Below are 144,179 nucleotides of genomic sequence, written 5' to 3'. Positions count from 1 at the left end.
CACTGAAGACAGGAACTTAAGCTAACAACAAGGTTGAACAGCAAAGCAGACCTGCAGTGCAACAGTTAATATAGACATCCTGTGATGGCCTGGGGTGGGGCCATACAGGAAGGAGAGAAGATAAAAAAGCAGCCAGAAGAGGGTCAGGCCTCTAATGGACACATGAGGAGAAGGTAGGCTGCCAGACATTATTGCATGTCCATGACAGTACCCTCCCTCTTATGAGGCCTCCCCCTTCCCCGCCTGGGTCCGGGTTTAGAGGCGAACTTCAGATGAAACTTCTTCAACAGACGAGGTGCAAAGACCTCAAATGCAGGGACCCAAGACCTCTCTTCAGGGCCAAAGCCTTTCCAATGAACAAGGTACTGAAGAGCGCCTCTACAGAGTCGGGAATCCAGAACTTGACTGACCTCGTATTCCTGATTATCCTCAGGGACCGGTGCTATGGTAGGGAGAGGACGAGAGAACTTATTGACTAAAGGCTTCAGAAGGGAAACATGGAAGGAGTTCGCGATTTTGAGGCTTTTGGGAATCTGAAGTTTGAAACAAACCGGATTCAGTTTAGAAGTTATAGTATATGGACCAATGAATCTTGGAGCAAACTTCAGAGAAGGAACTCGGAGCTTGATGTTCCTGGTGGAGAGCCAGACTTTGTCCCCCGGCTGAAGAGAAGGCTGGGATATCCGGAGAACAGATCATGGGAAGCGGAAGTTGAGGATGTCTTCCATAAACTGAGAAAAAGGGTGTTTTCTGCGAACTGGCATTTACGTGATTGTTATGAGAAAATTTTGACAACGGAAGTAGAGAGGACTAGTGATGTCGCAAACCTAAAATTTTCGGTTCGCGAATGGCGAACGCGAACTTCCGCAAATGTTCGCGAACGGGCAAACCGCCATAGACTTCAATGGGCAGGCAAATTTTAAAACCCACAGGGACTCTTTCTGGCCACAATAGTGATGGAAAAGTTGTTTCAAGGGGACTAACACCTGGACTGTGGCATGCCGGAGGGGGATCCATGGCAAAACTCCCATGGAAAATTACGTAGTTGTCGCAGAGTCCGTTTTTAATCCATAAAGGGCATAAATCACCTAACATTCATAAATTGTTTGGAATAACGTGCTTAAAACATCAGGTATGATGTCAGGTAGTGTAAGGGTTAGGGTTAGGGTTAGGGTTACAGACAGGGTTAGGGTTAGGGTAACAGATAGGGTTAGGGTTACAGACAGGTTTAGGGTTACAGATAGGGTTAGGGTTACAGATAGGGTTAGGGTTACAGACAGTGTTAGGGTTACAGATAAGGTTAAGGTTAGGGTTACAGATAGGGTTAGGGTTACAGACAGGGTTAGGGTTAGGGTAACAGATAGGGTTAAGGTTAGGGTTACAGACAGGGTTAGGGTTACAGATAGGGTTAGGGTTACAGATAGGGTTAGGGTTAGGGTTACAGTCTGTAACCCTAACCCTGTCTGTAACCCTAACCCTATCTGTAACCCTAACCCTAACTGTAACCCTAACCCTATCTGTAACCCTAACTCTATCTGTAACCCTAACCCTCTCTGTAATAGGGTTAGGGTTCACAGTGACATACCAAACTCTGACAGACAAAACTCCCCGTTTAACGCACCGCAAACACCTCCAAACAGTCCATTTGCACAACCGCAAACTCCCCATTTACACAAGGTTGGATACCAAGCAAGCCATGTCCTGTTCTTTGTCCTCACTGACGTCAATGAACAATTTGGAGATTGCAGGCGATGGGGGTTTTTCAAAGCCTATGGTCGTGCTGAGGTAGTTCAGTGACAGTTAAGTGACCCAGAAAACAATGATTCTGCAGTGTGGGTCCATTGTTGGCCTAGTAGGCTTTAATGATCACCTTAGATGATCACAAAGAAAATTAATGTTTTTCTATGCAAAATTATCCAGCCGATCGCTTTTGGTCTGTTCACAATGAAGCAACGACCTTATCATCTGGGGTGTGCCAACATTGCCATTGCCAACACACTCATAGAGGTGGTTGCTTCATTGTGATACACAAGCCCCTTCACCACAACAAGGTAATGATCACGAAGGGGAATTGACACATGTATGTGCCTTTTTTTTTTTGTTTTGTTTTTGCAGCCACAGTGCAGCACCAGTGGCCAGAAAAATTAGGCATGTACACATACCTGAAAAAGTAGCTATTGTTGCAGCTGCTGCTGTAGCAGCGGCCAGAAAAATGTATGTTTTCCAGGCAGAAAGTGCACTAAAACATTGCGGCTTGAACCCTATTTGGTGGCGGATAAGTCACGCAAGTCATCCGGCATGCAGAGATAAAATACAGCAGCGTGTGGACCATTTGTAGCCCAAGGAAGCTCATCTCATCAGGCCTTTAGTCAAATGTATCGCCCACTGTCAGTCCCTTCGGGATCCATGCCTCATTCATCTTAATAAAGGTGAGGCAATCTAGACTTTTTTGACCTAGACGACTTCTCTTCTCAGTGACAATACCTCCTGCTGCACTGAAGGTCCTTTCTGAAAGGACACTTGAAGCGGGGCAGGCCAGAAGTTCTATCGCAAATTGTGATAGCTCAGGCCACAGGTCAAGCCTGCACACCCAGTAGTCAAGGGGTTCATCGCTCCTCAGAGTGTCGATATCTGCAGTTAAGGCGAGGTAGTCTGCTACCTGTCGGTCGAGTCATTCTCTGAGGGTGGACCCCGAAGGGCTGTGGCGATGCGTAGGACTGAAAAAGCTCTGCATATCCTCCATCAACAACACGTCTGTAAAGCGTCCTGTCCTTGCCGGCGTAGTCATGGTAGGAGGAGGATTACTTTCACCTCTTCCACTGTTAGATTCCCGTTGTGCTTGCTCTGGGATCTAATGTTTTTGTATCCTACTTCCTAAATTAGATCAACATATGGATCGGGGCACGTGATGAGGACGTGACGTGCGTGAGGGTGGGAGGTGCCGGAGCGCTCCATGGCTCGAGGTAGCGAGCGGCGGAGATCCGATGAAGCCAGCAACGGACCGGTGAATGCCAGCGTGAGAGGCTGACACCCCGATGACCAGAGCCGGAGACTCAGCCCCGCTCAGCACGACCCAACACCCAGACGGGACCCAAGACCCAGGACGCAACCGAGACTCGACTGACCGAAGTACCTGAACTCCGCGATCCCTCAGCTTTGCGGGTCTGGACAGACACACAGCTGCGCTTCAGGAAACATCGGGACATAGAAGGAGGAGATCAGCTGAGAAAGTCGGAGCAGCAGCAGTGGTCCTGAGGAAGGGTCCTGAGGTTGGGTGAGACGCTCAGTCGAGCCGAGCAGGGTCGGGCCCCCCCCCCCCCCCCCCCCCCCCCCCCCCCCCGGGGTTCCCCCGCCCCCCCCCCCCCGACTGGTCTGGTTTACACATGTTGATGTATTCTTTGATTATAAGCTCAGGGAAGTAACTCTGGGCATTGACTCAGGACTGTGACATGTGGAGAAGTGTGTTAAACTGGGACTGAAGTCTCAACTGATCAACTGAACAAGGAGCTGGAATTTCCCCATGTGTATGGTGTTCACAAATATATAAATCCTCAGGATATATGTAGTGCGCAGCCCAGGGAAGAGAGTCTGGGCTGAGACTTCGGGTAGAACTTGTGAAGCAGGCACTGAAGTCTTGGTGGATTGAGGAGTAGAAATTGATATATGTGAATGGTGGTCACAAACATACAATCCTTCAGGACATTATTGGTGCAAGATTCACATGTAACTGTGAAACGTTCGTAAAATCCCAGTGATCATGAAAGGGGGTCAGGGAGAAGGAATACTAAGACCCTCTTAGATACAAACGTCTCTCTTATTACATGAACACTAGTCGGGGTAGGCCCTCGAGTATATGGTGAATTGGTCTGATGAAACACAGGGGATACATTTTTAAATACACCGTAGGCACTCTCCTCATAAGAGGATGATCCAGGATGATATAACAGTTCTGACCAAATGCAGAATAACGAACCTTGAAATAGTTGGGAAGCGGATAGGACTTATCAGGAAAACGGGACTGAATGGTCGCGAGGGGTATCCCCTCTTTGGTTTTCCTTTCCTTTTGTTTTGTTCCTTTTGTTGTCTCTTCTTCCCTTTGGTTCCCTTCCCACAGATAGACCAGCATATCTTGTTGCAGATGTGCTGAACGCCTTAATTGGAGTGGAACATAAGATAATCGATACGGTGCGACTACTGGAAGCGAGTGGGAGGGATAGGAAGGAAGAGGAAGGGAAGAGAGAGAGGGGAAAAGAGGAAAAAAAATATATATATATTTATTTCCTCGGGCCCTAGAGCAGTGGTCCGAGTAAGGCAGAGTATAAGAAATATATTTTTAAATCTTAATAATTTCAAACTGGGGAAGAGAATTAGACCCTCCAATAAAAGCAGGATGAATAGATCAACGAGAGGCGTTACCACAAAACCAACTAACAACAATTCGGGGAATTGCTCTATACAGCAATATATGACTCAAGAAGGGAGCCTTAAAAGCCCAGGACTCGCAAAAAGGAATGAAAAAAAGAAGAATGATACAAAAAAAGGGGTAAGCAGCACAGAGAGCTCTAAAGGAGAAACGACAATAGAAAGCGAGCAAGAGCAAAGTAAATCTGAGGAGCAAGCCCATGACACACAACCCCCCACAAAGGCAGAGATGAATGCGATGCTGCTGAGGATGGAAAATGTCATAAGAACAGAAATTAATAGGGTAAGAATAGACCTAGGAGGGCTCCGCGAAAGAGTGGAAGAGACAGAAAGGAGAATAGAGGAACAGGACCAGGAAATAAACATCCTGAGAAAGCAAGTAAAGGCTCTGAGCGAAGGTCAAAGAATGACAGCATATCGGATAGAGGACCAGGAGAATCGCAACAGGCGACAGAATCTCAGAATCCAAGCAATAGTCGAAGAAAAGGATGAAGACCTTAGAGCAATCATGAACACAATATTTAACCCCCTGCTAGAGAGAACAGCAGAATCGAAGCCCCTTAAGATTGAGAGAGTGCATCGTGTCGGGAATCCCCAACAGACAGAAAGATATGGTCCAAGAGATGTTGTTGTGCGATTCAGGAACTACGTCTACAAAGCGGAAATCTGGGGAAGGCTTAGGGGGAAACCTCCCCTGAGATATAGAGAGACTGAGTTACAAATATTTTCCGATCTGTCCAAAGAAACGTTGGCAAGGAGAAGACACCTGAAACCCCTTTTAGAGCTGATGCGGGTACAAAACATAAAGTATCAATGGGGCTTCCCTGCATGCCTCATTGGCATAAAGGGGGTAAAACTGCACGACTAAGGCATCCGGAAGAACTGAATGAATTACAAAATGGATTTACCAGCTCCTGAGCTACCGGACTGGGTGGAATAGATTAGTTTAGTGTAGTCTAGAGTTCAGGTGCGCTGGATCAGGGGGGTGGGGGGGAGGGAGGAGGAGCCAGGGGAGTGGCTCTGAGCACCACCACGAGAGAGGAGCCGAGGGTGAAGGCGAGGAGGCAACCAATAGCGGCTCCCAGGCCAAGATTGGGCTGGGATGGGGAGGGAGGGGGGAGGGAGGGAGGGAGGGGGGGACAAGGGCGGGGGACCATCTGATCGACTCCACAAGAATTCTTTCCAAATCCAAAAAAATATATATATCTATAAATGACAGATTTCAAGTTTCTTTCATATAACGTAAGAGGATTAAACTCTCATATCAAAAGACATAAAATTCTCTGCGAATTAACGCAGTATAAAGCAGATATCGTCTACTTACAAGAGACCCACATAACCTTAGAGTCTAACATAAAGCTGTACTCACCCGGATATCCTGTTTGGTACTACGGGGACACAATTTCATCGGGATCCCGGGGGGTAGCCATAGGGTTTGCAAAAGATGTCTTATTCACTTTGGTGGACAGACAGATAGACCCCGAGGGGAGATTTTTTTTTTTGAAAATTAAACTGGGAGGGGAGGATTTTACTCTGGCAAATGTGTATGCTCCCAATGTGAATTTGGTTAAATATATTAGTAAAATACTTAGGAAACTAAGAGATTATGAGGTGGGACATGTAGTGTTGATGGGAGACTTTAACTTTTGCATGAGCCCGGCTCTTGATAGTACGTCCCCGGCACAGGGGACTAATAGTGAGCATCTTAAGTTATTGAAAAAACAAAATGTCATATAACCAAATGGTGGATGTATGGCAAATTTTGAACCCCGAGACTCGTGACTACACTTTTTTTTCCCCTGTACATGGGACGTACTCGAGGATCGACTACATCCTCATGGACCACAGACTTTTGGAGAGGGTGGTTGAAACAAGCTGTGAGATCGCGACGATTTCAGACCATGCCCCTGTCACCATGAAAATAAGTATATCCATACAAAAAACTAATCCACCAGAATGGAGACTGGATGAAAGTCTGTTGGGAGACGAGGAGGTAGTCGAGAGAGTACAGAAGGAATTGGGGGGGGATGGGGGGAGGGAGGAGGAGCCAGGGGAGTGGCTCTGAGCACCACCACGAGAGAGGAGCCGAGGGTGAAGGCGAGGAGGCAACCAATAGCGGCTCCCAGGCCAAGATTGGGCCGGGATGGGGAGGGGGGGGGACAAGGGCGGGGGACCATCTGATCGACTCCACAAGAATTCTTTCCAAATCCAAAAAAATATATATATCTATAAATGACAGATTTCAAGTTTCCTTTATATAACGTAAGAGGATTAAACTCTCATATCAAAAGACATAAAATTCTCTGCGATTTAACGCAGTATAAAGCAGATATCGTCTACTTACAAGAGACCCACATAACCTTAGAGTCTAACATAAAGCTGTACTCACCCGAATATCCTGTTTGGTACTACGGGGACACAATTTCATCGCGATCCCGGGGGGTAGCCATAGGGTTTGCAAAAGATGTCCGATTCACATTGGTGGACAGACAGATAGACCCCGAGGGGAGATTTTTATTTTTGAAAATTAAACTGGGAGGGGAGGATTTTACTCTGGCAAATGTGTATGCTCCCAATGTGAATTCGGTTAAATAAATTAGTAAAATACTTAGGAAACTAAGAGATTATGAGGTGGGACATGTAGTGTTGATGGGAGACTTTAACTTTTGCATGAGCCCGGCTCTCGATAGTACGTCCCCGGTACAGGGGACTAATAGTGAGCATCTTAAGTTATTGAAAAAACAAATGTCATATAACCAAATGGTGGATGTATGGCGAATTTTGAACCCCGAGACTCGTGACTACACTTTTTTTTCCCCTGTACATGGGACGTACTCGAGGATCGATTACATCCTCATGGACCACAGACTTTTGGAGAGGGTGGTTGAAACAAGCTGTGAGATCACGACCATTTCAGACCATGCCCCTGTCACCATGAAAATAAGTATATCCATACAAAAAACTAATCCACCAGAATGGAGACTGGATGAAAGTCTGTTGGGAGACGAGGAGGTAGTCGAGAGAGTACAGAAGGAATTGGAATTTTATTTCCGCGAGAACGATAGGGAGGGTATCTGGGACGCCCACAAAGCCTATATACGAGGGATTTTTTATTGTAGAAGGGGCAAGGAAAAATAAAATAAGAACGAGTAAATTAAAAACACTAAGGCCCCGTACACACGATAGAATCCATCCGCTGAAAAATCTCAGCGGATCGGTTTCAGCGGATAGATTCTATGGTGTGTACATTCCTGCGGATATTTATCCGCGGAAATTTCCCAATTCCAGCAGATAAAAATTTGTAGACATGTCTACAAATCTATCCGCTTGAATTGGCTCCCGCGGATCGATCCGGTGGTCTGTACAGACTCACCGGATCAATCCGTCCGAAGGGATCCCCCGCATGCGTTGTAATGATTCGACGCATGCGTGGAATTCCTTTTATGACAGCGTCGCGCACGTCGCCGCGTCATCATTGCGGCGACGGCGCGACACGTCATCGCGAGGGGATTTAGGCGGACCGTATCCGCGGATAAATCCTCTTGTGTGTACTAGGCCTAAGGGAAGAAATATATAGGTTGGAACAGGAACATAAAACACAGGGTCAAAAGAGGGAAACACTTCGTGAATTAACTATAATAAGAGACGAATATAGAGCACTTGCTGAGCAAGAAACTAAGAAATTTATAGATAGGACGGTGAGAGAAAGATATGTTTGGGGAACTAAACCTAGTAAAAACCTGACTAGAATGGTAAAAAAAAAGAAAACTAGGAACTTTATTGAAAAAATCAAGAATAGGAACGGGGAATTTGTTTATGCGACAAACAAAATAGCAGACTCCTTTAGAAGCTACAACGAAGGCTTATACGATGTACAACAAAAGATTAGGGATCCAGGTGAGAAAGAGGACAAGATCAGGGAAGTATTACAGCAAGCTAACCTGCCGAAGATAGAAGAGCACGAGACTGCCAAAATGGAGGAAAGCATAACAGAGCAGGAAATTAGCGATGCGCTAAAAAATGCTCCCAAGGGGAAAAGTCCTGGGCCAGACGGCTTTACGACTTCCTATATACAAAGGTTTAGTACCATTCTAGTGCCCAGACTCTGCCAATACTTCAATGGGCTGGGGGCAGATTATGAGATGAGTAGAGAGGCATTAACAGCAACTATCACTGTCATAAAAAAAAGAGGGAAAGGATAATACGCTTTGCTCAGGCTTCCGACCTATCTCACTTCTGAATGCAGACACCAAATTGTATGCTAAAATTCTTGCCGAACGAATGAAGGGAATAATGACAGCCATGGTCCACCCAGACCAGGTTGGCTTTATACCCGGAAGGGAGGGAAAGGACAATGGGGTTAGGGCACTCCTCCTTCTCCGGCAGATTAAAGAAAGAGGGACCCCCGGTCTACTCCTGTCTGTAGACGCTGAGAAAGCGTTTGATAGGGTAGACTGGGGGTTCTTGATGCAAACCTTAGAATACATAGGAATAGGCCCGAGGATGATCAAGTGGATTAAAACGCTTTATATCACCCCTGCGCAAGGATCAAAATCAACGGATCCATATCTACACCTCTCGAGATGAGAAATGGGACCAGGCAGGGATGTCCCCTGTCCCCCCTCCTATTTGTCCTTTCATTAGAACCCCTACTGGCAATGGTGCGACAAAACCCCGAAATTTACGGGGTAGAAGTAGGAGAAGATGAGCACAAACTGTCTGCCTTTGCCGACAATATTTTATTCTTTATAAGCAGTCCAAGAATCACCCTTCCGAAATTAATAGCTACTTTAAAACAATATGGCGAGGTATCAAACTTTAAAATGAATATAACAAAGACGGAGATCTTGAATGTTAATATCCACAAAGCGGAAGAACAATATCTGCAGAAGAAATATAACTTCTCTTGGCAGAGAGAGATAAATTATCTGGGTATAAAATTGGCAAACACTTTTAAGAAAATTTATAGAATACATTTTATCCCCCTCCTAGACGAAATTAAAAGAGAAATTAAAACAATATACAATAGACCAATCTCGTGGTTTGGAAGGATAAATGTGGTAAAAATGGTCCTAGTCCCGAAAATTATATATAAATTCCAAATGGTCCCAATTTATTTGCCACCGCTCTATATAAAAAAAATTAATTCCCTAATAATGAACTATATTTGGAATAATAAAAAACATAGGATTTCCGCCCAAACTTTAAAACGGACCAAGAAAAGGGGTGGTTTAGCTGTACCCGACATCAGAATGTATTATTATGCTTCGGTCCTCTCTCGGGTGATAGAATGGGCTAAAGAGACCCAGGATAAAAGATGGATTAGTATCGAATGTACACTAGCTAGGGCACAGTTAGGGAGATTAATTTGGAATCCACCACAATATAGATCCTTACACACGTCAGCACATGCAATCACACATAACGCTTTGAGGATATGGGACAGATTACACAAACAATTAAAAACAAAATTTAATTCCCCTCTTATAGACTTAAAAGAAAATGAATACTTTGCACCAGGGATAAAAGAGGTAGGTGGAAATTGGATTAGAAATAGAACACAGTTAAATGATATAACACAAAAGGGTAAAATAATGACACTTCACGATATAAAACATAAGATAGAATCCATGACGCTCGACGAATGGAGATACTTACAGTTAGCATCATTCGTCAAGTGCCTACCGCATCCTTTACGTTCACGAGAGGAGTACACTATATTGGAACAAATGTGTATTACCGAAAGCTCAAAAGGAAATATTTCCAAAATATATAAATATCTGCTAAAAACGGATGAGTCGGTTACGCTAAAATATATCCAAAAATGGGAAAGAGAACTAGGAGTCCCAAGGGGAAAACGACTGTAGGAAGAATCCTTAATATGACTCATACCTCGGCGGTTGATGTAAGAAACGCTGAGATGAACTTCAAATGTCTGACGGGCTGGTACGCCACCCCAGATAAAACCTGTAAATTCCGAGAAGGGCAGTCAGAGGAGTGTTGGAGAGGCTGTGCGCTAAGGGGAACGATGGCCCACCTTTGGTGGGACTGCCCGAAGATAAAAACCTTTTGGAAAAAAATCCTGACCCTGATAAAAGTTATAACTAAAAAAGAAGTAGAAGACGACCCATGGGTAGTTCTTTTTTACGGGGGGGAGGTGCCAGTGAATGAATATAAGGGATTATTGATTCCCCATTTGCTGATGCAGCGAAACGACTAATACCCAGAAAGTGGAGGGATATGGAAAGTCCGCAAATGTGGGAGTGGATAGACTCCGTCGAGCATACATATAGGAGGGAGAAGTTAAAATACGGTGTAGATAAGGACAAGGTAGGGCACAAGGATATTTGGGCATTATGGATAGAATTTAAAAAATCTCGGAGTTTTGCAGAAAATCTGAGAGAGGAATAGGAAAGCCGTTGCAATAAAGGGAATAAATTCGTATGATGGAGTCGGATGATGGTCGGGGGGGATGGGTAGAGGGGGGGTGGGGGGGATATTGAGGGTGGGGGGTGGGGATGTACTGTTTTGCCGATACAACTTTTTGTATCGGCAACTTTTATGTATCTTTGTCTTATGTGTTCTAGTTTCCCCCTAAAGGTGGAGGGGGAAAAGGAAAATAAAACATTTATTAAAAAAAAAAAAGAGAAAGACATATAAAAGCAAAACAACATATTAAAAAAAAATATATATGTAAAACACCACAAATGATGCAAAACCAGAAGTAGAGACGGAATTATGAATAAAATCATGAGCAAGTCTCTTGCTGAGGTTAAGTCTGAGGTGGCAAAAAAATAAAAAATAAATAAAAAGATTCCCGTTGTGCTGTGACATCACCCTTGTATGCTGTGTAAAGCATACTTTTCAATTTATTTTGAAACTGCTGCATCCTTTCTGACTTCCGATAATTTGGTAACATTTCAGGCACTTTCTGCTTATACCGGGGGTCTAGTAGCTTGGCCACCCAGTACAGGTCGTTCTTTTTCAGCCTTTTTATACAAGGGTCCCTCAACAGGCACGACAGCATGAAAGACCCCATTTGCACAAGGTTGGATGCCGAGCTACTCATGTCCCATTCCTCGTCCTCACTGATCTCACTGAAGGTCTGTTCTTCCTCCCAGCCATGTACAACACCACAGGTACCAGATAGGTGACAACGAGCACCCTGGGATACCTGCTGTGGTTGGTATTCCTCCTCCTCAAAGCCACATTCCTCCTCTGACTCCTCTTCCTCACACTCCTCTTCCAGTGTTTCTGCAGGTCCAGCAAGTGATGCTGAGAAGGCTGTTTCTGGTGGGGATGGTGACCACAACAAATTGGATGATGTCGCTGATGCTGCCTTCAGTGCGAGTGACTAGGTTTGTCACCTCCTCAAAAGGACGCATGAGCCATGAGCCTACAGGCATTGCGCATGAGTGTCCAGTAACGTGGCAAAAAAATTCCCAGCTGCGCAGAGGCTGTCCTAGCACCCCGGTCATACAAATACTCGTTGACGACTTTTTCTTGTTGGAGCAGGCGGTCGAACATTAGGAGTGTTGAATTCCAACGTGTCGGGCTTTCGCAAATCAAGCGCCTCACTGGCATGTTGTTTCGCCGCTGGATATCTGAAAAGTGCGCCATGGCCGTGTAGGAACGCCTGAAATGGCCACACACCTTCCTGGCCTGCTTGAGGACGTCCTGTAAGTCTGGGTACTTAGGCACAAAGCGTTGTACAATCAGATTCATCACATGTGCCATGCATGGGACATGTGTCAATTTGCCCAAATTCAATGCCGCCAACAAATTGCTTCCGTTGTCACACACCACTTTGCCGATCTCCAGTTGGTGCGGAGTCAGCCACTGATCCACCTGTGCGTTCAGGGCGGACAGGAGTGCTGGTCCGGTGTGACGCTCTGCTTTCAGGCAAGTCAACCCCAAGACGGCGTGACACTGTTGTATCCGTGATGTTGAATAGCCCCTGGGGAGCTGGGGGGGTGCAGTTGATGTGGAGCAAGACGCAGCAGCAGAAGAGGACTCAGCTGAGGAGGTTATCGAAGAGGATGGAGTAGGAGGAGTAGAGGAGGTGGCAGCAGACCTGCCTGCAAGTCGTGGCCATGTCACCAACTCCTCTGCAGAGCCACGCATTACATGCTTGGCAGCCGTCAGCAGGTTTACCCAATGCGCAGTGTAGGTGATATACCTGCCCTGACCGTGCTTTGCAGACCAGGTATCAGTGGTCAGATGGACCCTTGCCCCAACACTGTGTGCCAGGGATGCCATGACTTCCTTTTGCACAATAGAGTACAGGTTGGGGATTGCCTTTTGTGAAAATAAATTTTGGCCGGGTACCTTCCACTGCGGTGTCCCAATAGCTACAAATTTTTTGAAGGCCTCAGACTCCACCAGCTTGTATGGTAAAAGCTGGCGGGCTAAGAGTTCCGACAAGCCAGCTGTCAGACGCTGGGCAAGGGGGTGACTCTGTGACATTGGCTTCTTATGCTCAAACATGTCCTTGACAGACACCTGACTGTGGGCAGATGAGCAGGAACTGCTCAAGGTGAGAGACGCAGTGGCGGATGGTTGAGAGGGGGCAAGGAGGACAACAGTGGTTAACGTGACTGAAGATATTGCACCAGGAGGAGGATGGTGGCTTTAAACTTGTGTGCTGCTTGTACTCGTCATCATGTGTTGATCCCATAGGCGTTTGTGATGTGCGATCACGTGCCTTCGCAAAGCAGTTGTACCTAGGTGGGTGTTGGATTTCCCACGACTCAGTTTCTTTTGGCACAGGTTGCAAATGGCATCACTGTTATCAGAAGCAGACACACAAAAAAAATGCCACACTGCTGAGCTTTGCAATGACGGCATTCTGGTGGTGGCAACAGCATGCGTTGATTGGCGTGCTGTCTGGCTGACCCCGGGTGCCGATACATGCTGTCTGACTGTGCCACTAGCTCCTGGCGACGACCTCCCCCTGCTTCCAACTCGTCTCCTCCTCCTCTCTGTCTCCCCATCTGAACTTTCCCCCTGTTCTTCTTCTCTTCGAGCGGGCACCCGCGTGACATCCCCGGACACATCGTCATCATCAACCGCTTCACTTGTATCTGACAACTCAGAAAAGGAAGCGGGTACATCATCATCACACCATACGTCCATGTGTGTAATGCTGCCTGACTGAGTCATATCCCTTTTATCTACAACCTCTGGCAATAATGGTTGCGCATCACTCATTTCTTCCAACTCATGTGTAAATAACTCCTCTGACAGATCAAGTGAAGCAGCTGTGATGCTAGTGTTGGTGGTGACGGCAGGCGGGCGAGTGGTAACTTGAGAGGTGCCCGAAGCTGAGTGGGAGGAGGATGGTGTGTCAAGGTTTCGAGCGGAAGCTGTAGAAGATTGGGTGTCCTGTGTTAGCCAGTCAACTATGTCCTCTGAACTTTTCGAGTTCAGGGTACGTGGCTTCTGAACACTGGGCATTATTCTAGGGCCAAAGGGAATCACAGCACCACGACCACGATGGCCCCTGCGGGGTGGCCTGCCTCTGCCAGTAATTTTTTTTTATTCGTTTAGTTGTATTATGTGTGCAAGCTACTGTGACACCAGATAGGCACTGCGCACTGGCAGAAGTTGGCAGAGTTGGCAGAGTAGACGCTGTAGGCCTGACACACGCCTGCAGACAACTAACTGCTATTCTATTGCAGTCAAAAAAAAAATATTTTTTTATTTAATCTACTATGCCACCAGATATATGAGTGGTGGCACTGGGCAAGTGGGCACAGTATACACTATGAGCCTGACACACGCTGACAGCCAGGCAACTGACTACTATTCTATTGCAGTCAAATATATTTTTTTTAAATGTTATCTATTGTGCCACCAAGATGAGTGGTGGGTGGCACTGGGCACAGTGTACGCTGTGCCCCTGACACACGCTGGCAGCCAGGCAAAGTGACTACTATTCAATTGCAGTCAAATATTTTTTTTTTTAAATGTTATCTACTGTGCCACCAAGATAGATGAGTGGTGGGTGGCACTGGGCACAGTGTACGCTGTGCCCCTGACACACGCTGGCAGCCAGGCAAAGTGACTACTATTCTATTTCAGTCAAATATATATTTTTTTTAAATGTTATCTACTATGCCACCAAGATAGATGAGTGGTGGGTGGCACTGGGCATAGTGTACACTGTGCCCCTGACACACGCTGGCAGCCAGGCAAAGTGACTACTATTCTATTGCAGTCAAATATTTTTTTTTAAATGTTATCTACTGTGCCACCAAGATAGATGAGTGGTGGGTGGCACTGGGCACAGTGTATGCTGTGATCCTGACACACACACGCTGCCTAGCAGGCAACTGCAATTAGATTACAGAGAGAAAAAAAAAGCTGACTGATATACTAGCCCTAAAAAGGGCTTTTTGGGGTGCTGTCCTTACAGCAGAGATCAGATGAGTCTTTCACGACTGGAGTGGACACTGAAAACACTAGCCTAGCTATAGATTTCCCTATTCAAACAGCAGCAGCTACACTATCCCTCCTCTCACTAAGACTGCAGGTTCCGAATGATTCTAAAATGGATGGTGGGAGGGTCAGGGAGGGAGGGTATGCTGCTGATTGGCTGGAATGTGTCTGCTGACTGTGAGGTAGAGGACCAATCGTCATGATGAGCAGAGACTAAGGTGCGAAGAAAAACCTCTAACTCCTGATCAACCCTCTCCGTCTGCCCATTGGATTGAGGATGGTAAGAAGAGGAAAAATCCAAGGCAATATTGAGGGATTTGCAAAAGGCTCTCCAGAAGCGAGATGTAAATTGAACACCCCTGTTGGAAACAATATGAGAAGGAACCCCATGGAGGCGGAAAATTTCTTGAATAAAAATGAGAACCAAGGCAGGAGCAGAAGAAAGACCAGGAAGGGGAACAAAATGAGCCATCTTGGAGAACCGATCGACTACCACCCAAATGACCGTATTACAGTCAGACAGTGGGAGATCGGTGATAAAATCCATGGCGATATGAGCCCAGGGCTCCTTAGGAATGGGCAAGGGCATGAGGAGACCAGCAGGAGCTTGTGTGGAGGATTTAGACTGAGCACAGACATGACAAGCCTTGACATAGTCTTTGACCTCCGAGTGAAGTTTAGGCCACCAATAGTGACGACTAATGAGTAAGAAGGACCGGAGGAATCCAGCATGGCCGGCCACCTTGGAATCATGTCCACAACAAAGGATCTTAGCTCAGTGGGGACAAAGGTCTTACCAGGAGGAATTTTTGAGTCCAGGGTGGTAGAATGGTCAACAATGCATGAAGTTGGGATGATCGGCTCAGGTTCAAGAGTGGGCTCCTCGTCCAAAGTGTCAAAGGACCTAGAGAGCGCATCAGCCCGACCGTTGCAGGAACCAGGTTTGTACGTAATCGTGAAATTAAAACGGGAAAAGAAGAGACTCCACCTGGCCTGTCTGGGATTCAGAGGTTTAGCATTCTGTAAGTACTGTAGATTCTTGTTTCTGTTTTGTGGAAACAGTGCCTAAGGCCCAATTTGTCTGCCCCTGTTCAACAGGGGCATGTAATTAAAATTCTTGATCTTATATTTCACAGCAGGGCCCATTCCTGCGCCCACCAAAAGTAACTGTGAGGACTTATAGTGTTGTGGCACCAGCGCCATCACCAAGGGCCCAATTTTTCTACCACTGTTCAACAATGGCATGTAATTACAATTCTTGATATAATATTTCACAGCAGGGCGTTCCAGCGCCCACCAAGACTAACTGTGAGGGCTTACAGTGTTGTGGCAACACCAACACCTAGGGCCCGAATTTCTGCAGAGTATATACGGCAGGCCCCTATTTTCAAACATCCAACTTACACACGAATAATAAAAAGTGGGAGTTGCGCTAAAAAAACTTGGTGTATGAGTGACCATAGAAAAAAATAAAATAAAAACAAGTTGTGCTAGAAACACCTCATAATGATGACCAAAAAGGCCAACTGTGTAAAAAAGTCCCAAATATAGATACAAATAAACAATAAATGGAAGAGTAGTGCAAATGTCCAGACAATGTAAAATGAATCCAATTCCGTTGCTAATGCTGGATCAAAATCAGGAAAAAAGCGTTCAAGCTGACCCTTACCGGAAACATAGATCCCCAAGGATCAAAATAAGCAATCCGTGATGTATCAATTGAAGATCCAAATCAGGACGGTTTAGGAAGCTCCCACTTCAATGGACTCAGCCCAGTGGAGAAAAAAAACAAAACAAAAACAATAGTCCAAAAACGTATGGCAAAACAGGCACTCTAATTTAACTCCCGGTGATGAGTAATAGACAGACACTGTGAAGTAAAGTTGAGGCACCACCACCATGAAGACACACTGACCCTTACCGGAACTAAACGACCCCCAAGGGATCAATAATGCACGGTAGTGTGTTGCAAACTGTCAGCAGAGAAGCGTTTTCAAACAGGTCCTTTCACTCCAGAGGTTAAAATGGCCAGGTCCCATGAAAAATATGTACAAACTCACATAGTGAAATACCATCGAGATTTATTAAAAATAAGTAAGTAGAACACTTACACTTAGGATGATTAAAAACAGCGAGGAAAATAGGCAGCCGGCCGGCAAACAAACAAACAAGGTACGTCCTCAATACGCGGTGACGTCAGCACGTCAACCTCCCAACGTTTCGTCTTCAGGAAGACTTGATCATGGGGATGAGGATGCGTACCGCGTCACCGCGTTAAATACACAAGAGGAACACAAGGGGGCGTGTCGAATCTGTGTCCTAAACGAATGCAAGCCCGCCATCTTACGTCAGGGAAGCCGTAAGGGCAAACAACGTTCAAGCGTTATAGAGACCGCCGCCACAGAGTATAAGCCAATAATGGACACACCATGGAAGCGATCGGTACAAGCTAATGAAGGACACGCTATAAGCGCGATCGGCACAAAAGTTAAAAACATTAAAAATACGAAAAGAGGAAGAGGATAAAGACTCTCATCAGATTCCTCTAAGTCATAGATGACTTTAAAATATAAAGTAGGCCATAAATTTAAACAGAATACCGTCAAAGTATCAGTACATATGGCCGGATAGGTACAAATAAGAAAAAGTTGAGCTAGACCATATATTGCAGCAGGCTTGCAGTCGTCAGATAACAGCGTCAACATTATGAACATAGAAAGGCACCCAAATGGTTGAATATAATGGGTGACAGTTACAGAAGACTATAGTGAGTAGCAAATGAGTGACATATATTAGACATGATTTTGACTCTAATGAATAAAAACTTACTCAGATTTCACAAAACAGTGAACAAAGTGCTGTGTATATTCATATAGTCTGACTGCCATTAATCAAATTTGGCACCAGACTATACTCCTACATATTAAACCAAATGTGCTATATTTCAACCACAAAAAAGTGTATATATATATATATGTATGAAAATAAAAAAAAAATTCTCAAAAAAAATGCAATAGATTGCAATAAGTTAGATGACATCACTGTCAATAAAGACTAGAGGTGTCAATACAAATAGACCAAAAACTTTGTGAAAAGTATAAAACATAGTGAAAGATTTTTTTTTTTTTTTGGAATAATAACCAAAATAAATTTAGAGTAAAAAAGTGATTCAAGAGTTTTCTATAAAACAGTTGACGTCAACTTCTATGTTGAGTCCATGGGGTTCATAGCTTCTCAGCGTATGAATCCACATCATTTCTGACCTTGAAATGCTCCTGACCAGATCATTACCTCTCCAGTGAGCCCTGAATTTGTCGATCCCTACAAAAGTAGTACCTGCAGGGTTTTTATTGTGTACCCGCAGGTAATGTTTTGAGACCGAATGATTCGGAAATCCACTCAAAATGTTCGTCAGATGCTCATTGAAATGTATGTGTAGGGCCCGTTTGGTCCTCCCTACATACTGTAGCCCACAGGGGCATTGGAGAAGGTATATAACCCCCATCGTTGAACATGTAATGAAAGTATCAATGGGGTAACTAATGGACGTAAGGCTAGAGCAAAAGTTTGTGGTCCTCTTAGGGATACCTTTATTCACTGCACAAGTATTGCAACGGCCACATTTGAAAAAACCCACCAAACCTGATAGAAACATAGACTGGATCTCGGGTGGATCGAGCACATTCGGGGCCAGTTTGTTTCTAAGTGGTTGTGTCCCCCTGAAAACCACCTGTGGTTTATCTGGTAGGATTTTATTCAAAAATGTGTCACTTTTTAAAACATGCCAGTGTTTAGCTACTATATGCTTTACACTGGCATGCTGACAGGAGTAGTCAGTCACAAATTAATTTCTTCTGGCACAATGGCCAATACTATAGGCAGGACCGAGGAGTGGCGATGGGGGCCAAATATGCCCCCAGCCTGGCCAATTTGTTTATGGCCAAATGGGAGGAGGACGTCGTTGATGTGGTCTCTAGGCCCCAGGTAATGCTGTGGGCCAGATACATCGACGACGTCCTCCTCCTATGGAAAGGGTCTGAGGCCGAGCTATCTTGCTTCATGTCCTTTTTAAATAGGAACGATAGGGGTATTGTACTCAAACATGAAGCCAGCCAGGCAAGTATTAACTTCTTAGATCTGGTTATCTCAATAGATAAAGACAAATTTGTCACTTCAACTTATTTTAAAGGTTCTGATCGAAACTCATTCATTCCGAGTGACAGTTGCCACCATAAGTCATGGCTGGGAGCAGTACCTAAGGGGCAGTTCCTTAGGTTGAAACGAAACTGCACCAATCACGATATTTTTCTTGAACAAGCTGGAGTTTTGACTCAGCGTTTCATAGAAAAAGGTTACTCCCCTGAATCCCTTCATGACACCTTGGAAATGGTTATCCACACGGATCAAGAGGAGTTACTTAGGGTTAAACCTAAAAAGAACACTTCGGGAGATTTTAAGACCCCTTTTGTGACTGACTACTCCTGTCAGCATGCCAGTGTAAAGCATATAGTAGCTAAACACTGGCATGTTTTAAAAAGTGACAAATTTTTGAATAAAATCCTACCAGATAAACCACAGGTGGTTTTCAGGGGGACACAACCACTTAGAAACAAACTGGCCCCGAATGTGCTCGATCCACCCGAGATCCAGTCTATGTTTCTATCAGGTTTGGTGGGTTTTTTCAAATGTGGCCGTTGCAATACTTGTGCAGTGAATAAAGGTATCCCTAAGAGGACCGCTGAGAAGCTATGAACCCCATGGACTCAACATAGAAGTTGACGTCAACTGTTTTATAGAAAACTCTTGAATCACTTTTTTACTCTAAATTTATTTTGGTTATTATTCCAAAAAAAAAAAAATTCTTTCACTATGTTTTATACTTTTCACAAAGTTTTTGGTCTATTTGTATTGACACCTCTAGTCTTTATTGACAGTGATGTCATCTAACTTATTGCAATCTATTGCATTTTTTTTGAGAACATTTTTTTTATTTTCATACATATATATATATACACTTTTTTGTGGTTGAAATATAGAACATTTGGTTTAATATGTAGAGTATAGTCTGGTGCCAAATTTGATTAATGGCAGTCAGACTATATGAATATACACAGCACTTTGTTCACTGTTTTGTGAAATCTGAGTAAGTTTTTATTCATTAGAGTCAAAATCATGTCTAATATATGTCACTCATTTGCTACTCACTATAGTCTTCTGTAACTGTCACTCATTATATTCAACCATTTGGGTGCCTTTCTATGTTCATAATGTTGACGCTGTTATCTGACGACTGCAAGCCTGCTGCAATATATGGTCTAGCTCAACTTTTTCTTATTTGTACCTATCCGGCCATATGTACTGATACTTTGACGGTATTCTGTTTAAATTTATGGCCTACTTTATATTTTAAAGTCATCTATGACTTAGAGGAATCTGATGAGAGTCTTTATCCTCTTCCTCTTTTCGTATTTTTAATGTTTTTAACTTTTGTGCCGATCGCGCTTATAGCGTGTCCTTCATTAGCTTGTACCGATCACTTCCATGGTGTGTCCATTATTGGCTTATACTCTGTGGCGGCGGTCTCTATAACGCTTGAACGTTGTTTGCCCTTACGGCTTCCCTGACGTAAGATGGCGGGCTTGCATTCGTTTAGGACACAGATTCGACACGCCCCCTTGTGTTCCTCTTGTGTATTTAACGCGGTGACGCGGTACGCATCCTCATCCCCGTGATCAAGTCTTCCTGAAGACGAAACGTTGGGAGGTTGACGTGCTGACGTCACCGCGTATTGAGGACGCACCTTGTTTGTTTGTTTGCCGGCCGGCTGCCTATTTTCCTCGCTGTTTTTAATCATCCTAAGTGTAAGTGTTCTACTTACTTATTTTTAATAAATCTCGATGGTATTTCACTATGTGAGTTTGTACATATTTTTCATGGGACCTGGCCATTTGACCTCTGGAGTGAAAGGACCTGTTTGAAAACGCTTCTCTGCTGACAGTTTGCAACACACTACCGTGCATTATTGATCCCTTGGGGGTCGTTTAGTTCCGGTAAGGGTCAGTGTGTCTTCATGGTGGTGGTGCCTCAACTTTACTTCACAGTGTCTGTCTATTACTCATCACCGGGAGTTAAATTAGAGTGCCTGTTTTGCCATACGTTTTTGCACTATTGTTTTTGTTTTGTTTTTTTTCTCCACTGGGCTGAGTCCATTGAAGTGGGAGCTTCCTAAACCGTCCTGATTTGGATCTTCAATTGATACATCACGGATTGCTTATTTTGATCCTTGGGGATCTATGTTTCCGGTAAGGGTCAGCTTGAACGCTTTTTTCCTGATTTTGATCCAGCATTAGCAACGGAATTGGATTCATTTTACATTGTCTGGACATTTGCACTACTCTTCCATTTATTGTTTATTTGTATCTATATTTGGGACTTTTTTACACTGTTGGCCTTTTTGGTCATCATTATGAGGTGTTTCTAGCACAACTTGTTTTTATTTTATTTTTTTCTATGGTCACTCATACACCAAGTTTTTTTAGCGCAACTCCCACTTTTTATTATTTGTCTATATGTTGTATAACATTTTGAGTTTGCTGCTTTTTATTTGATTTTGTTTTTGTTATTGGGTATGCGCATTTTTTCACTGTTTACAACTTACACACGACTCATACTTGCAAACGGAAGGAGACAACAGGAATTGAGAGGAAATCTACCCCTAGGAAGGGAAATTCTCTTCTGTAAGAGGTGTCTCCTGTCCACTGATGCTTTATCACCAATCCTTGTTTCACTAAAAAACCCACATTTTCAAAAAAACATTTGTCATTGTGATGGGAATGTAAGGTGCAATCTTCTGAACAGATGCGCACAGACAGCAAAACAAATGTTACAGGGGTGATAACCCTTCTCCATGTTTTCCAAAAAGCTTAAAAATAGATTTTTTGGCTGAAGCTACACTTTAAAAAAGTACCAGTTCAAAATTACAAACAGATTCTACTTAACAACAAACCTACAGTCCCTGTCTTGTTTGCACCGCCTGTATACTGCTGTTCAAAGTATATAGGGCCAAAGGGGCTGGTAATTACCTGGGAGGAGGGGGGAAACCCATGCTATTTTTCTCAATGATTTTCATCCATATTGCAGGGACCAGACATTACATTAAAGCTGCAACCAAGTTTTAAATTACTTTTTTCCTATAGTGCATTTTGTGCAGGGACAGTTCTAAACACGTGCCACTTCACAGGCATACTATAGACACCCAGCAGGTATGATATTTAAAGGAATTTTTCAATTTTCTTTTTTCACTTTAAGCATCATTAAAATCACTGCTCCCGAAAAAACGTCTGTTTTTAAAACTTTTTTTCCATTGATACATGTTCCCTGGGGCAAGTCCCCGGTCCTCAAACCCATTTTACGACAATAACTTGCATATTAGCCATTAAAATTAGCACTTTTGATTTCAAATGTTTGAGTCCCATAGACTTCAATGGGGTTCTAAAGATTGCGTGAACGATCGGTCTGTTCGGCGGTTCTGGTGCGAACCGAACAGGGGGGGGGGTCGTGTTCGGCTCATCCCTACATGTGAGGTGTGGGGGCGCCACAAGGAGATTGAGGGCAAGGGGATTTGTGTTGGAAGGGGGAATTTTTGGAGTGCAGGCTGTAAGAATTGTTCTAGGAGGGGAAATTTGGGGGGGGGGGGTGCTAAGAGTGGTGATTTAAGGGGGGGTGCTGGGAGGGGTGACGATTTGTGCTGGAAGAGGAAAAGTTGAAGGGGGGTAGGCAAGCTGTATACGATGTGGGGAAATTTTAGTGGTAGAGGATTTGTGCTAGGAGGGGTGAATTTATTTATTTTTGGGAGGCATTTGAGGGATGGGGGGGACAAATATGTATGCTGAGAGGGGGGATTTCAGTAGAGGAGTGGATTTGTACTTGGAGGAGGGGGAGTTTATGTTTAAGGGATAAGCATGCAGATTAGTGTTCAGTTTTTTGGGGGGGAGGTTTTTTCTAACACATAAAGCTCATACATCTTAAGGGGGGGTGCAGTTTGGTATGTTTGCCCTGGGCCATCCAGAGTCTCCCGCATATCGGCTTTGGCTCCCTGAAGTGCGGCACGATATCCCGCCTGCAGGGCCGTGGGCGAATGACAGTTGTCCTCTGCTGCACTGTTTAATTAGTGGCACCGGTGACCGGCTGCACTACCAGGAAAGGAGACAGCAGCATTGAGAGCAGAGCAGGAGGGAGCAGCCTGCCCACCAATGAGTCTGTTCTATTTACATTGGCTCTGCCCCCTTGCAGTGCTTCCTGCCTTTGGTTGCTGCTTAAGGGAGGAGCCAGGAGGGAGCTGGGCCTGCCTGTGCCACATGAAGTGTTTCAGACTTCTACTCAAGGTGCCTCTGTGTGACTGTCTATGTGACTGGCTGTGTGAATATGTGAGTGGCTGTGTGACTTCATTTTATCATCCTCTAGTTGTGTTAAATTGGTGGGGGGGTTGAGTTTGCCACCATCACAGGTTGGGATGTCTGGCTCTAGAATAGATGACATTGTCCCAGTGTCTTGTCGAGCTGGTTCCTCCATCGGATAGGTTCCTGCCTTGACTGCGCAGGCGCGGCCAGGAGCGGGGCATGCGCATTAGGAGGCCACGGAAATCTCAGAGCCTCAACAGCTGATTGTCAGCTTAGAAGAGCTTGCTCCCAAAGCCTGATGCCTGCTTATACACGCCGCTCTACACAGCAAGGGGCGGATGTGATATTGAGCAGTGCTTTTATGATTGGTTATCCACGCCGCTCTAGACAGCAAGGGGCGCATGTGAGACGTCTATTTTATTTAGAAAACCATCATCCAAAAAAGGACTGCTCAATATCACATCCGCCCCTTGCTGGCCCTTGCTGTGTAGAACGGTGTGTACTATACAGTGTATAATCAGGCATCAGGAGCGAGCGCGTCTGTAGCTGACGAACAGCTGTTCCACCTCAGAGGTTTCCGCCGGCTCGGATTGTGCCTGCACACTCCGGAGGGAACCATAAGAAACGACACGAGCAGGCCCTTCCTTTAGTGCACATGTGGCAGTGTATATAGTAAATATCTCCTAAACCAGGGGTGCCCAACCTTTTTAAGAGTGAGGGCCACTTAAGCGACTTGGTAACCCGCCATGGGCCACAACGAGCAGAGCGGGTGGATGGCAGCCCAATCTACTCTATACTGCCCACTCTACTCTTTTTTTAAGGGATCAGATTGTTTAAATTCTTTATTTTTCCATTTCTTTTCTAATTTCCTCAAACAAGGGTAATAACACATCACAGAAAACAAACATCATAAATCTCTACCACAGTTCAAGTTTTCTTAATCGGGTATAACCATTCTCTTAACAATATTTACTTATGCCTATATAATCGAAAGACAGATAAAGATTCACCTCCCCTTTCTCCTACTTCCCATTCACAAAACACTTGGCGTGGTCTATCCCTGTTTGAGGATCTCCCCGTATTCTACCCCCCCCCCCTGCATCAGGACTGTGTGTCCAATCAGCAAAAACAAACCCCAAAAAAAAAAAAATCCTTAATTTTCTCTCTTCCCCCCTATCCCTTCTCCCGCCCTGTTCCCTTCGTTCCCTTTGTTCCCTATATCTAATATAGGGGCCAAAAAGAAAAAATTGCGCTAATCAAATAAAAATTAAGTGAATAAATAGGAAGGCTGCAATAGCGTGAACTAACACAAAATAATGGAAAAAGGGGAAAAATTGCGCCAACCAATAATATAAACAATAAAGTCCTTTGTGTTCCCACAAGTGAATTAGAAAAAATGCACCATATGAGTGCATTTAAAGCATAAGTGAATGAAAAAATCCGGTGTCAGAGTCCATAAATGATGAATCCAAACCAGACAACACCCGGTGTGAAGATGATATTACAGTTGTGAACCGCCACCATATGGACTGAGGCTTACCGATAGGTAATTAAATAACAGCGTTATTCAATTTACAACAGGATACTCCAGAGTACGGGATCACAGCCAGGAATATACCAGATCACGGCCCTTTAAGAGATCCACGGCGGGATGCAGAAGGATATAATATGCAGTACTCGTCCTCATAACATCTCAACAGCCCAGTCGGTTGTAAACATATAAGGAAGGAGACCGCACATAGAGTAGTATGCACTAACAGGTTTATTAAAAAAAGGATAAAAACTACTTACAAACGAAGGTAAATAGGGAGCAAGTAAAACGATTGCCGGCCGGCATCTAACAGGAGCCCTTCCTGTACGCGGTGACGTCACTGCACGACGTCCCAGACGCGTTTCGTCACAAAATGACGTTCTCAATGGGAATGGGCTCTGCAGTGAACCACCGCTTTATATAACCAGGCCTCGCTGTGACTGCCAGGAACCGGAAGTAGTCAAAACGCCATTTTGAAAATGGGAAAAACAAATTATTTAATACATACGGGACCTAAAGTATCCAAACTAAAGGCTAAAGACAGGGAGCTATCTCTCTAATAAAACAGAGATAGTATTAAAGATATAGAAATATAAAAAAGTGCATGTTTGTGAATCTAATACTAACTAAAGTGTTGACCAAAAACGTGCATAAATTAAATTGTCCATCCTGAACAAAAGCAGTCAGTCCCTCTCGTGGTCAGAGCTGGGACTGCAGGCCTATGGAGATTGTTACATGAGTGAGCAGTACCTCACTCTTAATTATATCAGGATGATAAAAATAGATAGCAAATAAATAACAAAAATTAGACATTGATACGAAACCCATTAAGGATTATAAATTACGTATAAATTAGTATGATCATATAAATAAATTAATATTCATAAAAAATGTATTAATAAATATATAGATTGTCAATTTTGGAACATGATCAAACCAACCCCCATCTCCAAATTGACATAAACATTGATAGTGAAAAAGTGTTAAATTAAGTTAATTAAGGAACCCTGTCAATATATTAAAAAGGCAGGGAACAAAAAATTGTGAATAGGAAAAATGTGAATAGAAAAAATGGTCCCATCCTGGTGAAGTCAAAATGAGGCTAAAAATGTAAAAGTAAAATTAAAATTTAATACATAAAACCACCCTACATAAACCACATTTTGCATCGAATGACGTTAGACCAACATGATAGCGTCAAGCGTTATTTATAAACGCATTTACATCCGTGTCTATATTTAGGCCATGAGGCGTATAGCACTTGAGCCGGTGTATCCAGGCCATTTCTAGCCTGGAAATTTCTCTAACTAAAGCACTCCCCCTCCAATTAGGTTTAAATTTATCAATACCTAAAAATAGTGTATTTGATGGGTCTTTTTTATGTTTGAGGAGATAGTGCTTTGACACCGAATGATTCTCAAAACCAGTGAGGATATTAGTAATGTGTTCGTTTAATCGAACACGCAAAGGTCGCTTAGTACGGCCCACGTATTGTAGGCCGCATGGACACTGTATTAAATATACGACTCCTGTGGTCTCACAGGTAATAAAGGGCTTTATTGGGTGCTCCTTCCTTGTAACAGTTGACTCAAACCTAGTCGTACGTCTATTCCTACATGAATTTATGGAACAGACTCTACACCTTCTACACTGATAAAAACCCGTTAATTGATTAAAAAAGGTATTTAAACCATTTTGGGGAGGATTTAAAATATTTGGTGCAATCTGGTTACGTAAAGATGGTGCACCTCTAAAAACAACCCTTGGTTTCTCGGGCAGAAGCCCCTTAAGAACAGGGTCATTTCTTGCCAAATGCCAGTGTTTGTTCAAAAGTTGTTTAATACCCCCATGCTGGATAGAATAATTATTCTATCCAGCATGGGGGTATTAAACAACTTTTGTAATAAATCCCTTTATTACCTGTGAGACCACAGGAGTCGTATATTTAATACAGTGTCCATGCGGCCTACAATACGTGGGCCGTACTAAGCGACCTTTGCGTGTTCGATTAAACGAACACATTACTAATATCCTCACTGGTTTTGAGAATCATTCGGTGTCAAAGCACTATCTCCTCAAACATAAAAAAGACCCATCAAATACACTATTTTTAGGTATTGATAAATTTAAACCTAATTGGAGGGGGAGTGCTTTAGTTAGAGAAATTTCCAGGCTAGAAATGGCCTGGATACACCGGCTCAAGTGCTATACGCCTCATGGCCTAAATATAGACACGGATGTAAATGCGTTTATAAATAACGCTTGACGCTATCATGTTGGTCTAACGTCATTCGATGCAAAATGTGGTTTATGTAGGGTGGTTTTATGTATTAAATTTTAATTTTACTTTTACATTTTTAGCCTCATTTTGACTTCACCAGGATGGGACCATTTTTTCTATTCACATTTTTCTTATTCACAATTTTATGTTCCCTGCCTTTTTAATATATTGACAGGGTTCCTTAATTAACTTAATTTAACACTTTTTCACTATCAATGTTTATGTCAATTTGGAGATTGGGGTTGGTTTGATCATGTTCCAAAATTGACAATCTATATATTTATTAATTAATTTTTTATGAATATTAATTTATTTATATGATCATACTAATTTATACGTAATTTATAATCCTTAATGGGTTTCGTATCAATGTCTAATTTTTGTTATTTATTTGCTATCTATTTTTATCATCCTGATATAATTAAGAGTGAGGTACTGCTCACTCATGTAACAATCTCCATAGGCCTGCAGTCCCAGCTCTGACCACGAGAGGGACTGACTGCTTTTGTTCAGGATGGACAATTTAATTTATGCACGTTTTTGGTCAACACTTTAGTTAGTATTAGATTCACAAACATGCACTTTTTTATATTTCTATATCTTTAATACTATCTCTGTTTTATTAGAGAGATAGCTCCCTGTCTTTAGCCTTTAGTTTGGATACTTTAGGTCCCGTATGTATTAAATAATTTGTTTTTCCCATTTTCAAAATGGCGTTTTGACTACTTCCGGTTCCTGGCAGTCACAGCGAGGCCTGGTTATATAAAGCGGTGGTTCACTGCAGAGCCCATTCCCATTGAGAACGTCATTTTGTGACGAAACGCGTCTGGGACGGAGTGCAGTGAAGTCACCGCGTACAGGAAGGGCTCCGGTTAGATGCCGGCCGGCAACCGTTTTACTTGCTCCCTATTTACCTTCGTTTGTAAGTAGTTTTTATCCTTTTTTTAATAAACCTGTTAGTGCATACTACTCTATGTGCGGTCTCCTTCCTTATATGTTTACAACCGACTGGGCTGTTGAGATGTTATGAGGACGAGTACTGCATATTATATCCTGCTGCATCCCGCCGTGGATCTCTTAAAGGGCCGTGATCTGGTATATTCCTGGCTGTGATCCCGTACTCTGGAGTATCCTGTTGTAAATTGAATAACGCTGTTATTTAATTACCTATCGGTAAGCCTCAGTCCATATGGTGGCGGTTCACAACTGTAATATCATCTTCACACCGGGTGTTGTCTGGTTTGGATTCATCATTTATGGACTCTGACACCGGATTGTTTCATTCACTTATGCTTTAAATGCACTCATATGGTGCATTTTTTCTAATTCACTTGTGGGAACACAAAGGACTTTATTGTTTATATTATTGGTTGGCGCAATTTTTCCCCTTTTTCCATCTAATATAGGGGGCCCAGATCTCCCTGAACTTATCTTCCTGTTCTCTCAGAACCATTGTAAGATTCTCCATATACTGAATTTCCGTAATTTTTGCAAACCATTGTGGTCTACTTGGTGGAATAGTACTCTTCCAGAGAGCCGGAATACATGCTTTGGCTGTTATAAGCAAATGCCTTACCAAGGATTTTTTATATTTTTCCACTGATATGGGAATATCAAATAGCAAAAAGGTCGCCGGATTCTCTCCAAGAGACATTTTAGTTATTTCTTCGACTACTTCTGATACCATTTTCCAAAAGTCTGTTACTCCTTCACAATCCCAAAAAATGTGTAACAGGGTTCCCTCTTCTTTTTGACAACGCCAACAAAGGTTCGACACCTGTGGGAAGATCTGACTCAAGACTGCCGGGGTCTTGTACCACCTGCTCAAGATCTTATACCCCCCCTCCTGGTATTTAGATGCTAAAGACGCCTTGTGGGTAAATTCAAATATTTTATTCTTCTGATTTTCGTAGAAGGTTACCCCTAAATCTCTCTCCCAAGCCTGTATGAAACCTAGTTCTTGTGGAGCTTTTAATTCGTTCACTAGGGTATACAACAGAGATAGCGAATGTCTCACCGAGTCTCCCTTAAGACATAATTTCTCAAATTCCGACAATGTTGCAATCACCGTTGTCTGTCCCTGAATTGATCGAAGGTATCCCCTTAGCTGTCTTCTCCTATATGGGTCCAGATCTTCTGATAGTTCACTATCTATTTCCTCGATCAACATTACACGGTTATCCTTCAGGAAGTGTATCAATCTGGTTTTACCCCGTCTTTTTATGTTTAAGAAGCCCGGATCTTTTAAACCAGGTACAAAAGCCGGATTACCTAAGATTGGTATCATCGGGCTCACTTCCGTTTGGCTATTTGTTTTTTAAAATATTTTTTTAACCACGCTAATGGTCGTCCCTATCGTTGGATGTCGTTTAACTGTCTGTGGTATCGCAGATTGAGATAGCCAAATTAGACCTTCTAATGGTAATTCCGACATTGCTTGTTCTAAAAGGATCCATGGTTTATCCTTTGGTGTAACACACCAATCCAATGCTCTTGACAAATGTACTGCCTCATAATACGAGAGCACTCTGGCTGGTTTCCCGGCCCATATGAATCCCGCAGCCTTTGCTCTAATGTCTCTTAGGAACCCCTGGGGAATTCTAGTTGGTAGTGTCTGTAATAAGTATAGTAGCCTCGGTATTACATTCATCTTTATGATGTTGATCCTGCCAAACCAGGTAAAGACTTCCTTATCCCATTTCTGCAGGTCCCGCTTGATTTGCCTTACCAGCGGTGCCAGATTTAATTCCAGAATTCTGTTTAACTTCTTAGGGATTTTAGTCCCTAAATATCCTATATGTGAGTTTGTTCATTTAAATGAGAAGAAAGTTGTTAATTGCTGTTGTTGTGCCATACTTATCTCTACCCCCATTGCTTCTGATTTATCATAATTCACTTTAAAATTTGAAAGTGTACCGTATTTATCAATCTCTAATAACAGTGGGGGAAGAGATAATGCTGGCGTGGTTAGGAAGAACATCAGATCATCCGCAAATGCTGCGAGTTTATGCTCCCCACCTTTTACACGGATGCCCCTGATATTTGTATTTAGCCTTATTGTCCTTAGGAAAGGTTCCAACGTCAGGATGGAAATAATTGGTGATAGGGGGCATCCTTGACGTGTCCCGTTGCGTATATCAAAGGGTTCAGAGATAATTTCATTTATCTTAATTCTAGCTTTCGGTTGGGAGTATAAACTCATAATCCATTTTTGCATCCCTTCTCGCAATCCTATATGTTGTATAATTGTTTTTAAAAACTTCCAATCAACCCTATCGAACGCTTTTTCGGCATCGGTAGATATAAGTACTAAGGGTTTCTTATAGAATTGTGAGAAGTGGATCGCACTTATCACCCGTTGCGTATTTTCTCTACCTTCCCTCGCTGGGGTAAATCCAACTTGGTCCTGATGTATCAGACCGGGGATATATGGCAATAGTCTATTTGCTAATATTTTTGTAAAATTCTTCAAATCTACATTTAGTAGTGATATTGGGCGATAATTTGAGCACTGTGCTGGGTCTTTCCCCTCCTTAGGTATAACCGCTATATGTGCCATAAGGGCTTCTTCTGGAATCCCCTGCCCTTCTCGTATAGAATTGAATGCGTCTAAAAATCTTGGCATCAATTTTTCCGCGTAGGTCTTATAATATAACAGGGCAAATCCGTCTGGACCGGAAGCTTTACCTGGTTTTAGCATTTTAAGGGCACTTATAAATTCTTCTGCTGTGATCGGCCCATCTATACTTCTCCCAATTTCCTCTGAGAGTCTCGGCATTCCTGACCCCTCTATGTATTCCTTTGACTCTTCCTCACGAAGTAGGGTATTTACTGTATTCTGCTCCTCGTTTAGTTGATATAAGCTCATATAGTAGTTTCTAAATGCTTTTGCAATTTCTTGTGAAGACTTAACTAACTTATCCCCTGTTGTTTTAATACACTCTATGTGATTTTGAGCCCTTGTTTCTCTAAGTGCTCTCGCTAACATCCTGCTTGGTTTATTGCCGCATTCATAAAAGGCTTGTTTACATCGTCTTAGCGAGGCTTTTGCTTTATCTGTTAATAACAAGTTCAGTTCATCTCGAGCATTCTTCAATTTCTCCTCTATCTGTATTACCAATGATTTTTTATGTATTTTTTCCAGTCTATGGATTTCTCCTAATAACGCTTCGATCTGCGCTCCTATCTGACGCTTCCTACGTGTTCCTAAAGATATTAGAATTCCTCTAATGAAACACTTATGTGTTTCCCAAATGCAAGTTGGGGTGACTCCCCCTACCTCATTATTAGAAAAGAACATTTCCAATTCCTGTGCTATCTTTTCCTCGCATTCTGGGTCTTTTAAAAGATTCATTGATTTTCCAATGCCATTCGCGTATTGACGGTTCTCCCCATTCCACTGTACAATTTGTTGGTGAGTGATCCGATATTAAAAATGATCCAATGGAGGCCTCCACTATACCCTGCAGAAACTTTTGAGATATAAATATGTAATCTATTCTGGAGTATGATTTATGTTTTGCGGAAAAAAACGTATAATCTCTGTCATGGGTATGTGTGGTCCTCCAGCTATCTACCACCTGTATCTCTTGTAAAAATCTGTTTGCTTTACTTAGTTTGCTATACGCTATATGCGAGGTACCCTTGGATGTGTCTAAAATAGGATCTAATGCAATGTTCAGATCACCTCCCATCATCACAATACCTTCCTTATTCTGGTGTATTATATTTATATATTTCTCCAGAGCCGATATCTGACCTTCAATAGGTAGGTATACATTAACCAAAGTCACCTTCTGGTCATTTATATATCCTTTTACAATAAGTAGGCGCCCTTCCTCATCCTGAATTATATTTGATTCTTTCCATGAAATCAGTTTTGAAAAAATAATTGATACCCCCTTTGTCTTTGTTGTCAGTGAGGCACTATGGTACACAGTTGGGAATCTGTAATTTCCTAGTTTTGGGATTTTATTTTTTCTAAAGTGTGTCTCCTGGAGGAATACAACATGCGCCTTTAATCTCCATAATTCTGCCAGTAATTTAGACCGTTTCTCTGGGTTATTTAACCCTTTTACATTGTAAGAAGTCAAAGTAATCCTAGTCATTTTAGTATTTCTCTTGGATTATCCCCAACGGTTCAAAGAAAGGATGGAGGAGGGACAGGAAGAGAGAGAGAAAGGGGGGGAAAAAAAAAAAACGTTCCCCTTTTCTTTTTATAGACGTCACTAAATGTGCCTCTAATCCAAGTCTTCCAATCCGATTAATCCCCTAGGATCCCAGAGAAGACAAAAATTTTTTTTTTTTAGCGTCTCCGACTTCCCTCCACAAGGAGGAGAGGCGCTCTAATGGGGTTAAGTGTATGAGCATCGAGGAGAGTCACACCTTAATGTCAGTCCGGGTGCACCCCACCGATTATCTGAAGGCTAGGGCATTACCAATGCAATAACCCCAACTACCTAGATGCGGTGAGCGCCCCTCAACCCCCCCTACCTCCCGTATTTCTTCTAAATTTATTTACCTACTACATTCCCCATCATTAATATTCTCACGTCCCAATCCATCCTTATCCCTTATCCTTTAGGTCTTCTTATTAGGCCCCCCTCCCAAGACCCATCACGCCCCTCCATTTCTCTCCCGTACTCCTCTTAAGTCACCTTCCCTATCCCATTCCTCTTAACACCCAGCATCCCACTCCTCCCCTCCCCCTTCCTCCCCCCTCCCCACCCCCATTCTCCCTCCCTCCCCCATCCCTCCCCCAACAAAAAATATACATATATATATACCTAACCCCCCAAACCCCCCCCCAAAAAAAAAAAAAAAAACAACCCTCTCTTCATTCCCTAGTGCATCCCACTTGTGCTCTCCACTAGTGCCTTGAATTACTTGTGTCATATCAATTGGTATGCGATATATTGTGTGTGTCGATAATTATGTTATCAAGTGTTTATTTTTTATTTCCCCAAAAAAAAATGTTGTGAAATAGTTGTGTAGTCCCTATGTTAGACTGTGTAAATCAATGTTATTTATATTATCCCCTCCCTACCTCCTACCCTCCCCCCTATTGATATTAGTATGTATTATATTATACCTATATTATACCTTGTAACAAGTGTAATAGTGTAATAGTGTACTAAAACCCCACAAAGAAGGAAAAAAAATCTACTACTACCCCCCCATCCCCCCCTATACACCCCCCACCACCCACTCCACAAACCCCCCCCCCTATCCCTCCCCTAAGAGGGAAGGGACGAGTGATCGTGGCATATTGGGCTTATTGAGCATCCTCTAACCCAAGTTTAACCAAGTTTAACCTCTGCCGGATGCAGGCGTGAAAGGGGCGGGTAACCCCCCCCCCCATCCACCATGAAGTCTCATATGTATTTTACAATCTCTTATAGACTCTTAAATTCCTAATAGGCAGTCCAAAAAAAACCATATAAACATATAAAAAAAAAAACGATTGCCAATTGCAAATTGGTGGGGGGGTTGAGTTTGCTACCATCGCAGGTTGGGATGTCTGGCTCTAGAATAGATGACATTGTCCCGGTGTCTTGTCGAGCTGGTTCCTCCATCGGATAGGTTCCTGCCTTGACTGCGCAGGCGCGGCCAGGAGCGGGGCATGCGCATTAGGAGGCCACGGAAATCTCAGAGCCTCAACAGCTGATTGTCAGCTTAGAAGAGCTTGCTCCCAATGCCTGATGCCTGCTTATACACGCTGCTCTACACAGCAAGGGGCGGATGTGATATTGAGCAGTGCTTTTATGATTGGTTATCCACGCCGCTCTAGACAGCAAGGGGCGCATGTGAGACGTCTATTTTATTTAGAAAACCATCATCCAAAAAAGGACTGCTCAATATCACATCCGCCCCTTGCTGGCCCTTGCTGTGTAGAGCGGTGTGTACTATACAGTGTATAATCAGGCATCAGGAGCGAGTGCGTCTGTAGCTGACGAACAGCTGTTCCGCCTCAGAGGTTTCCGTCGGCTCGGATTGCGCCTGCACACTCCGGAGGGAACCATAACAAATTACACGAGCAGGCCCTTCCTTTAGTGCACATGTGGCAGTGAATATAGTAAATATCTCCTAAACCAGGGGTGCCCAACCTTTTTAAGAGTGAGGGCCACTTAAGCGACTTGGTAACCCGCCGTGGGCCACAACGAGCAGAGCGGGTGGATGGCAGCCAAATCTACTCTATGCTGCCCACTCTACTCTTTTTTTAAGGGATCAGATTGGAGGTAGGCGTTTGTAAACAAACATAAGTATATTTACATCTGCCACTCCTGAGAGGTGAATGGAGGGTCGGACTGATCATGTGAAAGGGGCCTAAGGCTGCTTTCACACTGATGCACGGTTTACTCGCACCGCAAGTTCACCTGTGGCTTTCCTGCAGGTTAGCTGCACTTTGCCATAGACTTTTATTACATCCTGTAGGGGCACTTTCAGAAAGCTCACCAAACTCGCAGGTAATAGAAGTCTATGGCTCGTGTAGGTAATTCGCAGGTGCACTGCTTTGCACCTGCGGATCAGTTTAAAAGCAGCCCAGTAACCACTGCAGACTTACCTTTAATAACAGTATTCTATTCTATTGTATTCCATCCCAGAGCAGGAGGTCGTGGGCCACATTAGAGGGCTACGCGGGCCACATGTGGCCCCTGGGCAACTGGTTGGGCACCCCTGTCCTAAACGGTGCAAGTTTAGGAGATATTTTCAGTACCTACAGGTAAGCCTTACTATAGGTGCAATTAACCACTTGACCACTGGGCACTTAAACCCCCTTAAAGTGGAGGTTCACCCAAAAAATTAATTTTTAACATTAGATTAAGGCTAATTATGCTAAGCAGAATCGGGTGTTTTTTTTTAAATCAATGCAGTACTTACCGTTTTAGAGATCGATGTTCTCCGCCGCTTCCGGGTATGGGCTGCGGGACTGGGCGTTCCTATTTGATTGACAGCCTTCCGACGGTCGCATACAGCGCGTCACGAGTTCCCGAAAGTAGCCGAACGTCGGTGCGCAGGCGCCTTATAGAGCCGCACCGACGTTCGGCAACTCGTGACGCGCTGTATGCGACCGTCGGAAGGCTGTCAATCAAATAGGAACGCCCAGTCCCAAAGATCATACCCGGAAGCGGCAGAAAACATCGATCTCTAAAACGGTAAGTACTGCATTGATTTAAAAAAAAACACCCGATTCTGCTTAGCATAATTAGCCTCAATCTAATGTTAAAAAAAAAAATTGGATGAACTCCCGCTTTAATAACCAGACCAATTTTCAGCTTTCGGTGCTCTCACAATTTGAATGACAATTACTCAGTCATACAACATTGTACCCAAATGAAATTTTCGTCCTTTTTTTCACACAAATAGAGCTTTCTTTTGGTGGTATTTAATCACCGTTGTTTTTTTTTGCGCTATAAGAGAAAAAAGACTGAAAATTCTGTAAAAAAAATGAATTTTTCGTTGTTTCTGTTATAAAATTTAGCAAATTTGTATTTTTTCTTCATAAATTTTGGCCAAAATTTATACTGCTACATATCTTTGGTAAAAATAAGTACAAATTGGTGCATATTATTTGGTCTTTGTGAAAGTTATAGAGTCTACAAGCTATGGTGCCAATATCTGAAAATTGATCACACCTGAAATACTGACGGCCTATCTCATTTCTTGAGACCCTAACATGTCAGAAAAGTACAAATACCCCCCAAATGACCCCTTTTTGGAAAGAAGACATTCCAAGGTATTTAGAAAGAGGCATTGTGAGTTTTTTTAAGTTGTCATTTTTTCCCACGGTTCTTTGCAATATCAAGATTTATTTTTATTTTTTTTTTCACAAAATTTTCATATTAGCAAGTTTTTTCTCACACACAGCATATGCATACCACACATGAAACCCCAAAACACATTCTGCTATTCCTCCTGAGTATGGCGATACCACATGTGTGAGTCTTTTACACAGCGTGGCCACATACAGAGGCCCAACATGCAGGGAGCACCTTCAGGCGTTCTGGAGCACCCAAGCCAATTCTGACATTTCTCTCCTACATTTAAAAATCATCATTTATTTGCTAGAAAATTACATAGAACCCCAAAACATTATATATGTTTTTTTAGCAAAGACCTTAGAGAATACAATGGCGGTTATTGCAACTTTGTATCTCGCACTGTATTTCCGCAGCAATTTTTCTAACATGTTTTAAAAAAAATCAGTTTTGTGCTTTAAAAAAAAACAAATCAGTAAAGTTAGCCCAATGTTTTTGCATAATGTGAAAGATGAAGTTACGCCAAGTAAATAGATACCCAACATGTCACCCTTCAAAATTGCACACGCTCGTGGAATGGCGCCAAACTTCGCTACTTAAAAATCATCATAGGCAACGCTTTAAATATTTTTACTGGTTATATGTTTTTAGTTACAGAGGAGGTCTAGGGCCAAAATTATTGCTCTCGCTCTAACGTTCGGAGCGATACCTCACATGTGTGGCTTGAACACCGTTTTCATATGTGGGTGGGACTTACGTGTGCGTTCGCTTCTGCATGCGAGCACACAGGGACAGGGGCGCTTTAAAAAAAAATATATATTTTATTGTTCACTTTACTTTATTTTAGTTTGACACGTTTTTCCGCAAAAAAATAAACATTTTTGATCACTTTTATTCCTATTACAAGGAATGTAAACATCCCTTGTAATAAGAATATGGCATGACAGGTCCTCTTTACAGTGAGATATGGGGTCAATAAGACCCCACATCTCACCTCTAGGCTGGGAAGCCTAAAAAAAAAAACAATCCTGGCTTTGATCGTAGCGTTGAGTCGGTAGAAGCAGGAGGGGGGGGGGGGCATATTGCAGAGTATTGTGGAGTATTGCGGAGTATTGCGGGGTATTGCAGAGTATTGTAGGGTATTGCAGAGTATTGCGGGGTATTGCAGAGTATTGTGGGGTATTGCAGAGTATTGCAGGGATTGCACAGTATGGGGCAGAGTATTGGGCAGGGATGGCTGAGCAGGGATGGATGGCTGGATCTGTGACTACATTTGTCACAGATCCAGCCCACTGCTGCTGCCTCCGCTCTCTCCCCTTTCCTCTCACACTGTACCGTTCGGTACAGAGAGGGGAGGGAGGAACCGGCGTCATCACATGACGCCGGTTTGTTTACAAGTGATCACTTTGTCATTGGACGGAGCGATCACGTGGTAAACCGCCGCTATCAGCGGCGATTTACCGTGATCCGTCGTGTCCTCACGGACACTCCCGTGTGCGCGATTCTGGGAGGACATTAATTAACGGTCTCCCGGGGGTTAAGCAACCGCCTTGTAGACGTACTTTGTCTATAGGGCGGCTGTCAAGTGGTTAAAGAGAGAGGCCCAGATTCACAGAGAGTTGGGCGCACATTACGCCGCCGTAACGCAAACGCCGTACGCCACGCCGACGCAGCGCAGAGAGGCAAGCATGGAATTCAGGAAGCCAGTGCTCCCAACGCTGCGTCGGCGTGGCGTAGGTTTCACAGGCGCAGGCCGGCGTAGGTGGAAGTGGGCTTGACCAGGCCCGGATTTACTACCTTTGCCGCCCCAAGGCCGGGTACTTCAATACTGCCCCCCCAACACACACACCATCACATAGGGGGCTTCTGAGCCCCCCTTACACCTGGTGTCCACATCACCCCCCCCCCCTTACATCTAGTGTCCCCATCAGAGTTCCCCCTTACATCTGGTGTCCCCATCAGAGTTCCCCCTTACATCTGGTGTCCCCATCAGAGTTCCCCCTTACATCTGGTGTCCCCATCAGCCCCCCACCCTTACATCTAGTGTCCCCATCAGAGTTCCCCCTTACATCTGGTGTCCCCATCAGAGTTCCCCCTTACATCTGGTGTCCCCATCAGAGTTCCCCCTTACATCTGGTGTCCCCATCAGCCCCCCACCCTTACATCTGGTGTCCCCATTAGCCCCCCCCTTACATCTGGTGTCCCCATCCAAGGTCTCCCTTGCATCTGGTGTCCCCATCAGCCCCCCCCTTACATCTGGTGTCCCCATCAGAGTTCTCCCTTGCATCTGGTGTCCCCATCAGAGTTTTCCCTTGCATCTGGTGTCCCCATCAGAGTTCTCCCTTGCATCTGGTGTCCCCATCAGAGTTCTCCCTTGCATCCGGTGTCCCCATCAGCCCCCCCCCCTTACATCTGGTGTCCGCATCAGCCCTCCCCCCCTTACATCTGGTGTCCCCATTAGAGTTCTCCCTTGCATCTGGTGTCCCCATCAGTCCCCCCTTACATCTGGTGTCCCCATCAGCCCACCCTTACATCTGGTGTCCCCAGCAGGCCCCCCTTACATCTGGTGTCCCCATCCAAGTTCTCCCTTACATCTGGTGTCCCCATCCAAGTTCTCCCTTACATCTGGTGTCCCCATTAGCCCCCCTTACATCTGGTGTCCCCATCAGTCCCCCCTTACATCTGGTGTCCCCATCAGCCCCCCCCTTACATCTGGTGTCCCCATTAGAGTTCTCCCTTGCTTCTGGAGTCCCCATCAGAGTTCCCCCATTTACCCCCTTGTGCAACTCCCCCATGCCCCCCCTCTTCCACTCCTTATACAGCAACCCCATCCCTCCTGCAGCCTCCCCACCCTCGCTCTCATCTTCTGCACCCCTAGATACCCACCCACCTTGTTCTCCTTTCCCACTTCATCCTGCGCAGTTTCTCACCCCTCTCAAATTTACCTCATGCCCCCCCACCTTGTGCCACTTCCCCCTCCCCCAAGCTTGTATACACCCCTCATCTTGTGCAGCTTCCCCTCCCTCCTTACCTTGTGCCCCCCCCGTGGAGCTCAGCTTGCCCATGGTTGGTACACGCTGAAATCTTCCCGGGAGCTCAGTCTCCAATTCATGCGTCCCTGCACGGGTGGTAGCAGGGGGGGTTGACCAGCAGTCCCCAGGACAGCGGGATGGGAGAGGTCGCACTTCCTACACAGTGCCATCTTCAGGCTGTTCTAGCACAGCTTTCAACGGAGGGCAGCCGGAGTTAGAGCGCGGAGCTGAGGTGGACCGGTGTAGCAGTAAAATCTCCACGTGTGGGGAAAAGCGTCATTGGTGGCTAGGACACCAGTCCTAGCCACCAATGACTTCAAAGCAAATCATGTGAGCGAGGGGGGCGGCAGGAGAGAAGGCAGACTGACACAGAGGCGCAGCTGTCTGACAGAAATCCATCCGCCGACAGGGTCTGAGTTGCCGCACTGGCTGTAGAGAACAGCCAGATTTACCCGACTGGATATAGTGTCCGGGTCAATCCAGTACGAATGGCAACCCTAGTGGCGCCGCCCCTGCACCCACTGCCGCCCGAGGCCTGGCCTCGTGGCCTTGTCTGAAATCCGGCCCTGGGCTTGACCCATGCAAATGAGGTGTGACCCCATGCAAATGATGGTCCGAGCGCCAGACAAGTACGTTTACCGAACTGCGCATGCGCCGTGACGTGGACGCATCCCCGTGCGCATGCTCACAACCACGTCGGAACAACTGCTTAAGATTCGCCGGAGCAATGCGTACGCCATGAAAATGTAACCTACGCCCAGCCAGACACACCTCCAACGCATCTCTGTTTGTGGGTCTTGCGCACAGATATGACGGCGCACATTTGCACTTACGTTGGCGTAACTTGTTATACGTCGGCGTAAGTGCTTTGTGAATCCAGGCCGAAGACTTTACTACCTCTTTAAAGTGGAGTTCCACCCAAAAATGGAACTTCCGCTTTTTGGAACCCTCCCCCCCTCACATTTTGGCACCTTTCAGGGGGGAGGGGGTGCAGATCTAAGACAGGTATTTGCACCCACTTCCGGGCATAGACTCACGCCATTCCCCCTGCTTCTTCTGGGAAACACACTGTTCCCAGGAGAGAGCGGGGACCAGTTATGATGCACTGCGCGAATTGCGCATGCGCAATAGGGAACCGGGCAGTGAAGCCGCAATGCTTCACTTCCTCATTCCCTTACCGAGGATGGCGGCGGCAGCATCCGAGGGAAGAGCGGGCACGCTGGACAGGTAGTGTCCATTTTTTAAAAGTCAGCAGCTAATTAAGTAGCTGCTGGCTTTTTTTTAAAAAAAAAATCTGCTTTAAGGCTTATTATAGGCTTACCTGTATGTACAAAATAAAAAGTGGCGTTTTCTACCACTTTAAATTATCAAGCCACATATGAAGTTTTATTCATTTTAATATAACAATTAATGAAAAGAAACAACCAACACACATGGATTTTTATGCGCATGAAATCACAGTGGTGCTGAGATTCTCCCTGTGTACACATCTCATAAATGCATTTATCAGACTATTCACATTTCTATTTTTAATTACATACATATAACCTCCGTTTGCTTTGTTCGTAATCAGCCATTGCTTATTGGCTCTAAGCAACCAATCACATCCCGCATTGTTCAGACGTGCACTCTTCAACTGAAGCAATATGGCTGGATCTGTAGACCTAGAGCTGAAAAAGGTAAGACAGAACTTGAAGTCGGGTTCCTGTAGTATTTTTTATTTGCTGTAAAGCACGAGTACTTTCTTGAACTAAAAATGTTAGGTGCTGACTACTATCGTGCGGCAATTTGAAGGACCTGTTTATATTGTGGACGTCTGCGATCGCCATCTTTGGTTTACCGCCTCCCTGCAACTATTGCTAGCGTAAGAGACTAGTCGGATAATCGTGTTGTTCTTTATGTTGAAAAAAAAAAAGTATAGATCCACGTCCCTTAAGGCTTGCAATATAAGGACAATGTTAATTAATATCCTTGTTGTTAGTCTAATCCCGGCGCTGGTTGGTTGGTACACCTTAAAAGCCTCATGCATTCTAAAACGTTCTTGTGCTAGTTCTGAAATGCAGTAAGGCTTATCAGTTGTTTGAAGCAGACTTAGAATTCAAAGTCACTCTGTTAAAGCGGGGGTTCACCCTTTAAAAACGATTTTCTAACATTACATCCAGCTCACTCTCTACATTGACAGTATGCTGTTTTTTTTTTTGTTTTTTTTGTTTTTGCTGTACATACCGTACAGCTATTTTCTTCCCCGGCTTCCGGGTCGAGACTCCCGTGGGAGTGGGCGTTCCTATCCAGCAGGTGATTGACGTGATGACAAAAACGACCTCACCCCGTCGCATAAGGAGCGTCACTAGTTGCCGAAAGAAGGCGAGACGGCGCATGCGAACCGACGTTCGGCTTCTTGCGGCAACTCGTGACGCTCCTTATGCAACGGGGGAAGGTCGTTTTTGTCATCACGTCCATCACCTGCTGGATAGGAACGCCCACTCCCGCGGGAGTCCCGACCCGGAAGCCGGGGAAGGAAATGGCTGTACGAGGTATGTACAGCAAAAAAAAAAACTGTCAATGTAGAGAGTGAGCTGGATGTAATGTTAGAAAATCGTTTTTAGGGTGAACCCCCGCTTTAATGTCAAAACAGTAAAGCATAGATTCCCTTTCGTCTGCTATGTCTAATCCTGCGCTTTAATTATTCTTGGTAAAGATGAAGCTAAATTCTAGGCACCAAGGTTACATTTTTAACCACTTAAGGACCGGACCAATATGCTGCTAAAAGACCTAAGGTGTTTTTACAATTTGGCACTGCGCTGCTTTAACTGGTAATTGCGCAGTCATGCAATGTTGTACCGAAACGAAATTTGCGTCCTTTTCTTCCCACAAATAGAGCTTTCTTTTGATGGCATTTGATTGCCTCTGCGATTTTTTTTATTTTTTGCGATACAAACGGAAAAAGACCGTAAATTTAGAAAAAAAAAATTATTTTTCTTATAACAAAAAGTAAAACATATCGAATAAACTAAATTTTAGTCAAACATTTAGGCCAAAATTTATTCAGCCACATGTCTTTAGTAAAAAAAAATCGCAATAAGCGTATATTTATTGGTTTTCGCAAAAGTTATAGCGTCTACAAACTAGGGTACATTTTCTGGCATTTACACAGCTTTTATTTTATGACTGCCCATCTCATTTCTTGAGGTGCTAAAATGGCAGGGCAGTACAAAACCCGCCCAAATGACCCAATTTTGGAAAGTACACACCCAAAGGAAACTGCTGAGAGGCATGTTGTGTCCATTGAATGTTTTTTTTTTCCCCAAGTGATTGAATAATGACAAAAAAAAAAAAAAAATTGTCACTAAATGATATATTGTTCACACATGCCATGGTTATATGTGGAGTTGCACCCTAAAATACATTCTGCTGCGTCTCCTGAGTACGGGGATACCACATGTTTGGGACTTTTTGGGAGCCTAGCCACGTATTGGACCCCGAAAAACCAATCACCACCTTCAAGATTTCTTAGGACATAAATTTTTGATTTCACTCACACAAATCTTGAAGCTTCTAGATTGTAAGCTCTAACGAGCAGGGCCCTCTGATCCCTCCTGTATTGAATTGTAATGTGACTGTACTGTCTTCCCTGATGTAAAGCGCTGCGCAAACTGTTGGCGCTATATAAATCCTGTATAATAATAATAATAATAAGGCAGTGCTTGGATTTCGGGGCCCCATACACGGCTAGGCTCCCAAAAAGTCCCACACATGTGGTATCCCCGTACTCAGGAGAAGCAGCAGAATGTATTTTGGGGTGCAATTCCACATATAACCATGGCATGTGTGAGCAATATATCATTTAGTGACAACTTTGTGCAAAAAAAAAAATCAGTTTGTCATATTCCCGCAACTTGTGTCAAAATATAAAATATTCCATGGACTCGATATGCCTCTCGGCAAATAGCTTGGGGTGTCTACTTTCCAAAATGGGGTCATTTGGGGGGGGGGGGGGGGGTTTGAGCTATTTTGGCATTTTATGGCCTTCGAAACTGTGATAGGTAGTGAGGAGTGAAATCAAAAATTTGCGCTCTTAGAAATGCTGAAGGTGGTGCTTGGTTTTTGGGGACCCATACGCGGCTAGGCTCCCAAAAAGTCCCAAACATGTGGTATCCCTGTACTCAGGAGAAGCAGCAGAATGTATTTTGGGGTGCAATTCCACATATAACCATGGCATGTGTGAGCAATATATCATTTAGTGACAACTTTTTGAATGACAAAATAGCTCAAACCCCCCCCCCCCCCAAATGACCCCATTTTGTCATTCAAAAAGTTGTCACTAAATGATATATTGCTCACACATGCCATGGTTATATGTGGAATTGCACCCCAAAATACATTCTGCTGCTTCTCCTGAGTACAGGGATACCACATGTTTGGGACTTTTTGGGAGCCTAGCCGCGTATGGGTCCCCAAAAACCAAGCACCACCTTCAGCATTTCTAAGAGCGCAAATTTTTGATTTCACTCCTCACTACCTATCACAGTTTCGAAGGCCATAAAATGCCAAAATAGCTCAAAACCCCCCCCCCCCCCCCCCAAATGACCCCATTTTGGAAAGTAGACACCCCAAGCTATTTGCTGAGAGGCATATCGAGTCCATGGAATATTTTATATTTTGACACAAGTTGCGGGAATATGACAAACTGATTTTTTTTTTTGCACAAAGTTGTCACTAAATGATATATTGCTCACACATGCCATGGTTATATGTGGAATTGCACCCCAAAATACATTCTGCTGCTTCTCCTGAGTACGGGGATACCACATGTGTGGGACTTTTTGGGAGCCTAGCCGTGTATGGGGCCCCGAAAACCAAGCACTGCCTTATTATTATTATTATTATTATTATTATACAGGATTTATATAGCGCCAACAGTTTGCGCAGCGCTTTACATCAGGGAAGACAGTACAGTCACATTACAATTCAATACAGGAGGGATCAGAGGGCCCTGCTCGTTAGAGCTTACAATCTAGAAGCTTCAAGATTTGTGAGAGTGAAATCAAAAATTTATGTCCTAAGAAATCTTGAAGGTGGTGATTGGTTTTCGGGGTCCCATATGTGGCTAGGCTCCCAAAAAGTCCCAAACATGTGGTATCCCCGTACTCAGGAGACGCAGCAGAATGTATTTTAGGGTGCAACTCCACATATAACCATGGCATGTGTGAGCAATATATCATTTAGTGACAAGTTTTTTTTATTTTTTATTTTTTTCCATTATTCAATCACTTTGGACAAAAAAAAATAAAAAATTCAATGGACTCAACGTGCCTCTCAGCAGTTTCCTTGGGGTGTCTACTTTCCAAAATGGGGTCATTTTTTTTTTTTTTGTGCTATTTTGGCATTTTATGGCCTTCAAAACTGTGATAGGGAGTGAAATCAAAAATTTACACCCTTAGAAAGCCTGAAGGCGGTGATTGGTTTTTGGGGTCCCATACGCGGCTAGGCTCCCAAAAAGTCTCACACATGTGGTATCCCCGTACTCGGGAGAAGCAGCAGAATGTATTTTGGAGTGTAATTTCCACATATGGATTGATCAGTGGGTATGCCCACCATTAGAATACCTCCCTTCATCCACCCACTAATGATGGGCATACATGCACCATTTATATATGCCGAAGCATGGGGGCATTCTCCGGCAAAAAAGTTATGCCGTGTACACACGGTCGGACTTTTCTATCCCGCGTACACACGGTCGGACTTTTCCACGGGAAAGCCTCCGTAGGAATGTCAACCGTATGTACGCGGCATTAGGAGCAAAATCGCTCCTCGGCCCCTAATGCCCCCATGCTTCGGCATATATGCTCTTTTTTTTTTAACTGTGGTGGTGAAATCGCCTCCTACAGCACTGGAGTCACGGCTTTATATATCGTGGGAGCAAACGCTGTTGCTGTCAAGATAAATAAGTCCGCAACAGCTGAATGGTGTAACTGAAAACAGTAGTAAGTAAATTGCATACCTGAAAAGCAAGCATGAAAAAACATAACAATAAAACTTTGCAGAATAGAATACAGTAAAAAAGAGCAGAACAATAGAGAGGGAGAGAACAATAAAACGACAACTATTTTTTTTTTTTTTTTTTTTTTTTAACACTTTTTTTTTTTTTGTAACTGTTCAACTTTTCGGTTCCAGGTTTGGGTCTCTCAAAATGCGATGGCATCTTGGGAGACCCTGTGTAAGTGTGCCTAGCCTGTGAAATGTTTTACCCTACACTAATAATTAACTTGTGTGTGGAAGCGTTCAAAACATTCACCAATACAAAGACCAGGATTGGCAGGACATTGGGGACAAAAATAACGGGTGTCACACCTAAATCCGCGCTTGCTACAGACGTGACATTTTCTTTGGGGGGCTCGTTGGGTAGGGGTACTCTCGAGGGCATACGAAAAATGCCTCTCGTGCAGTCGGCTTACTGCATTTGGTAGGGGATGGTGAGGTACAGAACCGCCTGGATACAGGAGTTCTGTGATGATCTCCTTCTGGAATGCAAGGAAGGATCCAGTCCGTCCTGAAGCTTTGTATAAGACAAAAGCATTCAGTAAAGTCAATTGAAATAAATGTAGAGACACTTTTTTGTCCCAGCGTCTCGTCTTACGGGCAATATGATACAGCGCCATCAACTGGTCGTTGAGGTCCACCCCTCCCATATTTTGGTTATATTCGTGGACACAGAGGGGTTTCTCCACAACACCAGTCGCCGTACAAATTTTTACTGTTGTGTCTGCGTGAAGGGTGGTAAGGACGAAAACATTCTTATTGTCCCGCCACTTCACAGCGAGCAAATTATTACATCTGCAGCAGGCTCTCGCCCCCAGCCTAATACGGGCATCTACAAGCCGCTGGGGAAAGCCCCGGCGATTAGGTCACACGGTGCCACATGCTCCAATCTGACGATCAAACAAGTGACTAAAAAGTGGCACGCTGCTGTAATAATTGTCCACATACAAGTGGTACCCCTTTCCGAATAAGGGTGACACCAAGTCCCACACCATTTTGCCAGCGCTCCCCATGTAATCTGGGCATCCTTCCGGCTCTACCTGACTATCTTTGCCCTCATAAACCCTAAAGCTCCATGTGTAGCCTGTTGCCCTGTCAAAGAGCTTATAGAGCTTGACCCCGTATCTGGCACGCTTGCTGGGAAGGTACTGCTTGAAAGACAAGTGGACAGAAAATTTAATTAGGGACTCATCAACGCAGACAACTTGCTGGGGATTAAACAAGGCTGCAAAACGTTCATTGAAATGGTTTATGAGGGCCGAATTTTGTAGAGCCGGTCAAATTCAGGGTCTCCAAGTGGACGACAAAGTGCATTGTCACTGAAATGCAGGAACCGCAGGATCGCCTCGTATCGTTTTCTGGCCATGTGAGCAGAGGATATGGGCATATGGTCAATTGGCTCTGTGGACCAATACATGCGCAACTGAGGAAATTGGTGTATGCCCATATTGAGGGTAAGGCCCAGAAAGGTCTTAAATTCGGACACCTCCAGAGGTTTCCATTCTTTGGCAAGGAGAGTCTGGGGATTAGCGGCGATGTAGGTACCAGCATATAAATTAGTCTGGTCCACAATAGATCTATAGAGATCTTCCGTGAAATTAAGCGAATAAAAATCAAGTGGCATAAAATTTGCTGTATCCACCTGAATACCGGGTTGGCCAGTGAATGGGGGAAGTATGGGTTCTGCAGAAGTGGTGGGGACCCAATCAGGATAGGCGAATTCTGCAGAAAGGACACTATAGGCATGACGGGTCTGTCTTTGTCTTCTTCTTGGTGGCAGCAGGACACTACTTGTGCTTGCCAGCTTGAACTGCACTTATGGGACTCGCCACGTCACCACTTGATACTGCAGTGCTGGATGAACGACCAGGGTGTACTAGGCCACTGGTGCTTGCCAATCCACCAGAAGGAATAGCGGCGCTAGTACTGGCTCTCTGTTCCATACAAGGGTCCTGCGGTTCTTGCTGCTCAACAACATCAGAACGGGGTCGGGTACGCCTGGCCTTAGCAGGGACCACAACTCTGTCGTCAGAGCTATCTGACGTGGAGCCGCTGTCGTAAATGGGATCCTATTCTGAGCCCGAATCTGACAGATGCGTGACCTCCACTTCACTATCTGACATGCTCAGGATCCTAAAAGCCTCTTCACCAGTGTACATTCGCTTTGCCATTTTGGGCTCTAAATTTAGTGGTACACTGGTGGTGATTCGCAGGTAAAAAAAAGCACCTGACTATAGAAAGGAAAATGTAGAAAACGTTTCGAAAAAAAACTGTTAGCGATCGCAGGGATCAGGCCTGTCTCTGCGAACACTGCAGTTATGTGTGTTGTGTTTTTGAAGTGACAGTGATCGATCCTGCACTTGGGTGGGGTGGGCTGGGCTGGGCGGAGGGGCAAAATGCAGGTGCTAGGGGGTATCTGGGCTGATTCCGCTAACAATGCGTTTTTGGGTACCCGAAACTGCTGGGTACGCTAGTATAGATCTGATATCGATCCGTTCAGATACTATACCACTAAGGGGGGTGTATGCTTTGCGAGTGGGTGTAAGCGTTACTGGCACTAACCTAACGCTGCCTGGGGCGACGCAGACCCTGACTGGCGCTAAAATTTTATTGATATCACCCGCCGGGCGATCAGGGGGTTAAACCTTTATTGGGTTGTATACGGCGGGTGCCCTGATGCTATAAAAAGCAAACTAACTAACCAGCGTCAACCGTAACACTTATACGGTGATCACTGGTGAAAGGGTTAACTAGGGGGCAATCAGGGGGTTAAAACCTTTTATTAGGTAATATATGGGGGTACCTGACGCTAAACCTAAATAATTAACTGGCTAACCTGCGTCACCAGTGACACTTATACGGTGATCACTGGTGAAAGGGTTAACTCTAGGGGCAATCAGGGGTTAAAACCTTTATTTATGGTGGTACCTAACGCTATAGAACCTGGCGGCGAACCTAAAAAAAAAAAAACTAGCTACCTAGCGGCAACAGTGACACTAATACAGCGATCCGTAAACGATCGCTTAGTGACACTGGCAATAGGGGGTGAAAGGGTTAACTAGGGCGGTGATCAAGGGGTTAAACCTTTATTAGGGGGGGTAGGGGGCTACCCTGGACCTAAAGGGGCCTAAGACTAACTGCCCTAACACTTTTTTTCTGTCACACTGACACTAAATGCAGTAATTGGAAAATAAATGATCACTGCATTCAGTGACACACTGTGACAGGGGAATGGGGGGGGGGGTTTAAGTGTGCCTATGTGTACCTGTGTCAGTGTACTGTTAGGTGCAACTTACTGTGTGATGTCTTCTCTCCTCAGCGGTGGTCGAAAAGACCGACACGAGGAGAGATCACATCACTTCCCTCTTCCTGTGTTTACACTTAGCACAGGAAGAGGCGGGGGAGTGCGCGGATTGGCTGGGAGCGATCGCAAGGGGGTGGCTGGAAACAATTGGCCACCCCCTCATCCTGGATCGCTCCTGAAGCCTATGGAACCGCCGCATGTACCGGGGGGGGGGGGGGGGTCCGAACGGACCCCCGACCAGGCAGGGACGTACAGGTACGCCAATGTGCCATTCTGCCGACGTATATGTACATGCGGCGGTCCTTAAGTGGTTAAGCATGGAAAGTAGGTGAGAGTGGCTGTGTTTCCATAGTGGGTGCAGGAGTGCCGCCCCCTCTCTCCTGCACCCATCACTCAACAATAGATATATTCATGCATTGCATTGCACTGGTTATCGTCACCTGATTGGCTGAAGCGACGTTGAGGGAGCGTGGAGGAGAATGGCGCTGATCCGAGGAAGGTAAGTGTGGGGCTGGGGACAAACTGGCTGCATTTGAGGGGGCAAACTAGCAGTGTTTAACAGGCACAGTACAGTTGGGGGGGAAAGAACATTCTACATTTTTCCTGCTCTGTACTGGAACACTAAAACGAATCAAGAATGCACCAAAAGTGCATTGTCCTTATTTAACCACTTGCCTACAGGACACTTGCACCCTCTTTCTGCCCAAGCCATTTTTCAGCTTTCAGCGCTGTAACACTTGACAATTGCGTGGTCATGCAACACCGTACACAAGCAATTTTTTTTATTGTTTTCTTCACACTAATAGAGCTTTCTTTTGGTGATATTTAATTAGGGCTGCAACTAACGATTATTTTCATAATCGATAAGTTGGACGATTATTGTTTCGATTAATCGGATAATGGCCTTAAAAAAAAAAAAAAATAAATAAAAAAAAAAACATGCTTTTCTGCAGCTTCTCCATTGAAGTACATTGAACCAAAAAAAATGGCACCGTTTTGCGTTAAGTCCCGCCCTTGCCAAATATGCAGCAGCCGAAAAAAAATCATGGATGTGAACGTGTCCCATAGGAAAACATGTAAATTAACTGTAGTGTGTTTCTGCAAAAAGCACCAAAAAAAATGGTGTGACCCAGGCCATTTTTTTTACTGTGGGACAGTGAAATTAATACTTACAGTAGCGATTTGCTTTTTTGTACTATAAAAGGCTAATTTTAGTTTTTTTAACACCATTATGTTACTGGCCGATTAATTGATTATGAAAATTGTAATCGATTTAATTTCATAATCGATTAGTTGTTTCGGCCCTATATTTAATCACTGCTGGGTTTAAATTTTTTTACAAAAACAAAAGACCAAACATTTAGTTTCTGTCAGTAGATTTTTCACCTTCATTGATGTGTGCTGATGAGGCGGCACTGATGGGCATTAATCGACAGCGGTGATGGGCAGCACTGATGGCCAGCACTGACTGACATTGCTAATGGGCACTGATTGGTAGCAGTGGTGGGCACCGATTGCTGGCACTGGTAAGCACTGATTGGTGACACTACATTGCTACACTGTAATCGGGGCACTGATGAGCCTTATTACATTCCTAGATGTCCCCCTGCATGGAGTTGCCACTGATCGGCTCTCCTTGCCACACACACTGTGTGTGGCAAGGAGAGCTGATTACCGGCATCTCTGTGTTTACATGTGATTGGACACAGCCGATCACATAGTTAAAGAGCTGGATGCGGCTCTTTACAGAGATCGGGGTCACGCCATGTCCTAGCAAAACGGCGCGGCTGCTATCACTGCCCTGCTGTCATTTTGATGGTGGGCGGGCAGCAACTAACTAGTTAAGAGAAGTATGGTTTCCCCTTCTGTTTGTTTATTTATTTATTTTGAGATTCATACTTGCCTAGGCGAATGCAGCATTGGTCCGATGCTGCATCCGTCAGGTGCCTCTGCACTGAGAACCGAGTGATCGAACACCGCTGATCACTCAGTTTTGAGAGATCCGTGAGCAGAGAGCTGCAGACTGTCGGTCACAGCTCTCTGCTCTTCTCCCTCCTCGCTCATTGGAGTGCTGAGCTGTGGAGGGGGCAGAGCGGGCCGTCTCAGGCTCTCATCGGCTCGCTGGGACAGGTGTAAGTTAGAGCTGCACTATTTTGGCTAAAATGAGAATCACAATTTTTTTGCTTAGAATAAAGATCACGAGGGGGAGTGGCCTGAAGTTTGCAGAGTAGAGATGCTCACAGAGCTCTGACCATTCCCCCGGCAATTTGGTCATTAATGCAGCTCTACTACCCGGTAGTGGTGCAACGGATCGTCAATGATCCGTGATCCGAATGGGCTACCCTGTTCGGATCGGCACGCGATCCGCGGAGCACTCCGCAGCCTTGGCCATAGGAAAGTCCCCGGCTTCGGCCTACCTCCGGAGTGGCGGCCATCTTGGTACACCCGCAGCGGCTGTCTCGTCAGGAAGTGACGTTTCGTCGCTGCCATCTTGCTCCACCCACACTCCTGCACAGTAATGATAGTGAGAAGGGGGCAAGCGGACATCTTGTTGCACCCAACAGAATTTTTAGATTTCGCCCCGCTCACTAATTTTAGACATGCTGGGGATGGGTCCGGGAGTGCAGTGCGAAGTGGACGGTCAGCAGCGCGATGCTTCCCCCTACAGTACCCGGAGACCTGGATCTCAGAGCACTCCTGCAGGTCTTGCCAACGTGAGCAGACATGGAGGCGATGGCTGCACGCCTGGAAGAAATGCATCGTAGAGCTCTAAAGCTGGTTCAGACAGAGGTACAACAGTTAACAGACAGACTTAAGAAAGGAGAGACATCTTTGGCTTCCCTGGAAAATCGGGTCATCCATCTGGAACAGGTACACACCTTACAAGCCTCTCATGCCTCTTCCCTGCAATTGCAGTTGGAAGAGCTCGAGGACCATAACCACCGACATAATTTGCGGTTTAGGGGGATCCCTGAAGCTATAGGACGTGAAACATTACAGTCCACTGTCCTGGCAATATGTCAACAGTTAGCCACTCCTGCCCCCTCTCATGACTTGGAACTTAAGACTACGCAGATCTCTGGGGCCCCATTCAGTAAAATTCATGTGAATAGACCAGAGATGTTGTTTGCCGCTTTCATCTCTATGCGCGCAAGGCAGGAGAAATTGCCCATGAAGGGTCTATAGTGAGAATTTTGCCAGACTTATCTTGAGCTACTTTACCTGGTATTGGTTCTGGATTCTTCAGAGGCGGGAGTTTTTCTCCCTCTGGAAAAATTGCAGACTGTGCAGCTGTTGGCATACCAGAGATGGTCGTCGATATACTTTTTGCATGCGAGCCCTGGGTCTCATGGTAGCCTCCTTCGAGGCAGTCCCTTATGCTCAATTCCACACTCGAGTGTTGCAGAGGGAAATTCTGTCGAGTTGGGACAAATGCCCGTCGTCCCCGGATTGTCAAATCCGGGTAAGCCACCGGGTCAGGGCCTCCCTGGTTTGGTGGCTGACATCCCTGACTCTTTGGTCCGGGAAGTCGTTCCTTCCTTTTTCACTGGGCGGTGATCACGGCGGACGCCAGCCTTACCGGTTGGGGGGGGTTGTCTAGGGGGTTCAGTCGGCCAGGTCAAAAAACCCATGGGCGGACCCCCCCCCCCCCCCATCTGCTTCAGAGTGGAGGCCGATAGGGATTCCAATGACGACCCTGGTACGCAGTCTTAGTGCGTCAGATAGCAGATGTTCCTTGGCGTCTGCCGATGCGAGAGGACCTTCTGTCGCAAGGTCCCATACTTTATCCTGCCCTAGAATGCCGCACTCCTAAAACGATGTCCTTTATTGCAAATGAAATCCAAAAAACAGCCAAAACAATGCAGTCAAAATAAAGTGAACAAAAGGAAAAAGGTGGCTGACATGTTTCACATCGTATGATGCTTACTCGAATAAGCTACGAGTACGCATTATATGATGTGAAACATGTCGGCCACCTTTTTCCTTTTTGTTCACTTTATTTTGACTGCATTGTTTTGGTTGGTTGGTTGTTTTTTGGATTTCATTTGCAATAGACACATCGTTTTAGGAGTGCGGCAGTCCAGGACTTTTTTCTATCCAATGCACCTGCGCATAGCCAGCACCCTTTTGGTCCAGTGGGACGGAAGCAAAGCCAAGGGATCAGCAACTTTGAGAGCGGTATATTTTCTCACTTCATCCTGCCCTAGTCGCTGGCTTTAACAGCATGGCATGGAACCGTGGCCTGTCTGGCTCGGTGATATCTACCATACTGAGGGCACGGAAGTCGTCCTATCAGAAGATTTACCGTTGCACGTGGAAGGCCTACATCTGTGTGAGGAGATGGAAAGTGGCTTCCGTGTGCATATTTGGTTTCCAGGATCCTGCTGTTTCTACAGCATGGGGTGGACCAAAAACTTGCCTTAAGTACAATTATGGGGCAGATTTTAGCCTTGGCTGTCTTCTTTCAACGACCCTTGGCGGCTCACTCCATGGTGAGTACGTTTGTGCAGGGGGTTCGACATGTGGCCCCTCCGGTGCGTCCTCCACTACCCCCATGGAACTTGAATCTGGTCCTCTCAGTACTTCAGAAACCACCATTTGAGAACATTAGAGAGATTCCCTTATTGACACTCTCTCAGAAGGTGGCCTTTTTGGTGGCCATTACTTCGTCAGACGGGTCTCTGAGCTGGCCGCCTTGTCTTGCAAGGCTCCCTATTTGATCCTCCACAAGGATAAGGTGGTGCTGCGTCCGCAGCCTTCATTTCTTCCTAAGGTCGTTTCGGCCTTTCACCTCAATGAGGACATTATACTCCCATCTTTTGTGTCCTCGTCTGTCGCATCCCAAAGAGGCTGCGTGGCATTCCCTGGACGTTTTCCGAGCTCTGCGAGTGTACCGGTCTTCTACTGCTCCGTTTCAGACTCGCTGTTTGTTTTGGTGGTTGGTCCTAAGAAGAGTCTGGCAGTCTTGTCGGCCACCATCTCTAGGTGGATCAGATAGGTCGTGTTTCAGGCCTATGCCCTTAAAGGGCGGGCGCCTCCCTTTCCTGTCATGGTGCATTCGACCAGGGCAATAGGTGCCTCTTGGGCTTTCTGACATCAAGTGTCTGTTTCTCAGGTGTGTGTAAGGTGGGGTGTAACATTTTACAAGGTTGATGTGAGTGCATCTTCGGATGTTTGCTTTGGCCGCAAGGTTTTGCAGGCGGCTGTTTAAACGTTGCTTTTCCTCCGTTAAATGGCTATCTGGTTGTTTGGGGTGAAGTTGTTTTTAATTCTGTTTCCACCCCTCCTTTTTGACACTGCTTGGGGACGTCCCTACTGTCAAGATTGCTGCTGTGTCCGTCCATGAACGGAAGAGAAAATAGGATTTTTGTACTCACCGTAAAAAAACTTTTCTGAGTTCATGGACTGACACATCACCCACCCCTCCTTTTTCTATGTTTGTACTGCTTTTTGACGAACTGAGCTGCTGCATTCCCAGAGGGACCGCCCCCTGGGCAATACTGTACAGTTTTGATGTGTGTTTAAAGCTTTAACATGTTTCTGCCTAGTCCTCTCCTAATAGAAGGCTAATACCCTACTGTCAAGATTACTGCTGTGTCCATGAATTTGGAGAAAAGGATTTTACGGCGAGTACAAAAATCCTATTTTTACGGTAAGTGTAAAAATCCAGGGTTTTTCTCACATTTATTTTTATTTTTTTAAAGATTATATATATATATATATATATATATATATATATATATATATATATATAATTATATAATAAATGATTTTTTTTTTTTGTTTTGAACAACTTGCTTACTACTCGGGTATAATGTGGTAAAAGAGGGATTATCACCTCCAGGACCTCTGCCTTGTATGCCTAGTGTTTTGATACACTCATAGATTACACTCTATGCAACGGTTATTGAATTAGATTCTATGTCCTTGAAAAAATTATTGGATTCGGAAAAAGGAATCTTATGGTAATTGCATAAATCTCTGTTTAAAAAAAAAACCTGCAGAGTGGAAAACGTATTTTTTGTAGGACTTAATTTCCATGAAACAAAATCTATTTCATTTGTACAGGCCTTTACAGAACTTCAGGTCAAAGTGATTGATACTCAGCAAAAGGTAAAACTTGCAGACCTCCAGATAGAGCAGCTGACAAGAACAAAGAAGCATGCCCAGCTTACCAGTATAGAAATCAAGAACTTTCCAGATCCAACGCTGATGTATGAAGGTGTGGGAAGGATGTAAGTAAAACTTTTTAATAGTTCATGGTAGTGTGAATGTTTTCAAGTTAGACTCGGGTCGCTTTCACATGGGCGTCATCTGTTACGTTTTTGCCAAGAAAAACTTAGTTTACATCATTTTTTTTTTTTTTTTTTTTTGTCCGCTTCCATTATTTAAATGGAACAAAAAATGCAGACTTGTTCCTTTTTTAAGAAAATGGACCTGAACAAAAGTCATCCGTTTGCCCATAGGTATGCATTGATCTGTTTTTCACCTGTGTCAACAGACAGATGAAAAACGGAATGGGCCTTCTTCCTCCCAGTGGCATTGGATGTGTACAAATTTATCCTTCGGATAATCAAGTTGGAGTAGAGGTCATGCACTGACGCGTTTTGTCACTGACGCATTTCACAAGTTCTCAGTCACTTATTGACATGGATGGTGTACTGCACTGTATTTCCTGCTATATAAACAAATAATGCATTCTGTATGCAGGCCAACTAATCGGCTGGCAGATTAATAGACTATGAAAATGTACAACTATTTTCATAGTCGATTAGTTGTCCATTAATCGATTTGTTTCGGCCCTAACCTCAATGCAGTGAAAAATTGGTCTTGATAACTCCTTTGTTCCAAATGGCTTAATCTTTTATTATTCTTTTTATAACACTACTTCTGTCAGCTTGCAGTCTCCAGTTTCCAGCTCTAATTCATGCAAGAGATATAAGGACGAACAATCCTGCTTTATCCTTTTAAAACCTAGTCCAGTGCTCTATTATGTGCACTACAAATTCCATAGACCCTGGTCCATTTCAAGAGTGAATAAGGGATGGTGGCTAAATTCCCTCATACTGTGGGACCATGGAGAACAAACATAGCCACCCTGTAACAATAAGTTGGCCCAAAGCAGCAAAAAAAAAAAAAATACATACATACATACATACACACACATTATATATATATATATATATATATATATATATAATATACATTTTTTTTTATCGTACATCACGGGACACAGAGCCTAGTAATTACTAGAGGAGGAGGAACCTCGGCTTGTTGCTTGGTAATATGCCTTCCCTTAGAAGGAATTCAGGGACTGAGACGGGGGGCTCTAGCCATGCCTGCTCAGTACCTTCCTCCCCTCTAAATATTGACGTACCTATAAAAGAGGAGCCTTTGCCACTATCGAGTGTAACAATTTCTCCGGAGGACACTTTTATCGCAGCCCTGGAAAGGACAAAAAGTGAAGCGGGTCTCCTTCGGTGGTTTTGGATCCCCTTTCAGAAAAATCTGAGGATGAGGTAACTACAGAGGACAGGGATGAGGAAGTCGGATGGATCAGGGATATCAGAGGAACCCTTCTCTGCTTCCTAGATGCTAAGGTCGCAGGTACAATGTTATGCTGGAACACTGCGTACTGCATTCAGGTTGCCCTCTTCGGCATTAACTGAATCGCCTGTCTCTTCCCTGGGTTCATTAAAATCCCTGGAGGGTGCATGCTCTTTTACAGTTCATCTATTATTAAAAAAGTTAATCTGCTGAGCCAGGAGGCGGGGTCTAGCTGCACAGTCATGCTGCACTAGAGCTCCGCTCTGTGGGGAAAGAAAACCGCAAATAATTGATTTTAATAGAGCTGCAAACGAACAGAAAACGACGGGTCGAGTTCCCAGGAGGTGAGGAGAACCATTTTATTGAAATATGGTGCTGGGGGGTGCCAGAAATAAGGGTAAATCCAACCCTAGTAGCACGGCCCAGCAGATGAAGGGCTCTGTAAAAAAGGCGGCATTCTCCTCAGCCACCTCAGCTACCTCAGAGTCTAATACTGAGGGGAAAGGCAAGCAATGCTTGTTAAAGGGAATGAGATCCGCAGCTTCTCTGAGGAACATGGACACGGACAGTGAGGAGGAGGACTTGTCTAATACCCCACAAATAGCTACATTAAGTAAGACAGTCCCCTCAGAGCTCCTAAGTCAATTCGAGAAAATGCTGAATAAAGCGCTAAAGCGCACCTCAGAGCAAATCACCACTAGTCTAACTAAGGAAATAAGAGACTTGGGCTGCCGCACAGAGGCTTTAGAGGCAAAAATGGACGAAATTGAAATTTATACTCAAGATTGCCAATCAGAACTAGATGCGCTTAAAGAGGAGAACTTGGTACTTCATAGCAAACTAGAAGATTTTGAGAACCGCGCCAGGAGATCGAATTTGAGATTCAGGGGAATTCCTGAGACGGTCCTGGACTATTCAGGTACCATTCTAGCACTGTGTCAGGAGCTAGTGCCGGGACTGCCTGTAGAACGCCTGGAATTTGATAGAATACATAGGGCATTAGCCCCCAAAAAATCTGAGGGACCCCCCAGGGATATCATTGCAAAATTCCACTACTACAGAACAAAAGAGCAGGTTCTGGAAGCAGCCAGAGAGAAGAGCAGTTTAACATTCCAGGGAAACAATTTCCAGATATTCGCCGATCTATCGCAACTGACAATTACCAAACGGCGTGCAATGAAACCCCTTTTAGTGGAATTACAACAGCGAAACATAAAGTACCAATGGGGATTTCCCTTCTCCCTCAGATTTACATTCCAGGGCTCAAAGATAGTGTGCAGATCACCTGATCAATTACACCAAGCTTTAATTGATCTGAAGCTCATTGATCACAGTATCACACACAACTCCTCCCGCAGAAGATCAGCATCAACATCTTCCCGCAATGGCATCATTCAACCTGAAAAGAACAATGGAACTCATCACACAAACAAGCGAGGAAGATTTGTGTCTCAACCCCAAGACCAAGAGGATACCATGGACTGACCACCTTCCAGAGGACCTCATGAATTTCTTTCTTCCCCCTGGTCACAAGAACACTTCACAAGAAAAGATGTACAGATTGCATGGATTGAGAACTTGATGTTTTTTTTTATTTTTATTTTTTTTTACTCATTTTTTATTTCTACTTTTAAATTTTTCTCTTTTGACCCAATTTTATTCTCATTTTCACCGCTTATTGCGATTCTTATTTTTCATTTTTTACCTTGCACTCCTACCTTTATCACATTCTTACTTCTTTCCATTTTTTTTCCACTTTCCCCCCCACTTTTTATTTCCTCACCTCCTCCTCCCCTCAGGGTGGGGAGGAGGGGGGGGGGGAAACGACAAGGCCTGCCCCTTCATTCGCAGGGTCCCTCAGACTTATGACATCCCACACCATTTAATTACACCCCGGGGACCTAAGGGACACCTCTAAAACCCAAAGTTGCTTCACCACATTACACCACCTCGTGCACTAGTAGCCCAGTCAGCGTCCAGGCGCAAGGCGAGTTTTGGTGTGTAGAATCTGCATTGTTTTAATGGTCAATAGGTAGATACCCAATCTGACATATATCTGATCAATAGAAGCCTAATCTTACCCAAACTATTGGACCTACTTGAGGAATTTTTTCCTAAAATTCCAATGGAACACATGATCCAATTAAAACATCTTTGGTATAGGCTAATGAATTCTACAATCTCTTTATTTAATTAATTAAGGATAGTTAACCCCCTCTCATATCTCTCGCCTAAACAACAGAAGGCGAGTAGTTAGTGTTATCCTGTTCGAAATGTTATTAACAGCTTAGTTGAGAAAAAACACCTCAGACGGTGTTTACTTGAACATATTTACAGCGGTTTTCCACCGCACGGAACCAACCTGTGCTCCACCATGATCTCCTCAGTTCCCCGCAAGATTAAGCGGGGGATTGATGGGATCCCCTTTTCCCCTGGCGGGGGTAGTCCATCCCCGCCACGGGTAAACCTAACAAACTTTATTGGTTTATTGTTGACTGTTTATTTACAAATTTTTTTCTGTGTTTACCTTCCTTTTCAAGGTTGAATACCCCATAGACCCCTTTTCCTTTTCTTTCCCCAAGTCTGCAGGGATTGGGCTGGCCAGATGTCCTCCGGTTTATCACGGTAAGATGGACAGAGAAGTAAAGCTACCATGGCACCATTGAATATATTGTCGTTAAATGTACAGGGATTGAATGTGCCACAGAAAAGAACCAAGGCCTTCAGAACATTTCAGGCCAAAAAAGCCCATATTGTTTGCCTACAGGAAACTCACTTTACTACGAACACGACTCCTAGATTTTTTAACCCCTCCTATCCACAAGTCTATTCAGCCTCTGCTTCAGTCAAAAAAAGGGGAACCCTTATCGCTTTTCATCGCACCACACCATTCACTCTAAAAACGGAAATCAAAGATCCAGAGGGCAGATACATACTATTAACAGGCCAAGTGTTAGATACGGAGATCACGATAGTATCTTATTATGCTCCTAATCTAAACCCGTTACCCTTCTTATCGCATCTTTTCCAAATAATTAATTCACATAAAATAGGGACTCTCCTCATCTGCGGAGACTCCAACCAAGTCCTTCTTCCATTCTTAGATAAAACCCCCTATGTCACACCTAAACGCCAAGCTAAATGGACCCTTCCCAACTTATTAGCCAAATACAATTTAGTAGACACGTGGAGAGAACACAATCCCACAAAACGTAACTACACATACTTTTCAAACCCACACCAATCCTTCAGCCGAATTGATCATATTTTTGTGACAATCGGTATGGTCCCTGAAATACTATATTCAAATATAATACCCATCCCTTGGTCAGATCACAATGCGGTGTACACCACAATGGCATCAACCATTCCGAAAAACCATGATCCCACTTGGTATCTTCCTGAAATTATACTCAAACACCCTGCCCATTGCCAATTGATTGAACAAGCTCTAAAAGACTATCTAGAACTCAATGCAAGCCCTGAAATATCCCCACTTACATTATGGGAAGCACATAAGCCAGTCCTCAGAGGAGCATTCCAGCGGCAAATAGGGATCTTAAAAAAGGAGCGAGCACTGATGGCAAGAAAATTGGAAACAGAATTCAACTTAGCATTTCTGGCCCTACAAAACTGCCAAACTCAAACTAATAGAACTCGGCTGGACAAAGCACGTCTGGAATACGACTTGTTCTTAACCGATTCGGCAAATAGAACACTTAATAGATCTAGACATGCTTTCTACAAGCAAGCTAATAAACCAGGGACATATTTAGCTAGAGCGCTAAACACACTCAATAAGACTTTTAAACCCATAAAGTTAAAAATTGCCAACAGGGTTCTCTCCAGCAACCCACTTAAAATAGTTCAAAAGTTTAGCTCACATCTAAAACAACTCTACTCAGAAACTACTGTATTTGACGAATCTAAAGCTGACTCCTTTTTTGCACAAATAAATCTTCCACAAATAAGTCAATCACAGAAAGAACAGTTGGAAGAACCAATTACGCAAGAGGATGTAGCTTTAGCCATTCGGGAACTCAAAATTAACAAAAAACCGGGACCTGACGGGTTCTCGGCAAACTACCTCAAAACTTTTACTGAGTTACTTTCACCCAGACTGGCAGAGGCATTTAACAACTTACTAGAGCAAAAAACCTTCACACCTGAAACGTTGCTAGCAACGGTTTGTATGATTCCCAAACCACATTCGGATGACACACTTTGTAGCAATTATCGTCCCATATCTATGCTTAACATAGATATAAAACTATTAGGTAAAATACTAGCTACCCGCCTTAACAATTTTATCGGTACTTTTATCAATCGAGATCAAGTAGGTTTCATGCCATCCAGACAAGCAGGCGATAATATACGCAGGGCATGCCTCTTGGCCAACATAGCAAAGAAAAGGGGTATACCGGCGTGTTTTCTCTCTCTGGACATCAAACAAGCTTTTGATTCTGTTTCCTGGGCGTATTTAAAATATACTCTACAGAAATGGGGCTTTGGCCCTAATTTCACTAATTGGATTATGGAACTTTATAATAACCCTAAAGCTTATGTTAAATACGCAGGATATAAGTCTGACACATTTGATATCAGAAGAGGAACACGTCAGGGCTGCCCGTTATCCCCGTTATTATTTGCCCTCCTTATCGAACCGCTTGCTCAGAAAATCAGATCAGACCCCACTATCCTAGGTATAGAATTAGGAGGTCATAAACATAAATTATGCCTATTTGCGGATGACATTCTTTTATTTCTTTCTTCCCCGCAAGTAACTGGCCCTAATCTCATCCCAATACTTGATAGATTCGCGACGTTCTCAGGTCTAGCTATTAATCCCAAAAAATGTGTAGCACTAAACATATCCCTCTCAAGACTAGAATTAAGTGCAGCCACAGTAGGTCTTCCATTTACATAGTCGGATAAGAGCATCCCGTACTTAGGAACACACGTAACGGCTGATACATCTGATTTATTCTCTTATAATTATCCCCCTCTTCTTAAACAGATAACAAACTTACTCAAATCCTGGTCCCAGCTCCCATTATCCTGGTTAGGTAGGATCAACGCAGTTAAGATGACAATATTACCAAAATTGTTGTATCTTTTTAGAGTGCTCCCGAGTCCAATACCGGCTTACTTTCTGAGGATAATACAAAACAGAATGACGACCTTTATATGGGGCACATCTAGGCCCAGAATAAAGGCGAAAATCTTGCATCTCCCCAAAACACAAGGAGGGTTAGGATATCCGAATTTTACAAACTACTATAGGGCAGCGCAAATTTCAACCTTGGCCAAATATCATGCAAAAAAGGAAACACCTCTCTGGGTAGCGATTGAGGCAACCGAGTGTGATCCCATCCCTCCAGCTAACTTACTATGGATTCTTCCCAAGCTACGCGGGATAATCTGCAATCCAATTATTAAACATTCTCTCTCACTATGGGATAGCTATAAATCCAAGTATTCACTGGTGTCCCCTCTCAACCCACTGCTTTCATTTTATAAAAACCCAACATTTTATCCGGCATGGATCTTCCCTAACACATTCAAGGAATGGGTAAGGAAAGACTGTATATATGTCTATAAATTTTTGGATTCATCGGGTGTCGTGCCCTTCCCGACAGTATGTAAAAAATACGGTATACCTCAATCAGAATTGTTTCGATACCTCCAAATAAAAAAATTTGTGGAAACACATCTGACCTCTTCGGCTCTGAAAAACCAGATGTCACCTTTTGAAAGTATATGTAAAGATAATCCACATGTAAGAGGTACAATTTCGGTTCTGTACTTGCAGTCACTATCCCACAATAACACAACAAAGCTTCCTTATGTTCAGAAATGGGAGAGTGACCTGGGTATAGAACTTAATACCTCGGATTGGAATCAAATATGGCGAAACACTAAATCGGCTTCCTCGAATATAATAGCATTGGAAGCGGGCTATAAGGTATTAATGAGATGGTACCTGGTGCCAAGCAGAATAGCTAAATATGCACCAAACTGCACCGGACATTGCTATAGGGGTTGCATCACCGAAGGTACATATTTTCATACTTGGTGGACGTGTCCAATAGTACAGAAATTCTGGGATAAGATTTTCAAGATGGTAAATGCGGTGACTAAATTGAGAATACTTCCAGACCCTAAATTGGCACTACTGAATTTAAAGCCCATCAATCTAACACACACGCACTTCAAGCTACTAACACAACTCTTTACGGCAGCCAAACAAACCATAGCAAAAGCTTGGAAAACTCCAATTTTATCAACGACGGAAACAAAAAATAGAATGAATATTGCTATGACGCACGCCAAAATGGAAGCGTTAGAAACGGACACGATCGCCAACTTTGAAAAAATATGGAACCCTTGGATACAATATGCTATACCAGAAAATTTTAATAAAGGTGTAATGATGCCATGGTAGCTTTCCTATACAAAAATAACCGTTGTACATTTCATGCTTTGACGACGGATCCTAGCCCATCCCTGCAGACTTCCTTACCTGACACCCCCCCCCCCCCCCCCCATTTTCCTTCCTTTTCTTCCCTTCTTTTTCCTGATCTGATACTGCATAAGGTAGTACCCTCGTGTATCTATCTACCGTTAACTTTGAAAAGGTAGCACATTTTAGAAATTTAAAGTTGATAGGTAGTAAGGTTACATTAAATAAGGACGTATTATCTTTGATATATTATCCACTAGCCACTAGGACAAGTTGTAAGGATTACATATTTGGCTATGTTAACTACTTAAACTCTTCCTGCGATAGTACACAGAACATGGCTAAAATATTCCCGTTTATTGTTGTTTAAGAAAGATGATACTGTTAGTCAATCTTATGTTATAATAACCACCTGATTACTGTAACGAATGTATGCTTCATGTACAATTTTATTCTTGCATTTAATAAAGATATTCTTGACAAGGAAAAAAGTTAATCTACGCAGACTGGCTACATCCAGATAAGCATTTCTCACCTCCTAAGAAGAAGTTTGACATTCTCTATCCTATGGAGGAAGCGTTTTCTAAGAAGTGGAGCTGCCTTCTGTAGATGCAGCCATTTCTTGTATAAATAAGAGCCTGACTTGTCAATTGGATAACGTACAGGTGTTTAAAGATCCTTCGGAGAAGATGTTGGGATCTTTACTAAAATATTCCTTCTGGGCGGTTCCGTTGCCCAACCTGATGTAGCAGCAATAGGCATGTGTCAGGTCCTCAAGGATCAGGTAAAACGGAGCTGCCTCCAGAACAAGTCAAATTGTGGGAGAATTTGCCTAAAGCCTTATGTTTTACAATAGATGCTATGAGTTCTTTGGCTAAAGCATTGGTCAGCAGACGCACCATGCAAAAAAATCTTTTGTCCTGTTTCCCCTTCCATGGCGAACGCCTCTTTGGGAAAGATTTGGAAAAATATATCCAGAAGATATCGAGTGGGAAGATCACTATATTACCAGAGAAGGAAAAAAAAAAAGCAACCTTGTTTTTAAATGTTTTCTCTCCCAAAAAGCAGTGGGGTTCAAAGGCAAGCAAAGCCTCTTCATGATGAGGCGCCCCTCTCGGCCGAGTGGGGGGACGGCTTTGTCAGTTTTCAGCTGCATGGCAGACAGAAATCTAAGGAAAAAAACAAGATGCGCTACACATAATATAAAAATACCCAAAACCGAATAAAGTTAATTGTCCGTGAGTAATGTGAGGAGTTTAAATGAACAACAAAATATCAAAAAAAGTCCTTGATAAAAGCAAAACGTCCTTTCACCAGTGAATAAGAAAAGAAAAATCCATGTTGATAAGTGACAATCCAATAAGAAGAGACCTCCACCAAACGAGTAATGAATCTGCTTACCAGATTCCCGGTGGTCTCTTAGTTAAAAGAAGACCCCAGGTAGCATGAAGATTTAAACTCTGGAGAGTAAAGGCCTGTGTGGACAATCCGGATGTCGATCTCTGTTACGCTCCCGTGTTGGAGGATACGATGACCATACCACATAAAAAACATAGGAGGCCACAATAGTGTAAATCCGTAAAAAATTGATTTATTAAAAAATTAAGACAAAAACACACTTACAGATTAGCAGTGTTTGAAAGGCTTATCAAGTTGAAGCTCCGGCCGGAAGCAGACCAGACAGCCCATCAATGGTGTGGAAAAATGCAGTCAACGGGGGGTGATACCGATGTGGATGCACGTTCCGCCCGACCTGGTTTCGCGACAAATCGCTTCCTCTGGGGCACAGGCAACACACCGAATCACCCCCCTTAAATAGCAGAACGCCGATATGGGAGGAACTGACGTCGTCAGCCGCGCCTGCGCATGATTGGGTGAACCAAGCCTCATCCTGGAAACAAACCAGTGATAGTGCGCATGCGCTGGCGGGACATATGCCGAAAAAGCGCTATTGATAGCGTTAATGTTATCATATGTTACTCACAAAACGGCGTGCGTTAAAAACAAGTAGAATCCCGCAGCGTAACATAAAAAACAACTGCGGGAAACACAATCAATGGATTCGTGATTGGAACGCAGGGATCACTTCCGCATCACGTGGTCACTCGCGATCACGTGACACGTCAGCAGCGTGATGATGTGACCAAACGGAGGAGCCCTACGTGGCAATGTAGATTAAAAACAAGCCTACTACATGTAAATGCTAGTCAAGTCTCGTTTTGGTATAAACCAAACCCAAAGGTGCCGCTCAATTGGTCGTATTACAACCAATTACACGGCTCCGTTGGGAAAAGGCTGGATGAACGCTCCAGAGACCGGACACAGCAAGAGAACTGAGTGCTGCGGCGTGATCTGATAGCGATAATCATCTATTTGCAACTAGCATGGGTAGTGCTCATTGGGATGAAATTAAAAATTAAGAAAAAGTAAAAAGACGAAGTGGGCATAAAAAATCCACACTAATAAAAAAAATGGAATTTAAAAATACCAGCAACCCCCGAATGTAAAAATAAAAAATGAAACCTGAAACAAACAAAAAAGCTGCGTCCCAATGTAGATGATAAACTGGGTTACATATCTTGTTCACAGCAGATTAGTGACTAACATATTGCGATTAGACAACAGTGAGAGCCCTATAGATAGATTCTGATAAGTTAACATTCAAGTACACAGAACCACATGTTTGTAAAGGGCAGACTACTCCATAGTGTAGACCATAAAAACCTCAATAAAAACATTATTTAAACAATATTTAGAGAAACCATATACTTCTAGATGACACATGATAGCATAATAAGGACTAAATAAAATGACACATGGTGGCATAATATGGACTAAGTAAGTGAATCTAAGAGTTATTTATAAAGGCATTAATATCTGTGTCGATATTCAGCCCATATGGCGTATAGGTTTTAACCCTATGGATCCACGCCATTTCTTGCCTAGATATTTCACGAACAAGATTACTACCCCTCCAGTGCGGGCGATATTTGTCAATCCCAACAAACAACGTATTTGAGGGATCTCTATTATGTTTTAAATCGAAATGTCTGGAAACAGAGTGTTTATCGAATCCTGCCCTAATTTTGGCAATATGCTCATTTAGCCTGACTGACAAGGCTCTTTTGGTGCGGCCAATGTATTGCAGACCGCAGGGGCACTGGATGAGGTATATTACCCCTTTAGTCGAACAGGTTATAAATGGTTCGACCTCAAAGGTTTTATTAGTTGCTGTGGATTGGAAGGAACAAATCTTCCTATTTTTGCAACTATTTAAAGAGCAGACTTGACATCGTTTGCACCTGAAGTACCCCGTTAGGTTCTCAAGAAATGTCCTAGTAGCCCTAGGGGGGTCATGTACACTGGGGGCAATACGGCTCCCAATCGTAGATGCACCCCTGAACACCACATTAGGTCTATCCGGAAGCAATGGCGCTAAGACCTGATCAGTTGTCAAAATGTGCCAATGCTTCTGAATAAGCTTCTTAACACTGAAGTGTTGAGCAGAAAATGTGGTGATAAAGGGTAAAGAAAAACTCTCATTTCGAGACCCTTTAACCTTGTCTGCCAATAATGTTGGCCTATCGGTATTTCTAGCTCTCTCCATTGCCTGTGAAAGAGTGGATCTGTCATACCCCTTCTCGTTGAACCTTTTGGAAAGGACTAAGGCCTGCTTTTCAAACGTCAGGGGGTTGGAACAATTGCGTTTAAGGCGCATGAATTGACCCAGGGGGACGGATTTTAACCATGCTGGCAAATGGCAACTGTCCAAAGGTATGTATGAGTTGCGGTCAGTTGGTTTAAAAAAGGTGGATGTCACAAATCTACCATTATCAATGGTGATCTGGAGATCCAAAAAATGGATAGACTGCTGGCTGGATTCGTAATTAAATTTAATGCCCCTAGTGTTCTGATTCAAGTGGGCCATAAAGATAAGAAGATCAGACTCACTGCCATCCCAAAGGAGGAGGACGTCATCGATATACCTCGACCAGAGTAATACCTACGGTCGACGTTGACAATCGACGACGTCCTCCTCCCACTTGGCCATGAACAGGTTGGCCAAGCTGGGGGCATATTTAGCCCCCATGGCCACACCTCTATCCTGTCTATAAAAGGTGTTATCGAACAGGAAATAGTTATGGGTGGCCGCATACTTTAATAGAGTCATGATGAAATCTATTTGTATCTGTACAAGGCCAGACTGTCTTGTCAGGTATAACAGTACAGCCTCAAGTCCCAAGTGATGTGGAATTATGGTGTAGAGGGAGGTCACATCAGCTGTGACCATCCATATGCCTGACTTGGGAGAGATACTGGCTAAAGTATTAATCACCTGCTTCGTATCTCTGATGTATGAGGGGATTTTCTGTACGAGGGGTTGCAGGAAAAAATCTATATACTTGCCCACCCGGGACGTAATGGAATCGATACCACTCACAATGGGACGTCCCGGGGGGCAAGTTTGATTTTTATGGATTTTGAGTAGGTAGTATATAACGGGAGTCCTCGGGGCACTCGGTACCAGGAAGAGTGCTTCCTTACTGTTCAGAATACCCCTCTGAAGCCCCCGCTTAACCAACCCATCAAGTTCTTTTTTGTAACTGACTACTGGGTCCCTATTAAGAGGAGTATAGGTGTCCTCATCATCAACCAAACGATGCATTTCCTTCAAGTAATCGCTCTGGTCAAGGATGACTATGCCACCGCCCTTGTCGGCCGGTCTAATCACTAGAGACTTGTTAAGGCATAGGGATTCCAGACCATTAGTCAAGTCCCTATTCAAATTGGATTTACGTATTTTAAGCTTATCCAAATCGTTCAGGACGACATCCCTGAATACCTTGATACTTGGGGCCAGAGAACCTGGCGGGTTGAATAATGAGGCATTAGCCAAAGATGAATGTTGAAATTCATTGACAGTCTGTTGACCAGAAATGGGATTGGAGAGGAAGTATCGCTTAATACTCAGACGTCTGGTGAATTTGTGTACGTCCATATATGTTTGGAACTTGCTAAGATTTCTAGGTGGGGCATATTTCAGTCCTTTATCTAGAAGCTTAGTCTCCGAATCGGTCAGTGTCTGTTGGCTAAGATTAAAGATGCCTATTCCTAGGTTCTCTTTCGTTTTGGACGACTGGGCCCTCCTCCCCCCTCTGGTGCCTCTCTTCGTCCTGTGTTGCCTCCCTGGTCGGGAAGGGCCCTGCGAAAATCCCAATTCTGGTTGAATGGGTTAATGGGAGGGTTAGCAGGGTAATTGAAACCCTGATGGACACCGGACGTCTCTGGGTAGCCTAGAGGGTATGTGAAGGAGTTCCTCATTGGATTAGGAAATCCAAAGCCCGCCCTACTAGGTGTGTGACCACTGATGTTATCAAAATCGGATAAGGGCAAAAAGCGGTTCTGTGTTGGAACATTAAAACCATAACCACCTTGACCAAAATCCTGTTGATACCCATAGTTGGAACCGGGAAAACCCATATTAGGAGGTGGAAGCCTTTGGTTAGCTGGGGTTCTCGTCCACATGCGAGATGAGGGCTGGTCATAGTGTACCACACCACGGCCTGAATTATTCCCATTGTAAGGCCCTTTAGGGCCTGCCCCCCTCTGATTAGGTCCCCTAGGAGGACCTTTGGTTTTCCGGGTATTGTTGGGAACTTGAGTTGGGACCCCCTGACGAGGGGGATGTGAAATAACACATGGTAGTGAGGAGATAGGGGTCGGGGGGGGGGGGGGGGGATCACGCCACTGGAAGGTTGTGGCGTGGTGTCCATTGTTAAATCGCCCTTGTTTTTAAGGGAGAGCTTTTTCTGCCATAAGAACACAAGACCTGATTTGTAATCATCACTGTCCCTGATGAACTTCTTTTTCTTTTTGGCTTTTTGTTCCTTCTCCTCCTTATCCAGTGTTTTAAGCAAATTAGTAGAGTGGGTGTTATACTCGTCACCGTTTTTAAACGGCGTAAGAAGATCTTTAACAAGCTTAATTTCGTCATCCAATCTAGCCAACTTATCTACCCTCCTTTTCAGGAGGAATCGCAAAAAAGCTACACCTGACTCATTAAAATAATTGTACCAACCGACAAGGTCGGTGTCACCCTGATGGGGCGACACTTCCCATCTGAGGCTTCGTGGTACCATGGACCCCTTGATGTAAGTCTCTAGAAAAGCGACATCCCATTGGGTGTGTATTTCAGCTACCAATAGTTTTTTAAGTCGCAAAAACAAACCCCCTACGTCAGTACCTGGGGTTATGGGGGTAGAGTCAAAAACCCCTTCTAAATTAACTACTCGTTTGGAACGAAAGTCAAAAACATCCATAGTAAAATGGAGAAAAAAAGCTGCAGTTGTGAAATATATAAAGAAATATATAAAATATCTTTATATATTTCACAACTGCAGCTTTTTTTCTCCATTTTACTATGGATGTTTATTATTTATTATGCTCCTAATCTAAACCCGTTACCCTTCTTATCGCATCTTTTCCAAATAATTAATTCACATAAAATAGGGACTCTCCTCATCTGCGGAGACTCCAACCAAGTCCTTCTTCCATTCTTAGATAAAACCCCCTATGTCACACCTAAACGCCAAGCTAAATGGACCCTTCCCAACTTATTAGCCAAATACAATTTTTAGTAGACACGTGGAGAGAACACAATCCCACAAAACGTAACTACACATACTTTTCAAACCCACACCAATCCTTCAGCCGAATTGATCATATTTTTGTGACAATCGGTATGGTCCCTGAAATACTATATTCAAATATAATACCCATCCCTTGGTCAGATCACAATGCGGTGTACACCACAATGGCATCAACCATTCCGAAAAACCATGATCCCACTTGGTATCTTCCTGAAATTATACTCAAACACCCTGCCCATTGCCAATTGATTGAACAAGCTCTAAAAGACTATCTAGAACTCAATGCAAGCCCTGAAATATCCCCACTTACATTATGGGAAGCACATAAGCCAGTCCTCAGAGGAGCATTCCAGCGGCAAATAGGGATCTTAAAAAAGGAGCGAGCACTGATGGCAAGAAAATTGGAAACAGAATTCAACTTAGCATTTCTGGCCCTACAAAACTGCCAAACTCAAACTAACAGAACTCGGCTGGACAAAGCACGTCTGGAATACGACTTGTTCTTAACCGATTCGGCAAATAGAACACTTAATAGATCTAGACATGCTTTCTACAAGCAAGCTAATAAACCAGGGACATATTTAGCTAGAGCGCTAAACACACTCAATAAGACTTTTAAACCCATAAAGTTAAAAATTGCCAACAGGGTTCTCTCCAGCAACCCACTTAAAATAGTTCAAAAGTTTAGCTCACATCTAAAACAACTCTACTCAGAAACTACTGTATTTGACGAATCTAAAGCTGACTCCTTTTTTGCACAAATAAATCTTCCACAAATAAGTCAATCACAGAAAGAACAGTTGGAAGAACCAATTACGCAAGAGGATGTAGCTTTAGCCATTCGGGAACTCAAAATTAACAAAAAACCGGGACCTGACGGGTTCTCGGCAAACTACCTCAAAACTTTTACTGAGTTACTTTCACCCAGACTGGCAGAGGCATTTAACCACTTACTAGAGCAAAAAACCTTCACACCTGAAACGTTGCTAGCAACGGTTTGTATGATTCCCAAACCACATTCGGATGACACACTTTGTAGCAATTATCGTCCCATATCTATGCTTAACATAGATATAAAACTATTGGGTAAAATACTAGCTACAGAGATCGACATCCGGATTGTCCACACAGGCCTTTACTCTCCAGAGTTTAAATCTTCATGCTACCTGGGGTCTTCTTTTAACTAAGAGACCACCGGGAATCTGGAAAGCAGATTCATTACTCGTTTGGTGGAGGTCTCTTCTTATTGGATTGTCACTTATCAACATGGATTTTTCTTTTCTTATTCACTGGTGAAAGGACGTTTTGCTTTTATCAAGGACTTTTTTTGATATTTTGTTGTTCATTTAAACTCCTCACATTACTCACGGACAATTAACTTTATTCGGTTTTGGGTATTTTTATATTATGTGTAGCGCATCTTGTTTTTTTCCTTATGTTTTCACTGTTTCTATATATCCAGTAAGGTGCAGCTTCACTTTATCACATTTGTTTATCACACAGTAGTATTCATTTTTTTACCACTCAATATATTAGCGCAGTTGCTTTCCCATTTTTTCAGACAGAAATCTAAGACAGATGGGTAGTATCCCTAGGGTACAAGCTGGAATTTCGAGAGATCCCATCTTCTCAGTTCCGAAGCTCAAGGCTCTCCAAAGATCCACTAAAAAGAGCGTCCTTCAAGGGATTGGATCACTTGCTGTCCCAAGGGGTGATCACAGAAGTACCCCCTAAAGGAGCAAGTTCAGGTTTTTATTCAAACCTCTGTGTGATTCCAAAACCAAACGGAGATGTCAGACCCATCCTGGATCTAAGAGCTCTAAATCGGTTTCTGAACATTCGCCATTTCCGAATGGAAACTATTCGATCAGTGGTCACCACCCTATAAGGCGGAGAATTCATGGCGTCTATAGACATCAAGGACGCATATTTACATGTGCCTATCCATCCTGCTCAACAAAATTTCTTACGGTTTGCGGTAGAACATCGCCACTTCCAGTTTGTGGCTCTGCCCTTTTGGTGTGGCTACCGCGCCCCGGGTATTTACAAAGGTACTAGCCCCCCTGTTGGCAAATCTCAGAGCACAATGCATAGCGATAACAGCCTACCTAGACGATCTACTTGTATAGATCAGTCAGTGGCAGGATTAGATCACACTGTGCTCACCACAATAAAATACCTGGAGCATTTAGGATGGATGGAAGGTGGTGTCTACGGACGCCAGCCTAATGGGCTGGGGAGCAGTGTTGGCAGAAGCTTCAGCCCAGGGAACCTTGGCCAAGACCGAAAGAAGCCTGCCCATCAACATACTGGAAATGCGGGCAGTATACTTGGCCCTCAGAACCTGGACACACAGGTTACAGGGCCACCCAGTTCGGATTCAATCCAAAAATGCTACTGCAGTAGCTTGCATCAATCACCAAGGAGGCACCCGCAGTCGGGGTGCTCAGAAGAAGGTGAATCGGATTTCGACATGGGCAGGTTGTCTCTCTGCAATCTTTATTCCACGGGTAGAAAACTGGACTATCTGAGTCGCCAACAACTATTACCAGGAGAGTGGTCTCTCCACCCCGATATCTTTCAGGCCTTATGCCAGAAATGGGGGGGACCCCAGATGTAGATCTACTAGCCTCCAGGTTCAACAGGACGTTAAACAACTTTATGTCCAGGACGAGAGATCCTCTGGTTAAAAGGCAGGATGGGGTCGTAGTACAATTTTGTCTTTGTGACATTAAATAAGGCTCTTTGAAAGAAAGAGCTGCTAATACAGATACTCTTCTAGCCGAAGAGAGAGCAATCAAAAAGGCCAATTTCCTGCTTAAAAAGGTCAGCAAAATCTGGCGAATAGGTTCAAAAGGTTGCTTCTGCAACACCGACAATACTAAATTCAGATTCGGAAACGCATAGATCAGTAAAAATTGATTCCACGGAATTATTAGAGCATCCGATCCATATCGGATGCTCTAATAATTCCGTGGAATCAATTTTCACTGATCTATGCGTTTCTGCCGATTGCTCACTTACAAAGGCCACTTTGCAGGATCAAGAAGGAAGGAATTCCAGTAATCTTAGTGGCCCCAAATAGGCCCAGAAGGCCCTGGTATGCCGAAATCGTAAATATAGCAGTCGGAAGACCTTGGAAGCTTCCACTTTGTCACGACCTGCTGTCAAAAGGTCCAGTGTTCCATCCTTCCTTACAAAAGCTAAATTTGCCGGTCTGGCTGCAGAGACCCACATTTTGAAGAAACAAGGGATCTTGGGTCCAGTTCTTTCTACACTCCTTAATGCTAGAAAGCCAGCCTCCAGGCTTCTCTACTATAGAGTCTGGAAGGCATTTGTTTCCTGTTGTGAAACCAAGAAATGGAATCCTCAAAGATATGACATAAGTAGGATTCTCGCCTTTTGCCAGCTAGGAGTGGATATGAAATTGGCCCTTTGGTACAATTTAGGGGTCAAATATCGGCTCTATCAGTCTTCTTTCAAAGACCGCTGGCATCTCATATCCTAGTTCAGGCTTCCATTCAGGGGGTATTGCGGATCAATCCGCCAGTCAAGTCTCCCTTGTGCCCATGGGATCTGAATTTAGTATTGTCAGTGTAGCGCGGGGTTACTTCTAAGTACCGGTGCTGACAAAATTTAGGGGGATAATCAGAGTATAGGAGACTCTGATTTCGATTTTAATTCTGAAGAGGGTCTCTGTTTCAGCTTGGCTGTGCTGTGGGCCCATTCTGTTGTTGCTGGGGTGTTATACCACCCCGGGGCGACGGGTGGCACCAGTGGAGTCGAGGCTTGGGTGCCTTTTTGCCAGCAGCCAATCAGGAGGGGGTGTTCTCTCGCGGGGCATGCTGGGAGAGGCTACTTCTGGAACAGATGCCGTTGAGGCGGGGTCTTTTTCCGGTGTGGCACCCACCTTCAGGGTGACCACACATCACGGCCCCCGGCGAAATGGCCTACCAGGCCGGGGTGCACGTGCCTCCTGCTCCTGGTTCCGTGACCCCGTTGGTTCGGAACGATTAAGCTGTGGCGGGGTCCCAGTGATCGACTGGGTCCCCAAACCTGAGAAGATCCCAAGTGTTGTTCCTTTTGAGGGGAAGCTGTCCACCTGAGGAGAGCCAAGAGAGGCTGGCAATCCAATAGGGTCTCGACAATCCATCGGGGGTCGAGGTAACCGGACAATGAGAGGCTGGACGTTAGTCACCTGTCAGTCAGTACCTAACTGCAAAACTACCTGAAGGATATACAGGCCTAAGTCTATTAAGGAGAATCGTCTCTTTGATCTAAATTATAGGGAGGGTCTGTGGCAGAGACTGTCTTGCCTTAGTATTCCGAGTGATGCTCTGGCTGCCAGGTTAGTGAGAGAGGCCTGTCCAGGCACACTAAACCCACTCTGGTGAGAGTGGCGACGAGAACAAAGTGTTGTGGAAACAGGACTGTTTCCGTATCATTGCGCCTGAGTCTGCTGTTTCCTTTCCTACTGCATCTTTACTCTTCACTGAAAATTTCATTGTTTTACAGTGTTGGGTAAAATAAAAGTACAAGAAAAAGACATCTGCTGTGTGGACATTCTATTACTACGGCTCTCATCAACTACCCTAGACGGCGGAATCACATAGGCAACATGCCACCCAAATCTAACCAGCAGCTCCTTCGGGGGGTTCCGCTACATCAGTGTCGGGGGTACCGCTACATCAGTGTTGCAGAAGCAACCTTTTGAACCTAGTCGCCAGATTTTGCTGATCCTTTTAAGCAGAAATTGGCCTTTGATTGCTATCTCTTCGGCTAGAAGAGTATCTGCATTAGCAGCTCTTTCTTTCAAAGAGCCTTATTTAATTTGTCACAAAGACAGTTCTACTACGACCCCATCCTGCCCTTTTACCTAAGGTGGTGTCGGCCTTTCATTTAAATCAGGACATTATTCTGCCGCCTTTTTTTCCGGATCCACGGACAGCGGTGGAAAAATGATTGCACTCCCTAGATCTGGTAAGGGCAGTAAAGGTGTATCTGCAGGCAACCGCTCGGATACATAAAACAGATTATTTATTTTGCCAGATGGTCCCAAGAAGGGACAAGCGGTATCTAAATCCACTATCTCCAGGTGGATTCGACAAAAATTCAAGCCTATGGTTTGAAAAACAAGACTCTTTTTCTGTTAAGGCACACTCTACCAGGGCGATGAGTGCTTCGTGGACAGTGCACCACCAGGCTTCGTTGGCTCAGATCTGTAAAGCTGCAACTTGGCCTTCAGTCCCACACATTTTCCAAATTCTATCAAGTGGGCCTTTAGGCGAAGTGTGCTGCAGGCAGCAGTATAGGGCTTCTTGTACATAGCGGCCTGCTTGATCTGTGTCTCCCACCCTTTATTGAGCATTGCTCTGGGACGTCCCATTATGTAATGAATGGCTCTGTGTCCCGTGGTGTACGAGACGGAAAACAGTTTTTTTTATAACGGCTTACCTGTAAAATCCTTTTATTGGAGTACCCCACGGGACACAGAGGTCCCTTCTTATGGGAACCTTATTGCTTGCTACAAAACTGAGGTACTTCCCTGATGGGAGGGGTTATATGAAGGGAATCTGTCTTCAGTTGGTTGTGCCAGTGTCCAATCACCGCTGGTGACCCTTAACCCGTCATGTAATTAATGGCTCTGTGTCCCGTGGTGTACTCCAAGAAAAGGATTTTACAGGTAAGCGGTTATAAAAATCCTGTTTAGTTTTTTTTTAGTTTTTTTTCGGGGGTTGGGCTTGGCCCATTAGTTCCAGTGAAGGGAACTCTTAAAGAGGAAGTAAACTTCCCTCTAATGTTTTTACCTATAGGTAAGCCTATAATAAGTCTTGCCGAATATGTACTGTAAATATCTCCTAAACTTTGTGGTCTTTCATCTTCTATCAGAATCTTTACGAAGATAATGGCGGAAGCCCTGGAACCTCTGAAGCTAAGAGGGATTTCAGTCATCCCATATCTGAACGACCTGTTTTTCACGGGCTCCAAAGAACAAATCTTGACGAATCTCCAGGTGTCTCAGGCTCACCTCAAGGACTTGGGGTGGCTCTTGAATCTAGAAAAATCAAATCTAGAACCCACTCAGGAGATGAAGATCCAGTCTGCGGTGAGACAGATTCAGACCAAACTCTGTGTCTGTCCAATCAGCCATGGCAGTCCTAGGCCTTCTAATGGCATCGATCCCTGGCATTCAGTGGGCCAGATTATATTCCAGAACCCTCCAGATGAATGTGAAACAAAAATGGTCACACCGAGTTGCTAGAGAAACAGATCAAACTTGCCTCAAACGTAAAACGGGCACTCTGGTGGTGGAGGAATTCAACCAACCTGGCAAAAGGGCTTTCCAGGGGTTTTCACCCTAGACAAACAGACGTGAGTTCTTGGGGTGGAGGAGCCCACCAGGACGATTAGACCTCTCAGGGGGGCCTGGTCGAAAGCGGAAGCCTGAAAGTCCTCAAATTGGCAGGAACTGAAGGCAATTTTTCTCGGCTCTCCTAGCTTTTCAACACGTGTTTAAAAGTACAACATGTTCAGGTTCTCTCAGACAATACAACTGCAGTAGCTTATGTATTGAAACAAGGATTAACCAGGAGCAGAGGACTCCTAGAGCTGGCCAGTCAGCTACTTACCTGGGCAGAACAGAATGTGGTCTCTCTGTCAGCAGTCCATCTGAAGGGATCCTAGAATCTGCTAGCAGAAGGAGAGTGGTGGATGAAGAGGAGTGGAGTCTGAACCAAGGAGTTTTCTTGATGATTTCCAAAGCTTGGGGGCAACCTTGAATAGATCTGTTCGCCAGCCAACAGAACTCAAAAGTACAGAAGTTCTTTTCTCTCCACCTAGAAGATCAGACAGGCATAGATGCTCCTTGTACGTGTTGTATATCACCGCGTTCTTGATGTTCGAAATTTTCAGCCAAGATTTGAGTGACCGTGTGTATGCAAGAAAAATTTCATCCGTTTTCCTGCTGAGAACAAAATGCGGTTTACCTGTCATAAAAACTGATGGTGTGTACTGGGCATTAGAATTTTCTCCATGGTAAAATGGAGAAGGGACTGGCAGCCAGCACCCTGAAAACCCAGGTGGCTTTCCTTCCTTCCTTCTCGAACCCTTGCAAGAAGCATCATTACAAAACGTTGTTCTTAAACAATTTTTCTGGTAGCACATCGGAGAGAAGTGTCAGGGAGCTTTAGACCCTGGCAGTCACAGAACCCTTTCTAAAAAATGTTTTCAGACAGCGTGCTCCTTCAAACAGACCCAGCATTTCTACCAAAGGTTTCTTCGACCTTTCACTGTTCACAGGAAATGGCCCTGCCAATCCAGGAGAAGACATTTTCCACACATTTTAGATGTGAGGAGATGTCTGCTACACTTTCTAACATTTACCAAATAATTTAGAAAGTAAAATGCTCTTTGTGATATTCTCAGGCTCACGTAAAGGGGAGAAAGCTGGCAGATAGCTTGAATCGGCAATCACGGTGGCCTACAAAGCTAAGGGAGAAATACTACCTTCTAGTATTGCTGCTCATTCTACAAGATCAGCGGCAGTTTCCTGGGGCGAAAGGGCCGGTTTTGCGCCTGAGCAAATTTGCAAGGCTGCCACTTGTTCCAACTACTCAACATTTCTCTGGCATTTTAGGTTGGGTTTGCTGTCCACCACAAATCAGGCATTCGGCAGGAAGGTACTGCAGGCAGTAGTCCCACCCTAGGGTAAGTTTCTCGGTTATCCTCTCCAAGGTTGTCCTAAAGGTGATTTGAGAGACTTGGTTAGACTTACCGGTGGTGGTATTTCTACAAAACTTTCAGGACAACCGCTACTTCCCTCCCTTATCTTTTTAGAAGTGGTTTTAAGTGTCTCATGGTGGTTTGGTGGTTTTCTGTGCTTTTTGTTTTCCAGTATGTTGGAGACCACACAATAACTGAAGCCATGGTGGAAGAGGAGTGATTTAAAGACTGCATGTGTTTCCTGGAAAATGGGCGGAGCTGCGCCCTCTCCAAGGTTGTCCTGAAAGGCTCTTGGAAATACCGTCGCAGGTAAGTCTAACGAAGTTTATTTTAATTTTTTTTTTTTTTTTTTTTTACAAATACACTATGACCAGATCAATACAGTGGTACCATAGTAACACTGTACTACTCTAGGTAAGTAATTGGTATTTTTATTTTTTACACATTATGATTGCATATACCAATGAATTTATTGGTTACTGGATGAAACTAGCTTATTCAGTGTTTTTTTTTTTTTTTTTTATTGGTCAAAGCTAATCGCATGATACAGATGGGCTGTGATTGACCTGTCTGTGCCATGTGTTCACTGTGACAATCACAGCTAGCAACACACTTTTTATACAATGAATGGAAGCCATCCATTGTTTACAGTTGTCGTGTGAACTGCTGTGATTGGTCGGCTGTGTACGAGCGACGCGTTCATCATATGACATCCTCTCAGAACAACCGTTCTGGCCGGCCATTATTTCACTAAAGACTGGGCAGGATGGTGTTAAAGCAAGGCTCCATACTTGTCCAACGGTCCTGCATTGGTGCCTGCATCTTCTTCTGAGTGCTAGCCTTCAGATCTCTTCATTGGCTGGTGGGAGATAACGGCCTCCTGCACATGCGCAGGAGTTATGTTATCTTGGTACTTGGAGACTGACCTGCCACTATAAGCTGAACAGCTCATTTTACAGTGCAGTGGGAGATGGCGAGCAAGCAGGTAGGGGCATTTTATTGCAGAATGACAATGCATGTCTCTTCTCCAATAAAAGACTGTCTGATCGCATTTTTTTTTTTTTTTTTTTTTTTTTTTTTTTACAGTGGAACTTTAACTCCTTCCTTGGTGGTCATTCAGCAAGGTAGCTAATTACAGTGTTGTGCTAATGGTTACTATCTCTGTAAATCCATATATGAAATATGGATGCCTGAGAACATGAGTGTATAAAGCAAATAAGAATATGAAAACCTTTATAATTTTTAAGATTGTCTGAAAATAAAGATGTATACTTCCTGTTTTCCTATTAATGTTTGTGCAAAATGTATGTTCATTTTCAGGTTTGTTCTTCAAACTAAAGAAAATATTGGTAGCCAGTTATTGAATAAACAAAATGTTGCCGATGAGAAGATTGCAGAGTTAGAGGTTGGTGTTCTATTTTTTTGTTTAAATTTAGTCTGTATATGCAGTAAAGCATGCTTGCTATACTTGTTAATCCTCCGCATTGTGTAAAAAGGTTTTTTGATCTGGTCTTCTGGTTGTTTGTTTCCTTTCTGATTCTTACTGTCCCCAATCCATCTGCTGATAGAACAGAGCCTTGGCAGCACACTGCACATAGTCATTTTGGTGTGTATTGCTAGAGGTGTGTGGTGGGGTGTTTGTTTTTTTTTTTTTTTTTTTTATATTGGGAGGGTGCATGTGATTTGCTGCACTGTCCATACAGAGGGTCAGGAGAAGGGATCAGATTTGAGTTCAAAACAAACTTATGTTCGACTCGAACATTGCCTGTTCGCCCGCTCGGCGAACAATTTGGGGTGTTCGCAGCAAATTTGAAAAAGCCGTGGAACACCCAGTATAATTCTATGGGAGAAATCTAAAGTGATAATTTAAAAGGCTTCTATGCAAGTTATTGTCATAAAAAGTCTTTGAGGACCTGGGTCCTGCCCCAGGGGACATGTATCAATGCAAAAAAAGTTTTAAAAACTGCCATTTTTTTTTTCGGGAGCAGTGATTTTAATAATCTTTAAAGTGAAACAATAGTGAAATATTCCTTAAAATGTCATACCTAGGGGGTGTGTATAGTATGCCTGGGACAAACTCTACCCTTGCACTGCGGAGGGCCAAATTAAAAGGCTAGATATTTTGTCTTTCCTAGGGTTCAGCTTTAACAGGGCAATGGTTATGCTATATTGAGCCAACAACATAAGTCCATAATGAAAAATTGTGAAGAGATAATATCGCTAAAGATCCTCTTCGTGTAGTCCGTAATTTACACACGACCAGGGAAAACCTCCACCACATAAATTGCACGCTTACCCGACAGCAAGTATAAGAACGCTAGACAAGGCCCAGCCAGGGCCTTGTCCTTAGTTTAGGAACCAATGGCGACTAGTACCGGGAAGCTTCACATGTAGTGGAAATGTATGGATGGTCCAAACCCTTCCAGGCATCCTGATTCGCTCAAGTGGATGCACTCACTGAGATTACCCAAAAGAACAAAGGCTCGTCATGGTGTAAAACCAATGGTATTTTAATAAAAAAAATTATATTGCACTTACATTTAGAAGTACTATAATCGGCGTATGTTAAAGCCGGCCAGCAATAGCAAACACCCGTCCTCCCAGGATCTTCAGCACGTCGCTCCTGCTGACGTATTTTGTCACAATCTGACGTCCTTAGACAAAGGCCCCACTGAAAGTCCTCGCTTTCTTACTGGTGTTTGTATATGATGGACCCTTTCCCCTCTAGAGAAACCAGCGTTTTTATTTTAATATTTCCCTAAAGAATTAACTTCACTGCCTACAGAAGCAATGTATCCGAATCGATGCAACCTTGGTAAAACCTTGAGAACTGTACCCTGACCCCACACTGTGGGAGATGGCTTGTAATGTTGCTTTGGGAACTGGATGCTGCATGGGGCATTCACCAAGGCCTTTGGTCAGAATCGTTCAGTTTTTCTATTCAATCTCAGTTTTATCTCCTAAGACAGCATTTCTACAAATTTTTACAGTTGCACCATGTCCTCCAGGCTTGGGCAGTTTACATTAAGCTGACACTGAAAAGCCCCATTCCACTTAGGGAAGTCATGCCAGAAACTAGAGCTGCACGATTCTGGCCAAAATGGAAAATCACGATTTTTTGCTTAGAATAAAGATTACGATTCTCGCGGCGTACAATCCTTCGCATTATACAAAAAAAAATTTGGGCCAACTTCGCTGGTTAGGTTTTTTATTTATTTTTCATTAAAGTAATTTTTTCCCCAAGAATTGCCTTTGAAAGGCCGCTGCGCAAAATGAATGAAAACTTATATAGCGCAGCACATGCCAACTTAATCACCTCTGGGCGCTTGTTGTTCCTGTCTCCTTTGGTATCAAAAGAGATGAGTCTTGATCTTTCTCCTGAACGTCAAGTGGTTCTCTTCCAACCGAATGCTGGTTGGTAAAGCGTTCCATAGTCTAGGCCCTTGGACCGCGAATCTCCTTTCTCCTTTGGACTTGTATCTGGAGGAAATTTTGATTGGTGGATCGCAGAACACGATTGGGATTATGAGCTTTTATTTTTTCGCATAGATAATGGGGAGCATTCCCATAGATACATCTATGCGTTAGACAGAGTGCTTTAAAAGTGATTCTGTCTTTTACTGGTAACCAGTGAAGGGTTCTCAGTGAAGGTGAGATTGATTCCCAAGGTTTTTTCCCAAGTCTAGCGGCCGTATTTTGAACAACTTGTAGACGAGCGATTTGGTACTTGGGGAGTCCGAGGTCAAGGGCATTTGCATAGTCCAATCTTGAGTTTACAATAGCTCCCACCACGACCGCTATGTCTTCCTTGGGAATAAAAGGAGTAAGTCTGCGTAGTAGGCGCAGCAGATGGTGAGATCCGCTGACTACTGACCCTATTTGTGCGTCCAATGTCATGTGAGAGTCAAAGATGACCCAGAGACTTTTGACTTTGGCGCTAGGGGTGATGATTTTGCCCAGAATGGGCGGGGGGTCCAAGTTGTTGTAGGTTGATTCATACGCTTGGCGTGAAACAGGAGAAGTTCTGTTTTCTCTCCGTTGAGTTTAAGATAACTCTTTGTCATCCAGTCCTCTATCAAAGAGAGGCATGTCTCTAGATTGAGGTGATGATCCTTTTTATTGCAAATGCGGAAATATAGTTGCGTGTCGTCTGCATATGAGTGGTAGAGCAGTTTTTGACTGCTAATAATCTCAAAAAGAGGGCGAAGATAGATGTTGAATAACACCGGCGACAGGGGGGATCCTTGAGGGACTCCACACGATAATGTGCGTTTCTCAGAAGTGAAAGGTCCTAACTTCACTATTTGCGATCGGTTTTCCAAAAAAGAGGAGAACCAAGATAAATCGCCTTCTGCAACTCTGGCTACTTCAGCTAGCCGAGTCAATAAAAGCTTGTGGTCTACTGTGTCGAAGGCTGCGCTTAGGTCCAACAGAACCAGAAGACAAGATTCTCCTTCGTCTGCGGCCTCGAGAGCGTCGTCCCATATTTTGAGCAATGCGGTTTCTGTCCAGTGTCCAGGCCGGAATCCCGATTTCAAATGGGTCAAGTAGGTTGTGGGTATCTAGATGCTGTTGCAGCTGTTGTACCACTACTTTTTCCATTACCTTTGAGAGTACATTTAGGCCTGTTATTGGATGACGGTGGAGTGGGTCCTTGGGGTCCAGGTTGGGTTTCTTCAAGATGGGTCGAATTATACCCTCCTTCAACTGGGAGGGCACTATGCCTTCCCTGAAGGATTGGTTGATAAGCTGCGTGATAGGAGGTGCCAGGATGTCAGCGCATTCCTTCAGCAGTTTAGTGGGGATGATATCATTCGGCGCGGTGCTGTTACGCAGAGTACCGATGATATTTTTAGTGGCATGGATAGAGATAGGTTCCAGCGTGAACTTACCTAGTTGTGGGGAATTACTGCAGGTATTGTGTAAATCATTATGGGGAGGGTTGAGGGGGGAATTATTTTGCTGAATGCTTTGTCGGATCCCCTCTTTTTTTTTTTTTTTTTTTTTAAATGAAGTAATCCGACAATTCACTGCAAAATTCTTGTGAGTCCGAATTGGGGGCTTCAAGACATCCTGGATTCATGGTCTGAGTGACCAATTTGAAGAGTTTGCGTGGGCGATAGCCTCGAAAAAATTGTTTTTCTTGGCTTTGAAGATTTCCTTGTGGTATTTTCTTGTTGCTTTGTAGACAATGAGGTTCTCATCTGAAGAGCTTCTTTTCCAGGCGGCTTCCGCCCTTCTGCGCTCTTGCTTCAGTAATGCCAGTTGGTTGTTGAACCAGCTGGAGTTATTTTTCCGGATGCGGGTTTTACATTTCGGCGCTATTAAGTCGGCTGACTGTAATAGGGCTGTGTTTATGGTATTCAGCGTTTCTTCAGCCGTTTGATGCGGCTGAATTGTATTTATTTTTTTCCTTAACGTGGCTTTGTAGAGTTCCGAGTGGAGCTTCTTCTGAAATCTAGTCCAGTGTGTTGTCACTAGATTTGATGTTTTAGTTAAGGGTGGGAAATCACCATGCAATTAAATTCATTATTTCTGATCTGTCCATGGCAATGGTTCATTTTCCAAGATTTTTATTTCCAGATCTTGTCTGAAAATAAGATCGTGTGTGTGTGTATGTGTGTGTGTGTGTGTGTGTGTGTGTGTGTGTGTGACCTGAAGCATGTGTGGGCCCACATACTAGTTGTTGTAGCCCTAATCCTTTGAAATGATCAATGCAGGCGTCGGCAACAGGGTCTTGCGGGGAGTTGGCCCAGAGATTGAAGTCCCCGAGCACCAAAAGGTGTTTGCTGTTAAGGGTATAGGTGGAGATAGTCTGTCAATGATGGGAGAAACTGCGATTTTGGGCCAGGTAGCCTATAGCAGAGTAGAATCCTGACGGTCTCCTGGGAGTTTGTTTGTAGTTGCAGGGTAAGGGTTTCCATGAATGGAAGAGGGTTTTGAAGGACAGGTTTAGTGATTGCAAGATGAGTCTTATGGATCACCGCCAGTCCTCCTCCTCTTTGCCCTATTCTGTTTTCAGTTATGATACGATAGTTTTCTGGCACCAGTTCTCCTAAAATGGTGTTGCAGTCGGCTGTAAGCCAGCTCTCTGTAATAAAGAGGCAGTCTAAATCATATTGTAGAATGAAATCATGGATTTCCAGTCTGTGTTTTACTGCCGATCTTGTGTTGATCAAAGCACATGATATATGCTTAGGCTGGGGTAAACGGCTGAGATTTTTGATAGTCGATCAATTCTCAAAAGTCGCTCAGTTCTTAGGGCTTTTTTAGTGATGGCTGGTAGTATTGCGGCAAATTGCCTCAGATCCCCAATGGTTTCTGCAGAATATTGCAGATTAACCATAGTCGCCAAACACCAGGGGGAGGAGGGAGGGGGGGATTATCAAGGATTAATTTAATCCTCGATCCTGACTTGGTCCAGAGGAAGGCGAAAAAACCCTGGTTGTGCTACGCCAATATGCTACGACAGGGAAAAAAAATTCCTTCCTGACCCCTTGAGAGGCCATCGGGCGAACCCTGGTGTGACATAAAATATTGCAACAACCACCATTTTATTCTCTAGGGTCTCTACTAAATATAATGTTTGGGGGTTTTAAGTAATATTGTAGCAATTTACATACAGAAGTCTATTCCTTTTGATGTAAAAGACAAGTTGTTACAATGTTTAGACTTCACTTCCACTGATAAAGAATGTTGTGATACTTGGCAGACTGCCCAGATTTTTTCTTCCTTTTTCTTTTGATGGCTGAGAGCAGAGAGAATTCTCTGGCATCTCTGCATACAAAAGATCAGGAAATACGATAACGATTCTGGACAATTAATCGTGCAGCTCTACCAGAAATGAATAAAAAGGGTATGATCTCACATATTTATGCAGCTCTCTAGCCCGATTGCAAGAGCCTCCTAAATTGCCCTGTAAAAGGAAATGGGAATATGATGTAGGTAACATGGATGGTGAGCAATGGGAGGGGACGTGACATGACCATCTAAAGGCTGAATAATCAATTTGTACAAGAATGACAAATGTGGTACATATTTTCCCTCCGCACATAATCGCTCGAAAGGTGCCAATGGCCTAGCATACAGTTCCGCAGCCGGTATAGACCCTAAATAATGTGCCAGTTGAAATGCTGACCAGGAGCTCAAAGGGGGTAGTGGGAGGATATATAGTTCTTGCGTAGACTTCCATCCCTGCGGGGTAGCAAAATGCATACATCTAGTTATGCCCTGTCCTACCATAACCCAAATCTGTTTGCTGTCGAGCCATGGCGTGAAATCTGGATCACTGGTGTTAAAGGGGATGGATTGGGAGAGAGGCCCTTTTATTAAGAATGTTTGAATAAGAACTGCAATAGTAGCCCCAATTGTAGGATGCTTCTTTAAACCCCAGTAGTATTTATGTGCGACCCAAGGAAGCACAGACAAAGCAATCGGTGAAGCTTGTTCTACTTGTACCCAGGGTTTGGTCTGCAAGGAAATGCATGACACCACTCTAGACAAATTTAGAGCCCGGTAGTATGAAATCAAGTCTAGTAGGCCGATGCCCCCCTGGGATTTAGGCAAGACTAACAATGAGTAACGGAGTCTGGCGACTTTATTATTCCAAAGAAATTAAAGTAACAATGCCCGACACAAACAAAAAAGGCTTGAGGTAATTTAATAAATATCGCTTGCATTAGATCTAAAATCTGTGGGAGCAATGTCATCTTAAATGCATTACACCTCCCGAACCACGTAAAGGGTAAGAGTTTGCCAAAGTTGGAGATGTGATCGTATTTTAGCTAGTAGTGGACGAAAATTAATCTCATATAATGACCCTGGATCCGGTGTAATTTAACCTCCCAGATATTTCAAAAAAGACTGAGCCCATTTAAACCGGTAAAGGCCTTGTAGCTTTTTAATACTCTTTAGGGAGAAGGATACTCATCGCCTCACTTTTAAGATTATTTATAGAAAAATTTAGGTAGGGCCGCAACAACTGATCAATTATGAAATTAATCGATTATGAAAATTGTAATCGATTCGGCCAGTAACATAATGGGGGTAAAAAAACTAAAATTGGCCCTTTACAGTACAAAAAAGCAAATCGCTACTGTAAATTACTTTCACTGTTCCACAGTAAAAAAAATGAACCCCCTTACAGTAGAGATTTATTTGCTCTTTTTTTCTTATTTTTTGTTTTTTAACCCCATTATGTTACTAAACATCTCAGGCCTGGGTCACACCTCCAGTTTTTTTTGGTGCTTTTTGCAGAAACGCACGTTTTCCTATGGGACACGTTCACATCCATGATTTTTTTTATTTTTTTATTTTTTTTCAGCTGCTGCGTATTTGGAAAGGGCAAGGACTTTTTAACGCAAAACTGTGCCATTTTTTTTTTTTTTTTGGTTCAATATACTTCAATGGAGAAGCTGCAGAAAAGCATGTAATGTGTCTTTGCAGCAATTTGTGTTTTTGTAATCTGCCCAACAAAAAATTGGCCCAATTTTTTTTTTTAAATGCCATTTATTTTTTTAAGGCTATTATCCGATTAATCGAAACAATAATTGGCCAACTAATCGATTATGAAAATAATCGTTAGTTGCAGCCCTAGAAAAATTTGAAAGATCTATATACTGGGCAAAGCATTGAATTGGACGTGGTAGCGAGACTTTTGGATCAGAGAGAAAAAATAAAAGCTTGTCTGAAAACGCCGCAATTTTATACTCGCTACTGGATACCTGTATCCCACTGATCAAGGGGTCTGATCTAACTTTGCACAGAAAAGGTTCAAGGGTTAACAAGACAATTAATGGGGAAAGGGGGCAGCTCTGTCGTGTCCCATTGGACAAAGTCAAGTACTCTGTTCGTGCCCTGTTCACCAACACTGTGGCTGTAGGGCCCAGTCTATGCCTGAATCCAAGTCTGCATTTGTAGCCCCAGGCCAATATGTCTAAGGGTAGATCGTAAGAACAGCCAGTCTAGTCGATCAAAAACCCTTTCGACATCTGTTGATAAAAGCAAGGTGATGAAGATTGGTACTGTCTGGTCTTCAGCAGTCCTGCGGTGGGGAAAAGGTAAGCCAGAAATAACCTAAAGTTGAATATACTTTAAAGTGGATGTAAACCTGAATTATTTTTTTGTTTTTGATGTGAAAATGTACAGTATAAGATTTCCTATCATCTGTGCCCAGTCAGTTAATCCAGCTCTGAGCAATCCTCTTTTATTGTTCAGTGAAATAAAACAGACTTGCAGAGAAAAACCTTAGTCCGTTCTGCCCCCTTGCTGTGAGTGACAGAGACGGGTATTATTTTTTAATTCCCACCCCCACTCCTTTTCTGAAGTCATGTGGTTACTTTTCTGGATTTTGACTGGATGTCGGTGATCATGGCAGAATTCGGTGTAAGGAATACATAGGAAAAAATGCATATTGACAAGGAGTGTAGAGGAGGGAGGGGAGTCTACTGACATCACTACTCCACCCACAGAGCTCCAGAATCTGCAGTTTTTCAGGTCTCGCAACAGACAGAGGGGAGACATTTGACAGGTGAGGATACATGCAGGAGGCATGTATATCCTTATAGATCAGCACTATGGCAGTAGTTTAGACAGGATGAGAGTGGGTTTACATCCACTTTAAGGACTTTTTTTCTGAGTTGGGCATGTCTTGCCTGTATCCGCCACTGGAGGGATTAAAGAGGCTGTTGGTTTCTTACTAAGACTTGCATATCAGCAGCACCAGTGAGAGCTCTCCTTCCGCTGCAGGCTCTGCTGTGACCAAGAGGAAAACTTTCATATGGTGGTACCTCTTTGCTGGGTCCCAAGAAAGAACTCTCCCGACATGATGGCCGTCATTCCCCTAACGCGCACGATTTGAGAGTTCGGGAAGTGAAAGAAGGGGGCATGGTCACGCCGCTCTACTGCGCACGCGCAGAGCTTTTTTTTTTTTTTTTTTTTTTTTTTTTTTTAACGAAACCTCAGATGGCTTCAAAATCTTGCAAAACAGCGACACAGCAGCCCAGGGTCATGTAAGCTCTCTGTGTTGAATACAGGCACCCTGGGCTGTGAAACTAGTTGCTGTTACTATTGCTGAACTAGCACAGTACTGTATGCAAGTTTTTAGTACCTCTGCTGTGGCACAGGACTATGTCTTCCCATAGAAGGACTTCAGGGACAAAAAAAAGGGGGTGGGGGTACTAGCCATTCCTGCCCAGTCCCAGCCTCCCCTGTAACACCAGAAGCACCTGCACAGGATGAGCCATTGCCGTTGTATGGCATAGCAGCTTCTCCTGCATATGTCGCTGAACACGCTTTAGCAGCAGCTTTGAACAACTTAGAAGGGAGAATCGCTACTTTAATTGCAGCATCTTCTCAGAGGGATAAAAAGCGGAGCAGGTCCCCTTCTGTTTTAGACCCTCATTCTGAAAGATCAGATGAGGAGGATGAGGCTTTATCTCCATCAGGGGATAGAGATGAGAAGCAATCAGATGGAACAGGGATTTCGGAGGAACCTTTTTCGGCCAGAAAATGCGCCCCGTCGAGCTCAAATGCAGAAGCGAACACATATGTGAGTAGCGCCCGCATATGTAAACGGTATTCAAACCACACATGTGAGGTATCGCCACATTCGTTGGATCGTTGGAGCGAGAGCAATAATTCTAGCTCTAGACCTCCTCTGTAACTCAAAAACATTCAACACGTAGAATTTTTTAAACGTCGCCTATGGGGATTTTTAAGGCGTAACATTATCTTTCACAATATAAAAAAAAATTGGGATAACTTTACTGTTTTATTTTTTAATTAGAAAAAAAAGTAATTTTCCCCAAAAAAGTGCGCTTGTAAGACCGCTGCGCAAATACAGCATGACCAAGTTAGAATAAAAAATATATATAATGTTTGGGGGTTCTAATTAGAGGGAAGGAGATGGCAGTGAAAAATTACACATTAGATCTGCTGTTTTACTTGTAATGCCAACGGCCACCACCAGATGGCGCCAGGTCACAGGAGGAAGCTTGGGACTTCACAAGGCTGCAAAGCCGCGGCCTCAATTACCGGCTGTCGCGGGCCCACTGCGATCGTGCGGTGGGGGCGCACGGAGACACAGGATCCTGTGCCTCCGTGCGCGGCGGGCCTGCGACGGCCAGTAATTGAGGCCGCAGCTTTGCGTCCTTGTAGGCCGCAAAGCCGCGGCCTCAATTACTGGCAGGCGCCAGGTCACAATTTCTTGTCGCAATTGCGATCTGGCGCCCGGATTTTGTCGAGCCCCGTCTTAAACTGCAGGTGCAATGTTATGCTGAAGCAGTGCGTTCAACATTTAAGTTGCCTTCTTCACCATTAGCTGAATCGCCTGTCTTCTCCTTGAGTTCATTAAAGTCCCCATAGGCTGCATGTTCCTTTCCAGTTCATCCTCTATTAGAAAACCTTATTTACGCAGACTGGTTACATCCAGAAAGGCGTTTTTCTCTTCCTAGGAAATTCTTTATCCCATGGAGGAAAAATTTACCAAGAAATGGAGTCTGTCCACAGTAGATGCAGTCATCTCTTGTGTAAATAAGAACCTAACTTGTCCTGTAGACAATGCAGAAGTGTTTAAGGATCATTCTGAAAAGAGATTGGAATCCTTGCTTAAATCTTCCTTTCTCATGGCTGGCGCTGTAACCCAACCTGCTGTGGGCAGCAGTTGGTATGTGTCAGGTCCTGAAGGAACAAGTGAAGCAAGGGCTTAAGGATCTCCCTCCGGATCAGGTTAAATTATGGGAGAACCTGCCTAGGGCCTTGTGTTTTACAGTTGATGCCATTAGAGATTCTATTCAGCAGGCTTCCCGTCTCACGCTTCAGCTGGTGCACATGCACAGAATTCTTTGGTTAAAGCATTGGTCAGCTGAAGCCCTATGTAAAACTTTTTTGGTCTGTTTCCCCTTCCATGAGGAATGACTCTTTGGGGATGCATCCAAAGATTTCAAGTGGTAAAACTACTCTGTTACCAGATAAGAAAAAGAACAAACGCCCATGTTTTAAGCGTTCTCTCTCCCTGGTTCCAGGAAATGTCGACGGCATTCTCAGCCAGCCACAAGAGCGAAGACCCAGGGTCGCAAAAAGCCATGGGTTCAGAAAACTAACAAACGGAGCCCCAAAGCCCCCTTGGGGGGGCGGGGGCGACTTCAGAAATTTTCAGCAGCCTGGCGGATGGAGATCCAGGACAAGTGGGTACAAAGTATCCCTGGGGTACAAACTGGAATTCCGAGAAATCCCACCTTTTCGGTTCCTAATCTTAAACATCTCCAAAGATCCTTTTAAAAAGGCCCTTCCAATCATTGGACCACTTGCTGTCCCAAGGGGTGATGACGGAAGTGCCCCTGATAGAACAGGGTTCAGGGTTTTATTCAAACCTTTGTGGTTCCAAAACCAAATGGAGATGTCGGACCCATTCTGGATCTAAAAGCTCTGAATCAGTTTCTGAATATTCACCATTTTCGAATGGAGACTATTCGATCGGTGGTCTCCACCCTACAAGGTGGAGAATTCCTGGCGTCAATAGACATCAAAGACACATACTTACATGTGCTTCTCCATCTCGCTCATCAAAAGTTTCTTTGGTTCGCAGTGGGACATTTCGCCACTACCAGTTTGTGGCTCTGCCTTTTCGTCTTGGCTACTGCACCCCGGGTGTTTACAAAGGTTTTGGCAAACCTAAGAGCATAGGGTATAGCAGTGACGGCTTGTCTAGATGACCTACTCTTGGTAGAAATGTCAGTAGCCTGGTTAAATCGTAGCGTGCGCAGTAAAGTAGAATACCTAGAGCATTTAGGATAGATCCCAAATCTACAGAAATCCTCTCTGCAACCCCTGAAGAGGCTGGAGTATTTGGGCATGGTTATACACAGTCCAAAGTCTTTAAGAGAACTGATACGCATGATCAAGGCAAAAAGGGGTCCATCCATTCGTCCCTGCATGAAGTTGTTGGGGGAAGATGGTGGCCTCCTTCGAGGCTGTCCCTTATGCCCAGTTTCATTCAAGAATGTTGCAGAACCGTATCCTGGCTACCTGGAACAAAAGAATCCAAGCTCTGGATTTACCAATGCACCTGTCGGCAATGGCTGTCAGTTTTGTTTCAGAGACCGCTGGCATCTCATTCCCTGGTCAGGCATTCATTCAGGGAGCATTGCGGGTAAATCCGCCAGTCAGACCTCCCTTGTGGCCATGGGTTTTGAATCTAGTCTTGTCTGTCTTGCAGAAGCAGCCCTTTGAACCTATTTTTCCATATTTTGTTAATTCTTTTGAGTAGGAAATTGGCCTTTTTGGTTGCCATCTCCTCTGCTAGAGTTTCTGAATTGGCAGCTCTTTCTTGTAAAGAGCCTTATTTATTTAGTTTGTCACAAAGACAAAGTTGTATTGCGTCCCCACCCTACCTTCCTTCCTAAGGTGTGTAGACGTTTCATTTGAATCAAGATATCGTTTTTACCTTTCTTTTTTCCTGAACCGCAATCGGCGGGGGAAAAAATTATTGCACTCTTTTGGATATAGTGAGAGCAATAAAGGTTTATCTGCAACCAACTGCTCAGATACGTAAAACAGATATATTGTTTATTCTGCCAGAGGGTCCCAAAAAGGGCCAGGCCGCATCAAAATCCACCATTTTTGATATTGGGTCTGAGATCAAAAGTAACATTTCTGTCTTTGCAGATGACACCAAGCTATGCAGTGGAATAACGTCCTTGCAGGATGTCGCCAATTTACAAGCCGACCTCAATGCTCTGTCTAATTGGGCGACTGAGTGGCAGATGAGGTTTAATGTTGATAAATGTAAAGTTATGCACTTAGGGACTAAGAATATGCATGCATCATACATGCTAGGGGGAGTACAACTGGGGGGATCTGTAGTGGAGAAGGATCTGGGGGTCTTGGTAGATCATAAGCTCAATAATAACATGCAATGCCAAGCTGCGGTTTCCAAAGCGAGCGAAGTCCTTTCTTGTATTAAGAGAGGTATGGACTCCAGAGACAGAGATATAATTTTGCCCCTGTACACATCATTAGTAAGACCTCATCTGGAATATGCAGTTCAGTTTTGGGCACCAGTTCTCAAAACGGATATCGGAGAACTGGAGAAAGTGCCGAGAAGAGCAACCAAACTGATAAGAGGCATGGAGGAGCTCAGCTATGAGGAAAGATTAGAATAACTAAATCTATTCACTCTTGAGAAGAGGAGAATTAGGGGGGATATGATCAACATGTACAAATATATAAGAGGTCCATACAGTGTACTTGGTGTTGAGTTATTCACTTTACGGTCAACACTGAGGACAAGGGGGCACTCTTTACGTCTAGAGGAAAAGAGATTTCACCTCCAAATACGGAAAGGTTTTTTCACAAGAGCTGTGAAAATGTGGAACAGACTCCCTCCAGAGGTGGTTCTGGCCAGCTCAGTAGATTGCTTTAAGAAAGGCCTGGATACTTTCCTAAATGTACATAAAATAACTGAGTACTAAGATTTGTAGGTAAAGTTGATCCAGGGTAAATCCGATTGCCTCTCGGGGGATCGGGAGGGAATTTTTTCCCCTGCTGTAGCAAATTGGATCATGCTCTGCTGGGGTTTTTTGCCTTCCTCTGGATCAACTGTGGGTATGGAGTTGGGTGTATGGGATTGTACTGTTTTTTTATTTTGTTTATTTTTTTTTGTGGTTGAACTGGATGGACTTGTGTCTTTTTTTCAACCTGACTAACTATGTAACTATTTTCTAGGTGGATTCGACAGGTGATGGTTCAAGCTTATGGCTTGAAAAATAGAAATCCTTTTTTTCTTGTTAGAGCGCACTCGGTACTTTTATGGGCAGTGCATCATCAGGCTTCTATGGCTCAGATCTGCAAGGCTGCAACTTGGTCTTCAGTCTATACATTTACCAAATTCTATCAAATGGATGCAAGAGGACATGAGGATTCCGCCTTCGGGCATATGGTGCTGCAGGCAGCGGTTTAAGACTTGTCCGATGGTGGTCTGCTTGATCAGTGTCTCCCTCCCCTTATATAGAGCATTGCTCTGGGACTTCCCACTATGTAATGACTAAAGGTGTTCAAATAAAGAAAATAGGATTTTTAATAACGGCTTAAAAAAAAAACTTGCCATACAGACACAAAGAATTATTTGCTTTACATCAGCAGTATAATCAAATTGTAAATACATGTAATGAATAAAGGCTCTGTGTCCTGGGGTGTACGATAAAGAAAATAGGATTTTTAAAAACGGCTTACCTGTAAAATCCATTTCTTGGAGTACACTATGGGACACAGAGGTCCCCCCCCCCCCCTTCTATGGGATCCTTACTGCTTTGCTACAAAACCAAGGTTCTTCCCTTATAAGAGGGGGTTATATAGAGGGGAACTTGTCTTCATTGCGAGTGCCAGTTACCAATAACCTCTGGTGGACTATACAACCCACTATGTAATAACTAAAGGCTCTGTGTCCCGTGTTGTGCTCCAAGAAATGGATTTTACAGACCATTAAGTCGGAGGAGAGCTACAGTGAACTTTTGCTGCACTACAGAGTTGGACAACACCATTTTATCCATGCGTGTGTTCACATTTTCTACTACAGATTCTAGGTTAGGTTCTAGATTGGAAACCCTGGTCTCGACAATGTCCAACTGTTCCCTTACCTCTGATATCTCTCTGTAAAGCCACTTCTAAATGTTGTGCCACTGCTTTTAAATCTCCTCTGTTCAGTAATATTGCTAAATCTTGTTTAGTCGGAAGTGAGCGCAATATTGCCCTGAGCTCAGGATCGTCGATCGATGGAGGGCTAGGTCTTGATTGTGCTTTTTGGCCCGATGTTACCAGGTCTAATTGTGGGTTGACTATATTCCCAGCCTCTACTGATGGTACTAAGCCGCGTGATTGACGGTCAGTGTGTTCTAATGATGCTAAAACTGATGACGGGGCAGCGTCTGTATTATAAGAGATAACTGTATTATGTTGAGCTACTTGCTCCCCAGAGTTGACGGCTAAAAATGAATCGCTGGCTCTGTTGCTCGTGTAGGTTCCTGGATCCGCTAAATACAAATCTGGCCTGGCAGGTGTAGATGCCCTACCTGTAGAAGAGGTTACTTGTATGGGTAACCTGGTCTCGCTCCCAGCTACAAACAATATTGGAGGTGGTAATGGTGTTAGGGTTACTATCGATTAAACCTGTTTCTAAGGTTGCAGTAGACCCATAGTTATTCTCTGGCTCCCCATCCAAACATTGGAGAACCCATCTTAGGCTGGTATCTAACCAAATGGATTTTCAAGAGTACTCTCCTTGCCCTAAATGTCATCCAGATTATTCTCCATATGCACAGGGGGGCCTACTAGTTTGGCGTTCCGGGCAGTGGTGTATTTAGGTTTTGTTCTGCCCTAGACCTGACTAAACTTGTGCACCCCCTAATTTAAATATGACCCACCCCTTTCTGTTTAAGGCCCACCCTGACCTTTTCGAGTGGGGACACTATTTCTGAGGGCCTGGAGGGAGGGCGCGAAATGGATTCCCTTAATTTGCAAAGATTTCCTCTCACTTCCTGTTTGGCTATGGTACAGGAAGTGAAGGGAAATCTCTGCAATGTGACAGGGATGGTAAAAAAAAAAAAACTGACAGGGGCTATAACTCTCCCTTACTCTATCCAGAATGGGGAAAAAAGTGTTGCCTATAGTTCTACTTGAGCACAAATTTCTGATAATTTTAGGGGGAGGACTAAAGATATAACCATGCCAATGGTGCAGCAGAAAACATAACACAGTGAGGAAGGTTTGTGGTCTAGGATGATAGGACAGTCAAAATTAGAAGCAGCACCCCCCCCCCCCCCCACACACACACACAGAGTTGTGAAATGCCAGCCGTCAGGATACCGGAAGCGGTGCGGCTGCTTTATGGGGGCACTAGACTAATTTGCGCCTCAGCCCAGTCTGCCCCATAAGACTGGCACTACACCAACAGTGTAGCGCAAGCTGGCAGGGACTCTTTCCAAGCTGCCCCCCTGCAAAGTGCTGCCCTAGGCCTGGACCTTGTTTGCCTAGGCCAGAATATAGCGCTGGTTCCGGGCTATTGCTGTGGAAGAGATGGGTTTTTATCTTGTTTTTTGCTGAAGTGGAAACGGAGACAGAGGTGGAGGTAGTGGGCATGTATCGATGGATACAGTTTGGGCTGTTTTAACTGTTGCTCCTGTAACTTGTTCTACGTGCTTTCGGCCCCTGGTCATGACTTTATAATATCCTGATATTACTAGGATACTACTGGGACACCCGATTGATACCTGGTAAATAGCTTATGAGTGCACGTATGTGGGTTTCCAGGGCAGATCGAAAGGAAAATAAACAACCTATGTAACCAGATACTGGTCCTGAACCTAAAGGGGCAATCTGGGAGAAACTAAAATTGACTAAGATTAACGGAATTGTTACTAGAGACTCTAAAGGCTCCAAGGGACGGCACCCAAAGCCAAACAAACTAAAAAGTGGGCACAAAAAAGAACCGGTATGAATTTGCAATTTTCAGTTGGTAAGTTAGTGAGTTGCTAGATTAACAGATTAACAAATGAACAAGATTTACAGAGATATTGTATATTAAATATCTTGCATTATAATCCACAAATGTGGACAAATTGGTTGTATGCAGAGCACACAGCCATTTCTCCTGGTGCTAAATAAGCACACATATCATCCTAATGATATAGTGCATCTTAAGCTAAAAGTCAGTCCACTCACATTCATTCAAGTAAAGAGACATCATCACCAGACTGTTATCTCCGCATCCCAGCACGACTGACCAGAGCCCAGTCTGCCTTGATCCCTTTTATTAAAATCCCAGCAGGAAGTGATGATGCCATCACAAGAAGTTAACAGGAAGTGATGTCACAGCATGTCAGCTCCACCCAGGAAAATGACCATACAAGGTTATCCCTCTAACAGGATGTGTTTTAAATACTGCTAATACAATACATGATAACCCCCGTTGGAAGGGTTATCATTTAAATACATACAACATGAATAATACAATAATGACTAAAGTCTTATGGCCGTGTCCGGGCAGGGAAAGCGTGTATGTATGGTTTTAACAAACCAAGCCTTGTGGCTTTAAAACATGGACGTTCTCCCTGACTATGAAACGCTCATAAGCTCTCATATTACCGCTGATAGGAATCCGTATTTTGCGCTATTTCATAGAACAATGCATACTTGGATTGTACTATTATTGCTTGTGGAAGAGAGGCCATCTACAGGCGATCGCTACGAATCCCGACCATGCTGATCAGACATGGCAGAGACAAGAGCGCACATCCGCCTATAACCAATAATGTAACTTGCAGAGCGAACATATCCCCTCCTCGACGATCGCCTGCACAGAGGGCCCTTCGTCAGCAGACATATCCCCACTCTGCAAACAATCTCCAACCTTTTAAGATGTTTGTCCACTACCAGACGGGTCTCAACCAACGTCAGTCTGCCCAGTCAGCTCTTTAGGGTGGGTTGCGGGAGAACCAACACTGACAATACATATTAAATACATCTTCATAAAATTTCCACGACACAAACCAGTCCACTGGATAATAAATGGATAATGAATGAATAGATGATACATGTCTAACAACCATATATCAGCTGTGTAGCAACCAGTAACTAGTACCTATATTGACAGAAGAAAATTAAAAAAAAAAATTAACGTCCAGACCCCCCCCCCCCATGGCAATAGAAGCAAATTAATCTTTACACCAATACCGCAGTCCCGTAGTAACATGATGGCATACCGTGTAGTTCAAAATCTAGTAGCGTATACATCTACCACTTGTATAAAATGTAAGATCTGCCAAAGGAAGACACGTTCAGACCCGATGGCAATTTCCAGTTTCCTTGGTATTTCCTTACAGCTATTGCACCTTTTTTTAATATTCAATTGTTCAGTTATTCAATTCGTATTGATTTTATTTGCAATTCGTTTTCAAATATCCCGATACTTCAAGGGTTATTCATCTGGTTCATCGCCATCTGCATTAGCAACCAATTCCTCAAATATCAGTGATACCCACGATATATGCTGGTTGTGTAAAATATTGAAGTAGCGCTAATTACTCTCTAAATATGTGCTAAAAATGCAACAAATCTACTGAATATAATAAATGGTCCAACAGACAATCACAGTCCATGTGAATAAAGCGTATAATGTGAAATAGTATCCACGGATGACTCTGATTTTTCAAAAAATCTGTCTTTAACACAACGGGACAGTTGAAAATATAAACAAGATGGGGAGAGGGATGAGTAAGGGAGTCCCAATTTGCAGATGTTGGTAGGAAACAAACAATCCTCGTGTCCTCCCCGATAGTATCGGCCTCTCACCTCCATACATGGACCCCAATGGGTCTAATCGTGCATCAAGCAATGGGTATCCAGCAGACGGTGATTCCCCCTTTTCCTTGGTGAATCCTGCACAACAGACCACTGCAGTTATCTCTCCAGTCTTCCCAACAATTTCCTAGAAAGTACAACCTCCAATTGCACACATTTGAGAAATGAGAAGGGAGGAAGATCTCCACGGTGTAGTAATTTAAAAATTATTCCATTTATTACCTTTTTAAGTAAGATATATTTTTATTTTATTTATTTTTTTCTTTTCTCTCGGGGACCCAGAGGGGATGGGGCCGGCGGAGACTTTTTTCTTTTTGTTTCAACCAAGAGACTGGAAGGTAAAATTTAAGGAAGAATTCAGGCACAATGGTAAGGGAATGAACCTTTAGGTTAACAATAGTGCTAATATTTTTAACTAGGCACATTTTTTATTTTTTTTTTATTTTTTTTATTTGAGTTTATATTCCTAAGCCTATGAAGTGTTAATTTGATACGCTGCAGGTCTTAATCGCTGATTGCATCTAATTATTTTTTTGTCTGGTCAGATGGTTAGATTTGTTTCCTTTTACTGTAACATAGGTTTATTCCTTCTCTTAATATTGTTTATACATTTGTTTTATAATTGAAACAATCCTTGAATTAAGAATTATACTTAAAAAAAAAAAAAAAAAAAACACCCTGCGGACTACAACCATGTGAGGTGGGGACAGGACCAACAGATGTGTACTACATCCCCTCGTTGGTCACACCCTTTGAAGCACCGGTCTCTGTAGGATGGGTTCAAGCTCGCTATCCGGGCCTGGACCAGTACCATTGCCAAATTAACTTTATATGCAGCTTCCAGTGTAGCCGTGTTTAAGGAGCACTTGGCCATGGCGGACCAGGCCTTGTTCCAATCCTATGGATCAAGAGATTTCCAGGTCCTGTTACCACTGTAACTTATAAGATGCAGGAGAGTCTATAGCATTTAGGGAAGAGTAACTCATCGAGATAGCACCAGGGGAATGAAGACAAACGAGTTAAAAAAAAATGTGGGTATCCTAAAAAAGCCAGGGGAGAAGAGTACCGGACGAAAGAGAAAATGGCGGACCTCAATAAATGCATGGCTGGACCACCAGGAAAAGATTGAAAGGTTATTGAAAAGAGGAAGAAGTGAAAGAAAAGTGGACATCCGATTGCCCGAGTTGCAAAGTTTTAAGCTGTGACCCATAAGGGGCTAAGAGGGAGAGCGAAGCTTATGAGGAATCCACAGCAAGGCTGTAAGAGGAATTGGGGCACAGTTGGGGAACAAGGAGCACCCACAACGGGATGTTCGAGGTTGCATGGATTAAGATTAGTTGGGAGATCTGGGCAGCCTGGTAATACTTAGCTTAGTTAGGTACCCCAAGACCTCCACTGTCTGTGTCTGTAAAGGGTGGAGGGGGGACACTTGTAAGCCCAGATAAAGGAGAGTTCCTGTTCTGCAGTAAGCGCAAAAAAAGGGAGCATGGACTAGGAGGGTATGAAAATAATGAAGAATTTTGGTAAAGGATGCTCATCTTAACTGCATAAATGCGGTCTGCCCAGGATAATGACGGGAACCTTGCATTATAAATGTAAGTGATTGTAGTAAGGGATAGTAATTGGTGGTAAAGTGGGATTAGTACTGAGGGGTCAACTTGACACCAAGGTATTCCAGGGAGAAGGAGTTCCAACGATATGGAAAAAAGGCTTGTAGTTGGGTCGCCATTGAGGGGGGTAAGGAAATATTCAGCAGTGGTCTTGTGAGGGTTGACTTGGAGCCCAGAGAAGGCTGAAAAATGGGAAAGGTGAGCTTGGGGGTTAGATAGGGTGGTCAGAGGATTAGTTAAGGTCAAGAGGGCATCATCAGCAAAGAGGCTGACTTTATGGTGAGTACAAGCATACGGGATCCCAGAAATATTGGGATCATCTCTCAGGACAATGGCCAGGGGCTTTAGAGCAGTGTTTCCCAACTCCAGTCCTCAAGGCACACCAACAGGTCATGTTTTCAGGATTTCCCTCAGATGAAACGGCTGTAGTAATTACTAAGGCAGTGAAACTGATCAAATCACCTGTGCAAAATAATGGAAAGCCTGAAAACATGACCTGTTGGTGTGCCTTGAGGACTGGAGTTGGGAAACACTGCTTTAGAGCCAGGATGTAAATTGGGAAGGAGGCAGAGAGCCAGCCGAGGTGGGGGGAAGAGTAGAGAGCTGAAATCCACTGAAGGATTGATTCCCCAAAACCCTATTGTTCCAGAACAATACCGCAGGTACTCCCAGGAAAGCGAGTCAACTGAGAGAAGGCCTTGTGATGTTAAAGCAGATGTATCAGGTGGGTCACCTTGCAGACCTTTCCCCCGCTTGATGGCCGTAAAAAAAAAGCCCACCTGTTCCATTTTGATTAATATGTAGATATTTGTTTATACGAGTACTTGGGACCTTTCCCGAAAGTTTTGCATCCTCATTCAACAAGGAGATCGGCCGGAAAAATTGGGGGTCTAGGGCGTCCTCTGTAGTTTTTAGGGACCATGGCTATATGGGCCTGCAAAGCATTTGGGGCGGGCATGGAACCCTGTCGCAGACTATTAAATTAAGCCGTCAAGTAGGGGTGAACAGTGGAAAACTTGCAGTACTAGAGACCAGAGAAACCATCTGGTCCAGGGGCTTTAGAGGTGCGTATAGGTTTAATGGCCTACTTGCCCTCAGCTTCAGAAATCACGGCATTAAGCCCCTCCCGAGCTGAATCGTGAGGGGTGGAAGATGGAGGTCCTGGAAAAACTGATCAGTGAGGTCGGTAGGAAAAGGAGATGGGTGACTATACAGAGAAGAAGGTGGCAAAAGAGGCGATTTAAACCAGGTCAGATAGGATGTTCCCATTGTCTGTGTGGAGTCGAATTGGGGCCTGAGGGCAACCCACTGAGTTCAGTTTTCTCTCCAGCATTGAGCCTGGTCTGTTGGCGCAGGAATAAATGTTTGTTTGGACCACCATAATGCCTTTTTTTTTGGCTTTCTCAGTATCTAGGAGGTCCAATTCAGCGGCTATGGAGACCCAAGACCTTTTGGTGGAGGCTGAGAGCTCAAATTTCCAGGCTGCCTCGGCAGCAACCAATTGGGCTGAGAGGTCTTGGATCCTCTGTTCTCTAGCTCGCTTCCCGACCATAGCCATATAATGTGGGTAATGAGGGTCACCTTGTGTGCCTCCCACAAGGAGACAGAGGCCAGCGACCCTTTAAGTTCCAACAAGTAGGTCTCATTTTGCGATTGAATTGCTAGGCACGTTTCTCGCTTTGCCATTGATAGGAAGGGTGACATGGGCTCGCAAGGGGAGGGAGAGCACCACAGTAATTTTGTCTGAGCAAGATCACACGAAGTAGCTCAAAAATGTGGTCTTTCCTACAGAAGCTATCATGGGGGGGGGGGGGAATAAAACATAAAGTCCCTACCCGTGTGATGACGTTCCATCCAGGAGTTGTCTGGCCATCGGACCTTAATCGGCCATCAGTTTCAGCCATCGGGCGTTTCAGCCATCAGGCCTTAATCATGGCTAAGCCATGACTAAGGCCCGACGGCTGAAACGCATTTTGTTTTATTATTGCATCTTAACAACAGTTAGAGCTATATTTTAGCCGACTTCCATGGCACCAGCCTTTCTCCTTTATTTTTTTTGCATGGACCATATGGAGGTTTTAAAGAGACTTCGCAGTGCTTATTTTGAGGCTCACCAGGCATTGCACAGGAGGTAGTGGCTCGAAAGCATCTGTTCCAGAATAAGATAGATCTTCTCCTTCAAGCATGAAAAAACTAGGTTGCGGCGAAAGGCGATCAATGATTCACGTTGTTTCTTAGAAACCCAAATAAATGGTGGGGTGAGAGATGAAAAGGGGGAGAGTGGGGGTAAGGGAATAGTGGCTGAGGCTAGACCCAAAGCCGCCACTCAAATTGGTTTGAGGGGACTATTTCGTTACTAATAAAATCTGATTAACAGAATAGTATAAAAAGTTTATTGATATAAAAAACATTATTGTCCATAAAATTGCAAAACAATTAATTGTACACATCAAATGATTGGTCATGGTCGACTAGTTTCGCGGACATTGATATACCGCTTCATCAGGACAGCCAATCTATAAAATGATGCAAAGGACATTATACAGTAAACATAAATAAATACATGCGAATAATCAGCAATGAAACATAAATTCCAAAGGAAATTGTAACATTAATTATAAAAGCTTACCCTATGAGTCAATTAAAAGTGAGCGGATGCCGGGCAGCCATAGGGTCTCCCGCCGCGACGGACAAGGGGATAGTTTGCGTGGAGGTCTGGGTAAGAACAAAGGACATGTATATGTACATGTATGTATACATATAATGGTGGGACCCCCCAAGCATACATAAACTAGCGAAGAAAGGGGGGGGAGTGGAAAGAAATAGGGAAGGGAAGGTATGGAAGGGGGGAGGGGAAAGGGGAGGGGGAAATTGGAGAAAGGACAGGTGGGTAAGGGAGAGGGGAAGAAAGTGGAAAGGGAAGAGGGGGGGAGGAAAGAGGGAGAAGAGGGGAGAAGAGGACAGGGAAAGGAAAGTGTGAGGTGGGTAAAAGGAGGGTTGGGAGGGGGGAAGAGGAAAGGGAAGAAGGGAGAAACTGAGGGAAAAGAGGAAGGGGGAGAGGGAACGCCAGGCGTGTATCGGAAGGGGGCAGGGTAAAGGACTTGCACGACAGAGACTGTAGGCTGATACAACCATGTGGGGGTTCAAGGAACGGGCAAATAGACTGGTCCAATTACTGGTAAAAACCACGATAGTGTCATCCAGGGGGGGTATCCGCGTTGGTGGCACACTGCATGATAATGCAAGGACTGAGGGGTATAGTGAGCTAAGCCCGGGAGGGACCCCCAACATAGTGCCAGATTGAGTCCTGGTCTGTCAGTGTTAAGCCGTCGGACCGTAGATGGACGGATCCACGCTGCCATCCAATGGCCAGACGGCCATTAAATGGGCTATCCCTACCCGAGAACGCCATAGACGCCGCCGCACGGCCGCGTCATGACATCGGGTCAGTCTCCCCGTACAAGGCTAGTGTGCGCATCGCGATACTCTGCATGTACGCTCAACTCAAATAGGGGCGGGACGCCCCGTGCCGAGAAAAGAGCAAGAGGGGGTGGGCCGGGAGGGAACCACACCCCCACCAGGGGAGACACAAATCCGCCGCGAGTGGAAGGTATAGGCTGCCAGAGCCGCACAAAAAGACTCAAGGGGAAGCTGGTTGTAAATGAAATACAGCAACGATAATAAGGAGATACATTGTATAAACGGTAATGGTAATAAGTGGGCGTATATGTCCCACAAAGTTGATTGCTAGTAACAGATGACTGTCCCTGGTACAGCGCTGTGGGATGCAGGGGATCTGTCCTTCTGCCGCTGGTGGAATCTTTATTTTCGGCGGTGGGCAGGGGGATCCTGTGCAGGCGCTGCAAGCCGTGTGTGCCAATGGACGAACAGGGATGACGTCACCAGGAAAGCGGCACACACGGCTTGCAGCGCCTGCACAGGATCCCCCTGCCCACCGCCGAAAATAAAGATTCCACCAGCGGCAGAAGGACAGATCCCCTGCATCCCACAGCGCTGTACCAGGGACAAGGGAAAGAACTCCACCAGATGATACCTACCTATTCTTCTGAAAAATTGCTTCTACACGCTTTTGATTGACCACCAAAATGTGAGTGGTTTTTTAACTTGTGGCTTTTAAAATTAAAACTGTCTTAAGTATTGCACCCAGAGGCGCCTCTCTCCTTGTTTGTCTCGTTGAATGTGACAGCTGGGGAACGCTCAATGGGACCAGGGGATAACTAGAGTAGAGTAACTGAAGACAGAGCTAAAGGATTTGTGGATTTGGAAACAAGGAATGGTAGCATCTTGTGTTTTTATCTGGAGACTAGGAAGCCCACATCCAGAATGTCTTCCATGATTGGTAAATTTAGATTGACTGTATACAGCTGGATGAAGAGAGCATTTTCTTTTGGTCCAGATAATGGTAGCTGCAGATGAGAGGAAACAGGTTTGTGCTGTTCAAAGCGGCTAAGCTCCTCGTGCTCCTCTTGATGGTTGGTATACCACTAAGGTAGTATTGAACTGCACCCCATTTGGGAGTATTAAGAAAGGGAGGGTCCAGTTCTGTAAAGATATGACGGCTCTTTGGGAGATGCAGACTAGAATGCTGCAATCACTGAGCAGCAAACTATATCACCTGTGATGTGTTTTAGTTATCTTGCAAGCCTGGCCTGTTAGTGGGCCCTGAGGACAGGGTTGATGACCACTTGTCGAGGATTTTGGCCTCCTCCCTTGACCATGTTCCTTGAATTGTCAGGAATTTGGATGCCATTCCCCAAGCTGAATGACCTTTTCATCTGTTTGTATGAATCTTCCAAACCTAAGGGAAAAAGTCAGTGTGGAGTTTACCTCTAATAACTTCCCTCTGCCACTCTTGGCTCTCTCCAGCTCTGTGTCCTCCAGGCAGCGCCGCATTCAGACAGATTATAGAGGTGGAGCTGCCGAATGCTGCTGAACCCAGGAGGCATGCATGCACGCACATGCATGAGAGGAGTTTGTTCTGCCGGATGTGTGAAGGGAGGTGAGCTGGCAGCTTTGTGCAGAGACTTGTGATAGGGGAGGTGGCGATGAGAGCAGAGTCTGCAGCAGGGTGGGAGGCCAGTTCTGGTGCTGTGCTGTCAACTTCAGTTGCTCCATACATGCCACTGCAAAGTGGCTTCTGCAGTGATGGAGTAATAAATTTAGGGCTAATTCACATCACATACCCCTGTTTTTATCATGTGCACCCCTCTCATGTACATACTCCGCACCCCTCTCACCCCCCCCCCATACACTCTGCACCCCTCTCGTGTACATACCATACACGCCGCACCCCTCTCATGTACATACTACACACCCCATACACTTTGCACCCCTCATGTACATACTACACCCCCCATACACGCCCCACCCCTCTTATGTACATATTTCCCACTGTCATGCCCTCCACTTTCCTCTCCTACACACCATTGTATAGAGCCATCATAATAGCATCATGGGCAGAGTAATGCACTGGGGCCCCTACTAGGGAGATGGTGACCGGTGGCATATAGTGAGCATGGCTCAAATATGCTACATATTGGTTATGGTTTTTAAGTCTGATAAGAAATTTTAGGACTCTTTGGTGAGACATCAGGGGTCTAAACAGACCCCCCAAATTCTCACTTTTTAGACAGAGAAAGGGACTGAGGGAACACATTCCCCAACTCTTTTCTCTGCAGCCTTAGCTGCACTGCAGATGAATGAACAGGAGACAGTCTCCTCTCCATTCATAAACTGAAGCAGAGTAAACACGGTCACACACTCACTGTGTTAATTTAGGAAAGGAAGGTGCTGGTAAATTACATATTTACCAGACCCTTTTCCTGAAGATCTTTCACAGCAGTCAGCACAAGAGAAGGGCAGCCGGCAGCGCTGCAGTTTTATTTTTTATTACTTAAATCATTTTTCCCGTTCTAGACAGGAGTGGGGCCTCATGTCTAAGGCCTCGCAAAGTCTAGAGCCGCCTCTGCGTGGCGGCACGGGCAACTACCTGGGACAAGAGATATTTTTGTAGGGCCCTTTGCAAAATCTGACCGTCCTTTGGGCAAGGTTTTGGGTGATTTGCGGTAGAGCTTTGGCATGGGACATCTGTAGTACAGTGAGATGTGCAGCAGACCCCCCCCCCCCCCCAACTTCACAATGAAAAGGTGCCCTCACTTCTAGCAGAGGGCTTGGTGTCCTTTTTTGAGCCAGACCGTTGGCTGAACTTTTGAAGTTGAAACATGGGAGTAGCGTGGGTCTCGGGATGTATTCCAGGTCTTTGATTAAAAAAAAGAGCAGGGCCTCCCGTTCATGGCAGGCCATGTTACCATCTACCTCCCATGCAGTTTGGTCCTTGTTTAAGTCACGGGACCCCACGCCCTCACTACTTTGAACTGGTTCTCTGAAGGTTTATTCCTGGAGTAGACTATGCAGACACCTGCGCCTGGGACGCCTCTGAACTTTCCATATAGCCCACCCTGCATCTCCTTGGGAGGATTCCCAATGCTCTCCTTCTTCCCCCCTTTTTTTTTTTTTTTTTGCAGCTGGTCCTCCTGTTCACTTGTGGATTCACCATATGACTTGCAGACCTGCCAGCCAGGTTCCTCTCTCCCATCCCCCTTTCTTGAAGATTTTGTGGAGTCCTTTCCCCACCTGGTGACCTTATCATATCTAGGTTTTGTTGTTGACCCAGGCTGCTGAGATTGGGGGTCACGTTTATTGCCTACCAGCTCAGCAAGCCTGTCCAAAGTGTTATATGTACTCTTGCATTTACTTATGGTTTAGCTACAAATATTTACATTTTGGACTTTTTTTTAGCTCGTTTTTACCCCTCCCTGCCCCCTCCCCAAGATTCCTCCCCTTCCTTGCTCTCTCCCCTGCCCCCTCTTCCCTTTCCTCCTCCCTGGAACCATTGTCCTTTTTTTGGGTTCCTTTTGCTTCCTGCCTGGCTCCCCGAGAATATCGTCAGTATTTCCTGTTTCCCTACCTTCTGTGCCCTTGCTTATCCAGTCACCCTCTACAGTCTGACTGCCCATATGTGGGCAGTCACTCATAAGCTCTATTTATATTGTCTTGGGTGCTGTGGTGGGGTCGGCCGCTCTGAGGGGTCCCCTCAGGTTTCTCCTGGGGGGCTGGACCTCAGGGTGTGCCTCGTTTTCTGGACCCCCCCAACCTGGGCTGTGCCCTATTTATATCAGTTTATTACTAGTTGTTACCTGGGAACTCGAAGGTTCATCCCTCTGCTCCCTGTTTTATCAATGTATTTGTTCATTTGATGACGACTCACCATTGCTAGGTGGAGCTGATACGCAAAACCAAATGCCCTTTCCAAGCAGTTATGCAGACACACCACTACATTAGTTGGACATCTAGCACAACACCTGTTTATAAAACTTGTTTAACCACTTAAGACCCAGACAGGCGTACGCCTTCGGATCTTAGGATGAAATACTTTGGCGCCCGCTGGGTGGAGTTTGCATCGCGCATGCAAATTAGCTGTTTACGGCGATCCGCGAAGATACGCACGTTCGTTGCATTCTCTCATGTCGTCGCTAGTCGGCTTTTCCCGTCGCAAAGTAAATGAGTTACGTTACGCCGCAGCGCAGGTACATGAATCTGGCCCGGTGTGTGTTTTTTTTTTTCTTTGTGTTTCTCTTCCATGTTCTCAGTCCCCTCACCCTCTTCTTCGTTTTTCCTTTTTCCTCATGGTAAGGGTTAGGGGGGAGCTGTAATGGGAATAAATATTTGAGAAAATGTGATAAATGGGGAGAAATGGATGGGAAAAATACAGAAATCATTAGGAGGATATGTTAAATGTGGATAAAAAACAGATAACATTGAAATATAAAAATAGCCGGGGGGGGGGGGGGGTGGGTGTGTGTAAGTTGGAGTTTTTTTGGTTTTTTCTTATCTCATTCGCCGCCCAGTCAGACTAATACCCCCAATTAGGATTGCACCTACTAAGCTCAGAAGTGAAGGGCTTAGTTTTGGGTGTTTTCCCTTAGGGGAGGGGAGGATTGGTAGGGTGGTGAATAAGTAGGGGTTTGGGGGGGGGTGTTTTTTTTTTTGTATTGTGCATACCCTAAGAAAAGATGGAGGAAATAAAGGTTACTTCCCTAAACACCAAGGGACTCAACGTCCCAGAAAAACAAAGGATGTTGGACGATTTGAGACGGTGGGGCACTGATGTAGCCTTTGTGCAGGAGACGCACTTTAGGGCAGGGGGTCTTCCACTCCTCCAGAATAGATTCACTTTAAGATAAGCGCCTAGATCCAAAATGGAGATTTCTCTTTCTTAAGGGCAGTATTGGTGGAGCCAAAGTGACACTGGCCACATTGTATGCACCAAATGTACATCAGGACACATTTATGAAGAAAGTGCTTTCAAACTTTGAATTTGCAGATGGTAAATTAATCTTTAGACTTTTTAACATCTCTCTAGATCCCAGGATAGATGCCTCCTCCGGGGGGGATCAGAAAGGGCATATTGCGGAAGTTGCATAAGGTACAATTGGTTGATGCTTGGCGGACCTTGCATGCAGAAGAAAGAGATTATACTTTCTTCTCTCACCCACACCAAATATACTCCCACATAGACCTATTTCTCATCCCTAGGTCAACTGAAGAGCGAGCACTCCTAGATAATGGTGTCCAAATGCATCTGTATCCCTGTAAGAATTATATTTAGACAGAAACCCCAAATCTGGGTAGGATATGGGACTTTGTATATGCAGAGGGGTGTATAGGAATTGAATCAAATGTCAGATACCTTTTACCAAACCCACGAGACATCATGGAATGATCAAGTATTTTTTTTATTACAAAAAATCTTTATATTGCAATACATCGATATCCAAATCTTTAAAAAATTTGAGAAATGCTACTTTTCCAAGACTATGAAAAATTGATTCCTCATGGGGCCAGTGTACTTGGTTCTACATGTTTCGCCCTAATGTGGGGCTTCTTCAGGAACACACAGGCCTCAGTAATATGCATAAGATGAAACAGACATAATCAATGTCCAAAAAGGACTAACAAAAAAATAAGAATACAGCATACAAATAATTGCTTGTCTCATATATTGGTAAATATTGTTTAACTCAAAAACACAGGGTAATTTAAGAAATAATAAAATTAGATTCTATATAGAATTAACTACATGGTGTTCCACTGATCAAAAGACTATGCCGTACCTCCAAGGGAAAACGGGAGAAGATCCTAGGCAATGCAGAAAGGGCAACGCACAAAATCCCCCCCCCCCCCACACTTGGCAGAAGACTCTGCCTGGTGGGGTGCAGCAAAAGGTTCCTCACACGTGAAACCTGCGTGACCGCATCCAGGAAGTAATCCTATACAGTAAGCTGGTACCCAAATTAATGCTATGAAGGTATAAAGTTAAAAATGCCAGTGGTGGAGATTAAATAAAAATAAAAATTAATTAGTTGATGCAAAAACTGTGCAGGAAGTGTCAAGCATATGGCATCCTGCAGTCGTGATGCATAAGAAAAATTCTTATATTATCTGAGTACGTCCGGGCCATTGCTGGGGCTGTCGGATAGAAATGCTGGTACTTGTGGTTTATTAGGAAATCGGGCAATCAAAATATATAAAACCGTTCTAATGAAAAGTATGTAGTAGCTGATATGGGGTAAAGCTTACATATAAGGGTCCGGGAAACATCAAATGTTTGAACAGATGTGGTCACAACTAGGCTTGTGCCACAAATAGGGATGTGAAACGGAGCGAAAAAACCCCCACTAATAAATAGTGTATGAGTGAAAAGGAAAATGATGAAAAAAGATTAGATAATTGAATAAAAGGTAATGAAGATCTATATCTGGATTCTGATTTACATTGTAGATGTGTGGGGCCCGTAAAATAAAGTGAATGTCGGCTGGCAAAAACTTTGAGTCCCACATATTAGTGCTAGTTACCTTTAGGAATATATTCTGGTTATCCTTAAGGCCTTTTTTTAGCCTTATACACAGGTTATCGGGTATAACCTAAAGAAAAATGTATGTACAGTCTATAATCCACCCAGAAGTTTGAGGCAGTCTTTGCAGAAAGAAAAAGCAACTAAAAAGTAAAATTGTTACCTGTATCGCAGTAGCAGTATAAATGGGATGTGCACAGCAGAGCTCTCGCTACTGATCTGTGCTAAGGGAGCCCTTTTATATCCCTCTTAATGCAGCAGCGCCGCCCAGTGAGGGCGGCGTTGGTTGCGTCAGTGGGCGTGGACAGAACACCAGAGAGCCTAGGGATTCCCATCCTAAAGAAGCGCATCCCGCCCATGCGCGCCACACGCCAATGACGCGGAAGCGTGTCACGCATGGCGGTGACTGGGCAGCCCGACCATCCCATAGGTGGGTATGTTCCCAAGGTGGCTCCTATTGGCCAAATTGTGGACAGACACAAACCACCGAACCTCCGTTCGGATTCAGCACTGTGTGCGCAGTGGTGTTTGCCCCTACGCGCCCACAGAGGATACTTGCAGAGAGCTGGACGCTGGCATGCAAAGGCTCACCGTAGAGGATAGCTACCATTGCTGCAGAATGTGTGTTTAACACTGTAGGGGAACCCTGGAAAGATGGTCACCGCACAGTGTATGACATGTGTTGGTTGGATGTAATTAATCTGCATTCCCGTGGATTGCTCCGGTAGATGCAAAGAGGAAATCATTGGCCATATCTAAACAGTGGAACATAATAGGAGGGGGAGAGAAAAGGGAAAAAAATGTATGTTATCGCAGATGCATACACTCCTACGTTACACTGGTTATCTGGTTACACTTTACATATTGGGATACAACCTATACAAAATTTTATTTATATATATATATATACATACATATATACACACACACACACACACACACACACACACACTCCTGATCAAAAGTTTAAGACCACTTGAAAAATGGCAAAAGATCATATTTTACATTGTTGAATTTTAAGGTTCCAAGTAGAGCTTCAACATGCAACAAGAAGAAATGAGCGTGAGACAAAACATTTTTTGAGCATTCAATTTAATGAAAACGAATAAACTGAAACGGGCTGTTTTTCAGTTGATCAAAAGTTTAGGACCACACCTCCAAAAATAAAAAACGAACCCCCCCCCTCCAAAACAGAAATCCAACTTCAAACATGAACTCAGTAATGAGTAGCTCCGTCGTTATTGTTGATCACTTCAAAAATTTGTTTTGGCATGCTTGATGCAAGCGTTTCCATGAGGTGAGTGGGTGATGTTATTCTCCTGGAAGAAGTCCCTTGTCCTGCGGGCATTGTGTACTGTAGCATTGTCCTGTTGAAAAACCCAGTTGTTGCCACACAGACGAGGGCCCTCAGTCATGAGGAATGCTCTCTGCAACATCTGGACATAGCCAGCGGTCGTTTGACGCCCCTGCACTTCCTGAAGCTCCATTGAAAAAGCACCCCAGACCATTATGGCGCCCCCTCCACTGTGGTGCGTAGAAAACATCTGCTTGTCATGCTGGGAACCATCAGGACCATCAAGGTTACATTTTTTTTCTCATCAAAGAATAAAACTTTCTTCCACCTTTGAATGTCCCATGTTTGGTGCTCTCTTGCAAAGTCCAAACAAGCAGTTCTGTGGCGTTCAAGGAGACAAGGTTTTTAAAGTGTTTTGTTTTTGAAGCCCTTCAGTCTCAGATGCCGTCTGATGGTTATGGGGCTGCAGTCAGCACCAGTAAGGGCCGAGGATCGTCCACTGTCTTGATGAGAGACCCTGCTTATGCAGTTCAGCAACCCGACCACGTTCGAAAAGGGAGAGTTTTTTTTGCCTTTGCCATCACAACGTGTGACTACCTGACAGAACATGACAATCCACATCTTTGCAGAGATTTGGCCTTTTTAAAGGCATGTGGTCCTAAACTTTTGAAAAACAGCCTGTTTCAGTTTAATAGTTTTTTCAATTTAATTGAAAGCTCAAAAAATGTTTTGTCTCACTCTCATTTCTTCTTGTTGCATGTTGAAGCTCTACTTGGAACCTTGTTAAGATCCAACAATGTAAAATATGATTTTTTGCCATTTTTCAAGTGGTCTTAAACTTTTGATCAGGACTGTATATATGATTTTTGAATGAACAAATAAAGATACAGACGGACAGAGCTTTGGCTGTCTATACGTCATCTCACTCACATCTACATTATATTAGAACATATTACAGTGGGTCTGCCCTTGAGAGATGACCAGCAATCGGGCATGCATATAATACATCCCAAGTGAGCCGGCCATTCCAGAAAGGGATAACCTCTAAGAACAGATGGCCATGGATAGAGAGAGGACGGGGGAAGCGAAGACAGAAAAATGACAGCGTGAACAGTAATGATAAATAAATGGTTGATAATCCCCCACTATTTGATTTCCTCAGTATCAGAAGCGACCATTGGAAGTATAACGTGGTCGAACCACACCCCGATCAGCTTGTGCCTCTCTTTATCCAATGCGGTCCTCTCTCAGGAGAGACGCTGGTGTTTAAATGAGTCTGTTGCAGAACCCGGAAATTAAGGAGGAGGTAGCTAGGGAAATTGAGGCATATTTCCAAGTCAATGATATGCCAGGGAGAAATCCGGGAATGGTGTGGGAGGTACATAAGACAGTGATCAGGGGAGTTCTGATTTAAATATGGGTCAATAATGAAGAAAAAGAGAAAAAGATTCCGAAATTGTTAGAAGAAATTCAGGAGTTGGAGCTCCAACATAAAAAAACACAGGTAACTTCTATGGGAGGGGAATTAGGTCAGCTGAGAAGACAACTTACAGAGTTTGCGTTTTTAAAGCTAAAGCAGCAATACAACGGGGCAGGAAGATGAAGTATGAATTGGGAGATAAGTGCAGTAAGTTGTTAGCTGGGAAACAAAAGGAAAAAAATCTGTCAACATATATATCACAAATTAAGGGGAAGAAGGGACAACTAGTACGGAAACCTAAAGACATAGTAGAACTTTTTGGAGAATATTATTCTTCCTTTTATACAACTTAGTACAAACACCAACACCAGCGTCGGTTATAGAGGAATATCTTTCCTCAGCAAGTCTTCCGAGACTATCGCCCACGGCCCGAAGTAGTCTTGAGGCGCCAATCTCGCCTGAGCAATTGAAGGCAACACTTAAAGCAGTTAAATCCGGAAAGGCCCCGGGCCCAAACGGGTATACTATAAAGAATTTGCTTCATTACTAAGTGATCAGATGATTAAGGTATTCAATGCATTGGGTCAGACTGCCACACTCCCGCCGGCTACACTTTTGGCATATATCACTGTAATTCCAAAGGAAGAGAAGGACCCGGCGGAGTGTGGCAGCTATAGGCCAATTTCATTCCTGAATACAGACCTAAAACTTTTTACGAACATACTGGCACTGCGTTTTCAACCTTGGCTCTCTCAGTTGGTGGATTTGGACCAGGTGGGATTCATCCCCGCACGAGAAGCGAGGGACAACACGATAAATGTCCCTAACCTGGTCCATTACGATAACGAGAGAAATATTCCCTGTGTTTTTAAATACTGATGCAGAAAAAGCGTTTGACCAAGTAAATTGGAATTTTCTATTTTGAAGTTCTAGGGCATGTGGGCTTGGGGGAGCACATCAATTGGATCAGGAGTGTATACACAACTCCACATACCACAGTGAGAGTAAACAGAGTATTCTCAAACATTTAAGATGACAAATGGCACACGACTGGGATCCCCCCTCTCACCCCTACTATTCGCGCTCTCAGTAGAACCTCTACTGAATAAAATTCGCCAAAATCCGGATATACAGGGCATACAGATAGGAGACTGAGTCTATAAAGTGTCGGCCTATGTATCACTCCCCAACCTTGTGGGGGAGATCGACAGTTATAGTAGAATATCAAATCTGAAAATAAACCATACTAAATCTGGAGCAATGAGTGTGGCACTCATCCACTTTGATGTGTAACCCTATACAACCAAATTTCGGATTTAAATGGGAGACTGCGCTAAAGTACCTGGGTACACATATACCATCAAACCTAAAGGATGTTTTTAAGATAAACTTCCCGCCATTAAATCAATACGAACACTTCTGAAAAAATGGCATCGTGGATTACATTCCTGGTTTGCCCGGGGGAACATAGTCAAGATGAGTATTCTACCAAAAATTCTGTACTTGTTTCAGGCATTGCCGATTACCATCCCAGCGGTTTATCTTCTTCAAATGCATAATCTACTGATGAAATTTATATGGGTGGGGAAGCAGCCAAGAATCAAGAGGAGAATTGATGATGACACCCAGGGCTGTGGAGTCGGAGTCGGGGGAAATTTTGGGTACCTGGAGTCGGAGTCGGCAAACAATGCACCAACTCCGACTCCTACTAAATTTAGATTGGAATTAAAAAAAAAAAAAAGCAAGTTTAAATGTCCCAATTTACAAAAAGTTATAATTGACTTCTCTACTGTAAGAATAAAGACCAATGCATGCAGTGCCTCACGTTAAGTGACCGTGAAGAAGTATGCTTTTCATGTGCTTCACTATATGGCACGCAACGCACAATTAGGAGCTGCAATACTTATACTTTCCATAGTGTTGTGTTCTGCTTTTACAGGGAACGCAGCGTCCATGTGTAACCTAGCCTCTCACTGATAAGGGATTAAATAAATATGTTTTTTGCAGGACTAGAGAGTGAGACACTTGTATAAGTGAAGGGAATGGAGGGCCAATAGTTCAAGACTGAAGCTGTAAACCATTGGAAAAACTGCTGTCATTTAGCTAAGGCTATAAAAACTTGTAAACTCCGATTGTTAGCTTAAACTTTAAACATGACTATGGGATTCTCCTAGGAAAATCATGTTTTAGAATAAAAAACTTTGTTTTTATTGTGTTTACTGTATTGCACAGTTTAAGCAAAAGACAGACTGTTGGCTTCCCAGTCAGTAGTCCTGTGGTAGGTTGCGTTTCTTTCCCTCAAGGAATGTAAAAAATACATTTGCATATTAATACAGAGGAGTCGGGGGGTCTGAGTCGGAAGTGCATAAAACTGAGGAGTCGGTACATTTATCTACCGACTCCACAGCCCTGATGACACCCAGGTGCTTTGGAGGGATGGCAATCCCAGATATAGTTAAATACTACTGGGCGATCCACCTAGCAAGGCTGGTGGATTGGTGTAGACACACACAATTCAAAAGTTGGATAGGTATAGAGCAACCGCTTAGCCCGGTCCCTCTATGTAGAGCACCTTGGTGCTATACAGCATTGCCGCCCCTTCTAAAGAAACACCCTACAATCGGCCTGACGCTGCAAATCTCGGTAAAGACATGCCGGGATCCCAGATTTGTACCGGGCGGATCATCGCCGTGTTTCCCGTTCTGGGGGACCCTGGTTTTCTGCCGGGTATGGAAATGGGAGCATTCAGCAAGCTTAAAGAAAAAGGAATCGCACAGGTGTCACATTATTTACAGTCAGGTATTTGGCCGACTGTGGACTCGCTCATGAAACAAGGGGGGTCCTTTGAACTAAACTTTTGGCAGGCACTGGAAATAAGTTATTTTCTGAATACTTTGGGACCACCATTAGAATACCAGTGGCAATTGACAACACTGGAGATCTTCTGTGAGGAGGAGGAACCACTTTTATGAGTGGTTTCTAAGATGTATGGACTGCTGAATGCACCCCCGGAGGATTTTGTGATGCCAAGCATCGGCAAATGGGAAAGAGATCTGGACAGGACCTTTACGCCAACCCAGCGTAAACGAATCATTGTGTTGGCAATGAACGCCTCGATCTGCACACGGATTCAGGAGTTCAATTACAAACTTCTGATACAATGGTATTATACACCAGTAAGGCTTCATAAATTCTCTATAGAAGTTTCGGAGTGTTGTTGATGTGGGATAGAACGTGGCACCTTACTGCATATATTCTGGTCCTGTGAAAAGATGCGGCAATATTGGTCAGTGATTCGGAGAATCTCTCAAAGATTCACGGAATTCTGGATACCAGAAGATCCGGCTTTTTTTCTGCTCCATTGTTCAGATTCCGGTGCAGACCTATAAAAGATCGGTGTTATGTCATCTAATCAATGCAGCCAAAATGGGGGTAGCCATGCGGTGGAGGGACTCCAGATCCCCCTCCATTGCAGGTTGGCTCAATTAGAGTACTAGATATAGGAGCCATGGAGGACTTGGTCCTTTCAGCTCAAAACAAGAGCGAACAATATATTCAAACATGGACAGGGTGGAACTTTTTCATGCACTCGGGGGAGGGGGAAGAGGATGTTAGAGGAGATAGAGGAGGAGTGGAGATGCCTCTGTACGAGATGTGCTCCTGCATGAGAGATGAAATAGAAGTTTGACCCATCCATATTTCTTGGGGAAGGGGGGGGTGTGTGGTGTTTTTTTGTTTTTTTTAGTTATGTGGGGGGGGGGGGGGTGGGCATGGGCGGAAGAAAAAAGAGGAGGAATAGAGGAACATTTGATGCATAACCCTTGCCTCTAAAATTTAAGATATAGGGTGAAAGAGAGATAAAGATAAATATAGGTGAACATGCAAATGGTGAAATAAGACAGAATATTATGTTAATTTGAGGGTATTTTATTATTTTATAATATGTGAAAATAGATGTGTATACATTTATATATAGATGTGACTATGTATTTGTTTTTTTTTACCTTGTTTTGTTACTTGGATATTTCCGCCGCCTTCCCTTTTTTTTTTTCATACATAATATATGTGTGTATGTATGTATGTATGTATGTATGTATGTATGTATGTATGTATGTATGTATGTATGTATGCAGAGCTTTTTTTCTCAGAAAATAGGTGCAGGAACTCAACCACGACCCGTTCAGATTTCACAAACAGTAGAAGGGTCTTAAAGGGGCATTAAATACCAGAATTGCATTACATACAGAGTGCAGAGTTCAGGGGGTTACAAAGCTGTCACTTGTAAACACAGTAACCAGACTTCTGTGTTTACAAGTGATTGTGGTGAGCAGGCACCAAAGGGTCTGAGACAGAGGTGGTGGAACTGAGTTCCCCCAAGTTCCCCCTGAAAAAAAGCCGTGTGTGTGTGTGTGTGTGTGTGTGTGTGTGTGTGTGTGTGTGTGTATATATATATATATGTGTGTGTGTGTGTGTATGTTATCTCAAAAAGAAGTACTGTATTTGCTGGCGTATAAGACTAACTTTTACACTTAAAAAAACTGGCCAAAAAGCAGGGGTTGTCTTATACGCCGGGTCAGCTTCTCAGATGCCTGCTGGATATGCGGTAATACTGTATGTAGCTTCGACTACATGCAGTTTATACCGCTTAGCCAATCATGGTGAGTGATGTATTCAAATGAATAAAGAGCCTGCTCGGATTGGAGTAACAACCTCTGCCAATCCGAGCAGGCTACATACAGTAGCCTGCTCAGATTGGCTTTGAGAGTCAGAGAGGCATGGGCTGATGTCACAGCCTCTGCCAATCCAAGCAGGCTTTGTATTCATTAATAGAATACATCGCTCGCTGTGATTGGCTCCAGCTCCAGCAAGAAGGAAGAAGAATATGGCTCCAGAAGGAAGAAATATGAAGCCTCGGAAGGGGGGGTCGTCTTATACGGTGAGTACAGGCAAAAAATCCTAAAAAAAATGTAAAATTAGGGAGTCGTCTTATACGCCCGGTCGCCTTATACACAAGAAAATATGGTAGTAATGAGAAGGCCTGGAAAAATTGGAGGGAATTTTATTTTCCTCAAAGCCGGGGATTCCTGAACAATTGGAGAAAAATTGTTGTGAAATGTTGGGATACAGCAGATAGTTTCTGTCCTCTCAGGCCTTAGGGTCTGGTTCACACCTATGCATTTTTTAGTGCATTTTCAGTTTTGCAGAAACGCACTAGAGTCCATTTAACATGGTTTCCTATGGATGTAGTTCACATCTGTGCTTTTTATGGAAAGGGCCAGGGACCTTGATGCATTCCTTGCATTCAGGCAAAAAATGTTTAGGCATCAGCATCACTTCTCCAGCTTTTCTCTCCCCTCACTGGCTTTGCTGGGGCACACAAGCACGCGCACCAGATTTGCCAGAGAAGAGGGACCAGGAGCACTCACGGGACACACAAAGGTTTGCGAAATCTGTGCAATTCTGACCACATTCCAATTTCATTGCACAGAGCAGTACAGAAATGTTGTGTTTTTTTTTTTTTATATACCCAATTATCACTTTTTAGGCCTGATTCACACCTATGCAGTTTGCATATTGCAGGTGCATTTTGCAATACACGCTTATAATCCAGTCCTTCCTGACCAAAGCACATTTTGTAATACGGCACTGCATCGTTTTTAACTGACAATTGCGTGGTCGTGCGACATTGCACCCAAACAAAACTGACTTTTTTTTTTTGTTTTTTTTTTCACGTAGAGCTTTCTTGTGGTGGTATTTGATCACCCCTGTGTTTTTTTGTGCTATAAACAAAGGGGCAGATCCACATACATCTGCGACGGGCGCAGCGTATCTAAGGTACGCTACGCCGATGTAACTTACTTTTTTTTTTGAATCAACGAATTCGCGGCGCAAGTTGCGGCGTAGTGTATCTCTCGCGTCGTAAGGGCGCGGAATTCAAATGGCTGTGATGGGGGCGTGTTTTATGTTAATACGTCGTGACCCAATGTAAACTACGTTTTTTTGTTTTTTTTTAACTGCGCATGCGCCGTCCCTGGGGTATCCCAGTGCGCATGCTCGAAATTAAACTGGATCCAGCCAATGCTTACGACAGTGACTTCATTCTACGCAAATTCCTAGTCGCGAACGACTTGCGCAAACGACGTAAAAAATTCAAAATTGTATGCGGGAACGACGACCATACTTAACCACTTTCCCACCGGACCATTTGTCAGCCTTAAGACCAGAGGTGTTTTTACAATTTTCCACTGCGCTGCTTTAACTGGTAATTGCGCGGCCATACAATGTTGTACCCAAACAAAATTTGCGTCCTTTTTTTCCCACAAATAGAGCTTTCTTTTGATGGTATTTGATTGCCTCTGCGATTTTTAATGTTTGCGATATAAACGGAAAAAGAGCGAAAATTTTGAGAAATTATATTTTCTACTTTTTGTTATAAGAAAAATCGAACAAACTCAATTTTAGTCATACATTTAGGCCAAAATGTATTCAGCCACATGTCTTTAGTAAAAAAAAATGCCAATAAGCGTAAATTTATTGGTTTGCGCAAAAGTTATAGCATCTACAAACTAGGGTACATTTTCTGGAATTTACACAGCTTTTATTTTATGACTGCCTATCTCAATTCTTGAGGTGCTAAAATAGCAAGGAAGTACAAAACCCCCCCAAATGACCCCATTTTGGAAAGTAGACACCCCAAGGAACCTGCTGAAAGGCATGTTGAGTCCATTGAATATTTTTTTTTTTTTGTAACAAGTGATTGAAAAAAAAAAAAAAAAAAAAAAAAAAAAAAAGAAATTACAAAAAGTTGTCACTAAATGATATATTGCTCACACATGCCATAGTTATATGTGGAATTGCACCCCAAAATACATTCTCCTGCTTCTCCTGAGTACCGGGATACCACATGTGTGAGACTTTTTGGGAGCCCAACCACGTACGGGGCCCCGAAAATCAAGCACCGCCTTCAGGATTTCTAAGGGCGCAAATTTTTGATTTCACTTCTCACTACCTAAGACAGTTTTGAAGGCCATAAAATGCCCAAATAGCACAAAATCCCCCCAAATGACCCCATTTTGGAAAGTAGACACCCCAAGGAATCTGCTGAGGGGCATATTGAGCCCACTGAATATTTTTTTTTTTTGTACCAAGTGATTGAATAATGACAAAAAAAAAAAGAAAAAAGAAATTACAAAAAGTTGTAACTAAATGATATATTGCTCATACATGCCATGGTTATATGTGGAATTGCACCCCAAAATACATTCTGCTGCTTCTCCTGAGTACGGGGATACCACATGTGTGGGACTTTTTGCGAGTCTAGCCGCGTACGGGACCCCGAAAACCAAGCATCGCCTTCAGGATTTCTAAGGGCGCAAATTTTTTATTTCACTCCTCACTACCTATCACAGTTTTGAAGGCCATAAAATGCCCAAATAGCACAAACCCCCCCCAAATGACCCCATTTTGGAAAGTAGACACCCCAGGCTATTTGCTGAGAGGCATGTTGAGTCCATGGAATATTTAATATTTTGCCACAAGTTGCGGGAATATGACAATTTTTTTTTTTTTTTGCACAAAGTTGTCACTAAATGATATATATTGCTCACACATGCCATGGGCATATGTGGAATTACACCCCAAAATACATTCTGCAGCTTCTCCTGAGTACGGGGATACCACATGTGTGGGACTTTTTGGGAGCCTAGCCGCGTACGGGACCCCGAAAACCAAGCACGGCCTTCAGGATTTCTAAGGGCATACATTTTTGATTTCACTCCTCACTACCGATCACTACCTATCACAGTATTGAAGGCCATAAAAGGCCAAGATGGCACACAACCCCCCCAAATGACCCCATTTTGGAAAGTAGACACCCCAAGCTATTTTCTGAGAGGCATTTTGAGTTCATGGAATATTTTATATCTTGCCACCAGTTGCTGGAATATGACAAACTTTTTTTTTTTTTTGCACAAAGTTGTCACTAAATGATATATTGCTCACACATGCCATGGTTATATGTGGAATTGCACCCCAAAATACATTCTGCTGCTTCTCCTGAGTACGGGGATACCACATGTGTGGGACTTTTCGGGAGCCTAGCCGCGTACGGGGCCCCGAAAACCAAGCACCGCCTTCAGGATTTCTAAGGGCGCAAATTTTTGATTTCACTCCTCGCTGCCTATCACAGTTTCGGAGGCCATGGAATTCCCAGATGGCAGACAACCCCCCCAAATGACCCCATTTTGGAAAGTAGACACCCCAAGCTATTTGCTGAGAGGCATGGTGAGTATTTTACAGCGCTCATTTATTTTTGAAAATGAAGAAAGAGATTATATATATATATATATATATATATATATATATATATATATATATATATATATATATATATATATATATATATATATATATATATATATATATATATTTTTCAAATCTTTGTGGCAAAAAGCAAGATCTGCAAAATACTCAACATACCTCTCAGCAAATAGCTTGGGGTGTCTACTTTCCAAAATGGGGTCATTTAGGGGGGTTTTGTGCCATCTGGGCATTCCATGGCCTCCGAAACTGTGATAGGTAGTGAGGAGTGAAATCAAAAATTTACACCCTTAGAAAGCCTGAAGGTGGTGATTGGTTTTTGGGGTCCCGTACGCGGCTAGGCTCCCAAAAAGTCTCACACATGTGGTATCCCCGTACTCAGGAGAAGCAGCAGAATGTATTTTGGGGTGTAATTCCACATATGCCCATGGCATGTTTGAGCAATATATCATTTAGTGACAACTTTGTGCAAAAAAAATAAAATAAAATAATAATTCTCTTTCCTACAACTTGTGTCAAAATATAAAATATTCCATGGACTCGAGATGCCTCTCAGCAAATAGCTTGGGGTGTCTACTTTCCAAAATGGGGTCATTTGGGGGGGTTTTGAACTGTCCTGGCATTTTATGAACAACATTTAGAAGCTTATGTCACACATTACCCACTCTTCTAACCACTTGAAGAAAAAGCCCTTTCTGACACTGTTTGTTTACATAAAAACATTATTTTTTTGCAAGAAAGTTAAGTTGAACCCCCAAACATTATATATTATTTTAAAGCAAAGGCCCTACAGATTAAAATGGTGGGTGTTGCATTTTTTTTTACCACGCAGTATTTGCGCAGCGATTTTTCAAATGCATTTTTTTGGGCAAAAATACATATTTTTTTATTTTAATGCACTAAAACACACTATATTGCCCAAATGTTTGATGAAATAAAAAAGATGATCTTAGGCCGAGTACATAGATACCAAACACGACATGCTTTAAAATTGCGCACAAATGCGCAGTGGCGACAAACTACATACATTTTTAAAAGCCTTTAAAAGCCTCTACGGGTTACCACATTAGATTTACAGAGGAGGTCTACTGCTAAAATTACTGCCCTCGATCTGACCTTCGCGGTGATACCTCACATGCATGGTACAATTGCTGTTTACATATGACGCCAAACCGACGCTTGCGTTCGCCTTTGCGCAAGAGCAGGGGGGGACAGGGGTGCTTTTTTTTTTTTATTATTATTATTTAATTTGCTTTTTTAATTTTATTTTAAACTGTTCCTTACTTTTTTTTATTATTTTTATAATTTTTATTGCCATCTTAGGGCATGTAAATATCCCCTATGATAGCAATAGTTAGTGACAGGTACTCTTTTTTGAAAAAATTGGGGTCTATTAGACCCTAGATCTCTCCTCTGCCCTTAAAGCATCTGACCACACCAAGATCGGTGTGATAAAATGTTTTCCCACTTTCCCAATGGCGCAGTTTATATCCGGGGAGGGGACATACCCTCCCACTGCTTGTAAAAGCAGTTTAGAGGCTAATTAGCCGCTAGGACTGCTTTTACATGAAAGCCGACCGCTGGCTGAAAAGAATGATACCAAGATGATACCTAAACCCGCAGGCATCATTCTGGTATAACCATTCAAAGTCCAGCAACATACCATACGTTGATGGTTCTTGTTGGACATGTATTGTAATCTTTTTTTTTTTTTCATGCAGCCTGTTGGCTGAACGAAAAAAAGATTGATCGGTGGGTATGCCCACCATTAGAATACCTCCCTTCATCCACCCACTTCTAATGATGGGCATACATGCACCATTTATATATGCCGAAGCATGGGGGCATCCTCCCGCAAAAAAGTTATGCCGCTCACACACGTATGTACGCCGCATAAAAAGTTATGGCGCATACACACGGTCGGACTTTTCCACGGGCAAGCTTCCGACAGAATTTCGACCGTATGTACGCGGCATTAGGAGCAAAATCGCTCCTCCGCCCCTAATGCCCCCATGCTTCGGCATATATGCTCTTTTTTTAACTGTGGTGGTGAAATCACCTCCCACAGTGTTGGAGTCGCGGCTTTATGTATCGTGGGAGAAAACGCTGTTGCTGTCACGCTAAATAAATCCGTGCTGCAACTGAATGGCGTACCTGCTAAGCAAATGATGGTTAACATTATAACAAAGTAACATTACATTTTAACATTAAGATCTTACCATACCATACCTGCAAAGCAAATACCAAAAAAATAAATACAGTAAAAAATAAAAAAATTTTTAACGCAACCTGTGCCTAAAAAATATACATGCCGAAACATGGGGGCATCCTCCCGCATAAAAAGTTATGCCGCATACACACGGTCGAACTTTTCCACGGGCAAGCCTCCGTCGGAATTTCGACCGTATTTACGCGGCATTAGGAGCAAAATCGCTCCTCCGCCCCTGCTGCCCCCATGCTTCGGCATATATGCTTTTTTTTAACCGTGGGGGTGAAATCACCTCCTACAGCGTTGGAGTCACAGCTTTATAAATCGTGGGAGCAAACGCTGTTGCTGTCACGCTAAATAAATCCGCGATGCAACTGAATGGCGTACCTGCTAAACAAATGATGGTTAACAATAAAACAAACATTACAGTATAACATACCGTACCTGCAAAGCAAATACAATAAAACATTGTAAAAATAGAGAGAATAGATATAGAACAATAGTGAGTGGACAGTAGAGAGTGAACATAAGAGAACAATAAAGAGAGGAGAAAAATACAACCACAACTATTTTTGGATTTTTTATTTTATTTTTTTTTGTGTTTTTGTGTGAGTTTTTTTAATTTTTTTTCCACTTTTTTTCACTTTTATAAAAACTGTAAGAAAACTGTAAACTGAACCTTGCAGATTATGGTCTCTCAAAATGTGATGGCCATCACATATTCAGAGACCCTGTGTTGGTGTGCCTAGGACTGTGTGGTGCTGTACCCTACGCTAAAACTCAATTAGTGTGTGGTAGCGTTTGAAACATACACCAATGCAGAGACCAGGTTGGTCAGGACAGTCGGGACAATAAAAGCGGGTGTCACGCCTAAATCCGAGTTTGCTGCAGACACGACATCTTTTTTGGCGGGATCTTTGGGTAGGGGTACCAGGGAGGACAAAAGGAAAATGCCTCTCATACAGCCGGCTCACTGCATTTGCGTTGGGAAGGTGGGGCACAGCACCATCTGGAAACAGAAGGGCTTCGACGATCTCTTCCTGGAATTTTAGGAAGGATCCAGTCCGTCCTGAAGCTCTGTATAGCACATGAGCGTTCAGCAAAGCCAATTGAAACAAATACACTGACACTTTTTTGTACCAGCGTTTGGACCTCCGGGCAATTAGGTACGGCGCCAACAACTGGTCATTGAGGTCCACCCCTCCCATGTTAAGGTTGTACTCGTGGATACAGAGGGGTTTCTCCACAACACCAGTCGCTGTAGGAATTTGGACTGCCGTGTCTGCGTGAAGCGTGGACAGAACGAAAACATTCCGTGAATCCCTCCACTTCACTGCTAACAAATTATTACACTGTAAGCAGGCTCTCTCCCCCCGACTAAGACGGGATTCTACAAGCCGTTGGGGGATGCCCCGGCGATTAGGTCGCACGGTGCCACATGCGCCAATTCCATAATCAAAAAGGTGACTAAAAAGTGGCATGCTTGTGTAATAATTGTCCACGTACAAGTGGTACCCCTTTCCGAATAAGGGTGACACCAATTCCCACACTATCTTACCAGCGCTCCCTATGTAATCAGGGCAATTCTCCGGCTCTACGTGACTGTCTTTTCCCTCGTAAACCATAAAGCTAGATGTATAGCCTGTTGCCCTGTCACAGAGCTTATACAACCCCGTATCTGGCACGCTTGCTGGGAAGGAATTGTTTGAATGACAAGCGGCCAGAAAACTTAACCAGGGACTCATCAACGCAGACAACTTGATTGGGATTATACAAGGCTGCAAACCGTTCGTTGAAGTGGTTTACGAGGGGCCGAATTTTGTAGAGCCGATCGAATTCAGGGTCTCCCCGAGGACGACAGAGTTTATTGTCACTAAAATGCATGAACCGCAAGATCTGCTCGTATCGTGTCCTGGTCATGGAGGCAGAGAAAATGGGCATATGGTGAACTGGGTGCGTGGACCAATACATCCGCAGCTCACTCTTTTTAGTAATGCCCATGATGAGGGAAAGGCCCAGAAAGATCTTAAATTCGGAAACCGTAATTGGCTTCCAATCTCTGGCAAGGGACAGCTGGGGATTAGCGGCGAAGAATTGACCAGCGTACAAATTGCTTTGGTCCACAATAGATCTATAGAGATCTTCCGTGAAATACAGCGAATAAAAATCCAGTGGCGTAAAATCAACTGTATTCTCCTGAATTCCGGGTTGGCCAGTGAATGGGGGAAGTACGGGTGCTGCAAAAGTGGTGGGTACCCAATCAGGATTGGCGAATGCAGCAGGAAGGGCACTATGGGGACGGGCCTGTCTTTGTCTTCTTCTTCTTGGTGGCAGCGGGACACTACTCGTGCTTGCCACCTCTCCAGCTTGAACTGCACTTATGGGACTCGCCACGTCACCAAGTGTTACTGCAGTGCTGGATATATGACCAGGATGTACTAGGCCGCTGGTGCTTGCCAGTTCACCAGAAGGAATAGCGGCGCTAGTACTTCTCTCCTCCATACGAGAGCCCTGCGGTTCTTGCACCTCAGCGACAGCAGAAGATCGGGGTCTGGTACGCCTGACCCTAGCAGGGACCACTCCGTCGTCAGAGCTATCTGTCAGGGAGCCACTGTCGTCTACAGGATCGTATTCTGAGCAAGAATTTGACAGATGCGTGACCTCCTCATCACTATCTGTCAGGCTCATAAACAAGTAGGCCTCTTCATCACTGTACCATCGATTTGCCATTTTGGGCTCTAAATTTAGGGGTACAGTGGTGAGATTCACAGGCAAAAAAGCACCTGACCTGTTAGTGACCGAGTCAAGCGCTACCAAAAAAACTGTTAGCGATCGCAGAGATCAGGCCTGACTCTGCGAACGCTGCAGTTATGTGTTTTTTGTGTTTTGTGTCAGTGATCGATCGATCGATCGATACTGCACTTCGGTGGGCTGGACTGGGCGAAGGGGCTAAACGCAGGTGCTAGCAGGTATCTGGGCTGATCCCGCTAACCATGCGTTTTTGGGAACCCTAAACTGCAGGGGACGCTAGTATAGATCTGATCAGATCAAGTATCGATCCGATCAGATACTATACCACTAAAGGGATGCGTATGGTGCGTGCGTGGGTGTTAGCGCTATTGGCCGCTGCCTGGGGCGACGCAGACCCTATCTGGCGCTAAAACCAAACTTTGATCACCCGCCTGGCGATCAGGGGGTTAAAATTTTATTGCAAAAAATATGGCGGGTGCCTTGATGCAATAAAAAATTAACTAGCTAAACTGCGTCACCAGTGACACTTATACTGTGATCACTGGTGACAGGGGGTAATGATGGGGTTAAACCTTTATTGGGGGGGGTTAGGGGGGGTCCCTAGACTATTTAGAGCCTAAGACGGATTACCCTAACACTTATTTTTGTCACTAATGAGACTAGTACAGCGATCAAAAAAAAATCTGATTGCTGTACTGGGTGACACAGTGACAGGCAGTGAATGGGTTAATTTGGGGGGTGATCAGGGGGTTAAATGTGTGCCTACGTGACCTGGTGTCAGTGTAGTGTTGTGCAACTCACTGTTAGATGCTCTCTCCCTCTCGGTCTGGAACGGAAAGACCGACACGAGGGAGAGAGCAGTACTTCCCCTGCCAATGTTTACAAAACATTGCCAGGGGAAGACAACCATTGGTTGGAGCGATCACCAGGTCCAGGCCAGATTTTATTGGCCTGGACCTGGTGATTGATCAGTTCTGCATCGAATCTGATCATCGTGAACGGCGGTGGGGCGCGCGCGCGCGCCCCATCGCCGTTCACGCGCCGGACGTCATAATACGTTATCTCGCCCAGGAGAGCCACCTTGTGGACGTATTATGACGGTGCGGCGATGGCAAGTGGTTAACATTGAGTACGCCACCATATAGCAGCTTTAACTATACGCCGGAAAAAGCCGAACGCAAACGACGGGAATTTTGAAATTACGCCGGCGTATCAATAGATACACCGGCGTAATTTCTTTGTGGATCTACCCCAAAAAGCGTGTACATTTGGGGGGGGAAGCAATATTTTGATTTTTTTTTTCTATAATATCCCCCCCCCCCAAAAAAAATATATAAATAAATAAATATATATATATATATATATATATATATATATATATATATATATATATATATATATATATATATATATATATATATATATATATATATATATATATATATATATATATATATATATATATATATATATATATATATATATATATATTCCTCAGTTTAGGCCGATATGTGGTGGTGTTCTACATATTTTTGGTAAAAAAAATGCAATTAGCGTATGTTGATTGGTTTGCGCAAAAGTTATAGCGTCTACAAAATGGGGGATAGATTTTATGGCATTTTTGTTACTAGTAATGGCGGCGATCTGCGTTTTTTTGTTTTGTTTTTTTCTCCATTCACCTTTACCAGGACCAAGTTCTGCTGTCTGTCATGCACTTAAACATTACAAGATGGTATTATAACCCAGTGTTCCAGAATACTATCCTGTGCACTCCAAGTTTTACAGGTAGGAAAAAAAAAATCACCAAGTGCATGGAAATCTGATTCACCTGAATCTGAATATTTGGTACTTAACTAAGCACAGTCCTTATTTTATATACATTTTAGAAATCTGAGTGTTTACATTTTGAGCCCTGGTTCACACTGGGTACGATTTGGAACGATTTGAGATGCGATTTGACATGTCAAATCGCATCTCAAATCGGCGGCATTTGCCGGCAATTGTCGGCAATGGCACTGTCCTAATCAGTGCGACGCCGCATCTGCGATTTCAAAAAGTAGTTCCTGTACTACTTTTTGCGATTTCGGGCCGCGATTTACATTAAATTGCGGCAAATCGCGGTAAAATCGCGCATTTTACCGCGATTTTAAATTCGCAGCAGTGTGAACCTAGGCTTAAAGAAAGAAAAAAGGAAACTAGTTGTCACGTTTTTACTGAAAATATCGATTAGATAAACATCTGTGCAGAATTTTTCATTGCTTTTATCATTTTATTTTAAATTTTTAACATGATTCCTTGATTAAAGCATTTTTTTTAAGTAATGAGGTCAGCAATTAGGAAAATTTAAGTCTGTAGAAATCATTGGTGGGGGGGAGCTAAAATTATTCAGTAGTCGTTTGGTGAGAGTACTTTGCCAGTGTTGAGGACTGTGGGAAGGATCCAGGACGGGATCCATCAATGGCTATAATCTTGTGAATAGAATTACATGTTTTATATTCCTCTAGACCGCAATAAATCGAGAGGATACGTTTTGTGCAGTTATTAAAGTCTTTACCAAGTAACTATAGACCTGTTAGTTTAACTTATATAGTCGGAGAGATGCTGGAGAGTTAAATAAAAGACCACATAGATGAGTGCTTGCTGGGAAAAAAAATATTTTAGGCAACAGACAGCATGGATTCATGAAAGACAGAAGTTGTCAAATCTGATTTATTATTTTTTTTTTTTATTCTTTCATGAAGAGGTAAGAAATACCTTGGACAAGAGGGGTGGCACGTAGTATACTTGGATTTTGCAAAAGTGTTTTGACACTGTTCCCCATGCATGGCTAATGTGTGAGGTCAAGCCTAAGGAAAGGGTTGGTTGCCACTCAGAATGAAATCCAAAATGGTATTCCTTTTATTATATACAGTCCCTGACAAAAGTCTTTCGCTTCTCTATTTTGTAGAAACTCCTGCTATTAACCGGACTTTTAATTAATAAATTGTTGTTAGAAATAGCTCATGTGAAAAGCTAAAGCCCTCCCAAATGATGTTTAATGCACTGAAATTGGTTTAACTGAAAAAAGATTTATCTTTTAATCAAGACAGAAAGGTCAAATTTTGGCAAGACAAAAGTTTTGTCGCCTATACAGAAATTGAACAACTTTACTGAAAATCCAAAAATATTAGGGCTGTTGCTGATCAAAATTTTTGTGTATTTGATTAATCGACTAATTTAAATTAATTATTATGCACATACAGATCCAACTACCGTATTTTCCGCTGTATAAGACGCACTTTTTCTTCCCCAAAACTGGGGGGGGGTTGGTGCGTCTTATACGACAAATACACATTCTGCCTGCATTAAAACTGCCTGGCATGTACTGCGGGCTGTGGAGACTTCTCTGACCCCCCCTGCATGGCCAGGCTGTGTGTGTTCGGGCTTCCGTCTCACTCCTATAGCGCGCCTTGCCCCCCCCCCCCTCCCGACAGTCTAACCACGTGCTGCCCCGGCTGAGCTTACCTTTAACTCCATCAGTGCGGGCTGTGCCTCCTCATGTCTCCCCGAGCAGACGTAATCCTTGCTGGGCAGTGGACAGCCTCAAAAGCAGCACAGAAAAAAAAAACACGGCTCTCTGAAATACACCCCCCATCAGCCGCTCCGCCTCCTACTAGCTTAGGAGGGGGTGTGTTACTGCTATGATCTTCCCCGGCCCCTTCTCTCTGATGTGGGAGTGCAGGGACTATTTTCTCAGTTTCGGGCGCATGCGCACTGCATCCTGCGCCTGATCCGATGCAGTTGCTTATTCTCCTTCCTTGGCGGAGTGATCTGCGTCTGTAGTCGGCTCGTAAGAGTGTGAGGCAGGCGGCGGCAGGCAGCTGACAGGATTCTGAGGCAGAGGAGGAAGAATTTGCCAGGTGTGGGTCAATATAATTAAATACCGTACAAAGTGCACTGTACATTCCTACTACGGTATATCACACAAGCAGATAGTAGGTTCTCTCTGTGTGTTACTTGACATGGCTGTTGGGTTTTGATTTTGTAGCTAATTGGTCATAAGTTAACAATGTCAGCACCCGACAGCCATGTCATGTAACACACTGTAACAGTGCCAGCCATGATAGTGTGCATGTGTGTTATTAAGCTGATGATTTTAAACTCCCTGTGTTGCATTTTGCTGAGTGGAGTGGGCTGATGACAGGTTGGTGTAAAAAAACTGTCCATTTACACCTGACTGCCCTCCAATTCAATCCGCTAGATCGAGGAGAACTGGTCCCGTTCCGTTTTGTTTAGCGGATCGGATTGGAGGTAGGCAGGCAGTGCCATTAATTGTCACCACTGTGCCATGCCATTAAACGCAGCCACTGTGCCATGCCATCAAACGCAGCCACTGTGCCATCAATTGTCGCCACTGTGCCATCAATTGTCACCACTGTGCCATGCCATCAAACGCAGCCATTGTGCCATGCCTTTAAACACAGCCACTGTGCCGTTTTAATTGTCACCGCTGTGCCCTTTTTTTTTTTTTTTTTTTACAGAAAGAGGTTTTTATTAACAAAACAGCATTACAAGATATGCATTAGTCGACAATCAGATTTGCATAGAAACGATGACAGTCAGAAACAAGTAATGTCCGCGTTTGCAGATTATAAAACAAAGGAAAAGGGGAAATAATAAAAGTAAAGTAAGCAACGAGGTGCAAGTTCATAGCTCTCCCACCCCAGCACACCCCAACCGTAAACCACCAGGCGCAGACCTAACCGGATCGGCCCTCAGCAGCCGATCGAAGTGGGCGGCGCCCCGGGAGAGAGGGGGGGGGCGGCAACGGCCCCCATGCCGGGCGGGGGGGGGGTGTCCGTCTTTAGTCCCCCGGCCTCCCACCCCCGCTCATCCACCCATGCCGACCAGACCTTATCATACTTGGCAGGGCACTGCCTACTTTCATACGTGAGTTTGTAAAGGGGCAAAGCCGAGTCCACCGTCTTCCTCCAGGAGCCAAGGGTGTGAGGTTCCACCGTAGCAGTATCTCCCTCCTAGCATAAAACAGTGAGAATGTAATACATAGCTTAGTATACCTGTCTCCCTCGACCTCACCCAAATGACTCAGAAGGAGCACCATGGGATCCAACGGCACTCTGGTCCCTCCTATGTCGCTAAGCCTCTCTGCTACCCCTGCCCAATATGGCCGAAGCTTCAAGCAGTCCCACACCATGTGCCAGAAGGTCCCCACCTCGACCCCACACCTGGGACAGTTCGGATCCAGATGCGGGTATATGTTGGCCATTCTATGAGGGGTGAAGTATGCCCTATGTAGGAACTTGAGCTGGAGGAACCTGTCTTTAGCAGCTCTCATGGACGGGATGTAGGTGGAGACGCATTCCTCCTCCCCCAAAGCTGGAATGTCCCCCCTCCATTTATCCATTACCCGGGTGAGTTTAACATCATGGCCCACCGTCAGATACATGTATAGAGTGGAAAGGGGCTTCCCCCATTGCGCTCGACGTCAACAGTCGCTCAATTGAGTCAGGTTCCAGGGATAGTGCGTCCGGGAATTGGGCCCTCGTCGCATGCCTCAGCTGATGGTATTTAAACTCGAGGGAATTAGGGAGGGAGTACTGTCGTCTCAGATCTTGAATGGGCTTGATGCTACCATCTGCTATGACATGTTTAAGGGTGGTGATCCTGCGTCTGGCCCACTGTGAAGGTTCAGGCAGATCGCAGAGATGAGGCAGGGTGGGGTTACCCCACAATGGGGTGTGTGGAGAGATGCAATTCGGTTTAGCGTAAATAGCTCTGGCCGCCCGCCACACCCTAACAGTCGTCTTCATGGATGCCGTCAGAGGATGGGGGGCGCCAGGACCCCTGTACACCAGATTAGACAATGCAGCATATGACCCCAGTATGGCCACCTCAAGTCTCACCGCCGGGTTCTGTCTGGGCTGGGAAAACCACCAGCGCACAGTAACTAGGACAGCCGCCCAGTAATGCAACAAAAAATTTGGGAGAGCCAGCCCACCCCCCGATAAGGGGAGATATAGTATCTGTCTCGCCACCCTGGGTGGCCTCCCGGCCCAAATGAAAGAAGTCGGCACCCCCTCCAGTCGTCTAAAGACGGATCTGGGAATGTGGGAAGGGGTATTGCGAAATAAATATAAGAACTTAGGGAGGAACACCATTTTGAGCAGGTTCACCCTGCCAACTGGGGTCAGTGGGAGGGTGTGCCAGTCCGTGCATTTGTCAGTGAGATGAGAAAGGAGGGGCTGTACGTTCCCCTCTATATATTCCTGTGTGGTGTTACTAATCCGAATGCCTAGATATGTGAAGTCGCCCACCCACTGGAGGGGGGTTCCAGTATCTACTCTTGGAAGAGGGGTGCAATGGGAAGAGAACGGACTTACCCCAATTTTTGCGGATTTCTGAGAACCGGCCGAATTCCTCAAATGGGTCAAGTGCTCTCCGTAGCGACTGAGAGGCATCTGCCAGATAAAGTAGAGTGTCGTCCGCATAAAGGGACACCTTCTCCTCTATATCCCCCACCGCTATGCCCTTGACCCCGGCCTCAGCCCTCAGGGCAATGGCAAGGGGCTTGACCGCCAGGGCGAAAAGTCCCGGCGATAGCGGACAGCCCTGGCGAGTGCCCCGGCCCAAGGGGAAAGTATCCGAGTGGAGGCCATTCGCGCGGACCCTAGCCCTGGGATCAGCGTAAAGCATCCCCAACCATGCCAGAAAATTTGTCCCGAAGCCGAACCGCCCAAGGACACCCCACAGGAACTCCCACTCCACCGAGTCGAAGGCTTTTTCGGCGTCTAGGGACGCCATTACCTCCGGCCGCGCCCTGTCCATATGCGTGAAAAGCCTTCTAATGTTAATGTCCGTTCCCCTCCCCGGCATGAACCCCGTTTGGTCTGGATGTACCAAAGCAGTTAGGACTTTTGTTTAGTCTCCTGGCCAAGACTTTGGCCAGGAGTTTCGCACCAACGTTTATCAGTGAGATGGGGCGATATAAGGAGCACACGATCGGGTCCTTACCCAGTTTAGGGATCACCACCACCACTGCCTCACCCAGGGAATGCGGGAGCTCCCGCACCCTCTGCGCCTCTGTTAACATACCGAGCAATTTGTCCGTCAAGTCCGACTTACCCGATTGGAGGGTCTTAAGAGCTTTCAAGAGTTCGTCAGCAGTTATGGGGGCATCGAGCAGTTCGCGGTATTTAGTGGTCAGAACTGGGATGTCAATGGGATCTAGATAGGCCAGGTCATCACTAGAGTACTCAGCCCTGGAGCTGTAGAGGTTTTTATAGAAGGAGATGAAGCAGTAGTTTATCTCGTCAGGGGCATACAGTAGGTCTCCCCCCGGTCCCCATATGCAGGGCACACACATCCCCCCGGATTGTTCCCATGACAACCAGGCCAGTAACTTCACGGATCTCTCCCCCTGCTCGAATATACGCTGCGATAGGGCGAGTAAACGTTTCTGGGTGAGAGCAGTGCGAATTCGCACCACCTCCCCCGTCAGCGACTGAAGTGCGTCATAGTCACAGGGATCCCTGGAACGTACATATTGCGCTTCCTGCAGAGCTGCCCTCCCTTCTGCTCCCACCAAGTCAGCCCTCCTCTCCCTCCGGACCCTAGCTATTATTGATTGATACCGACCCCGTGTGTGCGCTTTAAAGGCATCCCATACCGACAATGGTCCGGCCGAGCCGGGGTTGACCGCCCAGTATTCCTGTAGCGCTTCCCTAAAGTGACCATCCACCGCCTCGTCCGACACCCAAAACCTGGACCGCCTCCACAAAACTGTGCCTGGTGCCGAGGAGAGCTCCACCGTCAGGAGAAGCGGCGCATGATCTGAAATGCCCCTAGGGAGAATCCGAATGTCCTGAGCCTTAGGCAATACCAGGCCCCCCAGGTACGCCAGGTCTATTCTAGAGAAGGACCTATGAGATGCAGAGTGACAGGTGTAAGCCCTGGAGTGAGGATTCCTCCAGCGCCACACGTCCGTCAAGCCATACAGTTCCGCCCACTCCACCAGACCACAGTGGGAGGGTCCACTCTGGGACATCCTGCCCATGCTCTGGTCCGGGACCATGTTAAAGTCTCCCATAATGACCAAGTTATCGCTAGCAAAATCAGCTATTTCTGAGGTGACCCGGTGTAGAAGAGAGATTGATGCAGGAGGGGGCAGATAGACCCCAGCTATAACCAACCTCATGGACCTAATCTGTGCATGAATCACGACATACCTGCCATCCGAGTCAAGTGTCAAGTTGAGCAGCCTAAAGGGAAGGGACTTGTGCACCAGGATGCTAACTCCCCTGGCAAAGTTTGAATAGGTGGAGTGATAGTGATGTCCTATCCAGGGTTTTTTCAGGGCCAGCGTTCTACTACCCACCAGGTGGGTCTCCTGGAGGATACAAATATGTGGGCCCTAATGAATTGAAATACCAGCGAGCGTTTCGTTGGAGGATTTAGACCCCTAGTGTTCCATGACAGTATATTAAGAGCTGACATACCTGCAGCTGGGGGGAATTATCTCAGGATGAAAAGGGTGCCCACCCCCTGAGACCGCTCTCTTGACTCGGAAGGGACAGCCAAAACATATACCTGACACTGACTTAAGTAATGCATATTCAGAACCTACTTGCAAGACACTTTTTTGGAAAAAATAAAAATAAAACACAAACCATAAACCATCCCCAACATGGGAACCCTCCCCCCACCCAACCCCTTAAAACTGAGGCAAGTTTCCATCCCAAAACCAAAAAACAGCTCGCCGGCTGCAAATGGGGTCCTGTGCAAGAGCCGCTCCCAACCCCTCACAAGTTCAGAGGGGTCAAGGAGTGAGTTGTGCTATGTCCTCCTAGCTGTAGCATCCGCCGGGATATATCTGACTGTCGGGGGAAAAAAAAAAAAAAATATATATATATATATATATATATATATATATATATATATATATTTCAAAAAAGCATATGTAAATGAAGGGTCCCTCCAGTGAGAAAGGGGAATAAGTAAACCATCAACTCGTAAGGATTGCAGGCCTGTCTATCAAATCCTTGGGTGACGGGAAGCCGCAGCTGCAGAAGTCTCCTGGTTCGTCTAACCAGGGGCACCATCTTGGTGTCCCACACGTGGGGAGTACCTGGGATCCCCGTGAAGGCAGCCACAGCATCAACGGGCACAACAGTTGCAACAGACACTGTGGGTGTGCAACAAAACGGAGGAATGGTGTAGTACTCGCCAGAACGAGTCTAAGGACGGGGGCCCAGTGCATAATAAAGGTCGTCAGTGGGTACTCACGGCTCAAGCTCTTGGATGATGATCACGAGGCAGGGACTCCAGCCAGGCAGAGGCGTCTCTCAAGGAAGTGAAGAAGCGGGTTGTCTCACCATCCTGGACTCTCAGGCGGGCTGGAAAGAGAACGCTGTAGCGGGTGTTACGAGCCTTCTACGCCGCCTTCACATGATCAAACGATTTCCTCAATTTCTGCGTTTCTATGGAGTAGTCAGGGAAGATCATCCCTTTGTTGTTTTGGAACCTCAAATCCCCCACCGCCCTAGATGCACAGAGGACCTCATCTCTGTCCCGGAAGTTGAGGAGTTTGAGGATAAATGTGCGGGGAGGAGCTCCCGGAGGGCCAGGCCTGGGTGGAATCCTGTGTGCCCGTTCCACCGCATAGTGAGGGGACAGGCGTGCATCAGGCAAAAGGTTGCGTAGCATGTCCTCTACAAAGCACATCAGGTTATTACCCTCTGCGCCCTCCGCCAGGCCAACTATGCGCAGGTTGTTGCATCTATTCCTGTTCTCTGCATCCTCAGCTCTATACTCCAGGGCTTTGACCTTAGTTTGAAGCGAGTGCAGTGCCGCACTGTGTTCCGCGACTATATCCTCTGCGTTACTGACTCTCTGTTCAGTCTCTGTCACCCTGGACCTGAGCTTGTCCATGTCCTGTCTGATCAGGCCAACATCCATTTGTACTGCCTCTATTTTAGCCGTGAGTGTGGATTGACACATGGCTATAGCCGACATAACTTCCGCCAGCCACGGGAGCCTCTCTCCCTCAGCCTCCATTGGGCCCGTCTGTGACGCCCTGTGCTGGCTTTGATTGGCCTGGGGGGTAGCCAGGGAGTCTGGCGTCAGCTGGGGGGACTCTGGGAGAAGAGGGAATTTGTATTTTTTTCCCCTTGCCACCCGTTGATCGGCCGCGCCTCATTCAAGTGTCTCTGCGTCCGCGATTAAAGCCTCCGGACGCCCCGGCTCCCTATTCCAGCAACACCCAGGTGACAGGCAGCCGTGGAGGGAGAAAAGCAGAGTCTAGCAGGCAGCACTCCCGGGTACACACGGCAGTAGTACCCCCCAGGTGTGAAGACAGCAAGGCCGCAGCTCTCAGAGAGGGGGGGGACCGGATCAGGGGGGAGGCAGCAGCAGCTATCAGTCCTTCTGGGGAGCTCCCCAGGAAACACTCCACCGCCGGGTCCGCCTGTGTGCTGAAATCAAGGCCGCGGCCTAGTTCAAGGCCCTTGCGGTATAGCAGGAGCGGGCGGGAAGCACATCCGCGGCGGTCCCGTGGAGCGGATCAGCGGCCAAGGGTGTCAGGTCTCCCCTGCCCGGGATCGTGGCTACCGCGGGTCCGCGAGCGGAAATCGAGGCCGCGACTTCGTTGCGGCCTAGTGCGGATCCCGCGAGCAAGGGCCGGAGCGGGTGGTGAGTGCACCAGCGATGGTCCCCTGGAGCCGGATCAGTGGTGAAGGACGTCAGGGCCCCCTCACCAGAGCAGGATGGAGTCGCTGGATGTCCGGAGCAGGCTGGAGCCGCTCGCCACGAGGGAGGGAGGGCCCGGCCCGGCCCGGGAGAAGACAGTACGGCTCCCCCTACAGCAGATCCGAAGAGGAAGGATCCTCCGACCGGCTCCCCAGGTCCACACCGCCGCAGGGTATCACCGGCAGGCAGCAGAGCAAGCAGTACAGTGCCGATGGCTCGGATACAAGAGCGGATGCCGGCGGAGCTCAGAGATTAGCTTCTGCTCACAGTGCCATCTTGGATACGCCCCCCCACCGCTGTGCCCTTTAATTGTCCCCACTGTGCCCTTTAATTGTCCCCACTGTGCCCATTGATATTGCCGCTGTGCCCTGTAAAGTGCCCCCCCGCCTGGCACTTACGGTACCTTTACTGGAGTCGGCCATCCACGTCCCTCGATGTCTTCTACTGCCCCCGATGATGGACCAGGGGCGGAGTTGAGGGTGGGGCTGCAAAAGGGGCCCCGCCAGGTAGGCTGTACGGGGCCCCCATGATTTCTATCAGCGGCCCTGACTATATCAATCTACCGTATGCTGCCCTGAAATGTCCGCACGTCTGCCCTGCCCCTCCTGCTCCATACGTTCCGCCTCCTCCGGCCAATGTTTACTGTGTGCTGTGCTCTGCTACGCCCCGCTCCTACTTGATTTGATGCCCATGATTGATGGGCAGAAGGATTGATCCGCCAAAGCTCTGCCCCCCGAATCCCAGGGAGAAGACACCGCCCTCCCTACCTCCGCCCCCACTTCGCCTACTACTCTATTGGATGCCCATGATTGATGGGCAGAAGAATGTCTCCACAAGAGCACCAGATGAAATATGGCTGGATAAGAGAGCACCAGATGAAATTTAAGGGGGGAGGGGAAATGAAGAACATATTGATAATATTGACAGTTCTTTCATTTCTGCATTTCTTGCAGAAAATTACCGTTACCTCCTTTTCAAGATGTCTAAGCAGAAGAGACTGGCATATAAAGTTGCTTTCAAGCTGGAAGTAATCAAATTTGCTTAGGAGCATGGAAACAGCGCAGCGGAGAGACACTTCGGGCCACCTCCAACTGAGAAAATGATAAGGGAGTGGAGGAAACAGGAGGCTCAGCTCCAAAAGTTGGATAAAAGCAAGGACACCTTACGTGGACCAACTGCAAAGTGGCCAGAGTTAGAGGTAGAAGTAAAGGAGTGGATCACACGTCGCCGGCCAAATGGACTTTGTCTCAACAAAAATGATAATCTATGAGGCCAAACGCATTGCTGTGGAGAAGGGCATCCAGGATTTCACCGGATCACCATCGTGGTGCTATAGATTCATGAAGAGATCTGGCCTTTCTATGCGCACCAAAACCAGAATTGCACAAAAAATGCCAAAGGAGTACGAATCAAAGATTCTGTCTTTTCATAAGTTTGTTATTGATGCGAGGAAGAAGAATAACTTTGAAATTAGCCAGATTGGCAACATGGATGAAGTCCCGCTAACGTTCGATGTGCCATCTAACAGAACCGTAGATAACAAAGGAGCCAAAACCATAACCGTAAAAACCCCAGGGCATGAGAAAACCCACTACACGGTTGTGTTGTCCTGCTGTGCAGATGGTACCAAACTGCCTCCGATGTTGATCTTTAAAAGGAAAACATTCCCAAAAGAAACAATTCCACGGGGAGTCGTCGTGCCCGTTCATGATAAAGGGTGGATGGACGAAAATGGCATGAGGCTGTGGATTGACAAAGTGTGGTCCAAACGTCCTGGCGGGCTTCTGAAGAAATCTTCCTTGTTGGTACTTGACCAGTTCAGAGCGCACATTACTGAAAAGAACTTTAAGGAAGTTAAGACCCAAATAGCTGTGATTCCTGGTGGTCTTACTAGCCAGCTGCAACCTCTGGATGTTTCCATTAACAAACCGTTCAAAGTTCTGATGCGAGAGGAGTGGAACACCTGGATGGCAGCTGGGAACCATGATCTGACGCCTACTGGGAGGATGAAGAGGCCCACTATCACACAAGTGTGTGAATGGGTTAAAAGGTCATGGGACTCCGTGAAGGAGGACATTGTTGTAAAATCCTTTAAGAAGTGTGGCATTAGTAATGCCTTGGATGGAACAGAAGACAGTGTCTTATTTGACACCAGTGAGGAAGAAAGTGATGACAATGACTGCGTGGATCTGTCCTTCCTCATTTCTGATTGCAGCGATGAAGAGGAATTGTTGGGGTTCGAATAAACATTACAGCCTTATTTTTGTTACTTTCACTATTTACTGACTTTACTGACTGTTAATGAGAGTAAAGATGGTTCTTAATATGTTACATGGTTGACATAAAATTGTTCTTAACCACTTTCACCTTCCCACCCAGACCAATTTTTAGCTTTCAGTGCTGTTGCACTTTAAATTACAATTGCGCGGTCATGCTACACTGTACCCAAACTAAATTTTTATCATTTTGTACCCACAAATAGAGCTTTCTTTGGTGGTATTTGATTACCTCTTTTTTTTTTTTTTTGCAGACAATAAAAATCCCAGACAAATTTAGAAAAAAAAATTGTTTTGTTTCCGTTATAAAACATTGTAAATAAGTATGTTTTCTCCTTCGCTAATGGGCACTGATGGTACTGCACTAACTGGCACTGATAAGGTGGCACTGATGGGCACCGATGAGGTGGCACTGATGTGGCATTGATGGGCGGCACGGATGGGCACTGGGCGGCACAGATGGGCAGGGATAGGTGGCACGGATGGGCAGGGATAGGTGGCACGGATGGGCAGGGATAGGTGGCATGGATGGGCATAGATGGGCACTAACGTGTTGTACTAATTAGGGGTGCAACGGATCGAAAAACTCACGGATCGGATCGATCCTCGGATCAGGAGTCACGGATCGGATCATTTTTCGGATCAACAAAAAAGAAAAAAAAAAGACTAATCTTATTACACCCAACAGAGTTTTAGATTCAGTTATTTTCAACACAAAATATAGTTTACATGTTAAATTTTAAAAGCCGCAGCAAACCTTACATGTTTGAAAATCAGAGGTGTTCTGTCACATTAGCAAACATGTAAGGTTTGCTGCGGCTTTTAAAATTTAACATGTAAACAGTATATACGTATGTGAGATTTTATATAAATATACACAGTTTTTTTTTTTTTTTTTTTGCAAATTTGTAAACTTAATTTTCTTTTAAAAAAATTGCCCAAAACCTTTTATGGCTTCATTTCAAGCTCTATAACTGCTCCTGGGCTACATCACTGACCTGTGCCATCCTTCCTATCCACCTGGTCTGTTTGCAGGAGAAGTTTAATCAGTGTGCAGGCAGATTGCATGGAGTGTGCGTCACAGTGTATTTTACAGTGGAAGCCAAGGCACCGGAATGAAGACACATGTCAGCAGAGATGATTCCCAGAGCGCCGCCAAGTAAGCCAGCCAATCCGGGCAGCTCATCGCGCGGGCCAATCGGGTGCAGAGACCGGACATCCCATCCAACCAATCACAGCCGATCTGTGATTGGTTGGGGTGGAGCAAGAAGCTCCGGAGCTAGGCCGAAGCCGGGGACTTTCCTATGGCCGAGGCTCCAGAGCGCTCCGCGGATCGCCTAGTGTGCCGATCCGAACGGGGTGACCCGTTCGGATCACGGATCGGTGACGATCCGTTGCACCCCTAGTACTAATGGATGCCAAACAATGCCTGCCAATCAGTGATGCCCATTGTGTGCACTGATTGGCATCCATTGTGGCACTGATTGGCATCCATTATGTGTCATCCCTGGTGGTCTAGGGTGGCATACCTTTGATTTAAATCCCTGGTGATCTAGTGGAATCCCTGGTGGTCCAGTGGGCATCCCTGGTGGTCCAGTGGGCATCCTCAAGGGGGGGCTGTGCTGATAATCGATCAGCACAAACCCCCCCTGTCAGAGGAGCAGCCGATCGGCTCTCCTCTACTCGCGTCTGACAGACACGAGTGAGGAAAAGCCGATTACCGTCTTTTGCTGTTTACATCGTGATCAGCCGTGATTGGACACGGCTGATCACGTGGTAAAGTGTCTCCGTGAGAGACACTTTACCTAGATCGGTGTAGCGGGGTGTCAGACTGACACCCTGCAACAACGATCGCCGCGATGCGCGCCCCCGGGGGGCGCAGCGGCTCAATATCCTGAGGACGTCATAGGACGTCCAGTCAGGATTAAGCAACCACTTTGCCGCCGTCAATCTGTCATTGGCGGGCGGCAAGTGGTTAAACAGCTGTTAACTTTATACAGTTGATATAAAATATTTTACTACAGTATTCAGGTTCAGAATCTTCTTTTTTTTTCTTTTTTTTTTTTTTGATTTTCCTCCTTTAAAATTGGGTGCGTTTTTATATTCCGGTGCGTCTTATACGGCGAAAAATACGCTACTTTTAGCTGATCTCCTCCTTGCAGGCTGATTCCCAGTGCAGCTACCAAACACTGGAAAAATGAATAGCGGGATACAAAAGACACACAAAGGCAGCGCTCGATGGGAATAGCATTAAAACTTTTATAGTCTTCAAGTAGGTAACAAAATATTGCACTGGAGATAAAATCGATGTAGCTACATAAACTTTAAAAATGGTGCGAGTAATACCAAACAGTAACAAAAGCAGTCATAAAAACATGTAGCTAAGTATGATACTGGTATAAAAATGTGTACAACGATGCCACTGCTGAATCCAGATGAGGAGAAGTTAACATCAGTCCGTCGGCATTTAGATGTTCTGTGAAGGGAACTATCACGCTTCCCTCTATCAACCTGGGATTCTACAACCATCCACTGGAAATTGTAACAGCCCTTCTGTGTGGCAGACAGTAAGGTCCCGCCGACATGCAGATATGAAGGCGGAGAAGTGAGTACAAATCTAAAAAATTTTGATCGCTCAAAAAAATTAAACATTAATCGATGAATTTAATAGTTAATTTCCACAGCCCTAAAAAAAATGCCAGCAAATTAAGTAGTAGTGCTGTGAGATCCAAATGTATTATGTTGTATGACTTCCATTAACTTGAAGGACAGCATCCATGTGGTTTGGCAAGGATTCATACAATTTATTGATGAAGTCATCAGGAATAGCAAAGAAAACAGTCTTGCATGCCTCCCAGAGTTCATCAATATTCTTTGGTTTCGTCTTCCATGCTTCCTCTTTCATCCTACACCACATATGCTCAATGATGTTCATGTCTGGTGACTGGGCTGGCCAATCCTGGAGCATCTTGATCTTCTTCGCCTTAAGGAACTTTGATGTGGAGATTTAAGTATGCAATGGAGCACCATCCTGCTGCAAAATTTGGCCTTTTTTATGGTTGGGAATATAAGAGGTAACTAGGATTTCTTGGTATTTTAAACTATTGATGTTGCCTTCCACCCTGCAGATCCCTCGCACACCCCCATACTGGATGTAACCCCAGACTATGATTTTGCCTCCGCCAAACTTCACTGTTTTCTGGCTAAATCTCGACTCCATGCGGGTTCCAGTAGGTCTCCTGCAATATTTGTGGCGACTGTGGTGTAATTCAACAGAAGCTTCATCTGAAAAATCCACCTTCTGACACTTCTCCAGAGTCCATCCTTTTAGCAGGCTGTGGCCCTTGGCAAATGCCATACAATTTTTCAATTGTCTTTTGTTTAGTGCTGGCTTATGGGCACTGATTCGACCAACTGTTCTGGTTGACACAGGGACTTCAGGTGACCAGGTCTCGTGGAGCTCTGCTGCAGTGGAAAATGGGCTGGCCTTGGATTTTCGAGCCAACAAACGGTCCTCTCGAGCAGTTGTCTTGCGGGGTCGGCCTGACCTGGCATTGTCCAAAACGTCTCCAGTCTTTTCAAATTTTTTTTTTATCCTCTGAACTTGACGCTGAGACACATTGAAGGTGTCTGCCACATCAGCAGTGGATCTGGTCCTCAGCCTCTTGATAATCAACACTTTTGTCTCCGGGTGAATCTTAGGCATGTTTGCAGAGGTCTAGTTGTAGTTGAGAAGGTCTAGTGTACTGTGTTTGTTTGTTTTTTTATACACACCTGAGACCTAATTGATCGATTATTAGTGACAGGTGAAGCTCGTAAAACAAGGCGACAACACTTATGTCTTGGCAAAAATTTACTCAATGGGCTTTACCAAGCTGTGAATATTGGAATACTTTTTGTCAGTTTCGTTTTGCACTGAAACATTATTACAAAAGCTGTTTGGGATTAAAATGACCCATTTCTTGAAACAAAATCTTGATTGGAAATAATTTTAGCGGCACTTCAGGTCAATTTGTACACAAGCGGCAAGACTTTTGTCAGGGACTGTAAATGTCAGAGCAGTAAAACAGCCTATGCATTTCGGATGTTGGTTCTTGGCCATGACTAAAAAATGCACCGATTACTGTAAAAATTTCACTGGCAGAGAAGAGGCTAATTGTGTTCCCTAATGTGTGTTCTAACTGTTGGGGGACGGGACTGACCTAGAGGAAATTGCAGATTGTGCGTTCCTAATAGCTAGGAACCACAATCTGTCTTTCCTCGGCTCACAGAAAAGGCTCGCTGAGAGACTGATATTGATGACGTTTACGAGCATAATCCGTTCCAGGAGAATGCTCATAATCCAAAGGCCACAGGAGTTCAAAACTACCTGTGATCTATAGGTGAAGCCCAGCAAAACGAACTTTGGCTGGACTTCTCCTTTTAACCGCTTCCTATCCGCCGGCCATCATATGACGTCCTTGACTTTGTGCAGTGATATCGAAATGATGCCTGCAGTTAGACATCAGATATTTACCTTTTCAGCCAGCGATTCCCTACACCATAAGAATGATCATAGTGGCTGTTCAGCTGCTTGATTTGTTCTTACGGGCGGCGCCCTCTGGTGCTTTCTTCAGGCTCGTTTATGCCATTTACTACCCCGGAGAAGGGGTCCGCCGTATGCTGACCATAGAGATTTCCCGCAGACCAAATGGTCCCTGGAGTCTCTGATCGTTCGTAGGCCGGGTACGATATTATGCCGTCACAACTGTCCTCTGTAGTCGAAAAATGGCCCCCTCTCCCTCCCGCGCCCCTCCGCTGCTTACCGGAGGCGATCGCATCTGTTTCCCTGTGTGGTATGGGGAAGATGACCCCCATTGGTCTCCAGGGACTTTTTATTTTTTTTATTGCATTTTAGTGTAAAGGCTCGGGAACTGAGTATTTCTGAGGTTTTCCGCTCGGCTCCAGCGCCCCCCCCCCCACACCTCGGGTCAAAAGCCGTACTGCACACTGCTTTGGCTTGAATCCTGCTCGTTTTTGCAAGACAACTCAGAGCCGATCTGAGCTGTTCAGAAATGCTCAGAAAACCTAGGAAATACTTAGTTCCTGAGCCTTTCCGAGTTCAGCCGAGCTGTCCTTGGGGCTTTCCAGGTGTTTCCGAGGCTCTCCGCCCCCACCTCAGGCCACATGCGGTATTGCATGCCATTGAAGTCTATGCAAAACAAATTTTCGTTTTCATTGACTTCTATGGGGAAACTTGCCTTGATATGCGAGTACTTTGGATTATGAGCATTCTCCTGGAACGGATTATGCTCGCAATCCGAGGTTCCACTGTAATTTTCTATCTAAAAAAAATTGTAAACACCAAATCGAAGAGAGCATTTTGCCCCTGTACAAATTATTACTAAGACCGCAACTGGAAGATGCAGTTCAGATTTGGGTACCGGTTCTCAAAAAGCATATCGGGGAACTGGAAAAAGTGCAGAGAAGGGCAACCAAACTAATAAGAGGCATGAAGGAGCTCAGCTACGAGGAAAGATTGGAGAAACTGAATTAATTCTTTCTTGAGGAGATTGGGGGGGGGGGGGGGGGGTATGATCAACATGTAAAAATACATAAGGGGTCCATATTGTGAACTGGGTGGTTGTTATTCACTTTAAAGCGGATGTGCCACTAAAAACATATATTAAAAGCCAGCAGCTACAAATACTGCAGCTGCTGACTTTTAATATAAGGACACTTACCTGTCCTGGAGTCCAGCGGTGATCGCAGCAGATGACGAGCCGATCGCTCGTCACCCTGCTGCTCCCCCCTCCATCCACGGTGAGGGAACCAGGAAGTGAAGCGCTCCGGCTTCACTGCCCGGTTCCCTACGGCGCATGCGCGAGTCGCGCTGCGCCCGCCGATTGGCTCCCGCTGTGTGCTGGGAGCCGAGTGTTCCCAGCATACAACGGGGGACGGACGGAAGGTAAGGAAAAAACCCGTCCTTTGCCCGTATCGTAGGGCCGGAAGTGGGTGCAGATACCTGTCTGTAGACAGGTATCTGCACCCCCCTCCCCCCTGAAAGGTGTCAAATGTGACACCGGAGGGGGGGAGGGTTCCGATCAGCGGGACTCCACTTTAGAGTGGAGATCCGCTTTAAGATCATCACACAAGTACAATGGAGCACTCCTTTTTTTTTTTTTTTTTAAACGTGTAGAGTAAAAGATTTTATCTTCAAATACAGAAAGGTTTCCCCACAGTAAGAGCTGTGGAATAGACTCCCTAAAGAGGTTGTTCTAGCCAGCTCAGTAGATTGCGTTAAAGGTCTGCTTTCTTTCCTTAATGTACATATTACTTGATACTAACATTTATAGGTAAAGTTGATCCAGGGAATATTGTATTGCTTCTAGGGGATCAGGAAGGAATTTTCCCCCCTGCTATAGCAAATTGAATCGTGCTTTGCTTTGGGTTTTTTTCACCATCCTCTGGATGTGGGTATAGGATTGTATTTGTGTGTGTGTGTGTGTTTTTTTTATTTATTTTTTTGTATATGTGTTGAACTAGATGGTCTTTTTTCAACCTAACTATGTAAACATGTTTGTTTATTTTTTTCAGGAAAAGAAGGCTTATCTAGAACGAAGTGTAAAGAATGCTGAAGATAACATTAGAGAAATGCTGATGGCCAGAAGAGCGCAGTAGCATCAGTTTTTATTTGGTGACTTTCAGTTGTAAAAAAATGCTTGTTCATTTTCCTCATGTAAATGGATCATAAAATGCTATATTTTATAGCTAAGGTCTGGTAAAATATATGCTTGCTGTGTCACAATTTTTTGTAAGTTAGAAACAAAGCTTCATTGGGTTTAGTACAAGATACTACTGTAAAGAATATTGTATACATGGATATAGAACTCACCAAAAAGTCGAGACAACTGCTTCCACACAGAGTATCATTGATATGACACATACAGAACAGAAGAAGAAAAAGTTAAAAATGATAGTAGAAAATTATATGTTAGTCTAGTTCAGGGGTAGGCAACCTGGACCCCTCCAGCTTTTTGTGGAACTACATTTCTCATGAGGCATTGCAAGGCTGGCAGTTACAATTTCTCCCAGAGGCATGATGGGAGTTGTAGTTCTGCAACAGCTGGAGGGCCCAAGGTTGCCTCCCCTGGGGGTCTAGTTTTATGGCACCAATCTTCTTATATCCATTGGCAACGGCCCAAGAGGGAGTACTCCATATCGGGGACATAAGATATACGCTGCAGGTTTATGAAACACAGGTTGAGGATGATTGTAACCACCTATCCCATATTTTGTTAGATTTGCCTGAACACACCCTATTGACATAAATGACACCTTACCATATAAGAAGATTATCTATTTCATTAATCAAGGCAGCAAGAATAGGAGATATGGCTTGGATCCAACAATGAGCTATGACCTTTCTAGCACCAATGTTTCATGCAGAAATTTTAAGCGTGTGCTTATCTAAATCGGTGTCGGGAAATAAGCCCAATAGTCATAGTCTGGGGTCCATTGTCACTGGTGAGCTCATCTGATTGTAAAGGAACTGAACGTTTTGCGCCCAGAACCCATGGCTGTGAGGACATTGCCAGAGGAGGTGTCAGTAGAGATCAAACATTTGGGTCATATGGAGCTACGAGAAGGACAGAACTTGGCCAGCCGGTCCGGAGTTAAGTATGCTCTGTGGGAAATGTA

General features: G+C 44.5%; 1 protein-coding gene across 3 annotated transcripts; it reads left to right on the top strand.

The window, feature by feature from the left end:
• The first annotated feature begins 40,434 nt into the window (after positions 1-40,434).
• PFDN1 (prefoldin subunit 1) lies at positions 40,435-143,267 on the top strand. Of its 3 annotated transcripts, XR_005747995.1 has the most exons (5): positions 40,435-40,543; positions 54,277-54,443; positions 77,911-77,995; positions 105,997-106,059; positions 143,076-143,158. XR_005747995.1 is itself a non-coding variant. In XM_040344798.1 (4 exons), exons 1-4 carry the CDS (start codon positions 40,511-40,513, stop codon positions 143,157-143,159), a joined length of 369 nt encoding a protein of 122 aa, XP_040200732.1. In that variant the 5' UTR covers positions 40,435-40,510; the 3' UTR covers positions 143,160-143,267. The 3 variants fall into 3 exon arrangements, 2 of the variants coding, with proteins under 2 accessions (XP_040200732.1, XP_040200733.1); XM_040344798.1 differs by lacking the exon at positions 105,997-106,059 and having other exon boundaries at positions 143,076-143,267; XM_040344799.1 differs by lacking the exon at positions 143,076-143,158 and having other exon boundaries at positions 105,997-106,060.
• Positions 143,268-144,179: the final 912 nt, after the last annotated feature.

The sequence above is a fragment of the Rana temporaria genome, chromosome 3, assembly GCF_905171775.1.
Source record: "Rana temporaria chromosome 3, aRanTem1.1, whole genome shotgun sequence".
Lineage (NCBI taxonomy): Eukaryota > Metazoa > Chordata > Amphibia > Anura > Ranidae > Rana > Rana temporaria.
This window is presented reverse-complemented; position numbering and strand designations above follow the sequence as displayed.

What these genes read in the sequence shown, in the direction of transcription:
- PFDN1 (XM_040344798.1), top strand. Translation starts at nt 40,511, where the DNA reads ATGGCTGGATCTGTAGACCTAGAGCTGAAAAAG. An exon ending in TATGAAGGTGTGGGAAGGAT is followed by an intron (nt 54,444 to 77,910) that starts GTAAGTAAAACT and finishes GTTCATTTTCAG; the next exon opens with GTTTGTTCTTCAAACTAAAG. An exon ending in AGAAGATTGCAGAGTTAGAG is followed by an intron (nt 77,996 to 143,075) that starts GTTGGTGTTCTA and finishes TATTTTTTTCAG; the next exon opens with GAAAAGAAGGCTTATCTAGA.